This window comes from Prionailurus viverrinus, chromosome F2 (assembly GCF_022837055.1).
Source record: "Prionailurus viverrinus isolate Anna chromosome F2, UM_Priviv_1.0, whole genome shotgun sequence".
NCBI lineage: Eukaryota > Metazoa > Chordata > Mammalia > Carnivora > Felidae > Prionailurus > Prionailurus viverrinus.
Window position 1 is genome coordinate 37468781 of NC_062578.1, and position 144179 is coordinate 37612959.

The 144179-nt window shown below is 37.5% G+C and overlaps 2 protein-coding genes across 4 annotated transcripts; one reads left to right on the forward strand and one right to left on the reverse strand.

The window, feature by feature from the left end:
- Nucleotides 1-13632: 13632 nt before the first annotated feature.
- On the forward strand, nucleotides 13633-53542 carry DECR1 (2,4-dienoyl-CoA reductase 1). 2 transcript variants are annotated; one of them, XM_047842279.1, is made up of 10 exons: nucleotides 13638-13846; nucleotides 25437-25639; nucleotides 28166-28223; nucleotides 28348-28434; nucleotides 29394-29541; nucleotides 45383-45482; nucleotides 50288-50360; nucleotides 52497-52643; nucleotides 53104-53166; nucleotides 53267-53542. In XM_047842279.1, the coding sequence occupies exons 1-10, from the start codon at nucleotides 13796-13798 to the stop codon at nucleotides 53324-53326; spliced, it is 990 nt and encodes a 329-aa protein (XP_047698235.1). In that variant the 5' UTR covers nucleotides 13638-13795; the 3' UTR covers nucleotides 53327-53542. The 2 variants fall into 2 exon arrangements, with proteins under 2 accessions (XP_047698236.1, XP_047698235.1); XM_047842280.1 differs by lacking the exons at nucleotides 52497-52643; nucleotides 53104-53166; nucleotides 53267-53542 and adding an exon at nucleotides 50444-50684 and having other exon boundaries at nucleotides 13633-13846.
- Nucleotides 53543-61737: 8195 nt separating this feature from the next.
- Nucleotides 61738-83147, reverse strand: CALB1 (calbindin 1). 2 transcript variants are annotated; one of them, XM_047842646.1, is made up of 11 exons: nucleotides 83069-83147; nucleotides 82458-82534; nucleotides 78158-78232; nucleotides 69348-69431; nucleotides 69176-69232; nucleotides 65912-65989; nucleotides 63404-63459; nucleotides 63281-63320; nucleotides 63099-63152; nucleotides 62179-62250; nucleotides 61738-61851 (listed from the first exon to the last, which is right to left on the reverse strand). In XM_047842646.1, the coding sequence occupies exons 1-11, from the start codon at nucleotides 83145-83147 to the stop codon at nucleotides 61738-61740; spliced, it is 786 nt and encodes a 261-aa protein (XP_047698602.1). The 2 variants fall into 2 exon arrangements, with proteins under 2 accessions (XP_047698602.1, XP_047698603.1); XM_047842647.1 differs by lacking the exon at nucleotides 78158-78232.
- Between the last annotated feature and the right edge of the window lie 61032 nt (nucleotides 83148-144179).

Genomic DNA, 144179 nt, shown 5'->3' on the forward strand with positions numbered 1-144179 from the left:
GTTTAGCAATCCCCATACTATGCAGCCAGGAGTGAATGAATGCTGGATCGAAAATGGAGGTGGGAGCATTTTCAATTGTTGTTCCTTTTTCTCAGAATCATACTTCTACCTTTAAGGATGTTACTGATCCCATGGCCAGCACCTCCCACCTAAAGTAGTCAAGAATTCCCCTTTCGGGTGGGCTTTCTTCCAATTGTTCAGTAGTGAAACAAATCAGTCAAAGGATTTCTCATGCCGTCTCCCAGACAATGCTAAACAACTCTCTGGCCTTTTCTGGAAGACATGTTTTTTTTTATTTCCCTGGCAGTGAGGCCTGAGGCCAGTGTAACTGTGTGACGTTAGGGCTGGGCACTAAGGGGTTTGAAGTTCATTGCCATTGGGGAAACATAGTTAAAACAGAATCTTCTGACATACCAGACACCCTTTCCACAAATATAGAAGGGAAAGGGAACTGTTTTATTATCGAATAAGCATAAGCCAGAATTCCAGACAATCTGCTCAAAAGATCGCTGAGAGAAATCTCACCCTTTTATATAGGCAAGCAGATAAAACTCATTCCATAACATGTTCTCCAGATAAACAATGGCTAGTCCTTGAATAAGAGGACTTGACAGCCTCATTCGTCACACATAGCTCATCTTAGGTTCACCTGGCAATTAGAGTAACCATTGTGTTAGCTAATTGCCTTTATCCAGAAGACGAACTCATATCTTTTTTTTAAAGTTTATTTATTTATTTTTTTATTTTTTTTATTTTTTTTTTTTTAATTTTTTTTTTTCAACGTTTATTTATTTTGGGGACAGAGAGAGACAGAGCATGAACGGGGGAGGGGCAGAGAGAGAGGGAGACACAGAATCGGAAACAGGCTCCAGGCTCCGAGCCATCAGCCCAGAGCCTGACGCGGGGCTCGAACTCCCGGACCGCGAGATCGTGACCTGGCTGAAGTCGGACGCTTAACCGACTGCGCCACCCAGGCGCCCCAAAGTTTATTTATTTTTGAGAGAGAGCAGGAGTGGGGGAGGGGCAGAGAGAGAGGGAGACACAGAATCTGAAGTAGGCTCCAGGCTCTGAGATGTCAGCACAGAGCCCAAAGTGGGGCTCAAACTCACCAACTACAAGATGACCTGGGCAGAAGCCTGATGCTTAACTGACTGAGCCACCCAGGTGCCCTGACAAACTCATATCTTTATGACAGGCGATAGTTTTACAGGTTGAACTAGGAAATGGGGTCTATCTTTCTTGATTGTTACATTTCAAAGAGATGGCCCCCTGGTCCTTGAGAGAGATTACTGGGTTGTAAAGGTAGCAGAGTTTTATTTAACCTTTTAAAAAGGATCTACATACATTTCAGAGGCCACGGAAGAATTTACAATGACAAGTTTTCTAAAGTAAATGCTCCAAAAAAAGGGGGAGTCATTTCCCCTATTTTCAACTGAGAATTGTCTTCATATTAATTCATATTCCCACTTGTTAGATCAAAAAAGATGTGACCACCAGTTGACCCGTGAGATGGACCAGGGCACTTCAAAGGCACTTCACCCCTGCTCCTGCCCTTGGAATGTGGGTTCAACTTGTCTTTCCTGCTCCCAGAGGCTGCTCCAAGGACACAGCCTTGAGATGGTGATGTGATGTTGAAAACACCTGCACAGTATGCATGACTGAGCCCACTTAGGGCCTTTTTATAAGCTTTTAAGATTTGGAGGGTGGGTGCAGGGATCGATTCATCTTGCCGCTCAAGACGAGCCTCATATGTAAGTTCCTTTGCTATTATTAAAATTGCCACCTACCAACATGGAGAGGACTGTCTCCTTCTTCAGTCTCTCCCTGCCTCTGCATAAGGGGGCTGGGTTCCCATTCCACCACTATAGCTCCGAGGGGGGTTGAGAACATACACCACTTAAATTGTCAAACTGATGGAAACTGATCACCTTCTTCAATCTCTTCCCCAGGGACAGAAGCTGTGAGCCTTGATTTCATCCAAACACAACTTTGTTTACTTATTGTGGACACTTCATGTTAGGTGTCTATAGAACTCTCTAACAAAAATATGAAACAGCAATGATTGCAATTTCTAGACAACACAAGAACAAGGCATTTTGTAGGCTTTTCCTTTTTTTTTTTCTTCTTCCCTGGGATAGTTTATCTTCTGGATAATAATCTTGTTGAACTTGCTAAATAGTCATAGCCTGTGGTTCCATGAGAAAAACGAAAACACATTATATAGTGATTTCAGGGGTTTCCCTTAACTCTGGGCTACCTACTGCTCAGTCTCTAAGTACATGATCATAATGAGCGTTTACTGTTCTGTATGTATCATGCCCTGTTGCAAGTGCTTTAAATATATTATTTAAACCTGAGTAAAACCTTTTCAAGTTAGCACTCTTAATATCTGCACTTCACAGATAAGGAAATGAAACGGAAAAAGTTCTTGACTGCCTAAACTTGACATATCTAGTGAGCCATATAGCTCTGCTTGAGCCCCAACAGTCTGACTCCCTTGTCTACACCCCACTAGCACAGTGACAATGCACTGGCGGAGAGCTGGCCCCGGGCTGGGCTCAGACTCCATCACTGTTAGTTAATAGCTGGGCAGTTTGCCTAATTGTTCTTTGCCTCAGTTTCCAAATGAGGATAATAATAGTATAAACCTCACAAATGCTTATGAGGACTAGTAGACATGTAGGGTGCTGAGCACAGTCTGAACACAAAACAATTAAGAAATACTAGCCTTCAGGAGTAATATATCCTCAGGCATTGAAGGCAAACCCCATGGCTCCTGCCTAAGTGAAATAACTCAGGGCATTTGGAGTGACTGCTTTTTTACATGCCCTCAGTCTATGCCTTAGTAGTGCCTATCAGTGCTACAAGTTGTCTAAATTATATTTATGGTACTGCCTTTAGAAGATGGCAACAGCCTCAGTGGTTATTCATTCAACAAATCTGTGCGGAAGGCTCACTATGTACAAAACATTTGCTAGATGTGGGGGATAGAAGGATGTGTAAAAAAAAAAAAAAGACTCCCCCCACACCCTACTGTATAAAAGAGAGACACAACCACAATTGTATTAAGAGCTACAAAAGGAAAAACCTGAACTCTATGAAAACGTGTAGCAAGGGCAGAGGTGGCTTTACCAGAAGCTGGTAAAACTCAGGGCCCCTTAAGTGCACAGTCCTTTCATCACACCGGGCCATTTATTTTTCAGTAAAATTTGCAAGAGTAAGATACCACAACATTAGTGGTTAAAATAAGTCTTTTCATTCCTACTTTTATTTGTCTTTGGGCCCTGCTTTCTCCTTCCCTCTCAAGATCATGAGAAGCGCCCCAGGTTTGACACAGGCCTTTGAGGAGACCTCTCTGGTTTTCAGACCACAGTGGTTCTATCTTCCCCTAGCTGACTTGTTCTCTTGAAGCCCAAGCCTCTGCCAAGGTGTACCAAGCTTGATGTCCCAACACTTAAGCTGAGTGCCCAGTGCCTAGCCTGCCGAAGTGTATTTTATAGCTATTCTCTTCTGACTAGTGGTAGAGTGTGGGCCTACCTGAAACATTTGCAACCTCCTTTCCTTCCTATGGATAGCATAGTGGTTATGGTAGGCAGAATTCTAAGAGGTACCCACAATCCCTACTACCCAGTGCAATCTCCTCCCCTTGATTATGGATCAGATCTGTGACTTGGTTCTAGCCAACAGAATATGGCAAAGGTGAAGGGATTTTGCACATATAAGTAAGGTTCTAAATCAGTTGGTTTTTAGTTAATCAAAGATTATAATTATTCTCAGTATGCCACACTTGATCAGGTGGTTATCCTTAAAAGAGGGACTGGGTCCCTCCTGAGATGAGAGATTCTCCTTGCTAGCTAGATGTAATAAGCAGTCACATTGGAGAAGCTCATATAGAAAAGAATTACAAGTGACCTCTAGAAACTGAGGGTGGCCTCCAGCCAATGGCCAGCAAAAGCTGGGGGCCTCAGTCATATGGGCACAAAGAAATTAATTCTGCCAACAACCTGAATGACCTTGGAGGCAGATTCTTCTCCAATTTAGCCTCCAGATGAAAACTTGGCCTCGTGGACAACTTTATTGCAGTCTTTTGAGAGCCCAAGCATACCTGGATAGTCATAGAGTTTGTCTACGACTATCTAGGACCATATCTGGGTTTCTGACCCATAGAAACAGTGACATAATAAATATATATCATTTTAAGACCCTAATGTTGTAGTATCTCTGTGGAAACAAGATGGACTCCACCCAAAATTTGGTTTGGGTATCAAGACTGATGATGCCAAACACACACACACACACCACCACCACCACCACCACCACCACCACCACCATCATGAGAGTACAATGAGAATACAAAAAGCTTTATTATTTATGTAGTGAGATTGGTTGGGAGGACAGAGAAATCCTCCTGAGCTAATCTAAAAATGGTTTGAGAGAGCAAGTATTATGGGCTGAATTGTGTCCCCTTCAAATTCATATTTTGGCGTCCTAACCCCCAGTACCTTAGAATTTGACCAATCGGTCAAATCACCCATTTCAGAGATATGGCTTTAAAGAAATAATAAGGTTAAAATGAGGTCATTCTGGTGAGCCCTAATCCAGCGAATGACTGGTGTCCTCATAAGGAGGAGACATTTGGTCGTAGAAATGTAAAGAAAGAAGAGCATGTGAAGACAGTGGAAAAAGACACAAGCTATGAACCAAGGAGAGAGATTTCAGAAGAAACCAACCTCAGTGACATTTTGATATCAGATTTCCAGCCTCCAGAATTGTGAAAAAATGAATTTCTGTTGTTTAAACCACCCAGGCTGTGATGCTTTACTATGGCAGCCCTAGAGAATTAATACGGTAAGGAAAAAAGAGTGGCTTGGGGGTTTTTAGAGTTGTTAGGGGCTGGTTAGGGGTTAGAATGAGGATGCCCACAGATGACAAGGGGCTTGCTGCAGTGCCAAAGGAGGGTGTGTTTGTGCTTTCTTGTCAGCTTGCCCAGCTGACCCAAGACACAAGGGAAGGGGTGGGGGGTGAGGCTGAAAACTGAGCATCAACAAGTGAAGTCAGACTTTTGTTACAGTGAGGTTGGTGGTACTTTGTCACAGGAAAAAGAATGTACTGGGAAAGAGCACAGGCTCTAGGTCTGGACAGCTACAATCACATCCCAGCTCTGCCTCTCCAAGGCTGTGGAGCTTGAGTCAAGTACCTCAACCACTCCGGTATATGCCTCTGGGACATAAGGGAAAGGATAAAGCAAACCTTACAGGGTCGTGAAAATTAGATGAGGGTGGGTTGACAATGGGGAATCCCACTGGTAGACCCTGGGGCCTTACCACTTCAAGGTACCATCTACCACCAACTACAGCGTCTGCATTTCTTTTCTTGAGGTCCTTCTCTGAAGCCCCGATGCTAAGCCCACAGGACAAAAGGGCTGGAGAATCAACACCTAACCCCAGCAGCCCTCAGTGTTTAAAAAGGAGTGGTGTGTAAATACCCCAGCTCCCTCACTTCTAGGTGAGATTTCTCTGAGACGTGTGTTAGTCTTTGGGCTGCTATAACAAAATATCATAGACTGGGTGGCTCATAAGCAGCAGAAATTTACTGCTTGCAGCTGCAGAAGCGGGAAGTCTGATGCTAGAATGGTCAGGTTCTGATGAGAGCCTCCTTCTGGGTTGCAAACTGCTGGCTTCTCATTGCACCTTCATATGTTGTAAGGGATGAGCTAGCTCTCTGAGGTCTCTTTTATAAGTGCCCTCATCTAGTCACTTCCCAAAGGCCCCACCTCCTAATACCATTGCCTTGGGGGTTAGGCTTTCAGACTATGAATAGTCCATAGCAGCATGTTTTCTCTGAGTTTCCTCTGTGGCATTGGCTCTAGTTGTCCACAGTGTTAGCTAGCTGGATAACCTTGTATCACTTGCCTCTCTTCTCTACTGGTAATTCCCAAATGAGTAACTTGCACTGGATCCTTGTTCCATAATCTGCTTACAGGGAACCCAAAATGAGACAATGAGTTAATATAGTAAAGGCAATGTCAATACCCTCCAGCCAGAGTCCACTAGGGACACACCTACAGTTGAACTGATAGGATTCATTATTTTGCATCAAGGGAGGACACACACCATGGGAAACCATGGGGTGTCTTAGTAAAAGGGTGTTCGAAAGAATCTATTATAGGATTTGGACTTTTGTTGGATAATTTGGGAGATGTTCTAAGGAAGTGGTGGGTTCACTCTAGGTTGGATGCTGTCAGAAAGCAAGGGAAATTCTAAGAAGGACGATCTCAGTAAGTTTTATCTAGAGTGAGGGGATACTAGAATGAGATAAAAGTTGTACTTGGTAAGGAAACAGTCACTCATTAGAGCCAAGAGACAGGTTGTTAGATGTTTTGTGGGTAACAACTGTGATCTTGTTTTTGTGCATAGACAAAATTATGAAGTCAGCTCGCTTTGTCTCACTTTTTGATCTTGGACCAAACTTGTGCAGTTTGTATTCTGTGACATAGTTTATATCCAAAAGGAAATTAGTATGGACTACACGTGAGTGACAGGTCAGGTTCTGAATGTTCAGGCTGCTTTTTGTTTTTCTTTCTCACTACTTTGTGAATTCTCAATGTCACCTACGATCAGTCTGAGCTTGGGGCTTCACATCCATCCTCTTTCAATCTTCACAATAATCCTAAGCTAGGTATGAAAATTCACATTTTAGAAATGAGGAAAGAAGTGTGATCTGAGTTCATGCATTGTGTCAAGAGGTACATTATATTAAGATGGAGAATGATGAACTAAAGATATGCCTTTCTTTTAACGTGTGTATTACTCCTTTTGCAAGAAAAGCAAAATGTCCAACCGGCAGAGCTAAGCTGCCTCTCAGCGATAGGGGGCAGTGTATCCTGCAAGAAAGTCACAGCTGCCTGGAAGCTGCTGCTTTTGTTAGATTTCAGGTGCTTTGCCCCTGGACAAGGGAGGCTGAGTTTTAAATTATTATTTTTTAATGTTTAAATATATAGAAACTACACCAAGTGGTGCTCAGTTCTTCGGGCACGAATGACCTGAGTGGTGCCGGCAAGAATAAAGTTGCTTCCTGGAAAGAAAAGCCAAGGTGTCACAACTCTCTGTGTGGGAATCCCGCTACATTACTTGGGGGCTCGTCCGGGATTCAGAGACAGTGCATTTGCTGCCTCTTTGGCCGCAGGGATACAAACCTCGGAGTGCCAGGAGAGGTGGGCCTCGCCTGGCACCAGCAGACCACTTGATCCACAGGAGACTAGCCCTCTTGGACCACCAGGGCAAGGACCTTGTGTGCACCAACGGAACCTGTGAGGCCCAGGAACCAGCTCAGGGAGTGCCGCCTATCAGACTAGTAAGAACCTGGGTTTGTTTTGGCAGACCTGCCCCTAAGAGGCAGAAAAGGAGCCTGATCACCTCCCAGAGTGGCCCTAGCAGTTCCACAAGGGATGAGGAACGAAGTTGCAACTCTAAGGCCCTGGGCGCTGGGCAGCAGGTTGGAGTCACTGTGTGACTATGTGTGGGAACTTGTCTGTCATTTATTTCCTGGATCAATGACTATAATTAGAGCCGACTGTCTCTGGTTATTCTACCTCAGAATGGGGACTTTAAGGAATATTCCCAAGCAGCTGCCAAAACTCCTTTTGTTTCAAGGAAATTCCTTGTCTTCTCCAGACTGACGTGGACTGCTTAATTCCACTAGTGGAAAACAAAACAAAACAAAACAAAACAAAACAAAACAAAACGAACCTGGAGTCTGCTCCTCTGTCTGAGCTGACAAGATTTAAAACTGGGAATTCTTTCTCTGCCTTTTGCTGGCACCTTGCCTCTTCTGCCTGCCCTTCCCCCCTTCCTGTTTCTGTACCACCTGGGGTACGGCCTACATAACTGGCTCCTCAATGCCTCAGGCACCATCAGCTCCTCCTGCCACCCTAGAGGTCATGGAGCAGAGACCACCCATTTCAGATTTCCCCACCAATGCTCTAGGTAAAAATTAACCATGGGGAACAAATTGTCTTAAATGGATCCAAGTAAAACATATTCAGTGTTTAAGCTAATTTAACTCTGTTGGCTCAAGATAGACAATGTTTTTCAACACAAAAAAAACCTTTTATTCTACCTAGATTTGCTGAAGGTCAACTAAGCTCATGTTACCTCTGTTCCAATTTGTTAGCAAAAAGATGACTTAAAGTAATGGTTAACTTGGTCTGTCTCATAGTTTTCCTGGGTAATTGTTAAGATAGCTATCAAAGTCTTTGGTAAAATGTTAAAGTTTTTGCTTGCAAGATAAGTGGGATTAAATTCATTGGATATTTAACAAGAGGCTAAAACACTAATTACTAGACGTAGGTCTGTGCTTTTGACTTGTTGCAGAAAAACCAAGGATATTTGGATCTGTTGAAAAACATGCTTTGGGCTTAATTGATTCATAAGTTTGCCATCTAAGAAATTCTAATGTAACAGTTCACAATTGTTTACTACTTAGTTTTCACCGGAGACTAAAGTTTCTAAGAGTTAAAATGCTGCTAAATATAGTTAAGACTAATAAAAACAAACAAACAAACAAAAAACAAAACACAACTCTACATATAAAAGAGTAGATATATATTTAAAAAAGAGTAAATTTGTCCTAAATGAGACTGGTTGTTTGAAAAAAAAAAAAAAGACATCAAAATCTAAAAGCAAAGGAAAAGTTGTAAAAAGTTTGTAAAAAAAAAAATCTTTAAAAAAATTTTATATATTGTTAGGAGGTCTAAGGTTAAACCTTTAAATTATGCTAAATTAGCCACTATTTTACAGACACAAAATAAAATCCTGGTGGCCTTCCTGGAAACATTAAGGGAGGCTCTTATTAAATATATGGCTATCTCCCCTAACCCACCTGAGGCTGAGACAATTTTAAAAGTCAAATTTGTCACTCACTTGGCCCCAGATATTTGAGGAAAACTGCAAAAACTTGCTGTTGGTTAGGAAAGGACCCTGGAGGAGCTCTTATGAGCTGCCAGTTGGGTATATTACAACCAAGATCAAGGGGAGAATAAGAATAATAATTTAAAAAAACCCAAAAAAACAAAAACCTGAGGCCTTGTTGTGGCCTGACGTACTATGTCAGACTAGACTTCTCAAGGTCCTGGAACCAAGTGCCATTTTTATGACCGTTCTGAGCACTAAAATGAAAAGGTCCTCAGAGGGGACAATCAAAATGAAAACCTCATAAGCCATGCCCCTTAAGTGAAGACAATCCCTAGAGATCTGAGTGCCGTCAGGGACCTCTATCTGTGAGAGCTCAGATAAGGGACTAACCAGGTCCTGGGGCTCTTCATGGTGGCTCCCCTAAACCAACTGTTTATCAGAAACTCAGAGCCTCAGGTAACTCTAAATATAGAAGGAAAACTGGTTGATTTCCTTCTTAACACCAGAGCTTTTTCTGTCCTCTTTTCCATTCCAGGCCAACTATCCAAAAGCAGCATGACGATTAGAGGCATCTCCAGAAAACTTATAACTAAATTTTTCCCTCAGTCCCTGGGATACATATGGGAAAAACTAATTTTTTTCTCATTCATTCTTGATAATATCAGAGAGCCTTACTCTCTTGCTAGGAAAGGACATTATAACTAAATTAGAGACTATAGTACTACTAACTCCAGAACGAATAAACAATTGTATGAGTTTTGGAAAATTACTGAATATTATAGGCTGTAGGTACCAGGGTTCAGGAAAATAACTTGCCTGCTGTATCAATTATTAAAGGAAACTCAATCCCACCTAGTCTCCCAGAAAAATAAACTGGGGTCTGACTCCTAGACACTGTCTCCAGCCCTTGGAATGGTTACAAACAGAGCAGGGCAATTACTATTACCAAGCTCACAGAGCTAAAAGATCTGCAAGTAGTATCAGCCTGTGAGGTATGTCTTTTTTTTCTTTTTTTTTTTAATTAAAAAAAAATTTTTTTTTAATGTTTATTTATTTTTGAGACAGAGCATGAACAGGGGAGGGGCAGGGAGAGAGGGAGACACAGAATCCGAAACGGGTTCCAGGATCTGAGCACAGAGTCTGACACAGGGCTTGAACTCAAGCACCATGAGATCATGACCTGAGCTGAAGTTGGAAGCTTAACCGACTGAGCCACCCAGGCACCCCAAGGTATGTCTTAAAAACAATCCTTTCAACCACAAACTTGCTCTCCCAGGCACCCCAAGGTATGTCTTAAAAACAATCCTTTCAACCACAAACTTGCTCTCCCAGGCAATCCAGGAACTGGAGACTATCCAGGAAAGACTAACGATTAGGTTTCACTCATCTGCCAAGGTCAAAGGAATTCCACCATCTGTTGGTATGGATTGATACTGTTACTAATTGAGTAAAGGCCTTCTCCTGCAAGACAGAAAATGCACAGAAAGTAATAAAAGTTTTGCTTTATAAAATCATACCCAGGTTTGGCTTACCTAAAAATTTACAAATTAATAATGGTAAATGGATGCCTTGCCTCTTTCTCTAGTAGAACTCCTGGCTCTTGGAAAAGTTTTACACCTCAAAATAAAGCAGACTGTCTGCTTATACTCAGCAAAACTCTAAATAACACCTCACAAGCATTAGATGCTTGAATATTTTTTAAAAATGAAGTTAGGGCCAAACTCTTGGAAATAGAGCCACTATTGATTACTTACTGCTTCTGCTCCTCCATCACCTGGGTTATGAGAAATTCCCTGATATATGTTGTTTACAAAGTCAGGGTCTCTCCTAGATTGACAGGTTTGGAAACTGTAGACGCCATTTTAAGATGCCATCTTGTTGGTCAGTAGAATCTTTACTTTGTTTTTCTCCTTGTGTCTGCTTTTATGTTGCCTCATGTCTGCCAGTCTTCCTGTAAAACCATACTGTGGGCCACTGGACTGACCCTTGGGTTGACTCTAATTGGTGTATCCCTACACTGTCCCTTATCAGCTTGAAGAAGCCAGAACGGTCATCATCCTGTTCCCCAACAGCAGTTACAGGCCCTATTCCAGGGGAGAAAGAAATAGGGAAGGCGTTAACATTAGGCAGGGAGAGATAAGGGACCTCCAGCAAGGCAGACTGCAGCCGCAGGTGGGAGGCTAAAGCAACAGATGGGGTTCTCCCTTTAATAAAAATCCTTTATGGTGCCCCCCCCCATTATCAAGAGCATAAGGGGGGGATCTAAATGAGATAGGCAATCTAACCCTAAGGCAACAGATGTGGGCCCCTTGGTTCTACCCTAACCAGCTTATACCAGTGGGTCTGGGAGCGATTACCTATGAGTCTTAACCACAGACGCTCACCCCTTTAAACCAGGAGATGCGATATGGCTAAAGGAGTGAAATGTCCAACCCCTAAAACCCCTCTGGAGGGCCCGTTCAGTGTCATTTTGTCCACCCCTACTGCAGTAAAGGTAGCCGAAGTGGGTCCTTGGATTCACTACAGCAGAGTGAACCCAGCATCCTGAAACCTGGAATGCATTCCTAACCCATCAATGCCATGCAAGTTGACCATATGGAAAAAGCAATCCGCAACTCCAGAGGCTCCAAGAGACTACAACCCTGCTTTAGTTGCTCAGGAAGCTGACTATCTGTGCATGGCAGAAGCTTGAGGAATTGACAGTCCGGTGAAACAAAAGACTGTCCTTGTTTTCTGTATCTGTTTCCTTACTGTGATGCAGTCACACCTTGTTTCTCACTATTACTGTGATTCGTGCTCCACTCTTTGCCATAGGACTGGCTGAGTCTGCCCTGGCCGACTGAAAATGTGGTGAGAGGTTTCTGTTAGCACTCACCTTCCTTTTGTGTATAGGATACTTCGTTGGTACCAACAAGGGGAAACAATGGCCGTAAGAGACTAGAAAGTTAGATCCGCACAAACCTTATAGTAAAACAAAATACCCCAGTACCACTACCGGGGACTGGCTCCCCCAAAGCGCAATTATTGGGAAAAACCGTCTTGCCTGGTGGGGAAAAAGTTCATGGTCATCTTTATTAAAAACTTAACATGCCTAGGCCAATGATTTTATAACTCAACCGCCTGGAAAACCCAATGGTGGGGGACCTCGGATCACCTTGAGCCAGATCCCCACACCCTGTCTAACTTCTCTCATCTCTGAGAGGCCTGGGACAGTGTCAACGAAGCCATCAAATGGCGGGACCCAGGTGGACTAGACTAGATATGTGGAAGGACAGCCTATATAGTACTTCCCTCAATCTGGTCAGGGTCGTATGTGCTGGAAACTATTTGTCCAACTTTCTTCCTGCTCCCACTTGCCAGATGGAAACATTTGGGAGTCCAAATGTATGGGGACAGAGAGACTAAAAAAAAAGTAGCATGTCTCACAAATTGACAATTAAAAAGATGATAAATGGCCTCCCAAGCGTATAATCCAATATTATGGCCTTGCCACCTGGGCAGAGGATGGGTCCTGGTGCTACCACACTCCCACTTACATGCTAAACTGCATAATCAGACTAAAAGCAGTTACAAAAATTATAACCAATAAAACTCAGAGCTCTTAATTTACTAGCCAAGCAGCAAACCCAAATACGCAATGTTACCTATCAAAATCACTTGGCATTAGATTGATTACCTGGTTGCTTCTGAGAGAGGTTTGTAAAAAGTTTAACCTAAACAACAGCTGCCTACAGATAAATAATGAAAAAAATGTCACAGAGGAGATCACAAATCAAACAAAAGAATTGCTCATGTCCCCGTCTGGCCCTGGAACAGTTAAAACCCTAGGGAGTTGTTTGGAAGATGGTTTTCAACTTTCCGGGTATTCAAAACTCTCATAAGAATTATCCACCTAATTCTGGGAGGTTACTCAATCGTACCTTGCTTGGCTCCACTGGTTGTGCCGTCTGTCTCCAGTCTATACTGGTTCCTGACAACATCCCTCAGGACCTCATAACATGAGACTACTTAGTCAGACTGCATGTTTGTGTTACCATATATGGGAGACAAAGGAGTAAAAAAATATATATATAAAAAACTATACCACGTGGCATTCAGGGCTCAGTTCTTTCTGTACGAACCCAACTGAGCGGTGCTAGCAGGAATAAAGTTGTTTTCCTGAAACAAAGGCCTCAGTGTCAGGACTCTGTGTGCAAGAATCCTACTACAAGGTAAATATTACTACTCTGATGGCGTATGATTCAGCGCCACACTAACGAGGAATTAGACCTGGGGTCGAGGGGCGCCAGGGTAGCAGCCAGGAAGACACGCCCCACCCCGCCCCTACCCCTGCTGGCCCCGCCCCTACCCCGTGGACCCCGTGCCGCCGGCCCCCCACCACCCCCCCATCCCATCCGCCCGCTTGCAGCTTCCCGCTCCCGCCCACCGCGACCCCTGCCAGCCAGGCTCCGACCACTCTGGCTCCGCCCCCTTTCCCTCCTCCTCCCCCTCCTCCCCCTTCTCCCCTCTTCCTCCCCGCTCCCTACTGCCGCGGCCAGTGCTAGCCCGGCCCCGCCCCTCCGGCCCCGCCCCCGCCCCCCCCCCCTCCTTCTTCCCTCTCCGGTCCACCCCATCCCCGTCCCCGCTCCAGCGCGCCCCGGCCCCGCCCCAACACCGCCGGTCCGCCCGTCCTCCTCCCCTCTCCGGTCCGCCCCGCCCCCGTTTGGCCCCACCCCGGCCCCACCCCCTCCTCCCCGCTCCGGCCCTCCCCACCCCCGCCCCCCTCACCCCGGTCGACCCCGTTCCCCGCTCCCGCCCTCCGGGGGACCCTGCACTCTCCTCCTCCCCGCTGAATTCCGCCCCCAGTGCCCGGGGCCCTCCAGTCCCAATCCGGGAGGTCCAAGATGGCGACACTAGGCCGAGTCTTCCTTACTCGGGGCCCAGGTCCTCGGAGGGTAAGACGACGGAGCGAAGATCCAGACCCGGCATGCGGGGAGCGAGGACGGGGGGTTCCGGGAGAAACGCGGGAGCAGTGGGAGCCGGGAGGCGGGGTTGGAGTTAAGGGTCAAAGCCACATTTGCTATCTGAGAAAGTGTGTGAGGGTCATGCTGTGATTCGCAAAGTTTTCATGTCCCTAAGAAGTTTCAAAGTTGTGTGGAAATAGGTGGAAAGACTGGAGACATTGCACACGTTGGCCCTTTGCGGAGGGAGAGGGACTGGGTCGGGGGGGGGGGTCCAGAGGGGGCATTGGCCTTATAAGAGACATTTAAGGGGAAGAGCCATTCATGTGTTGTGCAACTTAAACATTAATACAAGCATATTTACATAAAGCTTTTTATGAAAAGGGAGAAACCCCCAGCTATCTAGACTCCATTTCCCAGAGGTAAAGCTGGGAGAGAAGCATCTAAGGCTGGCTTTTATCTATATCTCCACCATGCTTTGGGAAGGACAACTTGTTTGCTGGTTTGTCAACTTATGTATATCCGTTGGACTCATAGTCCAAATAAAAAAAATGCGAGTGAAGGGGCGCCTGGGTGGCTTAGTCAGTTAAGTCTGACTTGGGCTCAGGTCATGATGTCAAGACTCCTGGGTTCCAGCCCAGCATTGGGCTCCACACTGACAGCAGGGAGCCTGGTTGGGATTCTTTCTCTGTCTCCCTCTCTCTCTCTCTCTCTCTCTCTGTCTCTCTCTGTCTCTCTCTCTCTCTGCCCCTCCCCCACTTGTGCTTGCTCTCTCAAAATAAATAAACTTGGGGGGGAGGAAATTCAAGTGAAGACAGGATAAGGAGGAGAAAGGAAGACGAAAACAAAGCAATAGTGGGGGTGCCTGGCTGCCTCAGCTGGTTGTGTCAGGCTCTTGGTTTTAGCTCAGATCATGATCTCAGGTTTGTGAGTTAGAGCCATGGTGAGTTCCAGCTTGCCACAGGCTGTGTACTGGCAGCTGCAGAGCCTGCTTGGGATTCTCTGTCTCCCTCTCTTAGTGTCCCTCCTGCTCATGCTCTCTTTCTCTCAAAATAAATAAATAAATAAATAAATAAATAAATAAATAAATAAATAAATAAACATTAAAAACAAAACAAAACACCAGTAGTATCCAAGACAGCTTCTTCCACAACCGAAGTCAAAAATCTTAATAAATTAAACCAAAAAGTTCAATTTCCTTAGCTAGGTTGAAAAATTATTTTGCCAGCTGTGAAAAAAACCTTTTTAAATCAAATAGAATGGGCAGTCATGGAAGTTTTTAAAATTTGATTTATTTGTTTGTTTATTAAACATTTAAATATATATACATATATATATATATATATTTTTTTTTTTTTTTTTTTTTTTGAAAAAGAGAGCACAAGCGGGGGCGGGGCAGAGACAGAGAGGGAGACAAAGAATCTGAAGGGGACTCCAGGCTGTGAGCTGTCAGCACAGAGCCTGATGCGGGGCCTGAACTCTGGAAGGGTGAGATCATGACCTGAGTCATGACCTGAGTTGAAGTCGGATGCCCAACCGTCTGAGCCACGCAGGAACCCCTTTAATTTTTTTTTTTTTTTAAAGGAGAGACAGTAGTTTCAAATGTGAACACAAGGAAATAATAGTATGCTAAATCTCTCAAGTAAGAAAACTTTTCTTTTAAAAAGTGATACTTGTTCAACCCCAAAGTTTTGTTGATACTGTTTTCCTTTAAAGGTTTTGGATACAGATCATTGTAGAAGAAGCTTGTGTTTTCTGGACTCTTCTCAACTTTCTCTTCCTACAACTCCGCGAGGCAGAAAAGTCTCCAGAGATTTTTTTTTTTTCCCCACAAATCATTAGGCCTGTAGTAATAAGGTCACACAGACTGTATCCCAGCTCTTCTGACACCCTTAGACAATGAACTCATTTAAAAAGTAATTGTAATCTGACAATTTTGAAATTCTTTTGCTTAAGAAAAATAGAAGTTTTGAGGATTGGGGCTCAGGGCCCAGAGAAGCCTGTTCTGGTGTGGTTGGTTTTCTTGGCACAAGCAGGCTTGGGCTTAAATTCCTAGGAGAAGAGACTTTACATCTATGAAGCGGGTTGTTCCAGGGAACATCAGATTTTTGTTAGCAAATACCAGTTGTTACAATTAAAACCTAATTTGAGTAATTTTGTTACCAAGAACAAAGAAAAGTTTCATTTGTTGAGTTCTATTTATGAAGTGTTACCTTAAATTGTTCTGTTTAACTAGTAGGCCTAAGTTCAATGCAACAAACATTTACTGAGAACTGGCTCTGTGCCTGGCCCTGGGTTGGGAAGATAAAAAAAAATGACCTTTGCTCTCATGCTGATTTCAGTTCTACTCAGGAAAACAGTCACATGTTCAGCTGTTTATCAGGAAATGCTCATTAAGTGCCTATTAAGTGTTAGGCATTCTTTAGAGATAGTTGGTTGAAAAACTATCTGTACCATCATTAAGTTTCATGTATATTTTTCAAGCTAAGAGATAATCATGACTGGACATTGAAATCGGTTTTGTGGAACAAGATGAGTTTAAGAAAAATGAAATGAAATAGAATAGGAAATATCAGAATTCATCTCGGTTAGTAAGGTTAAGTTTACTTTGTGAAAAAAAATTTTTTTTAATTTTACCATTCTTCCTTTTATAGATTAATTCTTAGATCTCTGAGATGCACACTGCCAAGCTTCCTTTCTTTTTGTTGTGCTTAAAAAATTTTTTTTGTTTAAGTATATTTGTTAGTTTTAGACAGAGAAGAGCCAGTGGGGTAGGGGCGGAGAGAGAGAGAAAGAGAGAATCGCAAGCAGGCTCCGCACTACCAGCAAGGAGCCTGATGTGGGGCTCGGACCCATGAACCGCGAAATCATGACCTCGGCCACAATCAAGAGTCAGATGATTGAGACTGAGCCACCCAGGTGTCCCCCTTTCCTTTTGTTTTTATCAAGAGCAATAACTTTAGGATCTTTAGGATCTAACTCTTGCTACTGCCTGAAAGAACTGTGGCACTCATTTCCTCACCTTTTTTAGGTCTTTGCTCAAATTCACCTCAGTGAGATCTCCACCCCTATTCTATGCCTTATTTTTTCCCATAGTATGTATTAGCTTATAATATACTATATATATTATTTAATTTACTTCTCCTCCTCCCTCCAAAAAGAAATCTCTCAAGGTAGAGTATTGTATCTGTTTTTGTTCACTGCTGTGTTAACATTTCCTAGAACAGTGCCTAGGGCATAGGAGATGCTCCATAAAAACTTGCTAAAAATAAGTAAATGAGTTAAATCTATACCAGCTCATAACATCATGTTTATCTCTAATATATTTTTTTCATATAAGCAAATTCCCATGTAAAAAACCTTTTGAAGAATCGGGGTTCTATTTTTTGTCCCCAAAAAAGATTGCCGAGATGTGTGGGTGGCTAAGTTGGTTAAGCATCTGACTCTTGATTTTGGCTCAGGTCATGATATCACTGTCGTAAGATGAAGCCCCATGTTGGGCTCTGTGCTGGGCTTGGAGCCTGCATAAGATTTTCTCTCTCCCTCTCCTTCGGCCCCTTCCCTGCTTGTGCACTGGAGCTTTCTCTGTCTGTCTGTCTGTCTCTCTCTCTCTCTCTCTCAAGAAAAAGAAAGGAAAGAAAGAAAGAAAGAAAGAAAGAAAGAAAGAAAGAAAGAAAAAAAAGAAAGAAAGAAAAAGAAAGAAGTCAGGTAGTCATGTTAGTTTTGGCTAATGTGATGGGGATCAATGAGATTACTCAATGAGAGGTTAGCCAGAGTGAAGATCCCAGTTGAAAATATCAAATTGCCTGCTCATTTATCTCCTTGATTTCATCTCCCTTTATTGTGTGGTATTGGCGAAGCATCTGTTTCGTCCACATCTAACTGCCAACAGGTAAGAACCGTAATAAAAATGGGAAGCACACCCTGGAGCACACAGCAGCTACTTTTTCAAGGACTCATGTTCATTGCTATGAGATGTATCCTTACTTAAAAATGTAATTTCTGTCTTGCTACTGGCAACAACTACATAATTCAGCCTAGCCACTGCAGCTAGGAGTCCAGCTAACTTTCTTTTATATTTGCTCAGCCTTACCTTCAAGTTGCTGTGGCAACGAGATCTGTGTTCTGCAGTTGCTTAGAAGAGCCGCTGTGCAGTGCTCTGCTTTCAGTTAAGGAGAAGGTAGAGGTACTCAAGCAATCCACACACGCACAGAGCTCGAGAGTAACATGGCCTGTAGCAAGCCATGGGTATGGGTAGAGTTTGGGTTCTTCAATTCTTTTATGGTTTATAGGGTTGGTTTTGGATTAGTGGGTGGGACAATTCTTCATTCTGCAGGACTGTTTGTACAGGAACATCAAGTAGAGCATCCTGCCCAGTCTCCTCTTGTATTTCCAGATGTTTCCAGCTAAGAGCCATGTCCACTGTGCTTAAGTGGCAGTGGTCTGGACATTAAAAATAACGCATGCAAGGCACAGATATGTGCCCTCTAGCAACTGGACAAAATAGATGGGGAAGTAGTTACTGGAGGTTTAGCTGTGCACAGACTATTGAGTTGTGTTGGGAATGTAGAATTACGCATTTTTCAAAGCATCCTTTGAAAAATAAAATTGTCAGGTCTTTACCAAGCTGACATCTTAATGTGACAGTCAAGGCCCAGTCTGCAGAGCTCTTTTCTTGTGAATTTGGGTCAGGATCAATTTGTTTTTAAAAAAATATTCATGTTGACCTAAATCAGCAGTACCTCATGTTGTACTTAGAAAATCCAAAAAAAAAAAAAAAAAAAAAAATTAGGGTGATGTTTCATTGTCTTTATAACTCACACTTCAGTGTGGAATATACAGTACACTTTATTAAAAAAATTTTTTTTTCATGTTTATTTATTTTGAGAGAGGGAGAGAGCATGAGCAAGGGATGGGGCAGACAGAGAGGGAAAGAGAGAATCCCAAGCTCCGTGCTGTCAGTGCAAAGCCCGATGCAGGAACTGTGAGATCATGACCTGAGACAAAATCGAGAGTCGGACACTTAACTATGTACACTTTAAATAGCACTGATCGTATGCCAGTGTTCTTCTTGCTGACACCTTGTTTTCCTCTATACCCTTTCTATATTGTGTCTTTGCATATATGATCTGATATTATGTTAACCACTTCTAATCAAAAATTAATTTATGAACATACCAAACACTCAACAGTACAAAAGGATGCAATGACCATACAAACAGTCCCTCTCCAAGAGATTAATGCTGTGAATAGTTTCTTGTGAACTATTCTTCTTGCTGTGAGTAGTTTCCAACAATTTTTGTTTATGTATCAACATATATATGGAGATATTTTCATTAAAAGAAACCACACAAATGGGAGCATTTTATATATATTTCCATACCTTGGATTTTTCCCTTAACACATGATGCTTCATGTTGTTGGTACTCAATAAATTTGTTGAGCGATTGAATAACAACATATTGTTATTAGAATAGAATATAGTCTATTAAAAGATATACAGTATTGTGTTATATGGATGTGCCCTAATTAATTGAGCATCCCTTTGGAAATGCAGATAGATTGTTTTTTGGTCTTTTTTGATTGCAAACAATGCTTTAGTAAATATGTTTGTTTGGCTCATCTGAGTGCCCTGTGTTTCTGAGTCCCTAAGAGTGAATTTTGAGATATGCTTGTCAACTTTTGCAAAAAGCCACCTGGTGTTTTGATAGGAATTGCATTGAATCTGTAGATCCATTTGGGGAATACTGCCCTCTTAACAAAATTAAGTTTTTCAATCCATGAACACAAGATGTCTTTTTTATTTATTTAGGTCCTCTTTAATTTCTTAATGGTGTATAAAGTTTTTAATTTATAAATCTTGTACTTTTATTAAATTTATTAGTAAGCATTTTATTCTTTTTGATGTGATTGTAAATAGAATTGTTAAGTTCATTTTGATCTTCGTGCCTTTCTTTGAACATAGCTTCTTCCTCCCACCCAAAAAAGTGAGTTTATCTGTTGGATTAATTCCTAAATGTTGAGTTGCTGGGTCAAAGGATATGTGTAGTTTAGTCAACATTTTGATATGTGTTGCCAAATTGGCCTCCAAAGAAGTTGGCCCAGTTCATTTCAACAGATTGTAAGAGTGACTTTAATCAGATATTTTTTAGTATTCCCAATCTTTTGTGAGAAAAATGATACCTTCTTTGTCTAATTACATCACTTGGTTGAAAGTATGGTTGTATATATTTTTTGCATGTGGGCTATCTTTTAAGGTCTTTGCCCAGTTTTTCGATTTGCAAATGATCTGTTCATACTCATACATCAATAGATTTGGATTAATATTTAACATGGCATAATTTAGAGTCTTTGGAAGTGACTATTTCAACTTCATGAAACACATGGCAGAGACCTGGGTTGTATCCATCGCTGCGTAAGATTCTACTTGTCTTCTCTCATGTACTTTGGATGGCATCGGACCCTGGCTGATCACCATTACAGAAAATAAAACAAGCATTTACTAAATGCCCAACTGGTGTTAGAAATCCTATTATAAAGGGGAGGCTGGCTGGCTCAGTTGGTTAAGTGTCTGACTCTTGGTTTCAGCTCCGGACATGATCTCATGGTTCCTGAGATGGAGCCCTGCATCAAGTAGGGCTCTGCCCTGACAGAGCAGAGCCTGCTTGGGATTGTCTTTGCCCCTCCCCCCTCACTCTCTCCCTCTCTCTCCCTCTCTCCCTCCCTCTCCCTCTCTCTCTCTCTGCCCCTCTCCTGCTGATGCCCTCCCTCCCTCCCCCTCTCTCTCTCTCAAATAAATAAACAAAAAAAAATTATTCCTTAAAAAAACAAGACACCCTATTACAGTTATGAATGGAGACTGTTCTGTCTTCCTGGGTGCTCACAGTCTGGTGCGGAAGGCTAAGAAAGACTAAGATCCTGATGGAGGGAGGGATTCATTTGGCCCATTTTTAACAGACACACATGTTTAAAAGTGTCAACAGTTTTTGACACTTTGGCTTGGTTTTGAAGGCTGATCAAGAAAGAAAGTGGCTAGTTTAGGCAAGTGAGAAATCAGCAAAGACCCGAGCAAAGACCAGAAGGTGAAAGTTCTTGGCAAGTTTCAGGAATGCTGAGGGGTTGGTGAGCATAGAATAAACCTCTAAGTGGTGAAACTGATAAGTAGGTCTAGGAAGGTAGGTTGAGGCTGTATTGTCCAGCTTGAATGCCAGTAAAGAGTTTAATTTTTGTATTTTCAACTCTAGAGGACATCTGTGCTTTTGAGGTATGCAATTTTAATGTGGGAGCCCTGTCAATTAGTAATGGTGACAATGATAGTGAGATAACTAAGCTAAGAGCTATTTAAATATGACCTTTAGCCCACAACTTCTGTGTGAGTGTCTGTTATTATAGGATTTTTACAGATTTGGAACTGGATTTTCTTAATAGTATACCTCGATCATTAAACAATTACTTTTACAGAAAATTGTTTTATATGAAACTTCAGAAACTTTTCTGTGGTACAAAAAAGAACAAGAAAAAAGAGAAATCATATTCCCCTTTTCTATTTTGTATTAGTTTCTTGGGTTTTATCTAGATTAGGAGTCATGCACTCAAATGCCTCAAGTTCTGAGAGGCTCTATAAATGACAGTGATTGCCCACTGAAAAGAGTTTACTTTGCCTGCGTGAGTGAGGATTGGGCAGAGCTTAGGTCTTGTCTCAAGTGGGCATTAACTCAGCCTTATTGGAAGCTGGACCTCAGTGTCAGTAGAGCTTCTGATTTTTATCTGAATTCACTCAGTATCTAAATATTGGCTCAAAAGTTTTAAGACATTGGGGGTGCCTGGGTGGCTTAGTTGGTTGAGTGTCCAACTTCAGCTCAGGTCATGATCTCGCGGTTCATGAGTTCGAACCCCATGTAGGGCTCTATTCTGACAGCTCAGAGCCTGGAGCCCACTTTGCTTTGGATTCTGTCTCCCTCTCTCTGCCCCTCCCCCACTCATACTCTGTCTCTCTCTCTCTCTTAAAAAATAAATGAACTTAAAATTTTTTTTTTTAAAACATTGGGCAGGCCTAATAAAACATTGGTCCTAGGATCACCAATCTGCCTTTATTGTAGGTGTTTATTCTAGACATTTGAGACTAGCCAAAATACTTAGGTAATTTAAGAATAAATCTCATTGCTATACAGTCCTCATTCTCCGGGGAGAAGACAGTCAAGACTCTTAAAGAATTGCCATTCTGAGGATTAAAAGTACAATCACTTTTCATGAGTTTAGATGATATTGTTTAGGACCACATGAAGGAGATAGATATTGTTTATATGATGTGGGGGAGTCGTGCGTATGGAGGCAGATGATAGCTGATTTTCTTTTTCTGGGAGATTGTAGAACTTCTAATTCTAAAAGTGAATTTGTTTGCCAAAATGGAAGATGAGAGAGGGTTGTAAGAATTTTAGGGTTTAAAGATATCCAGAGAACTCAATCTTGATATGCAAGGTATTATTTCTATTTTCAAAAGACAACTAATTTCTAGAAAAAGCACAGAGCAAGATTTGAAAACTTAAAAGTCTATTTTGAATCTACTTTTTATGACTCAAAAAGAAATGGCAAGGGCACCTGGGTGGCTCAGTTGGTTAAGCATCCGACTTCGGCTCAGGTCATGATGGCATGGTTTATGAGTTTGAGCCTGGCATCGAGCTCTTTGTGGATAGCTCGGAGCCTGGAGCCTGCTTCAGATTCTGTTTCCCTTTCTCTCTGACCCCCCCCCCTGTCTCTCAAAAATAAATAAATAGTAAAACAATTAAAAAAAAACAAAAAGAAATAGCCAAAATGCTATTTCAGGTTGCTCAGAATTCTTTGTAGAAATAGGAGACCGAATACAACAAGATTCTATGAGGTCTGTTCACCTCAATGGGTCTTAATGTTGAAATGAACAAGTTGTTTGTAGACAAATAGATGGCTTGAATTTAATATTCAACAGCATATATGCTATGAATTATCAGACGGTAATGTGAATTAAAATAGCATATCAATTTCTTCACTTTTGGTTTGGTGGGAAAGATCAGTGTTGATTAGATCAAATAAAATACAACAGGTAAGCCTGTGCTAAGTAGTAACCTAATACGTTATAGACACTTATTAGGAACTGTTAATCAAACTGATTATTTTTACCTGTATATTCTTCTACCATTTGGGAGGTTGAGACAATGTTTTAGGATAAGTAAAAAAAGTTTATATGCAAATATTTTGCATAATTTATCTTTTGTAAAGCACCACATCACATTCCCTGTACAAAGCAACACTAAATAAATAAAAATTCATTTTAGAGTCTTTGGAAAATTGGAACACAGTTTTTTCATCATTAGTGAGTAATGACAGACTCCCTAAGCTACTTGTGCAAATTTCCTGTTCTATCATCTTAATGTAATATTCTCGGAGGCGGTGGCAGCCTTAGGTAAAACTGCTATTTATGTAGAGAAAGATTATTGTAGGTTGCTTGGATTATTCTGCTTTGGCAGAGGATACAAAAAGAAAATGCTTTGTCAACCCGAAGCCAAAGGATGTACAATGACCAGCCTGGAGCATAATCAGATTTACAAATTTATCTTCACCAATTATTTTATACATGCTTTCAGATTTTGTCTTTCAGTAACATGTTTTTCCTGATTGTAAAAGCAAGTCGTACATATTGAAAAGATAAAAATGCTAAAACCCAACAAAAGGCAAAAGTAATCATCACCTAGAGATAGTAATTGTGTAAGGAAGATATGGGTGGACTCTGAAGTCAGACACATCTTGGATTTGAATCAAGTCTTTTCTACTTATTATTTGTCTTTAAAAGTTAGTTACTGGGGCGCCTGGGTGGCTCAGTCGGTTGAGCATCCGACTTCGGCTCAGGTCATGATCTCGCGGTCCGTGAGTTCGAGCCCCGCGTCGGGGTCTGTGCTGACAGCTTGGAGCCTGGAGCCTGCTTCGGATTCTTTGTCTCCCTCTCTTTCTGTCCCTCCCCTGCTCATGCTCTGTCTCTGTCTCAAAAATAAATAAAACATTAAAAAATTTTTAAAAAAAAGTTTGTTACTTGATCTTCCTGTGTTTCACCTTTTTCATCTATAAATTGAGGATAGCAATAGAATTTACCTTATAGGATTGTTGTGAGATAATGCATTTAAAGTTTTTAGTAGACCTTGGCACATGATTAATGGTGAATCTACTACTTACTGTTATTTCATTAGTCTTTTTCCCAAGCATATATTTTTATTTACAGTTAACATATTGTATACTTCTTTTTTCACGTAACATCATATCATAAGCATTTTCTTGTGTAATTTCCAGTTGATAAACAGCCTTATCCTAAATCATTGACCACATTTCCAATTATTTCCTTAGGAGAAATTTCTAGATACCCGAGACCAACTGATAGCAGCTCACTTATTCTAGCAGGAATGCAGGAATGCAGGAATATTCTAGCAGGAAATGATACATTTTGGAGTTGTAGTCTTGCAACCATGACCTGATGGGGAACATCACATGCCTTTTTGGTGTGATCATTAAGCTCTGTAGGAGTTCAGTGAGTAGAGAGAGGAAATATACAAGGTAATGATGAGGGAGGGCTTTGGAGCCTATCAGACCACATTTGAATCTTGGTTCTGGGACTTGGGCAATATATTTAAAATATATTTAACATAACTGTCCCCCCCTCCCCCCCCACACCTCCACAGCACAGTGAGGTTAAAATAATACCTGTTTCATGGGCTGGTGAAGATATCGAGTCTTGACACATGATAAGCACTTAATGAAATTAGCTCCTTATTGTTATTATGTTCAACACTTAAAGTTTTTTTTTATAATTAAATGTGAGAAAATGGCAGTGATTTTCACAAGTAATGTGAGAGTATAAGTTGTAAGGGATAAGATAGGGCAATGCAAATGTTTTCAGTGTAAAATGTTTTAATTTTTCCCCTATTTTAAATATAACAAATAATTATCTGTTCTAAATTTATTATCCAGAAGACAACATGGGATGAGATATTTGATTTAATAAACTTATAAGGACTTGTAATAATTTTCTTCAGTGATTCAAAGATGGAATGTGATTTTTATCCAAGTTATTCTTATTGAAAGATGAATATGCTTTATGTCAGTTCTTTTTATATAAATTTAAGCAAAACCCCTGTAAATAATAATGCTAGCATTTATAGAACATTTAGTATATGCTAAACAATGTTCTAGGTATTTTACTTATGTTAATTCATGTAATGCTTACAATGTCTCAAGAGTAAGGTTCTTTTATTGTCTTCATTTATGGAAGAAACTGAGGCACAAAGAGGTTAAATCACTTGCTGAAGTTTATACAACTAAAGAGAAAATATGTCCTATGTGGTCTTTGTCCAAAGCCCATGCTTTTACCCATTCCACTGTGTTACTTAACATTCCAGTGGGGAAAAAAGTAATAATTGGTTAAATACAATACCAGTACGTTTACAGTGAGTTTGTTAATCCAAGAGTTTGATTAATAGTGAATTCAAGAGTAAGTGTTTTGAAATTCATCTATTTTGTGGAAATGCACGTGTGAAAATTTCAATTAATCTTTTTTCCCTTTCAGTTTTTCAGTTATGGAACAAAAATATTGTATCAAAACCTTGAAGCGTTTCAGTCTAAATTCTTCCCGCCCCTTCGAAAACCGATGCTACCACCTAATAGTTTTCAAGGAAAAGTGGCGTTTATTACCGGGGGAGGTACTGGCCTTGGTAAAGGAATGACAGCTCTTCTGTCCAGCCTAGGTGCTCAGTGTGTGATAGCCAGCCGGTAAGTCACGCTCACCAGTTGCCTGGCAAGAGTCTAGTATAAAACATTTCTGTGCCACAGTATTGAAAACACTATATGCCAGAGTTTTGTGATTTTCATCATCATTTTCTGTGAATATCCTTTAGATTATTTAAGTAAATCTCCTTGGAAAAATCAGTTATACTTGTAATGATAGAAATGCAGATGGGATCCTGATTTGCATTGGTTCAGTTTAGGATTTTTCGACTTTACAATGGTGTGAAAGTAATACACATTCAGTAGAAACTGTACTTGAAGTTTTGAATTTGGAACCTTTCCCAGGCTAATAATATGTGACGAGATACTCTGATGATGCTGGCAGTGAATTGTAGCTCTCAGTCAGCCACTCAGTCATGAGGGTAAATAACCGATACACTTCCGACCATCTTGTGCCCAGATAAACCTTCTGTTTTTCACTTTCAGTACAGTATACAGTAAGTTTCTGTGAGATATTCAACACTTTATGATAAAAAGGCTTTGCATCAGGTGATTTTGCCTAACTATAGGCTAATGCGTTTAAGGTAGGCTAGGTTAAGCTATGGTGTGCAGTAGGTTAGGTGTATTAAATGCATTTTCAACTTATGGTGTTTTGAATTTATGGTGGGTTTATTGGGTGTAACCACATCATTAACTTGAGGAAGATCAGTAATGATTGATAATGGATAAGTTAAAAACTACTGTAGGGGCGCCTGGGTGGCGCAGTCGGTTAAGCGTCCGACTTCAGCCAGGTCACGATCTCGCGGTCCACGAGTTCGAGCCCCGCGTCAGGCTCTGGGCTGATGGCTCAGAGCCTGGAGCCTATTTCCGATTCTGTGTCTCCCTCTCTCTCTGCCCCTCCCCCATTCATGCTCTGTCTCTCTCTGTCCCAAAAATAAATAAACGTTGAAAAAAAAAAACTACTGTATTGAGGCTGCTTTTTTTTTTTTTTTTTTTTTTTTTTTTTCAGTGAGAGTGATTATAGTTACTGCTTCAAAGGCTAGTTAGCCTTGTACCTGGGTAATGGATATAATCCTTCCATTTTCTATAAGATGGGTAGATATTTCAAAACATCTCTTGTAATAAATGTGGGAAGGATAAGGCCATGTAGATGGAATTTCTTATTTAGGCCCTATAACTATGACTATTTTTAGGACTCTATGCCTATGTAAGTGTAGAACTTTAAAGACTGGTTAAAAAATCTTCACCTTCCTCCTATTTTGAATAGTGTAAAATTTTTAGATAGGCTGAATAATAATCTGAATGACAAGTCACAATGTAATTTACAAAGGGCCAAAGGAATCTCTTTCAGATGTTTCCTTTCATGCAAATTGGCCAGAACATTTTTTTTATATTGTAACATTTTTGCAAGTATTAAAATCTTATTTTCTTTGTAACACTACATAATTTATGCTTATGGTTTATTTTTCATGTTTCTTTTGAGAGTATGAAACTAAATGCATATAATGCTTTTATAGCCATAAATTTGGTCTAAAATCTACTAACAAATTTTATACGTAACAGATTTCATATAGTATAATATAAGCTTACATTATATCATAAATGTATTTTCTTTCTAAAGCAGGCTTGGGCAAGGGAACAGAAATTATTGTAATTAAGAAAATTTATTTACTTTTTTTCATATTTTAAGTTTTTATTTAAATTTTAGTTAACATAGTATAATATTGGTTTCAAGAGTAGAATTTAGTGATTCATCACTTACATATAACACCAATGCTCATCACGAGGGCCCTTCTTAATATCCATCACCCAGCTAGCCCATCCCCCTGCCCACCTCCCCTCCAACAACCCTCTATTGGTTCTCTATTATTGTTAAGAGTCTTTTATTTGCCTCCCTCTTTCTTTTTCCCCCATTCTCTGTGTTTATCTGTTTGAGTTTTTAAATTTCACACGAGTGATATCACGTGGTATTTGTCTTTCTCTGATTCACTTATTTCACTTAGCATAATTTTCTCTAGCTCTATCCACATTGTTGCAGGTGGCAAGATTTCATTCTTTTTGATGCCTGGGTAATATTCCATTGTCCATTTTGTGTGTGTGTACACACACACACACACACACACACACACATACACACACACACACCGCATCTTCCTTATCCATTCATTAGTCGGTGGACATTTGACATTTGGGCTCTTTCCATAATTTGGCTATTGTTGATAATGCTGCTATAAATGTTAGGGTGCATGTACCCCTTTGAATCAGCATTTTTGTATTAAAGAAATAATTTTAAACTATGAGTAGATATAAAGCAACTAGTTTAAAAGTAAATAATTCAATAATTGAGTATCAAGTATACAAAAATTATACTAAATTAACTTGTGGAAAGTAAATTCATTCAAACTGATTTGTTTATAGATACAGCTTTTGTATTTTGTCAAAAATGCATGTGTTTAAGCTATAGATTCTCTTTGTTTTTAATTTATGGAATTCAGTTTATGGAATTAAAAAGAAAAATATAATATGAAGTCATTTCAGAATTCATGCAAAGTATCATATTTTTATTTCTAGAAAGATTGATGTTTTGAAAGATACGGCAGAACAAATTTCTTCTCAGACTGGAAATAAGGTACATTAAAAAGAGTTATTTAATTCGGATTTAGAAATAAAACATGCTTAAGTAACTTTTTCATGCTTTTGGTTTAAGAAGTCTGGAAATTGTTGGATTTCTTTTTCTCTGTGTTATTTTTCAGGTTCATGCAATTCAGTGTGATGTGAGGGATCCTGAAATGGTGCAAAACACTGTGTCGGAACTGATCAAAGTTGCGGGACATCCCGACGTAAGTTCAGTGCTGATAAGCCAGAACAGGATGTTGATAACACCCACAAGAGTACTAAGGATGCACTCAGGAAATAAAATATGTATGTGAGCAAGTGCTGTGTTGAGAAGCTATTTTCTTTCTTAAGGGAAGAGCCAGCTCAGCTCAGAGCAGGGAACAGTTTAGGTGAACTGCTATACCATTTCCTTTCAGAAATACTTAAAAAATGCATTTATAGTCATATAGAACAAACTTGATTTCACTTTATTTAATAAGATTATGAAATAAGAGCAATTATCCAACAACACAATATCTAGTTTAAATGATTCATGCTCTTTGCTTTTCCTAATAACTTTTGATTATCTCCATCAGTAGAGGAGAATAATACAAGTAAAGAAATCAATAAAATACTCCAGGTTTTTCCTTTTAAGACCCGAGTTGTGTATGAGTATTTGGTTGTTGTTTGGTTCTCATATGGGAAAGAAGCAATTTCCTCCAGTAGTCTCAGAGAGCGCTCTTCTGAGTTAAAGATATTTTCAGACAGACCAGTAATATTGAGTCTGCTAATAGAGCTGGGTAGAATCTTTACTGATAGTGAAGAAACATGTTATCAAGCAAGAATTTCATTGGGTAAAGTAAGCCAAAATGTCACCAGAAATTAAAAGGCATTTTGAGATTCCTTGAAATACAGTGTAGATAAGTGGTAGACATGCTTAATCTGTATTTGTTTTCTTAATGATAGATTCTACCCTAATTTTGAGACAGGCAATAGGATTCTGAAATGTGGTAAATAACACAGGGGATTTTTACAGGCTCAAAAAAAGTAAAACTGAACCAAATCTTGTGGTTTTATTTCATAGCAGACTATCAATTTTACCTTAATGGTATTTGGATTAGTATGTTTTAGAAGTAAAAACTCTGGAGGGAAAATGTTCTTCCTTATCTAAAAATTTCTATAACTTGCCTTATTGCTTTATTAGATTGTGATAAACAATGCAGCAGGGAATTTTATTTCTCCCACTGAAAGACTCTCTCCTAATGCTTGGAAGACCATAACTGACATAGTTCTAAATGGTACTGCCTATGTGACTCTAGAAATTGGAAAGCAACTAATTAAAGCACAGAAAGGTATGTTTATTAATTCTTCATATATTGATTGAGTCCCTACTGCACACAGGTTCTGTGATAAGTCCTGGGATATTTACAGAAGTCAATAAGACATTGCTGGTATCTGTGCAACTCATAGGCTAATGGAGCAGAAAGATAACCTAAATAATTACTGGATGTTGTGATATGAGCTGTAATAAATATACATTTCATGTATGTTGGAAACCCAGAGATAGGAATGACTAACTCTCCCTAGGATGATTGAAGATCATCCTAGGATAGGTTGAGGAACAAGACACAATTTGAGCTGAATTTTCCAAGATCCTGATGTGGAGAAGTTGGGGTGAAAGGAGGGTGGCAAGTAAATGAAAATGTCCCAGGAAAGAGACCTGATAGACGTTTAGGGATTGATGAGAAATTTGATGTGGTTAGAGATAAGGAGGCAGAATGGTGGGAAATGAGTGGGGATGTGGATTGGGTGTAATTGGGAAAGTTCTCAATATCGAAATAGAAAATTTGATGTTGGGGTACCTGAGGGCTCAGTCAGTTAAGTGTCTGACTCTTGGTTTTGGCTTGGGTCATGATCTCATGGTTTTGTGAGTTCGAGGCCCACATTGGGCTCTGCTCTGGCAGCAAGGAGCCTGCTTGGGATCCTCTTGTCTCCCTCTCTCTGTGCCCTTCCCCCACTTGCACTGTCTCTGTCTCTCTCAAAATAAATAAACTTAAAAAAAAAGAATAAAAAAAGAAAATTTGATGTTACTTGTGAAGGAAATGGGAGTTGTTTTCTTAGGGATATCTCTTGAAGGTGTCTCCTTCAAGTCATGTCTTGGACTTGATTGGAAAGGATACTGACAACAATGTGGGGGGTGGAAAAAATTAGGGAGACCATTCCGAAGGGTTTGTCTTTTCTTTTGGTATGTGGCCACATGACATGAGGGGTAAATTAGGAGACATTTAGCAGATAAAATCAATAGGCCTTACTGATTACATGAGAGAATTTGTGCTGGGTGAGTAGTTTGGATGATGATGACATCGCTGTGATTGAGAACACTGGGGAAAATAGATCTGCAGGGAAGTTACTAGAACATTTCTGTTTAGTACTATGAACAAACTCTATTCATGAAATATAAGTAGTAAATATATGTGTAATTTATGTATGTGTGTAACGTGTGTACATACTTATATGCCTAGAATCAGAGTATATTTGTTCATTTAATGGACACTTACTGATGACTTTTGTGTAACAGGTCCTGTACTATATGCACAAATGACAGAGGTGGATGAGACTCTGTCCCTGAACAAGGTGGGGGGAGGGTGCAGTGGGACTTGAAAGGGGTATTTCTTAGGGTAGAGAGCATTCTGAACAAGGAAAAGGGGGAAGAGTCCTTGAGGCTTGTGGGGAGAAGGGAAGGCATGGAGTTGGCCAGGTTCCTTCTGGTTCGGAAGCCTTTGCCTCATTAGATTCCATTTCTTCTGTACAGTGTGGATAATTCTCAAGCCAGCTTGAGAAAAAATGTAGGAACAGACAGAAGGATGCTGGAGAGGTGCTGCCTGTTTTTGTATGTGTACAACTGCCATCTTTTGTCCCTGAGCTCATTGAAATAGAAACTTCAGGTCACTTAAACCAGTTCCATTTGGAGCTTCCAAGATTTTTTTTTTTATCTTTTTCTTTCTCTGTCCTAGGATCCTTGACCTGTGTGCCTTTTGTCTCTCCTGTCTCCGGTTTTTTTCTCCTTATCTCTTACTCATTTCTCTATTTCTTTCTCTGTCTCTGTCAGTTCTTCATTCTTGGTTCCCTATTTTGTTCTTCATCTTGGTCTCTCTCACCTTTGTGTTTCTCTGCTCCATTGTCTCTTTTATTCCTTCCGCTGCCCATCTCTGTGACTCTTGATTTTTGTCTGACTCCCCCTTCTTTTCTCATTATTGTCGTTCATTTTAACAGACTATGATCTATTTTTACTCATCACATTGGATTAAAATTCTATGGGCTTCATTAAAAATATATGAGCTAAGACTTTTAAAAGATGGAAGCCAGTTTTTATTCTTCCAAGATTCCTGTCAGTTATTGATGCCATAACCTGACAGAGTTTGAAGGACTTGTACCACTGGGCTGTGGAGTACAGTGCACAGGGCCTATTCTGGTATTGGAGCGACAGTCAAGGAACTTAGGTGCTGATGATCTCTGAAGTGTGTCAAAGTGGAAGTCAGTTCAGAAGGCAGGCAGTCTTTGGTAATTTGTGGTCAGAAGTACGTTAGGTGGTCTGGAATCTAGGAAATTAGTTAAGGTTCTATATCCAGGGAACTCAGACTAGAGAAGGGAAGGCAACTTGAAGGCAGACATTGGCTGGCAGGAATTGGTGATGACATATGCCCTTGGAGAGGGGATAGCAGATGACTGAGGATCACGAGAGAGGTGACCTTAGCAGAGACAGAGAAGCTAGAACTAGGACATTATTAAAGTATGTTTCTAAGTAGCATTGAAGCAAAGTTAATAATTATGAACAAATAAAAGATTTAGGAAACTCCTGGGGTGTCCAGGTGGCTCAGTTGGTGGAGCGTCCGACTTCAGCTCAGGTCCTATCTCACGGTTCGTGAGTTCGAGCCCCGTGTTGGGCTCTGTGCTGACAGCTCAGAGCCTGGAGCCTGCTTTAGATTCTGTGTCTCCCTCTCTCTCTTTCCCTCCCCCACTTGTGCTCTGTCTCTGTCTCTGTCTCTCTCTCAAAAATAAATAATGAACATTAAAAAAAAAGATTTAGGGGCGCCTGGGTGGCGCAGTCGGTTAAGCGTCCGACTTCAGCCAGGTCACGATCTCGCGGTCCATGAGTTCGAGCGTCAGGCTCTGGGCTGATGGCTCGGAGCCTGGAGCCTGTTTCCGATTCTGTGTCTCCCTCTCTCTGTGCCCCTCCCCCATTCATGCTCTGTCTCTCTCTGTCCCAAAAATAAATAAAAAATGTTGAAAAAAAAAAAAAGATTTAGGAAACTCCTAAAGACATTAGCCCAATGTACTCTTATAACCACAAAGGTTGGTAAATACATAGCTGATCCTTATTGGGAAGAATATTGAAAATATTATGCTGAGATCCATTAGTCTCTAAGGTATCACGTATCAATGTAAAAATTAGTGAACAGTGTGGAAAAGGATACCTAATTTTATTAAAGAATTGAGAGAACTTGCAATGAAGAGAGACTAAAAAAGACACTAATAGAGGGTTTTATTTAAATGTAGTTGAGGAGACTACCTGTTGGGATGAGCACTGGGTGTTGTGTGGAAACCAATTTGACAATAAATTTCATACTAAAAAAACTAAATAAATGTAGTCACAAAGGACATGCATAGGATAAATACTGAATTTTTACATGAAACCCTAGATCACTAGAAACAAGAGATACCTCCTGAAACTCAAAAGAGGTGATTTAAGGACGTGTAAAAAGTATTTTATTGAGGTAACACTAATAATACTTTATACCACTGTGGTACTATTTAATTTACAATGTACTTTTATATATCAGTGTGGAAATAGAATGAAATCAAGACTATTATAAGCTTATTAAAAAAGAATAAATAAATGCAAAACATAACTCAAATGTATTAACTTTAGCTTGTTAAAATTGAGGTAAAATTTGTATATAGTGAGACCCACAGATTTTTTGTGTTCAAATTGAACTTTTAATAAGCTTATGCACTTAGGTAACCATTGCGCCAGGCAAGACATCTAACATTTTTACTGCTCCCAAGGGTTCCCTCTTCCATCTTCCACTTACTCCTCACTATCTTAGTTTTTAATATATTTTTATTTGGTTGTTTGTCTTTTCATTATTGATTTATAGAAATTCTTTGTTTAATCTGGACTGAGGACTTTGTCAGATATAGTATGTCTTTAGAATATTTTCTCCCAATCTGTCGCTTGTCTTTTCATTTCCTTATCAGTGTCTTTTGATGAGTTGAGGAAACTAAATTTTGATAGTAAGTCCACTGAACGGTTTTGCAAATTGGCTCTAGGAGGTTGCTTTCCCAACAGCAATTTATATGCATTTGTGCCACATTCTGGCCCACACTGGATTGGTTATATTACATTTTAGCCGTCCTCTATAGTTGTCCCTCATTTGTGGTGTTAACTTACATTTCGTGACTAATGAAGTTGTGCATCTTTTCCTGTGGTCTTTGCATATATTCTTTGATGAAGTGTCTGTTCTAATCTTTTGTCCGTTTATTTATTAGGTATTTGTCTTAGTATTGATTGAAAAGTTATTTTACATATTTTGAGTATAAATCTTTTATTAGATACATGCTTCGCAAATATTTTTTTCTCAGTCTGTGATCTGTCTTGTTCTTAACAATGTCTTCTGAAGACAAAAGGTTTTTAATTTTGATGTTGTTCAGTTTAATGAGGCTTTTCTTTTATGACTCATGCTTTTTGAGTTGTATCTAAGAGATCTTTCCTTCACCCAGGGTCACAATTAATTTCTCCATTGTTTTCTTCTGGAACTTTTATAATTTTCACTGTTACAATTAGGTCATGATCCATTTTGAGTTAATGTTTGCATGTGGTATGAGATAACAGTCAGGATTAATGTTTTGCATATATCTGTCCATCCTTTCCTCATTGAAATACTTTGGTACTTTGGTGGAAAATCAGTTGATATAAATGTAGGTCAATTTCTGACCTGTCTATTCTGTTCAGTTGATACATCTATCATTATTTGATTACTTAGCTTTATAATGTATACATATATATAGATTAGCTTTATATTAATTTGACATCAGGTATTGTGAGTCCTCCAACTTTATTCTTTTTTCAAAATTGCTTTCACTATTCTATGTCCTTAGCATTTTCATATAAATTTTATTTTTTTTTTTAATTTTTTTTTCAACGTTTATTTATTTTTGGAACAGAGAGAGACAGAGCATGAACGGGGGAGGGGCAGAGAGCGAGGGAGACACAGAATCGGAAACAGGCTCCAGGCTCTGAGCCATCAGCCCAGAGCCCGACGCGGGGCTCGAACTCACGGACCGCGAGATCGTGACCTGGCTGAAGTCGGACGCTTAACCGACTGCGCCACCCAGGCGCCCCTAAATTTTAGAATTCAATAATTTTTACGAAAGAGTCTCCTGAAATTTTGACCAGGAGTCAAAATTTACAGATTTATACATTATAGATTATAGATTTATAGATTATATTGAGGAGAAGTGATATTTTGACAATATCATCTTTCAGTCAGTCTGCATGCAGTATCTTTCTATTTGTTTAGGTCTTTAATCTCTGTCAGCAATGTTTTGCTCTTTTCAGTGTGTAGGTCTTATTTCTGCCAAAGAATTTTATATTTTTGGTGTTATGTTAAAGGATATTGTTTTCTAAATTTTATTTTATAATTGTTTGCTTCTAGTATTTAAAAATATGGTGGACTTGTTTTTGTACATCGACCTTTTTTCTGTGAGCTTGCTAAAATTAATTAATAGTTCTTACAGCTTTTTTGGTAGATTCCTTAGGATTTTCTATATTCTTGATAATTTAAAAAAAATTTTTTAATGTTTATTTATTTTTAGAGAGAGAGAGAGAGAGAGTGGGGGAGGGGCAGAGAGAGAGAAGGAGACACAGAATCTGAATCAGGCTCCAGTCTCTGAGCTGTCAGCACAGAGCCCAATGTGGGGCTCGCACCCACAAACTGTGAGATCATGACCTGAGCTAAAGTCAGATGCTTAACTGACTGAGCCACCCAGGCGCCCCTATTGATAATTGTTTGTGAAAAAAGTCAATCTTTATACCTTCCTTTCTAATCTGTATTTAGTTTCCTTGCCTTATTTTACCAGCTGGGACCTCCAGTACGATGTTGAGTAGCAGTGGTGAAAGTAAATGTTTTATCTTGATATCAGGAGGAAACCACTCAGTCATCATTAATTATGAGTTTACCTATAGGTTTCCCTAAGTGTTCCTTATCAGTTGAGGAAATTTGCTTCTGTATCTAGTTTGCTGATTTTTTTCTTTTAAATCATGAATAGGCATTTGTCAAATCTTCTATGTTTATTGACATGCCCAGCTTTAAAAACCTGTTAGTATGGTGAATTCCATTGATTAATTTCTTAATTTTTTTTAAAATTTACATTCAAGTTAGTTATCATATAGTGCAACAATGATTTCAGGAATAGATTCCTTAATGCCCCTTACCCATTTAGCCCATCCCCCCTCCCACAACCCCTCCAGCAACCCTCTGTTTGTTCTCCATATTTAAGAGTCTCATGTTTTGTCCCCCTCCCTGTTTTTATATTATTTTTGCTTTGCTTCCCTTATGTTCATCTGTTTTGTCTCTTAAAGTCCTCATATGAGTGAAGTCATATGATATTTGTCTTTCTCTGACTAATTTCACGTAGCATAATACCCTCCGGTTCCATCCGCGTAGTTGCAAATGGCAAGATGTCATTCTTTTTGATCGCCAAGTAATACTCCATTGTTTGTATGTACGTGTATGTATGTATATGTGTATATATACATATACACACACCACGTCTTCTTCATCCATTCATCCATCGATGGACATTTGTGCTCTTTCCATACTTTGGCTATTGTCGATAGTGCTGCTATAAACATTGGGGTGCATGTGCCCCTTTGAAACAGCACACCTGTATCCCTTGGATAAATACCTAGTAGTGCAATTGCTGGGTCATCGGGTAGTTCTATTTTTAACTTTTTGAGGAACCTCCATACTGTTTTCCAGAGTGGCTGCACCAGTTTGCATTCCCACCAGCAGTGCAAAAGAGACCCTCTTTCTCCACATCCTCACCAACATCTGCTGTTGACTGAGTTGTTAATGTTAGCCATTCTGACAGCTGTGAGGTGGTATCTCATTGTGGTTTTGATTTGTATTTCCCTGATGATGAGTGATGTTGAGCATTTTTTCATGTGTCAGTTGGCCATCTGGATGTCTTACCTGGAGAAGTGCCTATTCATGTCTTTTGTCTTTTCATTTCTTCACTGGATTATTTGTTTTTTAGGTGTTAAGTTGGTAAGTTCTTTATAGATTTTGGATACTAACCCTTTATCAGATATGTGGTTTGCAAATATCTTCTCCCATTCCATCGGTTACCTTTTAGTTTTGCTGATTGTTTCCTTCACTGTGCAGAAAGAAGCTTTTTATTTTGATGATGTCCCAATAGTTCATTTTTACTTTTGTTTCCCTTGCCTCCAGAGATGTGTTGAGTAAGAAGTTGCTGTGGCCAAGGTCAAAGAGGTTTTCGCTTGCTTTCTCAAGGATTTTGATGGCTTCCTGTCTTACGTTTAGGTCTTTCATCCATTTTGAGTTTATTTTTGTGTATAGTGTAAGAAAGTGGTCCAGGTTCATATCTCTGCATGTCGTTGTCCATTTTTCCCAGCACCACTTGCTGAAGAGACTGTCTTTATTCCATTGGATATTCTTTCCTGCTTCATCAAAGATTAGTTGGCCATAGGTTTGTTGGTCCATTTCTGGGTTCTCTATTCTGTCCCATTGATCTGAGTGTCTGTTCTTGTGCCAGTACCATGCTGTCGTGATGATTACAGCTTTGTAATACAGCTTGAAGTCCATAATTTTTGAATTTTTAAACCAACATTGCATTCTGAATCTAAATCCTGCTTGGTTATGATATATTATCCTATTTGTATATTGGTAGATTTGTTTCATTAAAATTTTCTCAAGGCTCACTTTTTCAGCTTCCAGCTATTACTTTTAACTGAGGTTCTTAGAGCTGTAACAGTGCTTTTTCAGTTTAGGGATCAGCCAATTATTTGAGGGCAATTTGTATGCAAATGTTGCTTCCTCTTTTCACCTGCTCTGGCAGTCCTTACCTCTGTTTTTTGTGAACAGATGATGTGTTGGCTATAGCCCTGCTTTTTGAAATTGATTATCATGTTTAAGCTATGTCCAAAACATGTCTCCTTCATGTACCACTGTCAAAAACATAGTACATGAGTGTTCAAAACAGCCTGATAAATGTCATTTTTGGCTGCTTATCAGAATTTTAAGTTACTTGTTTGGGCACCTTGGCGGCTCTGTCAGCTGAGTGTCCGATTTCAACTCAGGTCATGATCTCAGGTTCGTGAGTTCGAGCCCATGTTGGGAGCCTGGAGCCTGGAGCCTGCTTCAGGTTCTGTGTTTCCCTCTCTCTCTCTGTGCCCCTCCCCCTCTTGTGTGTGTGCTCTCTTTCTCTCTCTCAAAAATAAATATTTACCGTTAAAAACATTAAAAAATTACTTGACATTGAAGTTAAAATATTGGCCACATACCCATTATTGTCTTTTAAAAATGTGTTTGTCTGGAGGCACCTGAATGGCTCAGTCAGTTAAGTGTCCAACTTTGGCTCGGGTCATGATCTCACAGCTCATGAGTTCAAGCCCCTTGTTGGGCTCTGTGCTGACAGCTTAGAGCCTGGAGCTTTGGGATTCTGTATTTCCCTCGCTCTCTGCCCCTCCCCTACTTGCACTCTGTCTCTGTCTCTCTTTCTCTCTCAAAAGTAAATGAATTAAAAAAAAATTATTTAAAAAATATTTGTTTGGATTTTATTCAAATAAAACATTTTTTCTTAAATCCTATTATAGGTTAGCCTACCCAGATATTGTACTTGATTTTGGACTAACTTTGGTAATTGAGTCACATGGATTACTTTATACCAAGAAGCTAGAATTCCTTCCACATAGGACCATTTGAGAATTCTGTAGTCATCACTGCCACTTATATAATTACTAAATAAAGGTAGAATACCCAACAGGTGTTAGAATATGGAACAAGCAAAAAGCAAAATATTATTTGTAAGGAAATGTTTTAACTTTAGCCGTATTTTCTTCCTCTCTCCCTTCCTTCTTCCTCCTTCCTTCTTGCCTTTCATCTTTCCTTTTTTTAAAACACCAAACATGGGCGCCTGGGTGGCTCAGTCGGTTAAGCATCCGACTTCAGCTCAGGTCACGATCTCGCGGTCCGTGAGTTCGAGCCCAGCGTTGGGCTCTGGGCTGATGGCTCAGAGCCTGGAGCCTGCTTCCGATTCTGTGTCTCCCTCTCTCTCTGCCCCTCCTCCATTCATACTCTGTCTCTCTCTGTCTCAAAAATAAAAATAATCATAAAAAAAACCCCACCAAACATTTATTGTTTATTCTGTATCAGATTTTGTTCTAAATGCTAAACATTTATTAGCTCATTTAATACTTGCAGTGACTGTAAAGTGTGTACTATTTTATTCCCTTATAGTTACACGTGGCTCAGAATTAGTCTTTTTTATATATGAGGTAGATGCTTTAAATTCTCAATTCTCCATTCCTGTCGCCACGAGTTCCTAACTTACCACCAAGCACGAAAGGTGATGCTTTGTATATGAAACATTTCTGAGAGCCACAAAAACAAGAGGAATCGAGGACGTATTTAACAGCTCTTTCGGTTATGTCTGTCAGCTTCACTACTGGAATAAAACAAGATGACCAGTCATTTGGCAAAGTCACTGGTATGGAAGCAAGTGCACCTTGTTGCACGAGCAAGGAAGAGTAGACCAGGAGTAGAGTGTGGCCTTCTTATTTTTCAGTAGTATGAGTGCAAGCTAAATGCTGTCTAGATTTTAAAGAATATTAGGACCATATGGGCACATTTCTGTGTATTGTGTCCAGTCCTTCCTTAGAATACTGGGTGCATTTAAAGAATGTTTAAAAGTACGTTTCTACTCATCATTCAGAATTTATTAGGACAGCATCAGTATCATTTTCAAAAATCACTTTTTGCCAGAGTTATCTCACTTAGTTTGATGGAACATTTCAAATTCATTTGTTTAAAAATTTTTTTAAAAACTTATTTATTTTTGAGAGAGAGAGACAGAGAGAGAGGGAGACACAATCCGAAGCAGGCTCCAGGCTCCGAGCTGTCAGCACAGAGACCGACATGGGGCTCGCACTCGTGAACCGGGAGATCATGACCTGAGCTGAAGTTGGGTGCTTAACCGAATGAGCCATCCAGGCGCCCCTCAAATTCATTTGTTAAAATTTCTTGTAGCAACCATGTACCTTACTTTGGTGTATTATGAAGATAATATAAAGGTAAAGTGATTTGGAAATTTTGAAGGGAATCTTTTTTTCTTTTAAACTATGTAATTGGAAGTTTCTTAGGCAGTTTTAGTAGTGGTTAAGGGTGTAGGCTCTAGAATCACACTGCCTGTTCCCATCCTGCTTACATCACTTGATAGTACTGTGAATTTGGGCAAGTTACTTTTCTGTGCCTCAGTCTTTTCTTCTGTAAATTGGGGATAATATAGAACCTCCTTCCTAGGATTGCTGTGATGGTTAAATGAACTAGTGCGTGTAAAGTGTTAAGAACAGTGCCTGGCCCAGGCTAGTGCTCAGTTAAGTGTTAGCTATTAAAGAAAACGTTATGTTCCACCAAGATAAGTGTATGTTTACTACCTCAGTTACAAGGGTGCCATGAAATGCCTAAAGTTGAGACCAGGACCAATAATTAAAGTAGACTAGAAAAACCAGAGTCCTGATACTACTTACTGTAATTAAACTTTCAAGTTTCAATCTATGTGAATACTGTGTTTATATTAAATGTTCAACTGAGATAATTCTTTACTTAGTAGATATTTTTTTAGAAGAGTTATTCTGTTTTTTTAAGTTATATAATCCTCCTTTGAATAACTTTTAGAGCAATGATGATTTTTAGATTTAAATTTAATCTGAGCTTCTATTGAAAAATGGCTAAGAGATGAGGTCTTCTGTGCCCTAATCAAAAAGGCAGAGCAGTGCAGTATTTTCTCTTTTTGCCATGATTGTCAGTAAAATTAATTGCTGGCAATAATGGAAGAGGAAAGCCACAAACAATAGCTCAATTGTGTGTTTAGGAAGTATAAGGAGTTCAGTGTTACGAACGTGTAACATATAATGCCTGGAGAGGCAAGAAATGAGGGTAAGGGGTTTGGAGTTTACCCTCTGGAGATTAGTAAAGTTTAATTGAAGGATCTTAAGAAGAGATACGTTCTGACTGGAGATTGAAACATGATTTATGATTGAGGGGAGAGCCCAGTGAAGAGAAGTGTTAAAGGAGAAAGAAACAAGAACCAATGAAAGGATGGTCTAGTCCCTGGAGCTGTGAATTAGAAACACAGGTGTAGGGTCTTACTCTGGATAACGAAAGAGCTGATGAGCAGTGTTGAGAGCCAGGTGAAATTGCGGATGTATCTTTCCAGTGACATTCACTCACAGTTGTAACAGTGTAACAGTCCCTTCTAAGAGTGGAGAAGGCAGTTCTGGTATTGAGGAGTTGAGGATTGAGGTCTTCAGACAACATGGTAGCTAGGCATTAAGTGATTAATTCAGTAATTGTCTACGTGGCAAATAGGCAAGTTAGACCGGGAGTGAATTATAAGCCTAAGGAATATGAGAGGAAAAGCACCCGGAATTTATAATGAGGTCCTAAGGAACACATATAGTATGAGGGTGTGAGAGTGCTGGAAGGGCAGGATCCAGAGAGTGAGGGAGGCACTGTAGGAATATTTTGGCATGTGATGGAAGAGCTCAGGTTGTGGCAGGGTAGCAGGGAAGCTTGTTGGGGATGAGGAGATCGTAGAGCTGTGAGATTTCTAATCTTGTCCTCCTGGTGTTTGAAATCTACCAAGATGATGACAGAGGTTGAGTTTGAGATGTGGCTACAGATCCTTGTATAGGTATAAGGCCAGGAGTCAAATTTCAGTGAAATTGGCAGAGTAGCTAGGAAGTCAGTTGAAGTTACAGTTAGTAATTAAAAAGCTGGATATTATCAGTTTCAAAATGGTGCACTTTTTTTTTGCATGAGGGTAAAAGATTGATAGGTAGCAACGATTAATGAACAATCTTTAGAATGTTTCTTTATTTTTGAGACAGAGAGAGAGAGAGAGAGAGAGAGAGAGAGCGAGCAGGGGCAGAGAGAGAGGGAGACACAGAATCAAAGCCCGCTCCAGGCTCTGAGCTGTCAGCACAGAGCCCGAGGCAGGGCTTGAACTCACGGACCTCGAGATCATGACCTGAGCTGAAGTCAGATGCTTAACAAACTCTGCCACCCAGGTGCCTCTAACAATCTTTATTTTGACCTTTTAGCACTATTTTTCATTCTTTAAAGTCCTGCTGTATTTTTCCACTGTGCAGCATTAACCCTATTGGAATAGTATAGTTTCCAAATTTTACCTCCTTTTTACACTCAGAATTAAAAGAAGCACTGTCGTCTCATTGCAGGCAGTGGGTGACCCAGATCTTCTAGGTTGAGAAAATAAAACCTAAAAGGAGAAAGAAGAGGACAACATCTTTTATATAAAATGGCTTAATTCCTCTTCTCCCACACCTTAATAAACATTTGTTTAATGTGAATCAGAACTTATAGCACTTTCTTTTTTTAATTAAAATATTTTTTTAATGTTTATTTATTTTGAGAGAGCGAGCAAGAGTGGGAGAGGGACAGAGAGAGAGGGAGACAGAGGATCTGAATTGGTCTCTGTGCTGACAGCAGAGAGCCTGATGCAGGTCTTGGACCATGAGCTCATGACCTGAATTGAAGTTGGACGCTTGGCCAACTGAACCACCCAGGCACCCTTGGAGCACTTTCTACTGGAGCATTTGGTTTGTATAAGCAAAAGTAGCTTTTATGATTTTGCTGTAAGAGTGATGCGGTTAGCCTCTGTTGTCAGTGTAGTGTGATTGTGTACATGAATGTTCGACATCCTTCCTTTTGCACAGAGTGATTTTGGAAGGAAAATAATTTTCACAGCACTAAAAGAGGCTGAATTTGGTATACAAAAGGAGTTACCATAATGACTATCTTCTCATGTCCTCAAAATGGTACTCCTGCCCCCTTATCCACCCCGTATTGTCCAGGATGTGCTGAGTTTTGTTGCTACTTTGGAAAATGCAGAGGGGAAGAGAGGCTAGATATTTTTGGAGGAGGAATAAAACTTATCTGAATATTCTTCAAATTATTTTTATTGTAGTCTTTCACACTTATTGTCCTTTAAATTTCTTAAAGCATATGTTGTTTTATAAGATATATATATATATATATATGTACACGATATATTACACTTGGAGTATTATCTAGTTTAGTGGCTAAAAAAATAGAAAATCAGTGATTTCTTAGCAGCTAAAGATTATTATTTTAAACTTTCATTCATTTAGTCAATTTATGGAGAATGTATTATGTCCCAAGCACTGTTGATTACTGTATGTTTTGTGTCACTTTCTAATACAGCTTTATACTGTCAGTTATTTTCAAAAGACATTTGGAAAACAAAAACTGTAAATATTGACTGATTTACTGTTTCTGACATTCATCATTCCATCTGAAGATTTGAGTTTCTATTTAGTATCATTTTCATTTTGCTTGAAGAACTTTTTCAATATTTCTTTTAGTATGCATCTGCTGGCATTGAATTCTTTCAGATTTTTTTGTCAGAAAATATCACTTTCATTTTAAAAAAAAATTTTTTAATGTTTATTTTTTGAGAGAGAGAGAGGGAGAGAGACAGCATGAATGGGGGAGGAGCAGAGAGAGAGGGAGACACAGAATCTGAAGCAGGCTCCAGGCTCTGAGCTGTCAGCACAGAGCCTGACTCAGGGCTTGAACTCATAGACTGTGAGATCATGACCTGAGCTAACTTTGTTTCTGATGATGTCAGTGAATAGTTTTGTTTTATTTTGTTTTTTGTTTTTTTTTTTTGAGAGAGAGAGAATGCCAGCATGAGCAGGGAAGGGGCAGAGGGAGAGGGACAGAGAGAATCTTAAGCAGGCTCCACATCCAGCACAGGGGCTTGGTCTCACTATCATGAGATCATGACCTAAGCCAAAATGAAGAGTTGGATGCATAACTGACTGAGCCACCCAGGTACTACTGTTAGTGAATATTTTTAATATCTGTTCCCTTGTTTATGTTTTTTACTGTTTCCTCTGGTTCTATTAAGATTTTCTCTTTGGGGAACCTGGTTGGCTCAGTAGGTGGAGCATGCGACTCTTGATCTCAGGGTTGTAAGTTCACGCTCCACATTGGGTATGGAGATTACTTAAAAATAAAATCTTAAAGAAAAAAAAAGATTTTCTCTTTATCACTGGTTTTGAGTGACTGATATGATATGCCTTGGTATGGTTTGCTTTGTATTCATCTTACCTAGGATTTGTTTAGCTCCCTGGATCGATATAGATGTTACCAAATATGAAAAGTTTTCAGTCTTTATTTCTCCAAGTGACTTTTCTTCCCCTTCCTTCTGGGACACCAATTGTACATATGCTAGCATGCTAGATACTGTTCTACAGCTCACGGAAGCTCTGGTTATTTTTTTCCCTTCCCAACTATTTTCCTTTCACTGTCCTCCATTTTCACTGATTGCTGATGCTATGTCTTCAAGACAGTGGATCTTTTATTCTACAAATAAGCCCATTCATGTAATTTTTCATTTCAGATATTGTATTTATTTATTTTTTTTGCTTTAGAATTCCTATTTGGTTTATTTTTGTATTTTTATTGATTTTTTATTATACTCATTTTCCTTGAAATCTTTTAGCATATTTATAATATCATTTTAAAGGTCTTTGTCTGCCAATTCTATCTTTTGTAGCATTTCTGAGACTCTATTAACTGATTTTTCTCCTGGTTATGTTTGTGTCTTTTTTGTGTAGCGAATTTTGACTGCATGCTATGAATGTTATGTTGTTGAATGTGTGTGTGTTTATTAAAATTTTCCTTTGAAATGTGTTGAGTTTTATTTTAGCAAATAGTTCAGTTACTTGTGGATCAGCTTGGTCATTTCGGTATTCATTTTTAAGCTTTATTTGCATCCGTGTAGGGTAGTCTTTACTTTTGAGCTAATTTAACACTCCTAGTAAGGCATGGCCTTTCTGAATTCTCCACTGAAAGTCCCGGATGTTCAGTGAGGCTACTTTGAACTCCCTTCTCTCCAAGCCCTATGTGAAGTCTGGGACTTGTTCAGCTTCCAGCTCCCTGGCAGTTGTTCTTCACCTGGCCTCGTGAAGTCTCCTCCTAGACACGGACAGCTTGCTGTTTGACCAAAGACTCAAAGAGACACTGTGCAGATTTCTAGAGTTCTCTATCTGCATACTTCTCTCCTTGGGGGATCTCTCCTCACAAATTACAGCTTCCTCAGTCTCCCCAAACTCTGATCTCTGTCTCCTCAACTCAGTGAGAATGCCATATTTCACTTGTATTTCTCTTCCTTATCTCACAGTCTGTATAGTATATGTGTACGGTGTGTGTGTGTGTGTGTGTGTGTGTGTAGTATTGTATGTTTGTGGTATATATTACATCGTAGAGTATATAGTATATGTATCGTACCTTTAGACAAAAATCTGGGGTGGCCTTAGGGCTCATTTCACGTGTTTTTCTTCTCTCAGGGGTCACTGTCTTTCCCTGCCTGCTGTATGGTATCTGAAAATAGTTGTATCATGTAATTGTATGTGTTATGCAGACGTTTACAGGAGGAGGGCAAGTCCATCGTGGCTGGAAGCAGAAGTCCCTGCTAATATAGTTGTGATTCTAATTTATTCTTACTTAAGTGGGTGCTTGGTTAGTTGAAATCCCATCCAGCTGACTATGCAGGGGGTTATATAGGGCCATGCCTCTGAGGTTTGGGCCTCGATATTGACTCACCTGGTATAGAATGTTGAGTAAGCACAGACTAGGCCGCCTTCATGGACAGCAAGATTACTAGCAAGATGTAGCAGTTTTAGAGATTACTCTTTCATTAATTTAGGGCTACTGAAGTTTTATAAAATGCTACATTTTTGTTATATCCTCTTGAATCAGATCCCATTCTTATAAGCCATGTTTTCCTGACGTGCATAGATTTGGCCATATTGTTAATTACTATATCCTTTTCCAATTTCAGGAGCAGCATTTCTTGCTATTACAACCATCTATGCTGAAAGTGGGTCGGGTTTTGTAGTACCAAGTGCTTCTGCCAAAGCGGGTGTGGAGGCCATGAACAAGTGAGTACTCCTATGTTAATCCCATCACTGAAGATAAACAGTGTACTTTGGTGGTTCATGGAGCTAAATTTCTTCATTCTAGTCTCCATCCAGAGAAAAGTAAACAAAGATTAATTTGGATTTACTTGAAAACATACTTTCTGTTTCTTGGATGAGTCCTATTTGTCAAGGTCAGCACTGCCTGATAGAACTTTCTGCAGCAATGGAAGCGTTTTATAACTCGGCACTATCCAACAGCCACATATGAACCTTTGAATTGTGGCTACAGTGACTAAGAACCTAAATTTTATTTAATTTTAATTACTTTAAAATGAAAATTAAGATTAGATAGCTACATGTAGCTAGTGGCTATCATATTAGATAGCACAGGAGTACAGCCTTTTTGTTCTCCCATATACCTTTATCTTTAGTCTGTTTCTGATCTCTATTAAACATACCTTCATCCTTTTATTGTACCTGCTGTGTGAGATTCATAGGACTAACATAAACCAGTCACCACTGCCAGATCTTGTGGCCTTTTCTCAGCAGCATATGATAGCTCTTTGAATCTGTTCCCCATCAACCTTTGCCAGTGTTTTTGTGGTAATGTCAGTTGTCATCATGGCTTACTATAATAGCCCTCTAATGTGTTTCTCTGCTACCAGTCTTTTCCCTCTTTATTTTTTATGCAGAATCATCTCTCTAAAAATACAGGTATGCCTATGATACTCCCTAGCTAAAATCATTTTTCCATGACTCTTTAGAATAAAAGCCAAAACTCACTATGGCATTCTAAATAAACTGGTCCCTGACCTTTGTTTATTCACTGATTAATTGGATAAATATTTATTTTGTGCCTTTTGTGTGCCTGACACTATGCTGGGTACCAGGGATACGATACGATAGTGATAGAATAGTCCTCACGCCCACCTGAGTGTATAGTCTTATGCCATTTTTCTTGTGTTTTAATTTCCATTGAACTGTTCTGTATTTCCTTAAATATGCCGTGCATTTTCATCTCTCTGTGCTTGGGCTATGCTGCTGTTGGAATTTGCTGTGATATTTTCCCTACTTTCAAGGCTGTCATCATATCACTTCCTCTGTGATGTTTTCTCTCATTTCTTTAGAACAGAATGAATTATTCTCTACTCTGTGCACCCTTAAAACTTTATTTTAGTCTATTGAGAAGACTAGCACACCAATAAATAAATGCCACCCATTGTTATAGATTCTAAAATGAAGGTAGTGTACCAATGAGGGGCACAGGGAAGGACACGCAAGACTCCTTTTTAACATCCTGTCCAAGCTGTCTGACTTCCCCACTAGAATGTGAGTTCTGTGAGGGAGAAGCCTTATTCATCTCTATATACTTATTTCTTGGCAAGGTCTGATGTGTAGCTCTTGCTCCTTGCTGGCTGAACTGCACAATTATTCTCTTTCCCAAGTAGTCTCAAAATTCTTTTTAACATTGAAATCAGTAACATATATTTATTTGAGATACAAAGACATATTACTATACTTATAAGTCGAGTCTTAGTGTGAATAGAGATAATTACCTTTTTTTTAAGGTCAGATGGTATTAGAAATAAGGAATTAGAACTTGACTATTTTGGCATCATTGGTATAGTATCACTATTTGTCTTGGGTGCCTGGGTGGCTCAGTCGGTTAAGTGTCCAACTTCTCTTGATTTCGTTCGGCTCAGGTCATCAACTCATTCGGGAGATGGAGCCCTCCATCGGGCTCCGTGCTGAGCATGGAGCCTGCTTAAGATTCTCTCTCTGTCCCTCTCTCCGTGTCCCCCACCCCCATCACATGTGCGTGCTCTCTCAAAAAATATTTTTGTCTTGTTAGGACCTTTGATCTTGTTAGAAGTTTCAGTTTCATGTCCTTTAAGGTCTATGATTCTGTGCTGCTTGTTCTTTTGTTTTGTTTTGTTTTATTACTGCATAGTGTATTGCATGAAATAGATACTCAGTAAATGTGTACTTCCTCTCCAGCCTGCATTCCCATCAGTTCTCTTCTCATACTTTATGGTACATGGTCCTACTGAATAAGGCCTTATAAGTCCCCAAATACTGCATGTTGTTTGTGCCTTTGTCCTTCACTCATTCTGGCCCATATGCCTGGGCTATCTTTTGTTTTCCATCCTATGCTCTGGTATCTCCCATCCTGTTTTCCTCCCCCTTGCCTCTCACCATAAACTCCTACTCCTTCAAGTGTTAACTCAAATATCACCTCCTCCAGGAAGCCTTCCTTCTCTCTCTCAGTAGACTGAAGTACTTCTTCCTTTAAGCAGTCATGGCACACCTTACATAATTCCCAGAAGAGTAACTACTTTGTGATATAACTGAGCTGGCTTCTTTTGAGAGAATAAGACTGCTCTCTTGAGAGCAGGGACTGCCTTTCTTTGAGGGTAAGTAACACTTATAAAGTGTTATCAGCTCACAGTAAGTACACGATAAACATCTGTTGATTTAACAACAATAATGGCTAACACATAATGAGTATATTATGCTTAGCATCTTGTCACGCAAAATGAGCTAATGAGGTGGATTTCTTATCATGTTATCAGAATATAAACTAGTTTAATGAGAGTTAGGACTGGAAAAAGTGTATCTGTTGCACCTCTAAGCAGAGATTGGATGGCTTTTCCTCTAGGCATGTTTCCTTAATAGGTTGCTCAGTTTTTCACAGGAAGCCATAAACTCTGCTTGGCTCGGTAATTCTCTTAGGACATGAAGTTACTACTTTCCTAGCAATTTGGAGCAGATGCACTACAAGCACATGCCAAGGGTAGGTATGGTCATGAATTCTGTCAAAAGTATCACTCAGGGAAGCAATCTTTATGTATGATTTGCCCCAAAGAGATGCAATCCACCCATTCTCTAAAATGCACCCAAGGATTAAGACAGATTAACAGACTGTGTTTGGAGCACCTGCCCTCCCATCCCCACCCCAATAGAATGAATTTTGCTGAATTGCTGTTTGTGGGTTTTTTGTTTTTTTTTTTTTTTTAATGTTTATTTATTCATTTTGAGAGACAGAGAGAGCACACATAGGAGGGGCAGAGACAGGCAGAGACAGAATCCTAAGCAGGCTCCATACGCTATCAGCCCAGAACCTGTCTCAGGGCTCAATCTCATGAATGGAACCATGAAATCATGACCTGAGCCAAAATCAAGAGTGAGAGGCTTAACCAACTGAGCCACCCAGGCACCCTCTGATTTGGCCTTTGAATTGATCTTGTTGGGTCATGTTAATTGATTTCTTGTAGTTCCATAAGACTTATCTCTTTGTATCTATTGCAAGTACGCAGTATTGTATTATTACATTACACAATTTTCATTTTAGAAGTCTTCTTGAAAGAAGTGTTTTTCTGATCTTTTTTTTTTTTTTTTAATCAGGAACAGTTGTGCTTTTCCTGAGATATTAGCTTGCTTTTTCCTTATGGGCACTGCAAAGTGTGTAACTGATTAGGTTTCATTTTTGCATAGTGTCATGGAAAGAATGGATGCAAATTTGTGACCCACGTATTGTGATTATATGGAATGCCATAGAACATTTAGGTATTAGCTCCATTCTTGGTTCCTTTGTGTTTCCTTATCCTTTTTTTATCTTCATTCCTTCTTTCCTGCCTTCCTTCTTCTCTCTATTTCTTTCCTTCAAATGATTTTATCTTCCTTATTTGCATTATTTATATATTTTTCAATGGTTACCCTAAGTCATTTTTTAAAACTAGATTAAGTATATATAGACACAAATGTACATATGAATATAAATTCATAAAATGAGACAATAAAAGTTAAGACCTGTCTATCAAGTAGGGTTTTAAAACAGATTGCTTCAAGTTTCCATGTTTTCTATTATTGTTATATTTTGTGTCATACCATTTAGTAAGATTTTGTTAGGTTCCTATTTCCTTTTGAGTGCAGTTCAACAATTATATTAAAGCCTCATTAAACATGGATATAGATAGTATTTTATATCTTTGTAATTCATCTCTTACTTAAAAGCACTTGTGATGCTGTAAACATTGTAATCCAATGGACTATATATAAGTCAAGCTATTTTTGACTTTGTACATGTAGGACTGAACTCCAGAAGATGTGGGGGAGGGCATGATTCTCTCTCTTCATGCTAAATTGTGATACTTACTCTAATAATGTATTTTGATATTGGACTTGGTTTGGCAGTATAAATGGTGGGTGGTAGAGCATAGTGATTATGGAAGGACACTAAAATGTAAATGTGGTAGGGTCCCCTCCCTAAGGAAAGAAAAGAAAAAAGAAAAAAAAAACCTCAAGGCAATCCGGTTGTATACGCATACATGACAACATCCTTCATGACCTTGTAACATGGGACACTTAATCAGACTACATGTCTGTATGTTACCATATGTGGGAGACAAAGAAGTAAAAAATGTGTAAAAAACTATGCCACGTGGTGTTCGGGGCTCAGTTCTTCAGAAATGAACCCAACTGAGCGATGCTGGCACAAATAAAGTTGCTTCCTGGAAAGAAAAGCCTTGGTGTCAGGACTCTGTGTGAGAATCCTGCTACATAAATAGTAGATATTAAAACAGAGTGATTAAAGGTACAAATTCTGGAGCTAGACCACTTAAAGTTGATTTACTGGCTGTGTGACCCAGAGCAAGTGATTTAACCTCTCTGTGCCTCAGTTTCCTTGTCTATAATATGGGGAATAATAATAGTACGTACTTCGGGGTTGTAGTCCCTGGCATGTAGTGAGCATGCAGTGAGTCTTGGTTGTTAGCATTTTTAGCATATAGTGTAATATTTCAGAATCTGTGTTTTTTAATTTTTAGGTCTCTTGCAGCTGAATGGGGTAGATACGGACTACGATTCAATGTGATTCAACCGGGGCCTATAAAAACGAAAGTAAGGTTTAGTTTGCCTAGTATCTCATTGTGAATGATTAAGGAATGAAATATTGGTAGAAATATTCTGATTGTTGTGTGCAGGACTTGTCAGAGATGTCTGAGCTTGGAGCCCTAGTGGTAGAGAAGAGGGTTTTGCCATTATCCACTATAAGTAAGGAGGTGGACAGGAATACAGCAGCTATATAATTTCTTGATAAGATCTATTTCAGTGTCGTAATCTTCTGGGATCTTTTGTGCCATCAATTTTGGTATTTTGTCTGATTTGCTTCAGTGATCTGTTATTACCCTATGTTTCTTAATCTTCACCGTATTTTAAGGATTCTTTCTTTGATTGACATCCTTTTTTTTTTTTTAGTTCCTGGAAATGGAAGTATATTTTTATTTTAAGAGATGTTCTAGAAGGTTCTCTGCTCTTGCGATAGGTAGCGTTTTCTTTGCTCACGTCTCTTTCACTTTCAGACACTCAATTATGCATGCCATTTGACTCCCATGTCTCTGATTACAAATCTTTCTGATGGCGTGCATTTCACCTATAATTAATAATGATTACAGATACTTACTGCAACTTATAATGATCACTAGTGCTGTTACGGTTGCTGCTCAGAATGTCCACAGGTTCTGTGTTCTCTCACACTGCCCCAGATAACTTCCCTCTCACTTTCTGTTTTCATGTGAAGCAAGAATTTACAACACTAACTGGCATATAGCTCTGAAGGCCTCAGTGAAGTGTGATCACTTGTTCTAGTTGTATCAATAAATACTTTAGAAAATAATGCTAGGGAGCATTTGGATTGTAGGTAGTTCTGGGTATTAAATATCAATGAGGAAATGGCTGTATTAGTTTCTTTAGCAGCTTGAAGGGGGGGAAATGGAAAGGAGAACTACCTGAGTGACTGAAACTTGGCTATCTTATTTGACACTTCAATAATAAAGAGTCTAATACAATTAATGGAAAAATAACTCAAAAGCATGTATTAACACACGTGATTCAGGGCAGCACTGTGCTGAGCGCTATCCGAAGAAAACCCTGGAGTCACAGAGCTTCTTTTTGAGCCCTCACTAACTGGGAAAGATCGCCTGCATTTTATTTACTTATTTAACATATATTGAGTGTCTGCTGTATGCAAAGGTGCTGAGAAAATACAAAAACATTTGTGACAGAGTCCTTGCTGTCAAGGAGCTTACAAGGTAGCAGTAGAGGTATAAGTCCTTGTGATCAAAGGAGCTTGCAGCGTAGCAGTAGAGGTATAAGTTGTACACAGATAACACGCATGTAGCTTTAAAGAGTTTAAAAGAAAATTGAAGTCTAGAAACTCTGAAGCAAGCACTGGTAGAACCAGGTAGCCCGTTGCTACCCTTTGTCTCCACCGGTTGATTTGTGCGCAGGGAGAGCTGGAGGACCCCCCAAGGAGCCTCCTGAGGGCTTGCTCTGTCTCATACCTGTTTTATTGAAGACAGCTGTCACCTCGGCTCCCAGGCGTTGATACAGAGAAACCCAGTCTTTTATGTATTTATTTTTTGATCCGTGCACGTACGTACCTCATCTTGGTCCGCACCTTCATATCATTAACAGAAGGCAGACATTGTTTGGCAAATTTAGTTTTTTGGTTTTTTTTTTTCTTTAAGACCTACTTGAATTTAGTATTCCTCCCTACTTGTTTTCCTCCTTTCCAATTATTTTGAGAAGAAAGGAGGAGAAAAGGAATTTCCCCTGAAAGGTTTCCTACTTGAGGTACTTTTCTGATTTCTAAATCAAATGACAATTTCACTACTACATCCAGCACACTGGGCTTGTAGGTATTTCTGAGTACTTTCATATACCTTTTCTCCTTTGATGCTTATAACAGTCTTGTGAGGTGGCTAATGACAGGTATCCTTATTTTATGGATGAAGAAAACAAAGGTAAAAAGGTCATATTTTCTGGTAATTTTTTTTATGTCAGTATAAGATAAAATGTCCTGTTTTGAGCTAAAATGAATATGGAAGAATTTGGCAATCTCCTCTGTTGTTTACAAGGCCTAAGGTATGAACAGGCTGCCATAGTAATATTCCATTTCTTACAAACTTGTTTCTTAGATAGGAAAGGAATTGCGTTAACAAAAAACGCGACCTAACTATTTTCTTAATATCTAAGGGTGCCTTTAGCCGTCTTGACCCAACTGGAGAATTTGAGAAAGAAATGATTGACAGAATCCCCTGTGGTCGGCTGGGAACTACAGAAGAACTCGCAAATCTTGCTGCTTTTCTTTGTAGTGACTATGCTTCTTGGATTAATGGGGCAGTAAGCATTGTTTCTCTTAACTTTTGGGGGACGTGGATTTGGGGTGGAAAGGCATGTTGTGGAACCAGTCCTGACAATATTGAATATAAATATGATTTAAAATATTTATTTAGCTGCAAACAATATAAAATGTTAATGTAGATTGTTTAGCCTATGGAATTTTTTCATGGATAAATTAGTTTTATTAAATGCAAATTACCTTGGAAGACATGCCTTTAAGATGATTTTTAATATCGGGTAGAATTTGAAATTGTGGAGATGGGGGGAAAAAGGATTCTAAAATGAGTTAATCAGATTAGGTTTAATCATCACTTTTGTCTTCAGAATTTGGGCTTTGATTGAAAGTGCCGAGGAGATGTTCCATCCAATCAAGATGAGAGAATGTCTAATGGTTCAGAACCGTTTTAAAAGGCGTTAGTTTCAGAATTTTTGCTTTTTTTTTTTTTTTTTTTTCCTTCAGGTCATTAGATTTGATGGTGGAGAGGAAGCATTTATTTCAGGGGAATTCAACAGTCTGAGGAAGGTAATGCCGTTTTGTGAATATAATATAATATTAGCAGCTAAGATACTAAGCTTTAAAAATATGCAAGAACCACATTAAGTTGGCTTTCTGTTTGTGTTAGGTCACTAAGGAGCAGTGGGACACAATAGAAGGACTCATCAGGAAGACAAAAGGCTCCTAAGATCACTCTGGCCTTCATCTTGGTTACAGTGGAAATGATACAGTCTATGATCTTTTGAATATTTTCAAGTCTAATAAATTGTTAACGAACAAACACGGCCTAGGTGTGTATCGTGCTGGGCCAGCTGTAGGTATACATTTTATATTTAAAGATCTGTAAGATGGGAAATTATCCCTTCAAAAGTTTTTTTAAAAATAAAAAAGGCTAGTGAGTAAAGGCTTTGGTGGAGGTAAAATGCTTGGAAATGCGGAGAAGGAAACATATTATAACTTGAAAAAGTCAGGAGAATCTTAATGGTCAAAGTAGCATTTGAGTTACATATTAAACCATGCCTATGGGAATGGGGCCTAAAAAAACAAAAGTAGAGGGTATACAGTAGATTTAATGGACTCTGCCTTTTCATTATATTTCCTTTTTTTAAATGTTTATTTGTTTATTTTTGAAAGAGAGAGCATGCATGCTAGCGGGAAGAGGGGCAGAGAGAGAGCAAGAGAGACAGTCCCAAGCAGGCTCCACGCTCAGCACGGAGCCCCACCTGGGGCTTGATCTCACGACCCTGAGATCATGACCTGAGCTGAAATCAAGAGTCAGATGCTTAACCAACTGAGACACCCAGGCACCCCTCCATTATATTTCCTTTTCACTGGACTTGTGAATTATCTTCTTTAGATAGCTCAATATTAATTCAAAGAAAATTTTACCGGGACTTATTTTATAGCCTGGCATTTTATATGGTACTGGGTATACAACATGAACAATCTACAGCCTTGCCTTCTTGAAATATTATCTAGCAGGATAGAGAGACCTATAAATAATTATTTTTGATGCATTGTGATAATTACTATTCCAGCAGTGTTGAAGTGTGGAAGAGGAAGTAATTCATTCTGACTCTAGAGTTTAGAGAAAGTGACACCTAGGAAATAGTATTCCATCTCAGCTTTAAAAGAAGAGTAGATTTCTCTAGGTAGAGAGATGAACAAGCTTATAAAATACTTTTGTGTATAATTTCATTTCATTTCATATTGGGTTTGACTAATTTGTCATCCTGAGGATCAAGTAATAAAGCCATAGTCTCTAGTCTATGTAGCTATAATTTTGAGCCTATATTAAAAAAAAGGTCTGTTTGGCTGTCACAGGCATCTCTCATAAACATGCTCACTGGACTATCCCCATTGCCCAAATTACCAAGAGAGGGGACCAACTTCCATCATACCTCCTCTGAACAGATCTGCAAAGGAATCTAGTGTTCCTGTTTGAATATCTATGTTGTAAGCCCCACACGGACACTCTTACTACGTTCACAGTTAATTGTGCACATAAATTATATTAAATTGTGTACATAAATGGGTAATGTTATAGTTTTGGAATAAATGGCCTTGACATTCTCAATTATACTGGGCCTTTTAGGATGTCACATGTCTTCACGCTCTCGCAATGCAGGTACCCAGTTTGTGTTTTACCTTTAATGCTAACCCTCATTTTCCTCTTGTGTGCCTACATCTTTGTTTTCAAATTATCAGTACCTCTTATGGTGTAGGAAAAAATAAAAAGGTGCCAGTAGTTATATAAATGAACTTGTATAAGTTTCATCACTTCTTCTTTTCCTTGTTATAAAGTTCAGGATTATAATACCTGTTTGGCGGGGTTCTTATGAGGATCAAGTGAAAGAAAATACTGTAAAATGTAAAATAAACAAATGAATGGTGGGCCCTCCTGTCATTTGACCCTTTCATTTTTAAGACTTGTTTATCGTAGAAAACATGAGAATACAAATGAATAGGAAGCATTAAAAACTAACTTTCTAGGGGCGCCTGAGTGGCTCAGTCGGTTAAGCGTCAGACTTTGGCTTGGGTCATGATCTCACGGTTTGTGAGTTCCCGCCCCTGTCGGGCTCTGGGCTGACATCTCAGAGCCTGGAGTCCGCCTCAGATTATGTGTCTCTCTTTGTCCGCCCCTCCACTGCTTGCAATCTGTCTCTTGCATTGTCTCAAAAATGAATAAACATTAAAAAAAAAAATTAAAAAAAAAAACTAACTTTCTAAAGAAAATACCTGTTAATACTTTGGTATATTTGTTTTTGGTCTTTTGCCTTTTAATTTAATTTTATATTTTATGGAAGTAATTTGTTTATATAATTTGCACAGAAAGAGAACTACCACAGTCCATAGTAAGCTCCTCAGCTTTTTAAACTTTTTTTCCTGTAATATACACTCTTTCCCTCCACTAAATCTACCAAGAAAACCATATTTCTAATTTTGCTTAAATTAGTATTCAGTGTTTACATTTTTTATAACTTCATAACTATCGTTTTTTTCCAGTGTTTTTTCAACTTTCCTCTTTTTTTTTAATAGTTGAGAGTGTATGATAAATCAGATACTGTTTTTTTAAACAAATCTGATTTTTTTGTATTTCATGGTTTATATATATCATACTTGATTTGATTCTTTATTCTCAGAATTGGTTATTTTTATTTCCAGTATAGTATAGAAAACTATGATGAGCATCTTTGTGCATGAAAAACCTTTCAGAATTTGGAATTTTTTCCTCCTGACAGATTTCTGGAAGTCATATTATTAATCAAAGGTTATGGAGCTTTTAAAGACCCTGGATACACATTTTAAAATTGTTATTCCTAAGATTTGTATGGGTTAAGAGCACCCTGAGCTGTGTGTGATTGTGCCAGTTTCCACAAATACCTGCCAACATGGGGTAGTCTGATTTTCAAACTATTTCCTCATTTCATAAGTAAAGGATAAAGCTTCTCTTCAAGTATGTGTTTATTTGTTAGTGATATTGAATACTTTTCTACACGATTGAATGTCCCGTTTGTGTTTTTTACCTGTTGGTATCTTCACTGGGTATCATAAAAACTTTGTTTTGTCCAAGTTTTTAGACACATATTTCTTCTATTAATCATCTCTTAGAGTTTGCTTCTTTATTATATTCTATTGCAAATGATGAGTGAGGAAGAAGAGCTTGCCAGCATGGAAGAGAAGGCCAGAAAAGAGAGATTACGAGGCTATCAACTCATTGAAATTTCTTGCTAGGAAAGAAACGTTTTCAGGAAGCCTGCAAGACACATTATTGATGAGTAGTCACTGTATGTAATGACATACCACCTTGGGGCTGTAACCACATCAATGTTTCATCTTAAGAATTATTAGTTTGTCACTCTACTTAGTACCTTTTCAAAGGGTCCTGCTTCCAACACACTAACGGAAGAGTTAATACTCAGTACATTAAAATAAGGATTGTTGGTAATAATATCACCGATCTTATCATTAATATATGAAAGCACCTTCAGGAAACGTGTCACGTATGGAATAACAGTTGTCATATTGTTCTTATGGAAAAAACTAAAGCAGCAACAATTTAAGTGACTTTGAACAATAGAATTTTAGAGCCGGAAAACCTTAGAAGATACTTCTTAACCCCTTCATTTTATATCTGAGGGAACTGAGAACTCAGGGAAGTTATGATATGCCTAAGGTCACTCCATCAGTCAAGGTCGTTTTCTTCCCAATTAGACCATTTCTTGGGATCCTAATTTAAAACCAAGAGGCAATAACAGGGTCTTTATGACTTACAGTTCTATTGCAAAAGCCTTCAAGGGGAAAAAATTTATAAAATTTTTTGTTCTTGATCAATTTTATTATTTTGTTCATTGAACATAAAACTATTTATTAGGCTTTCGTGAATTCATTCTCAACTTCAATCCCTTTAACTTGAATTTTCTTCTAAAGTCTTCTTTTTTTTAATGTTTGTTTATTTTTGAGAGAGAGGGAGAGAGAGACAGAGCAGGTGAAGGGTAGATAGAGAGGGAGACACAGAATCCGAAGCAGGCTCCAGGCTCTGAGCTGTCAGCACAGAACCATACGCGGGGCTCAAACTCATGAACTGTGAGATCGTGATCTGAGCCCAAGTCAGACGCTTAACCGACTGAGCTACCCGGGCGCCCCTCTTCTAAAGTCTTATATTTCTCAACTGTGAGGTAAAATAATCCTTGTGTTTGGAGACAGGATAAATGGCACTTAGCATAAAATCAACTAATTCTGGCAGAGGAGATCTTGCCTGCTCTGCCTCACACTCTGCCCTCTACCCAGGCTCTGCCGCAGCAGCTTTCCTTCTGTTCCTACGGGTTCTTCGACCTACAACCTTTGCACTAGCTGCTCCTTTGTCCTAGGAATGTGCTTCTCTAAATCCCTGCTCACGCACCATTAATTTCTTGAACCTTTTTGTTTGATGTATGATTTCTTAAGGTACACAAACCGAATTATCGCAAAATGAATACACGTGTGTCAACACAACCCAGGTGAAAAACAACATCACCAGGAGTCCCGAAGCCTTGCTTGTATCTCTCATCGTGACTTAACCTGCTGTAAAACGGGTCACTCTCTTGACTTCTACCACCATAGCTAAGCTACTTTTGAAGCTTATATAAAGTAGAATCCTATGCCTTGTATTACCCTGTTTCCGGTTTTTATCTGTGTCTCAATTCTTTATGCATTCTCATTGCTACATAACAATGTGGTATGAATACACCACAATTCATATGTTAGTCCTGCTATTGGTGGGCATTGGGGTTTCTAGTTTGGGGTTAGGCCAAATACAACGCGACTGTAAGCATTCTTTTGGTGACGACGCAGACCTTTCTCTGTTAGGTTGATAAAACCTAGCAGTGAAGTTGCTGGGATATAAGGCGTGTATACATTCACACTTACTAGACACTGCCACAGTGCTTTCCAAAATCATCCCAGTTTAACCTCCCACCCGGCAGTAAGAATTTCCACTGTGCCACGCCCTCACCAATACTTAGCATTTAAGATCTCTTTATTTTTTTTTAAAGTTTATTTCTTTATTTTGAGAGAGAAAAAGAGTGCGATCGGGGGAGGGGCAGAGAGAGAGAATCCCAAGCAGCCTCCGCAGAGTCAGAGCAGACCCCGACATGGGGCTCGACCTCACAAACCCCAAGATCGTGACCTGAACCGGAACCGAGAGCTGGACGCTCAACTGACGGAGCCAGCAAAGAGCCCCTCAGCATCCCTTTAATTTTAACCTTTCTGATAAGTGTGTGGCAGTATCTCATTTGTTTTAATTTGCATTTCTCATTACTAATAAAGTTGATTACTTTTATTTATTTTGGCTGTTTGGAGAACTTTTTTATTTGTAAAATGCGTGTTCAACTTTCTTACATATTTTTTCTACCGGGTTATGCTTTTAAAATTAATTTTTGGAGTAACGTTTATATATCTCTGGATAAGTACCTTTGCCAATTATATGTGCTACAAATTGTTGGAGGAGGTCATCAGGAGGACGTGACCGCTGGTTGACCCGAGAGCTGCACCTGGGCAATCAGAGGGTTCTCATCCCCTTGGAATGTTGGTTCCACGTACCCACTGTTTCCTGGCTGGAGCGGTTTTCAAGCATGAAGCCTCGAGTCAGCAATGTGTTGTTGAAACTACCTGCACTCTCTGTTCGTGCTCTTTCTCCCTCAAAAATGAATAAACGTTAAAAAAAAAAAAAAAGATTCCGGTGGGTGAGTATGAAGATTTATCCGTCCTGGGGTTATTCAAGACAAGCCTCCTGAGTAAGTTCCCTTGTTTATTACTCTGCCACCTATAATTTGGAATCCTGTTTCTTTCTTCAGTCTCTCCCTGCCCTCCGTGTATGGGGAGGAATTTCAGATTTCACCTGGAAAGCTCCCAAGGTTTTAAGCCAACCCAAATATCTTCTCACACTCTGATGTTGGATTTTTTTACTTTCTTAACAGTGACTTTTTTTGAGGGGGGGCAAACCTTAAGGTTAATAGGGTCCAATTACTCAATGTTTTTTCATAATTGGTTGTTAAGGAATCTTTCCATGCATGAGGGATGGAAGGTATTCTAACACATCGTCGTCTGTATACCTTTTGCACATGGGTTGATAATGTACCTGGAATGAATTTTGTTTGTAATTTGAGGTAGGTGTGCATAAGCTACCTTACATCTGCCCTGTCAGATTCCTTTACTCTCTTCTGTTTTCTGCTCCAGGAGGCAGGCCCATCACTTAGAAGGAAGTGTGACTGATTTAGCTGAGCTATAAGAATTTCTTTCCCTGATAGAGCTCAGGAGTTCAAGTTCACCATGATAGGCCAAGTGCTAGACTCATGACCACTATTCCTATGGGCTTTCTAGGAAGTGACCCCAGATATCAGACTTTTATCGCTGTTGTTTTCCTTTTAAAAAAATTATATGTATTTATTTTTGAGAGAGAGGAAGAGAGAGAGCATGACTAGGGGAGGGGCAGAGAGAGAGGGGGACACAGAATCCAAAGCAGGCTCCAGACTCTGAGCTGTCAGCACAGAGCCTGATGTGGGTCTCGAACTCACAAACAGTGAGATCATGACCTGAGCTGAAGTCTGACGCTTAACCGACTGAGCCACCCAGGCACCCCTTGTTTTCTTTTTCAATGCTACAATGGTAAGAGTGCCAAGCCTGCCCTCATTTTGGTGTATACTTTGTAATTAACAGCTATTTTCATCTGTCATGAACAGATGAATGTAAGAAATTCTGTATATTCCTATTCCTTTGGAAAAAATCTTTCACAAAGAACTATTTGATTATGTCAGTTGGGCAAAAAACTTCAAATATTTGGATTTTTTGGGATTTCTTTGTAAATCTTATTGTTGGAGGCTTCTCTTCATAAGACATACAATGATTCACTGACGCAGGCAGATCTACATTTATTTAGATTTCTTAGGCCATAATAACTTGAGCATCCTACATTTCCACCTGGATTGATTACCAGTTACATGTCCACTGACTTTTTGAGGAAGAAGCAAAAATACAAGCAATGAGTTATTTTCCTCTTTATTCTTAGTCGTTAAATTCAACCTAAGGTCAGTGCTTCCATTTACACACTAGAAGCAAAGCCAATCTAATACATCATTTTGATAAATTTTATTTTTTGACAGATCTATTTTCTGTTCATCCTTGAGGGAAAGAGATACCTCACTTTTATTTTGTCGTGATTTCTATGAATTGAGAAAAGTAGTGCTGAATTTATAGAATTGGGGACATTTAAACTGATCTAGAACCATTAATTCTTTGGCGGTAACTTTGTAAATTTCATAAAGACACATAACTCTTAGCTCTCTGCTTCACAATCAAAGAATCCGAAGTCACCAACCATTACATGTCAGGTGTAACCAGTATAGGATATTCTAGCTACAAATATATGAAACTGACTTGGATGTAGGTCAAAAGAACGTTTTAGAATCTCCCTTGCTAAGTATGATAAATGATTACATTAGTATTTCTCTTCAGATGTTATTTTTAACTCATTTGAAACTATTTGCAGATAGAAATAGAACTATTTTGAATGCTGATCTCAATATGAAATATATAGGATTCACAGAATACACAAAATTTTTGATGATATAACATTCAACAATCAGGGTGCTATGAATTTAACATTAAAAGTTAATTATGTAGTAAAAAATAGAGTTGTTATAGCTAGAAAAAAATATTTTCAGAGGCAGCAGATACCCTTGGTGGAAATGGACAGTCCTACATGGAAAGAAAATCCAGGAAGTATGCAAAGTAGACACCAGGATACTCGGCATATATAATTTAATCAGAGATCACACAATATGACATAAAAACAGCAGTTGACTAGAATAATTATAATTTGCAACACGTGAAAACAGTTTAGAAAATGGATTAAGGTCATACTCTCTGACAGTAGGCTTGTTGGAAATACAGATGTAGAATCAGACAGATTTATGTTTCATCTGGTGCTACTCTTCCTTGTCATCAAATTAACTTGAACCAATAGCTTGGTATGGATTCAAGCAGTAGACGTGTTGTTGATTAATTAACTAAGTCTTGTCTAGTGAGACTGTTAACCTCATAGAGCCACAAATAACTAACTATTGATTGATATTTTGGTATTTTAGATGCAAAAGCACATTCCTCCTAATAATTGGAAATACAGCTTAAGACTATCTTGTGGGACAGACCTATGATTGTCTGAAGCGGTAACTTGTTAGGTATAATTCTCCTATTCAGTGACAAATGTGCATTTACACATCAGAGACTAGAATTTTAGAGATTAATCCTAGTGGAATTTTTAGGGAAATCATGTCCAACTATATTTGTGACAGCAAGAATGTGTTCGGTTATTTTTTGTTCCCAGTTGGGTGTATTGGCTGGCCTGAGCCTAAGACGTTCTTTTCCAATCATGTAGTTACAAAAACTGTACATTACAAACAGTGTAGAAACAAGCTGAAAAGAAAGTGCCACACATCCTGGGTAATTAGCTATATGCAGTTAAATTTACAGATACAAAAGAAAATACAGCCTACTCCCTTATAGTGCACAGTTATTTTTTAGATACAATGTATCGCTAGTAAGTGGTCATGGTCATTAACTCTAGTTGTCTCCAGCACAGAGAATGAGAGCAAGATCCGTTCGGTACAGCTTTCCTCCATCTGATAAAGCCATTATGCTCTTCTTGTATGTTGGAATATTATTAATATCCAGGTCCTGTATAGAACATAGATGGCATTGTTATCCAGTTAAATATGGGAGTTAATTAACCACTGTCAAGTGATAAAACATAGGATGAAACCTGCTTGCTACATCAATCCATTAAGAGCTGGATTGAAATCTTACACTAAAGTGAATAATCACAAGGTTGTTTTAAAATATATTTATCACAGTTACGCTGATTTAGGCCAGTGCCAAATCAGGTTAAGAATTGAATTCTGCTGCTGCTGTATAAATCTTTAAAGTAGACTTCCAAAAATGGATGTGTGGTGGATGGATCCTTATAGTCTGCCTAAAAAGCAAGTGGCATGGTAACAAAATTACCTGTTTATTCTTCTCACACAGATCCTTCAGTAGAGCATCCAGTTCATTTTCATCTATGTACCCATTGCCGTCCTGAGGGAGCAGAAAAAAACCAGTATGCAACCAACTGAACAATAATGGGGGATGTAATAAACAGAAACAATCGAAATCCTCAGAAATCTCACTGGCAGATATTCCAATGTCTTCATGTCCGACCCTCAAGATGCTTAATTGCTCCCGAGGTCCAAAATACATGTGAATTGCCTCTCATTCAACACCTTACATTTATAAAACGCTTTGAACTTTTCAAAGCACTTTCAGATTTAATATTTCATCTTATGTTAACAATATCACCTCCTGTTGAAGTAATTAAGTGGTCATAAATACGTTCGTGTGAATGAGGACCCTGAGGCCTGGGGAGGCTATGTGACTAGCCTGATGTCATACCAGGTAGTGGCAGAGCTATGCTAGAGCCCAAGAGGTCATATTTGGTCCAGAAGTAGAGAAATTAGAAGAAAATAAAGGACGTCAACTATTGACATTACTAACAAACTTTCCTCACGTGCATGATGTTACCATCTATCACATGGTGGGGAGGATTTTGCTAGATGTTTTCAACTAACTTACTCCTCATTCCACCCTGTAAAGTGGCTATTATTATCTCCTGTTTACAAATGAGGAAACTGAGGTTCAGAGGAGTTTGTTGTCTTATTTAAAGCCGCAAAATAGATAAATTACAGCATGGGATTGGAATCAAGATTCGTCTGATTGGGACATACCATAATACATTTCCTGTGACAAGAATGAATTGGCTGAGTAATTTTAATGGCTTCTGTTACTTTTAATATGGACCTTTAGTTTGAGAGATTTTTTTTTCACTGAAGTGAGCATTTTCCAAACTCTCCTAAACAATCAAATTATAGATAAAAATGAACTTTTACCTGATCATATAACTCAAAAGCTTTATTGAACTCTTTCCCACACATTTTGACTCCCTGGGTGATAGAGAAGAGAGAAAAGGTTAAAATGCTACTATTGTATTTCATTGTGTTTCCCTTGGCAAATCTCCCACAGCCTAACTTTCCAAGGAAAATAATATTTACAGTAGGGAAAAGAGAAATACCTGAAATTTCAGAAGAAAATTCTCCTGTACTGGTAGTAACCTTTTGAGAGAGAAATATTAATAGATGAGATTTTCCGGACAAGGATCAACTTATTATAATATCCATGTATTTCCTAAACTCACCTGGCCATCTCAGTTAATTCCAGCTTCCCATCATTATTCGAATCAAATAATTTCAGCTGAAAGACAGAATATTATTGTGGTAGCCATTGAAGAATGATTTATTGCAGGAAGGAGAAGAAAATTAAAAGTAAAGCACTGTGAGTTATCAGTTACTTATACAGGCAGCAAAATTCTAGAAATTAGCTTTTATTAAGCTTTGAGTGTAAATTTTTAGTTCTGTAAGTTGGGTCAATTGCCAGAGTATCTCAGGACAATGTAGAATAGTCAAACAGAGCAATTGTGATCTTAGCTAGATTCTAGAATACCATCATTTATTTTTCTTGCAAGTATGTGTATGTATCAAGATGTGAGAGAGAATGTGTCTGGCAATATATAGCACACCCTCGAACTCTCCAAAGAATGATATGAGAATAAATATTTGTTTCCTTCTTTTAGAGCATAAGCTTACAGACAGAAGCAATAGACTTCTATTGAAGAAGAATGAATACATTCTTAGAGAATAGAGTTTTTGCATCATTGTCAATTGTTTTATTTACCCTCGGATACTAGCTACCTCCTCATTGCACTTACATGTACATCATACACCAAGACACGTCCAGATATATAAATACACTCCTTATTCAGGAAACATTCATGTTTTTAGAAAGTAGCAACTACTGCTGTACTATGTTACATGGAAGGATTATAGATGAAATGTGTTAAAATATATAAAGTTTGCACATTACACATGTGAAAAAGCAACACTATTTTGTTTTTAAAGAAAGGAATGTTATCAGGGTCATAATGGATATAGGTTTAGTGAAGTCTCTTTAGGGAGAAAAAGAAGAGTCTATGGTTTCAGATGTTCTAACATGCCTTGTAGGAGGCAGATTTTTTTTTCAGGGTCTGATACTGACACATTTTACACTCTATTGACCATGAGTCCTAATATTGTCAAACTGTCTACCAAGACATTGGACTTGATCACACAATTTAGTGTCCATAGGGGAATATTTCTCAACATATATATTTAAATTTTAATTGGTTCTTGATTAATTTGCCTCTCAGATTTGAACTGGTTTATGACATTGAATCAGATACGCCAGGCCAATCCAACAGGGGGGAAACTCCCATCTGAGTGGTTTTTAAAAGACTGCTTCAAATTTCCACCTGGAAGGAGTCTTTACTTTAAATAGACATCCCATAAGACTGGCACAAAACAGAAAACTGATAAATGTAGGTTATTGTCCATTTCCAGAAGTTATTCAGATCTGTCCACTGTGACACATTTGTATGCTAATGCTATGACAAGTAGATAGAAAAGGATACTTCCTTGCAATGAAAATTTTTAATCGTTTTGAAATTAAAGATTAGTCTCACTCCATAATCTCACTGTATAGTGAATAAGACAACAGTAAAGTTCTAGTGTTTTTCTTTTCCCTACATCAAAGTAGGTGGATGGGCTGAAAGTAAGCCTCCGTTACATCAAATATAATCAAACCTTTTATAAGATGACTTTCCAGGATAACTAAAAAGTCTAACCCCTTTATCAACCTAATATAACATAATTTTTATAATATACACTTATATTTTATGGGTTTTTATTTTAAACCTGTAAGAATTTACCATACGTTTACAGTGCTTAAAGCACATATATGTACTGATATGGATAATTTAAAATTTTGCCTGAATTTCAAAAACTAATTAAAATGTTTCCAAAATAGTGGTCCATAGTTTAATCAGTTTGGCAAAGAATTTTCTTCATAGTCTTAATTCTGTGAGTCAAAATGAAGAAACTACCCACTTGAAATTAATGACCTTCATGGGCACTGGATTATTCTACCTAGAACTTCATAAATCTGTTCATTCCTAAATCATTAAGGGCTTATGTGTAAGGCAATTTTCTTGGCTCTATTATCAATATTCTATAAGAGGTCTTGGGTATACTATTTATCATAGCATCAGGCTCAGGGTACATTTGGAATGCCTCACTCAAAGCACCAAGAGAGTATCCCAAAATGACAGTCAAAACAAGCAAGGAGAAAATACCCATTTTTTAAGTTGCTCAATGAATAACGTTGCTAGAAGTTCTGTTTAAACTCTAACAAAATTCATGATTTCATGAGTCACGATAAAAATTGACTAGAACCTCTATAATAAGTGTTTTATTAATCCAATTTATATATCTGCAATATAATGTGCATATGTATAAATTACATAATTTGGTGATATAGTTACACTGGCTTTGTAAGAAAAATGATGTTTTATAGATAAAAATTACCCAGCTCCACAAGAAAAGAAATACTCGTGTTGATTACTTATGTTAAAGCCAATGATAACAGCTCTCACTCAGCCTCACAAGGTGTAAACATCCTGAAGTATTTCACTTTTCAAGTGAAATGATACCTGTGTGCAAGTGATGCCCATACCATGGTTTATTTCATGTATCCTCCATAGCCTTGGGAATTAACAAGAACATAGTAATATTTCATAGGCCCTGGGCTACAGTCTCTCCAAGATCAGTCTTACCATCAGGTCTGTATACTCAGCTAGTTTTGTATCATCAACAGTCTTGTTTGCTTTTTCCAGCAGGTCCTTTAGAAAGTTCTGTTAAGACAAAGAACGCTCAGATAAATGTCATCAGTAACCTACAGTCTGCTTTCACTTCAGGCTGCCCTGAAACGGAACATCCCAAGAATGCAAAGAAGGCCTCTTTTTGAGGGTAGAACTGGGCGAGGAGAAGACCTTAGAAGGGACATTATTCTACACGGTTCACGTGGCATTCCAATGATGCCGCTGCCTTTGACAGGTATATCTGCCTTATGTGTTATAGTCTGTGTTGCACTGCTTTTGTGACTTCAGTTAAATGAGTATCTGGGTTGTGCACTGTGTAGGAATCTGAGTACAAGCTTGTACACCAACCAGCCCAATGGATGCATTTCTACATAATGTTATCTTCACAAAGGCGCGTATGACTTTTCTAAGAAACACAAGGTCCCCTCTCTATGCCTTTGTAACATGAGTGAAAATTCTTAGTGAGCCAGATGGAGAACTACCCCTAATTTCTAGTGGATTTTCTTCCCTTGCAAGCTGTATTTTCACATCAGCTTTTGACCACTAGGAAGCTTGTTTCACTGAAGGGCCAGTCAGTTAACTTTTAGGCTTGATGCTGTCCCAAGCACCTTGGAGAGAATGCTTCAGCTGGCTGTTCAGACTAAAACAGCTGGCCACAGATGATATTATCTAATCCTTGAAGGATATATGAAACATATTAAAATAGAGATTATTGTGGGAAGGATGAAAAAAGATGATTATTAATTTGACAGTTGGAGTTTAGGAGTGAGTTTACTTTAAAAAAAAAAAGAAATAAAAAGCTTTATGAAAGCCACATAAAAGTGTTAGCACTCAGGCATATGATAATCATTTTGTCTAGTGCTGTTCATTTGCAACTTCTTTATTATTTTCAGAAAATGAATTAAAGCAGTTATGGAAAACTGAGCAAATACTATGCTTGGATGTTATTGAAGGATTGGGTATCTTTGGTTCTGTAGTGGTTTTTCTGTTTCCCAAATGTACCAGTTCTGCTGGGCTGATTTAACTTCATTCTTTCTGAGAAAGGAGACCTTTTTCTTTGTTTGATTAAATTTATTTTCATTTCAAGCATTGCGCTTCAAAGCCAAAGTGAAGCATGGAAAATTCAAAGTTATCTATTGGGGGTGAATTTTATTTTTGAGCCTTATGAGCCTTTTGTCAGAGATTAATTGGGTTAAAAAGCCTCATCAGAGACTAAAATGGTGGTCACAAAAATAGCCTGGGAGAAACCTTGGGACGCTGAGATTCAAAGTCGTGTCTGAGAGCAAGTGATGTTTTACTCTATTATGGATCTTAAAATTAGCTTTCTTGAAAGATCCATTAAAAAAGAACGCCAACTTATCTTTAAAATTCCCCAGAGAGGAGGACTTCTATTTAGAATCTCTTTCTGAGAATAAAATGTAGAACAAAGAAGGTCAGTATTGGAAATGAGCTAAGGTTTTCATTATGAACTTGAAAACGATTATTTTTTTTGGTCCTGTAGAATAAAAACACAAGTTTAACTGTCACCTTGTGAGCTCTAGGTTGTTGTGTTGCAAGTTTGTGTAAAAGACCTTGTTTTCACATTTAAAATGTTTATATTTCCAAGAAGCTGCTGTTGAGTGTGTTTTAGCAATTTTACAGTGGTACAAACATCCTAGTTCCATCTCTAAAACTGTATGTGAATGGGGCCTCTGGGTGGCTCAGTCAGTTAAGCGTCTCTTGATTTTGGCTCAGGTCATGGTCTCACGGTTTGTGAGTTCGAGCCCCATGTCGGGCTCTGTGCTGTCCTTGTGGAACCTGCTTGGAATTCTCTCTCTCTGCCCCTCCTCCCATCTCAGAATAAACAAAAATAAAAAACTTAAAAAAAAAGAACTGTATGTGACTTAAACCGTGTTAAACCATGATGAGGAAATGGTATTTGATATTCCTATCTCCACACAGGACGACAGGAGAGGTAGCTCTTGACGCCTGAAGCTTGGAAGTATGTGGTGTTGTGGGGGAAAAAAAACATCATTAACATTGTCAGATCGTCTAGATTCTTTTCATAAGCAGCTAGGTAACTTTGAATATTATCCAATCTCTGTAAATTTCACCTTCTCTGCGTGGTGGGAATGATAATACTTGCCTTGCAAGTTTTCTGTGAGGATTAAATGTCAAAATTCATTTCAAGTGCCTAGTACTCTACCAGCCACATAGTACTGAGCACCACATAGGTGCTCAGTAAGTATCAATTTGCCTCCCTTTTAGTTATTCTATTTCCTGCAGATAGACAAAATAGGGTCTTCTGGACTGAGAAGTCTTGGAGACGATTTGAGGAAATGAGAGAAAGATGTTGCCATACTTCTGAAAGACTAGTAAATTACTGAGTTCATGAATAAGGTAATTTATTGTGTCTCGTGAATGTCACAAAATCTTTCATGCACAGAATTTTACTTGAGCTTCACGATAAATCTGAGAGGAAGGTATTATTACCCCCATTTGAAAGATGAAAAATCAGACAGAATAACTTGATTTCTAGACCACTTTGCCTTCTCCTTTGTATCTTCTTCCTCCCCCACCAGCTCCTCTGTACGTTTGTGAGAGGTAAGTTCCTAAATTCGCTTTCAAAGTTGCAACTTTTCAGAAGTGGGATCGTGCGAGGACTCTGTCGTTCTTGTTGAGAGGCGGAAGGTGGTATGGAATGTCGAGGGAACTTGGAGGCAGAGGAGTCTGGGTTTGAACACTTCAGCCCCGTGTCTTCATTCAGTGTCACCTTAGCGCATCACTAAACTTCTCTTTATCTCTTTCCTCAGGAGCGTAGTACTAACTTCAGAACCCAGGTGGAGATTAGGTAAAAGAATGTGCAATACTCGTTTCTCTTTCTCTTGAGAGAGAAATCTCTTTATAGTAGCTGTTTAATTCGTAAAATAAAATGGCAAATTTCAATGATAAGGAGTGTCTTCTTTGGCTTAGTATCCTGTTATATCTGTCTATCTAGTATAACAATTTGTTTGCACCACAGAAAATGCTAATTTCTTTTGCATTGCTGAATAGAACTGAAGACGTACTTGAAGTCTCTTGTTTCATCTGGTACTTCATTAACAACGTGGAAGAGTGGGGGAAAGTGTGCCGTTGCTCAACAGTTAGTTGCTTTCGTGGGAGGCTTTTTAAAATGTTACAGAGTTCATAACTGTATTTAAAAGGAAAAAGAAAGCCTAGCACACGTATTTATTTGCTTACCTTAAGCTCCTCCGTTTCTATGAAGCCACTGTGATCAGTATCATACTTTCTCCATGTCTGTAAGTAATTTGGGATAAGGAAAACCAAACACATTAAAAAAAAAAAAAGCCACCATTTTCCTGCGTTAAGTAGCTTTCTGAAGACCTCCCTCATTGACAGGGCTCTGTTTTACCTTCATGAATTCCTCACAGGACTTCAGCTGCTGGCATCGGAAGAGCAGCAGGAAGTTCTCTTCTGTCGGTAACACGTGGGCCAACTGAAAAAGTTGTGAAAAGTTGTTGTAAAGAGAGCAAGCCTCTGTCATTACTTCCTGCTTAGTTCTTTTTGAACATATTTATTCGAAGCAGTTTTATTGCTTAGAAAGCCGGGAGAGGAAAAACGTTAGGAATGGCCTTCCCTTGCTGATACTTTTTTCCTACACAGAGCCGGTGTCTTTTCCAATGCTTGGGTGGCCTTGCCTGGCTGGCTGGCTGGCTGGTCTGAGTGCACCCAGAAAGCTCAGATAGGACTGGTTGGACCACTCCTCATCTGAGCAGATTTATCCCGGCCTTCACCTCTTCTGTGCCACAGAGCAGTCTTGTTCCTCTCAGGGTGCATATAATGTGGGGTACATACATGTCAATGTGGGGATGTACATGTCATGTAGAAGGAAAGAAACTATGAGAAATGTGAATGTAGTGGAAAGGAAGAAAGGGAAGCAATGAATTCCCGGGTCTGAGGAGAAAGCCTAGAGATGCGAGGAAGATACACTAAAGATACTTGTAAGGCAGTGGAAAGAGAGGTGGGAAGACAACTCAATATGAACAGTGGAACTAAACAGAAAGAGGGAAAATCTGTTCTTAAACTGTTGGTTTCATCCAAGAGGGTGCCCACTGTTGGAATCCAGGGCCCGGGTTTATGATCTCCATTTCAACACTATGACCTGTCTCCTTAGATCTCATTTCATAACTTCAGTTCTCTTGCTCCCCTCCTTTTTTTTTGGAAGATAAAAGGGCTCCAGATCCCATTTTAAGATGAATGTAATCTATCTATTGCATGCAGGGAGGGTGGGAGCTGGATTGATGGCCTCACTGCAGGCATGGGTTCTATTCTTGGCTCAGCTGCTAATTAGCTGTGGTCCCCAGCAACTCCCTCAGCCACCTCTGGAACTTAGTACTCTCATCACTACAATAAGGAATTGAAGTAGAAACCAACACCTCTTAAATGTACTGGGTTCAAAAGGACTTTGAGAATCTTGTAGGATCACTACATCTTCACCATTAAAGAATGAACCTACACAAACTATATTTCATCTGATTTCCAGAAGTTGATGATTCACTTGAAATTCAGGCACGGACGCTCATCCCTGGATTTTAGCCCAAGAACCTGTGGTATGGATCAACTTAAGTTCAGTATAAGCTCCAAAATTTCTACTAAATTATAGGAAAGACTAGCTCCCCACCCCCTCCTTTAAAAAGTTTCATCCACTGAGGGGTATTAAAAAATAAAATTTAATAGAAAACATATCATTCCAACTTATATGCAAGTAACCTCTGCTTTTTTATGCCCATATAATATGTCCTTTCACTTGTTTTTGGGTCTTTAAAATGATACCTCAAACCAGATCCATTCAGTTTGTAGACACTACATATGGAAGTGAAACTAAGAACAGACCCAAATATCTAACTAGAATATTAATATGACTCAGTCAGAAAACGTTTCTTATTTTGAAACAAAGGTCACTAGTATAGTTGTATATTAACATAAACATTCATTTAGGGAATAGCAAATAGCAAATAGCAATTCTTCTATTTATTGGTATGTAACTTGTCAGATGCCACTTTGTAGGTTGTCGGACCATCCATTTCAGGAGGGCAGAGGCCACTCTTCATCTTCATCTGCTGAATGCCCAGTGTGTGCTCAGCCATGCTTTATGCCTGACATAAATGCTTGTGGATTGGTTGATCATTTCACTTCATTAAAAATGCCTACTTAACATGACTTATAGTATTCGTTTTTACTGTCCCCATTGTAATTTTCTATATTGCTTGTATTTTAATAACTTAGTATTTTGAACACAAAATAATTTTTCTGAAAAAATTACACTTATTAAAATCCTCCAAATTCATGAAAACAGAAAAAAATAAAAGAGTGAACTAGCAAGAGATTACAAAATGTAAAATAAGGGAGAATTTTAACCATCTTTGTTTGGAAAATTAAAGTTGATATAACTTGCATTAAGTTTAGACGTCTCTAGAATGTCAAATATAGAGATGGTAAAAATTGTTCTCCATATCTAGTATAAATGTATGTTTCTTTTGCCATGACATTTTGGTCCTACTTGGTTTCATTATTTAAAAAAATATAGATTGAAACTACATATGACATATTCAATCTATTAGTTTGAACTATTAATGTTAAACTGAATATAGAGCCATCCCATTTTATAGACATTAAAAAGGAGTCTTAAACATGTAAATGATTATAATAAGACATTACTATAAGCTAGCCATTAAAAGAGACACAATGAGGTGAGCCTGGGTAGCTCGATCAGTTAAGAGTCCGACTTCGGCTCAGGTCATGATCTTAAGGTGCATGGTTTGAACCCTACATCAGGCTCTGTGCTGACAGCTCAGAGCCTGGAGTCTGTTTTGGATTCTGTGTCTTCCTCTTTCTCTGTCCCTCCCCCACTTGTTCTCTCTCTCTCTCTCTCTCTCTCTCTCTCTCTCTCTCTCAAAAATAAACATTAAAAAAGTTATAAAACAGATTGACACCGGAATAAATGTGAATAGGATGTAGGTATAGTGAACACAAAGAAATCATCTTTTTTTAAAGGTGTGTTTCACAATGTAATGGTCCTGCTATTGATGTTTCCATCAACACACTGTGCATCAATGTTCAAATTTCAGAGCTGGGTGCAGTATCTCTCCAAGTCTGGTGTCTAAGAGCGTATCTGCAAAGTGTGAGAGGTCTTTTATTGAAGGTGTCAAGTAAGCTGCTTTTTTCTCAGATTTGCTAAGTCTTTGCGGTCTGTGCAAGTATTCGGTACTGCCTGTTCCAAGGTTTTTGCTAATTTCTTAATTCTTGGGCTACCTGCCTGCTTTTTTATGAACTCTCAAAACTCTGTTGTGGGTTGGAAAAGAGAGCAAAGAATAATTGCAGGGGAACGAATAGAAGGCAGACAGTTGTGACCAGAAACCCTCAGAGCTTCAGTTGTGAGAACTGGTTACTTGTCACTGAGAGTTGGGAAGGAAAAGTGTGTTTGCCTGTCTCTCCTAGATATAAATGCAGACTATATATGAGGATAGTGTCCGTGTCTTATTTACTGTTTCTCTGCCTAGAACCTGCAAACATTTCAGTAAATATCTTACTAAACCTATGAGTGAAGGCAATTGACTATGGTCTACTGTCAGCAAAGGCTATATATAAATAGAGATTTCCTTTAGAGATAATTCAAACAACTTATTACTGAATTATGGATAGAGATTGGGGTGGATATTGTGGTATTCCACCCAGAGCTCCCTTTAGGTCCTGACAGTGTTACTTTGAGAGAGCCTTTGGGGGTGACTTTGAGAGATTATCTAGGCTGAAGAGAACTGCCTTCCCAAGGAGACAGTGTCCCAAGAGTGATCCACGTGGAGATAAAAAACAAAACAGGGGGCGCCTGGGTGGCGCAGTCGGTTAAGCGTCCGACTTCAGCCAGGTCACGATCTCGCGGTCCGTGAGTTCGAGCCCCGCGTCAGGCTCTGGGCTGATGGCTCGGAGCCTGGAGCCTGTTTCCGATTCTGTGACTCCCTCTCTCTCTGCCCCTCCCCCGTTCATGCTCTGTCTCTCTCTGTCCCAAAAATAAATTAAAAACGTTGAAAATAAATTTAAAAAACAAAACAAAAAACAAAACAAAACAAAAACCACAGCCCTGTCATACAACTTGGGACTGGCCATCCCAGCTTTAGAGCCCACTGTAGCATCACCTAAAGCCTCCGTTGAGACTGTATCACAGCCCCTAGTTTCTCTCTGCCCAGTCCTGTTCTTTTCATTTCCTTTCAGTAGGTATTGGTCCCAAGAGCATTTCTGAATAAACTTCCTTAAACTGCTAATTTTCAACTTAGATCTGCTTCCCAGAGAACTGAACATGTCCCAGGGTTTTTTTTTTGTTTTTTTTTTTTTACATCTTTCTTTTATTCCTAGGTATTATGTAGAACTCCTGCCTTACATTTTGAAGTAGGTTGAAAGTCCTTGCTATAGCTCATGTAGCTGTGATTCAGAACCTATTAGGCACTGCACTGGATGCTGGGGATTCATAGTCACTGCTGGTAAGAACCTTATAGGGAGGTAGATAATTTCAAACATTTTCCCTACAATTTCAGAAAAGTAGATATAGTGATAAAGGTAAGTATTAGGTGCAAGGAGAGCACATACGAAGGGCAATTTTTACTAGAAACCTAATGCCCGAGCTAAATAAGTCAAAGCACATATGAGGCATAATTCTTAACTCTTGAAGACATTCATGGTACATGTTAACCTCCTTCAGCACATATTAACAAAGCATTCACTTCTTTCATTTGGGAACCAGAGAAGTATTTTTCCTAGGCAATTAAGTGACTCCAGGAAATTTGGAAGGCAAATAATCTCATATAAATTTAAGACAAGTTGAGTTTAACAATTAGAATATGAAAAATTATATAAGAAGTGGGAAAAAGGGTTGGCATTCAGAAGAATGGTGTAGATTTTTAGTTTTTTTTAAAAATATATTCTAGCAAATATATTTATTGAGCTTTTACAGTGTGCCAGGGTTGATCCATTTGTTTGACATGCTTTATCAAATTTGATGTTGGTCCTCCTATACCATCCCTGTTTACAGACAAGGAAACAGAGGCAGAATGGATAAATGAACTGCTATCAGACAGTTTATAGTTTGAGCCAGGTTTGAAATCAGATAGTCTGACTTTCTTCACTTTTAGGTCCTCGTCTGTAACCTTCATCACCCTCCATTAAAATCTTCAATCAAAAACGTTTTCCTAATCATTTAAAAACACGTAGCTAGAGGGAAGTTTTTAATCTGATTTCATTGTCCATCATTTCCCCAAATTCTGAGGTGGAAAAGTAGTCTGCCATGAAAAATTACATTCACTAGAGCTCAACTCATATGCTCAAATCCCACTGTGGAAGAAAAGAGGGAAAGTCTACAGAAGTGTCTGCTTCCCTCGGAGGGTTGTTACAGTTTTAGGATTAAAATAGCTTTTAGATCTATTTTTTTCAGTGGATGTACTGACCTGGACAAATAGATAGAACAAAACTGGAGAGGATGGTATATTCTCACATGTTGCCCAAGGGATCAGGTGAAAAGCTTACATATTTGATATCTATCTAAGGGAAATATCTATGCTTACTAGAAATTTCTTCTCTGGTGCTCACGTTATCCGCTGAATCATTCAGCCTTCCTGTTTTAATTATTTTAATCAGCCTTCTCTGAAATAGAGCTATTAGTCTGAATAAATTTAGAACAGTTTTTTGACTGTCATGGTATTTGTTAAGTTTTCTCAGAATTTCAGTGCTGCTGTTTTCAGTTCGTATTAGGAATCTCTTTATATTTGTGTGCATTTTAAAATCTATTTAAAGACATGAAATTTAAAAGTCCAGAGGAAAGATATCTATATATTACCCTTCATTTAAAATATTTCTAGATAGCACAAGTATGTTGTTGGCAAGGTCAGTGCACTTCAGGACAGAACTTTGAAAATTAATCACTATATTTTCTGATCTTTTGAGCAACATATTTCACTTAAAGCCAAATCACTTTCGCCCATTTCCAACAGGAAAGCAGACTACCACATGAATATCATTTGGCTTACATTGATTAGATTTTGATGAGCCCATGAATACACCTATTAAATATATAGGCAAATGTACTTTCTTTTCCGTTTGAACACCAAAGTTACAGTATCTTGATATGAGTAGGTAGATTATCACATATTTTGGAAAACATGGGGTTTCCCTTTCCCGGCTAGGATTTGTGTGTTTGTGTCCCATATTATATATAGGATTTCTTAGCAAGTGATATACGTCAAGTTGAAAAAAGAAAAGATGAACTCCATTTTATACAACTTCCTAGTGACACTAGAGGGCATGTTATAAATTCAGGCATTCCCTACCCTTCCCATCCCGGTTTTCTACATGTAATCTGCAACTTTCAACTTCTTTTTTCCAATGATTTTCAGAACCTCTCTTTACTTTCTTCACTCCTACTTAACCACCCTAGACCGAATCAACGTGCCTATGAACTCCTGCATTGAGTACTCTTTCTGTTCTCCATTCTATAATTCTCTTCTTTTCAACTAATTACCACTCCACCCCTCTTCTTACACCATGGCTGATAACTCAGATTAATGAAAAGAATTCTGAAATCCAAGTCCAATCTAGGCTTCTCTGCAGGTGTTGTCCTTCCTGCCAGTGGGACCTTGGACACATCATTTAACCTTTCTGGATTTCAGTTTCTTCATCCTTAAAATGAGGATTTTTGGCTAGTTATTCCCAGGAGTCCCATTCAGCAAAAAATTCTGTGTCCTGGAATGTTAAGTGAGACACATAATAATTTATTAGAAGGTTTTCTCTTATTCTGCTTCAGCTGATCTGAAAGTTTTGTCCAAATCATGTTTCAAGTGCTTTGGTCTGGTAACTTCTCTATACTTTGCATCCTGTTCAATTGGGCTAAACATAAAGCCTTGCCATAAGAAACCAACCTACTGATGATTGAAACTATTTTCTTTTCATGCAGAAAATTCACAGATCATTTATTAATTAAAAAAAAAAAAGGCCAACCAGTTTAGAAGAAATTGGCTGGTTTCTGGCTGTTCCCCCATTTATTTCTTATTTTTTCCTTAACATTAGTCAAATTCTATTGAAGTCTCAGGTTCCCCAACTATAAAAATAGACCTTCATATTGTATTTAGGCTTACTTTATTTTGTTGTGAGGATGAAATGAGAGAATGTATTTATTTAGAAATTGTATATTGTCATGCTAATGTAAATTTTATTATTGTGACTGCTATAAAAGTTCCTCAATTCTTTATTTCAGCCTTCCTTAACTTTATCCTCTTCTGTTAACTATCTTTTCTCACACATGCAACCTTTACTTTCTACAACAGTTTCTTATCTCAAACTTTTTCTAGAGAAATTTCTTTCCTCATACCTCCAGGACAATGCATCTGCTAGTGACCCCCGGACACTCATTCAAATAGTACTTCAAATTATAATTCTTAAGTGATTGTATCATAAATAGTAAAACCTGGATTCAAAACAGATTCTTTTAGTCCTTTAAAAAGTATAAAATGCATGTGAATTGGATCCATGCTTTTTTACAATACTGTTGAATCTACTATAACTGAAGAAATTAAGTAAAATAAGTAGCTGAGACCATTGGAGTCTTTCAAGGTGAAATATGTTAAATATAAAATGATGGTCCTTCCTCTACTGGAATGATAAAGTGTACCAAACTCTGAGATAGGCACATCTATAATTTCACTGATTTTAGATTTTCCAACTAGTTTTAAATAGATTTGCCTCATATCATTTATGTTCACTTAAATGTTATTTTCTTGTCCTCAATGATTTCATACCTTGATTAGTTGGCCTCTATGTCAATCTGTAAGTCCCAGTACTGTTAATTTATCTATTTATATAGTAATGAGTTACACATAGGCAAAGGGGAATGTGTATACTCCAGGGAAATATTTTAATTACAAAGATAATAATAGTATGTCCTTCCTTAACTCCGTTTGTAGTAGCTGCTTGAAAATAAGTATTTCACATTGACATGAAAGATGTCCTATATGATCAAATATTTGAAAACCAGGTTAATTCTCTGAATCAAAGGTAAATTATAACTACATGTTGTTGGCAGCCAGAGTACATCACAACCTAATCTATTAAGAATATTATAATAATATTATTATACTTTTGATATGGAATATTTTAAAATATGACCTTATTAATTTTTCTGGACAAAGCTGTCCACTCAATTTCTCTAAGAGGTTGCAGAGATAGAGTAGCTGGGACACCAGAGTTTCAAAAAGTGTAAGTAAGTGAAGCAACAGCTCTTGCACAAATCTGAGAATGCAGAAGAATCGAGGCATAATCAAAGTTTTGCTTCCCTGATTCATAAAAAATATTTGTCCCCCACAGAAATAGTCATTGTCAGAAGATAAGATTTGACACCCACAGCTATACTTTTAGAGACTCAAGGGAAATCCTTACCTATAACACATCATAAAATATTCACTAACTTTGTTTACCTCTTGTGTTTTTATTAAGGTCAATTGCCAATCTAGAATAGAATTTCAGGAACCAGCAGCTTTTGCCATCATCATAGGGATTACAAATATGTCACTTTATATTTTAATAGAAAATTCTACACTATTAAATAAAACTACCATTAAACAATGCACTTGGTGTTTTATCCAAGTGAAACAGGGTAACATAATGGCATAGGTACTCATACAGAAGTCTGGGACCTGGGCTTCTAACTATCGATGCCAGCAAATATGCACATGACCGAAGGCAAATCATTTCACCTCTCCATGTCTTGGTTTCATAATGTATTAAATTTAGGCTCTGGATTAGGCAAACTCTAGGTTCTCTTTCATTTGTGAGCATTTAAACTTTTTTTTTTTAATTTTTAGAGAGAGTATGAGTGGGGAAGGGGGGAAGGGGGAGAGGGAGAGAGAGAATCTCAAGTGAGCTCCATGCTGAGTGTGGCGCTTGATCCCACAACTGTGAGATCATGACCTGAGCCAAAATCAAGAGTCAGACACTTAATCAACTGAGGCACCCAGGTGCCCCACATTTCTGACGTTTTTTATTTCATAGTTTTGAACAGAAAAGAACATGTTACTTAGGCAAAATAACCCTCTCCAAATTGGTCTTGCCACATCATGTTTGAGTTGGTCACAACTACAATAAGCTCACTTATTAAAAGTAGATCCGAAACATGCATAAGTTTCTTACCTCTACAATTCCTATTTTTCCATCCTCTCTCTGCCCATATTGATCCACAAAGGTTTTCATCTCCGGTGATAACTCCTAAAATTATATAAAAGTAGGTAAGAAATTTATTTAAATAAAATACCAATTATGCTTGTGATGGTGTTAATGATATATGCAAAAAAAACCACCTGGAATTGAAACCATTTATAATTATGCATACCAATTAACCATTCTCATGAAAATTAAAGACATAGCTGATACACAGTATTTACTGGTTTCAAATGAAAGGGTTACGATGATCACTTCTGATTCAATCACTGAGTTATCTTCTATTACTAGTTTTGAGAATATGCTATACTTTGAAAATATAGTCAGATTTATTCAGTTCATAACTGTTAGTGAATTCAAATATAATGATCACTGTTGATGTACTTTAAACATTGCTTGCTTCAAGAAACGTTCTTTTATATTGCTCCAACTAATTGCCCTATAACATTTCCCTTATTTTAACATGTTTTATCCATGGAAAGTAATAATAGGTATTTTCAGTTTGGACAAGCAAAAAATGTGAATGTTGAAGAGTGACTCACATTGTCACTCTTCAGTGTTTCCAGTGTCTTCTGTGTTTCCAACATAGAAGTGGCATTTATTGATTAAATAAATTGAAAAATTAAATAAAAAAATAAGTCAGATAAAAAAATGACTTGACCAATTTGTACTTTCATTAGAGACAGACAATACTGATGACCTTATTATAAACCATTGGTTATATGTTTTGGATCTTTGCCTCCAAGAATAACTTAGGGAGCATTTTCCAGGGTTTCCTTGTTTCCATTTTTTTCTGAGATGTTTTCTCTCCCATGTATTTTAGTATGAGAACACATGTTTAATAGTGACAAAGTGAATGCTTGGATCTCATTTGAAGTATTTTTTTCTAATCTATTGCTTACATAATCTCTTCACATATTGACAGATTAGAGGGCCGTGAACTGTAAACTAGTGATCTGAATATAGAACTAGTATTCAGGAAGTTGCATTTATACCCTTGGGTCTCCAACATAGCCCATTTTAAATAGCCCTGTTGCATTAACTGAAGCCTATTTAAAATAGGTCAGCCTTTACTAATGTCCTATTCTATGTCCTTGGGAAAGTATATTAAAGTCTCAGTTTTTGTTGTAACTAACAAAATGGTGGTATTATCTATCACATGAGTTTGCTTTAGGGATAGATAGGTTAATACAGTTTAAGAGTTATATTTAGGCTAAATATTATTACTATTAGTTGTTATAGAATCCTTTTTGAATTAAAGTGAATATCTTTAGTAGAACTGAGGTAGTAAATAGTAATCAAGCAACTTAATTATAATGTAGTCTTTAAAACAAAATTCTTCTGTGGATTAATTGTAACTTGCATTTATTAAATTTTATTATAGCAACAACTGTAAGAAAATGAAAGCATTTACCTCTTGGCAACAATGGGACTGTCAGTTATATTTTATGCACATACCTTAAGCAAAAACCAAAGCATTTGATTTTAAATCTTAAAATTGTATAGTACCACTAGTTTATCTAGCAGACTTTTTATTTTAATGTTTATTTATTTTTGAGAGAGAGAGAGAGACGGGGTGGGGGTGGGGGGTGGAAGGAGAGAGAGAGAGACAGAGCATGAGCAGGGTAGGGGCAGAGAAAGAGGAAGAGACAGAATCCAAAGCAGGTTCCAGGCTCTGAGCTGTCAGCACAGAGCCTGATGCAGGGCTCAAACCCACGAACTGTGAGATCATGACCTGAGCTGAAGTTAGATGCTTAACCAATTGAGCCACCCAGGTGCCTCAGCTAGCAGACTTGGCATTTAGTTTGTGAACTTCTTGGGTTGTAACTATGTCAAAAATCTATGTTTTAAACAGTGCAAAATGTAATGATGATGACAATAAAATAAAGCTTTATAAAAATTAATGCAAATTTAAAGACTAAATACTGTGTTTAGTATAAAATGTAGTTTTCCAACATATTTTGGGTTGTTATATTTCATTAATGTTATATTCACTTATAGTTAATATTAGTGAAATTTTTAAAATTTCACATTATTAATCTGAGAAACCAAACAATGTTTCTATTAATACAATGAAATTTGTTATTCTGTGGCCAGAAATGAAAAGAAACCTGGTTTTTAAGTTTGGTTGTTATGTCCTAAAAAAAGAGAAGAAATATGTAAAGGTTTACTACAATGGGGTCAATAGTATAGTGAAATATTTGTCTAGTACATGAACCTTTCAACCTAGATCTCAATTTAGATTTTAACTATGCAAAGCCTGTATATATATATAACCCAGAAAAAATGCAATAATCAAAATATTAAGCAACTTGATATAATCTTGTACCTGTGCTCAAGTCTGTTATGTTTGGATTAATATCTAATATATAGAATTTCTAATATTCTATTAGAGACTGGACAGTAGAAAAAACTTTAAAATCTTTAGAACTCCAGCATGAAGTTATTTATTTACCAAAAAAGTGCAAATATTAAAATGAGAAGAGGAAAAGAAACATCTGAAAAACTATAGTTTCTAAGTATTTGAATTTCTAAATTGAAAATAAATCACAATGTTAAAATCAGATATGTTAAATCAGAATGTTAATCACAATGTTAAAATCAGAAAAATTAAAATACAATCATTTAGCTGCTGGGGGCATCTTACAATGCTTTAATTCAAAATTTTATGGCTAGTAACATTTTCCAATCAGATATTTTAAACATATATTTTTAAATGAGAGAAGGGATTGTTTTTGCTTTATTAGTCAAAGATATATAGAGCTGTGATAATATTACAGGAATCTATATGTGGTAATATATATAAGGAGGGGAGGGTGTGGAGAGAGTATATAAAACATTTTCTATTTTATTTGATCTCATTCTATTATACTTTCAGTTTCATATAATATTAAATTGGGGTAAAACAATTCCCAGTGTGTTGATTTCGTTCATGCTTTAGCAATTGATAGTTCTGCAATACATTATAATACATTTTAGAGTCCTCTGTTAGTCTTTTGAATATGTTGTATAGAGCTGTGTATCACACAATTTTCAATTTAGATAGGAAAAAAAGGTAATTCTATTAGTTATTTATATATTTATAAGATATGTAAATAAGCATATATATATATATATCAGTGCTTAAGGTGTTGATCTGCTAAAGAATCACATACACCTATGTTTTCCTCTAAAGACATAAAAGATGTATCTAATCTGTAATGTAAAATCTCTTTCTAACCGGTAGTTAAAAGCCAAAGATCATTAACATCTAACTAGCCCAAATCCAACAGTCTTTGGAAATGTAGTCTTACATAAACTCCAATACATTAGTAAAATTCTTATCCTATTTTCCTCTGCATAATCATCTCCTCTGTATTCTAAAGCTGGGTATATTTTAGTTTTATGCTGACAACATCTTTTCTTAACAGGTAAATTTATGCCCAAAAGTAAGTCATTCATAATTAGTAAGAACTGTCATTTACTTAATTACCTATTGCTTACATCACAAATATAGCTTGTTTTCAAGACCCCATTAATTGTTTCCCATCAGAATATAACTTTGCTTTTTAAAAATACATGAAATTCTTAAAATTGTTTTACTTGTTACATCTTTGACTTTTGGGTTTCTCCCTCTCAACACAAATCAATACCTTTCTTGTTAAATTATTGCTCATTATTAGGTTGCAAGTTGTTCAACTTTGCCCCAGTGAGAAAGGTCAAGACAGAACATTTTCTTATCTGTCCAACCACGTCAACAATAAGTGGCAATAGAAAAAGAGATCTATAATCTGCAGATCTGTTTCCTGACCACCAAGGGGCAGAAATGTGTTTTTACCCCCCACCTCTCACGGAGTTAAGGAGAAGTTAAAAATGACCTAATAGAACTCAATCGAAGAGGTGGTGATCTGCTAAAAGAGCTCATGCACCCACATTTTCCTTTTAAGCATTATTAAGGCACGTACAAGTATAGAATCTATATTTTAAAAGCTCTGATTTCAGATGTAAGGTTGTTGTTGTTGTTGTTGTTGTTGTTGTTGTTGTTGTTTTTCCCTTTAGGGGATTTCTTTTTCTCTCCCTCCAACACCCCCCACCCCCTAAGCCTGATCTCATCTTCCCCCCTACACAATTGGGAAAGGCGCTTTTTCTCTCCTTTCTCAGTCAATAAATCTACATCCCCCCTGTCTACATTCCCTGGAAACCACTTGATCTCGGTGGCTCATTATGAAAACTCTAGAATATTTATATATCAAAGGTTGAAGGTCTTTTTCCTCCGTTGCAAACTTAAACCTACCAATCCAGCCTTCTTCCGTGCTTGCTGGAGCTCCTGAATCAAGTTCTGCAGCTCCTTTCCTTCCAGATAGCCACTTCCTGCAAAGACAAAGAGGCACCCAGGTATCAGACATCTCATTCTGAGTTTCATCCCCTTTCAATTTCCATGACAGCTATTGTCTGGCCACCTGCAAGGCTCTCTCTTGCTTCTACATTGATTAACCCTGAAAGGGCGGCAGCCCTGCCCTCTGAGTGTCAAAGTTTAGACCCACTAAAGGCAAAGAAGGATGGTAAGGATGTTAAGTGTAGCCATAGAAACTTTGGGGTGCAGCGTCCCCCAATCTCTTCTCGCTCTCTCACTTTTCCTCCTCGTCCCCTCCCCCTCCCCCCCATTTTCTACTATTAACGTTCTTGGAGAGGAAAAAAAGTTTAAGGTTTTGGGATAACAGAAAAAAAAATATATAAACTTTCAAGTTGATGGTTTGGCAGCCAGCCGGAAAGACAAGATTAGGGAGGTGGGAGAAGAAGTAAAGAAACGAGGGATAATAGGATCAGGAGGCTTAGGGGAGGGGGAAAGGTGGAAAAGGGCAGGAACAAGGGGTCTTCAAACAGTTAAAAAGAGAAGATAATCACCATCTGCGTCGAAATGAAGCCAGATCTCGAAAAACTGTGAGGCTGTGATCAGGGATGATTGCAGGTGGGATTCTGCCATTGTACAGCCGAGTATGTGTCTGCGTGTATGCGTGTGTGTGTGTGTGTGTGTGCGTGTGTGCGTGTGAGTGTGTGTGTGTGTCCGTGCGAGTATGGGGTAAGCAAGAACCTCAGTGTGTGTGTGTGAAAGAGATCTGGGCTGCGGAGGAAGACGGGGGCAGGCGCTGCCGGGAGCTGTCCTCGGTGCTGCTCGGCTCAGGCGTTCCTCCGGAGTTCTCTCTCAACACCCCGCACCCAGTTCTGAGTATTTATCCTGACGGCCCGAGCTGGGCCACGCCTTCTCCTGCCTCCCATTCCTCATTCCCGCCTCTTGCTCACACAAACCTTCTTCCCCTCCCTTCCAGTTTTCTCCTCTCCTCCCAGAAAAGCTAGCTGGAGCAGGAGTTTGGGAGTGTAGGAAGCAGCAGGTGGTGGGAGATCCTTAGCTCAGAGACTGGAGGCTGAAAACAGACACATTTGCCCCCACATTCTCCTAATCCATAAAATATCTTTATTCCTGAATGTTACAGTGAAATAACAGAGAGGGGTTTTGATTTTCAGATGCAAAAGGAAAGCTGATAAAGAATACAAGCATATAAATGATGTGTGTGTGTGTGTGTGTGTGTGTGTGTGTGTGTGTGAACAAGAGAGAGAGAGAGAGAGAGAGAGAGAGAGAGAGAGAGAGAGGGAGAGGAGAGAGATTTCTCCAAGACATTTTAGTATTTGTTTATTTTTTAGTATTTGTTTAAACAAAGTCAGGTGAAAGCTTGGCAAGTATTAAATTACTTTGATTAATGTGTACGATTAATTTATTAATATCAACCACCCTATTTTTTTTGCTGGAAAGTCATCATAGGCATGTTTCTTAAAATGTTTTTTATGAGCAAGACTTGACAACATGATAAAGTAGGACTATGTGGGGTTTTTTTTAGCTTGAAGTAGACTTTTAATTGGAAAGTGATAGGTTTAAGTTATACAAATGTTAGAGAAAGTAAGGGTTACTTAAAACAACCAAGAATCTGGTCCAAGTTCATACTTAGGTGAGTTAGTGACCTGGCCAAGGCCCTATTCAGAGGCCTTAACGCATATACCTCTTCTCTCTATGTGAAGCAATCCTTGTTGCAGAGTTTTTCAGGACCTGGAAGTGACCATCAGAGTTGGAAAAAACTACCTAACTGAATACATGTTATGTAACAAATGTAGATAATTTATTATTTACATAAATGCTTCTGAAGTGTTTAGTTTTGAATCTTTTGAGACCTTGAAGTCCTCTGAAGGTATATCTTAAGGGGTTTTTAATGGTAGAAAAGAAAAATGAAAGAACAAGAGAAAATCCAAATATAGCAAATATAGACTTCAAGTGAATTAAAGTGAATTCACCAAGCTCTATTTTTTAATCTTGTAATTATGAGAACCCTTAAATTTGTTTCTCAGATTATGACTCTACCCAGTAGTAGACTCATGGAATTTTTTTGTGTGTATCCGTTTCCCAGAGACCCATCATTTGAAAGCTGGTCTCTTTCAATAATCTTCTCAATAAAGTTCTCTCTTCTGTAATACTTTGTAGTACACAAATTATTTTAATTTCAGTTACTTTACCTGATTTTCACTTTTAGTGACTGAGACTGTTATGCAGAGCAATACTATTATTCTTGTTTTACACAAGAGGCAAGTAACTGTTCGTGGAGTAGACATTCATTAAATGTTTAGTTGTTTGTATTTGTATTCATCCAGAGAATATTTATTGATACTTATTACATAAAGCACTCTGCTAGACACTGGAAAGTAATGAGATAAAAAGACATAGTGGCTGCCTTCCTGAAACTTAGACTTATAGGGATACAGTCACATTCACACAGATGACGGTACATATGAATATAATAGAAGTATTATGCATAAGTTAATGTCTGCATAAGCCTCCTTGTTTTTCTGCCTGTGATAGTTGAAGCTTAATTTATCTAAATTTTCTTAGATAACAAGCACAGAGAAAACTTTGTTCCATGATGGGCACTTCTGGTTATAAGGCGAACCAGTCATGGGAGTGAAAGACCAATTAGCTGGTGCAAGCTCATCATAACTCCTGGAAAACGAATTCTAACAAATGTCCTGTTTGCCACTGGATTAGCGGCAGGGTCTTTGTATGAAAAATATGGTATGTGAACTTGGAAGGAAATACTAGAGGGTAAACTTTGAAAAGAGGGTGAGAAAGTATTTGCTATGGAATGATTTGAAGAGGCACCCTGACCCTTTCTGGTCCTAAGACTAACAATGTCTAGGGTCTGGGTACAGTTCTGAGACAAAAAGGACAATTAGGCAGTAAAAGAACATGAGTTAAACAAGACAGTGAAAAGAAAACTAAAATTTCTATGCTTTTCACTAATTACATCTAATTTCCTTCCTTAAACCCACTTCTCACCCCCCATGACATGCCCATGGGCACACACACACACTCACACACAGCCTAGTATAAATTCTTAAATAGCTCCACCACAACTTTTTTTTTAAGACTTTCATTTTAATTTGCTAAAATATTACATGGCTTTAAAAAAAGATGTATGAAGACATCCAGATGGCCAACCGACACATGAAAAAAGGCTCAACATCACTCATCATCAGGGAAATACAAATCAAAACCATGATGAGATACCACCTCACACCTGTCAGAATGGTTAACGTTAACAAATCAGGCAACAACAGATGTTGGCGAGGATGTGGAGAAAGAGGATCTCTTTTGCATTGTTGGTGGGAATACAAACAGGTGAAAACAAAAAGCTAAAAAAAAAGATGTATATGAGAAAGCCATCTCTTTGCCATTTCATTTCTCTGAAGTTATGATGACTTTAGAATTTCCATGTGGCAATGTTTAGGTGTGGTGATTTCATGGTGGGAGGGTAAGAAAGGAATGGATATCTTTCTTGTAGCTGTATTCAAATAGCAAGCACACTTTTTAGTTTTTATGTTCATGTGCAGTGGCTTTTAAGGGAACTAATGTAGATTATGGAGATCTAAAGCCCACTTTTAAATCACCATTTAGTACTGCCGCTACCCTGAAGTAATCCATATTAAATGCCCTGTGCTTATACAAACATGCCAATACACACACATGGGTTTATTATTGTTGACACTATTTGGTTTCACAGAAAAGAGGCTATATTCTGTATATTACTCTGTAAATTTTATGATTAATTCAAGGAAATCCTTCTAATGTTAACATCAGCATCTAATTCCTACTTTTTTTAATAAGTAATTTTTTCATTAGCCATCATTATAGACATTTAGATTATTTCTGTTTTTTTTTTTTTTAGTAGGACAAATAATGCCGCAACAAACACCTTTATCCATTTATCTTAGATACATGTGTTTGTAATTGCAACAGGACAGAGTCCCCAAAGGGAACATTATTGAAGAAGTATGAATATTTAATTTTTTTTTAGGAGGGAGAGAGAGAGAGAGAGAGAGAGAGAGCAGGAGCATGTGGGATGTGAAAGAGGGGGAGAGGGAGACTCTTAATCAGGCTCCATGCTCATCGTGGAGCTCAACACCGGGCTTGATCTCATGACCTGAGCAGAAATCAAAATCACCAACTGAGCCACCCAGGCACCCTGCATATTTCAAATTTTGATTCACACTTTGAGATCATTCCTCCCAGTATGTAGCAACTCCTACTCAAATGAACCAAGTCTGAGGACTTATACTCACTAGTTATAAATGTTACTGCTTTTAAACTTTGTGTTAGTCTAATGGGTAAAAAAAATAGGTATTATTTCCCTTAATTTGCATTCACTATTTTTAAAATTTACTTTCTGTTTTTCTAAGGGATAAAAACTCCTTTCGCATGCAGGTGTGCTCTGTCTTTATATATAGATTTTTTTTAGTAGCAGAAATATAATCCCATAGACAATATTTTTCCTTTGGACTATTATTGATCTATTGTCCCAGACTCTCACCTTCAAAGAATATCTTTTTTCAGACTATTTTCAGCCATTTCTTGATTAAATTAGATTTTATGTTTCCAGTTAAGAAGTGTATGTTCTATATAGATTTAAAGTAACTTGAGAAATACTTTCCACTACTGTTTCCAAATTCTTTGGCTCCTTAATTGAGGTAGGAAGGATCTTCTAAAATGCATGGGAATCCTTTCATTTCTAGGATTTTTGAATTACAAATGATTTTAGTAGCAAGAAAGATTTTTTTGGTAAGATTGGAGTTTCTAAAAACAGCATTGCTAACAAAGCATTTTTATGACTTGCTTTATAGTCCTCATTGCCCAACATTAAGGTGAATGGGTTCGTGATCCAGTATTGTCATAAAAGTAGAAGCAATTTATTTGCAAAAAAAATTCTCCAGGGTAATTAAACTGCATTTCCCATTTCATGTTACTGAATTACCTCATCTCCATTCATATTCAGGCTACGGCATATCCAATTCACTATGCAGATTAGAAGACTCAGAACCTCCCAGGTTTAATGAATGCTTATTTAGCTTCCATTCAGAAAAGAAAACTCCCAGAAATCTTTTAGTGTGGCTCTAGTTGCAAGGGGGAATATAGTGCATCGCTCTTTCTTTGCATTCCAGCCCCTCCTACAAGTGTCCTTAATAAATGAATTAAGCTTCTAGGGGAGTGCTCATGGTTTTACCTACTTATGTTCTCTGAAAGATACCTTCTCAGAATCATCTTGCTATTTGATATGATTTTCCTAAGGATTGGAGGATTTGCATAGATTTAGTCACAGAAAATTCTGTACTTTGGATCAGGTAGGCAACAATGGGAAAGAATTATATTTCATTCTGGGTGCCCCAGGTTCTAGAAAAATAAGTGACAAAATGTAGCTCACATAGGGGACAGTAGAAAGTCTTGGAAACAATGATATGTGGCAAATTGTGGAATGAAATGGCAAAGTGTGGTTTGGAGACGAAATTGCCTGTATTTGCAAGTCTTACATAAGGAAGAGGGGACAGACTTTACCAAAAGGCACCAGAGGTGGCTTTTCATGCAGTTTCAACAGACTTCTCTTTTGAGTTGAGCTCTTCCACAAAGATGGGTACTGCATGGGTTGTACAATTCCCCCACAAGAGCACTTACTCGTTCAGACATATTTATTTAAAAGAAAAAAAATTTAATGTTTATTTTTGAGAGAGAGAGAAAGAGAGAGAGAGACAGAGTTTGAGTGGGGGAGGGGCAGAGAGAGAGGGAGACACACAATCCGATGGAGGCTTCAGGCTCTGAACTGTTAGTTGAACTCACAAACCGTGAGATCATGACCTGAGGCAAAGTCAGATGCTTAACCAACTGAGCCACCCAGGCACCCCTGTTCAGACATATTTATTGACGTCAATAAATGATTCATCATGCTACAATGGTGAAGAAGACAGAGTATCTGTCTTGATGGGGCGTTACAGTTTAGCAGGAAAGAATGTGGAGGTCAAGGCTGAATGGCAGGCTGTGAAAAGGGTTGTTGAGGGAATACTTGTACTGGGGGGATTTGACTTTATAACTCCTGTCATCTCTCCCAACTCTTCCCTCCTATAATTTTGTGATTCTGCTTGGCCTGTTGTTTTTGTGAATAGTGTGCATTTGCAAAATAGATATCTAGTAAGGAGTATTGGCTGTGACCTTCAGCAGAACTGATTTTCTTAGTGATTAACTGGTCTACTTAGGATAATTCTAAAGTCTGTGGCTTCATTAAACTCATGATTTAACCTTTTGAGCTACAAATACTAGTAAATATTGTCACAAATATTTTCATTTACATTAGCAGTATTTTCATTTCTTCGGACACAGAATCCCTTGGTTTATTGAAAGAAAGATGTATAAAACACGGGAGACAGATTTTATCAAGTTTTTTGTTTTTCTTTAGATATCTAAAGTCTTCAGGCTTCTGCTGTTGATAACTTTCATCAATTCTAAACTCAATATTTTTTCACATTTTAATATCTCTGCTAATTAATATCTCTGTTATTCTGCTAGTATCCCACAATTGGGAAGCTGAGACCTGATAATCGGGTGTCTTAAATCAATGGTATTTCAAACTCGATGAAATTTATTAACTTCCTTCAGACAATTTTAGTGTGTACCTATTTACATGAAACATAGAACTTAAATCCCTCAGCCTAGAGTCCAAACACCTATACGGTATACTTTGAGCCTTATTTCCAATTCCATTCCTGTAACACTCAACTCCCCAGCCACAAAAATCTATGTATTTGGAGTATATCTTTGCTTATGTTACTCTTTTGATGAAAGGGAAATTTGCCTTTTCCCTTCTCCAGTATTTTTCTGTTGGGGCAGCTCCCCACAGGTATAGCTCTTGCTGGGTTGCTCTTTACTGGTCTCTCACCAAGAGATAATGCTTCTGTCTGTAAAGTAACTTTGAGTAGCTTACTGTTCTCTATCTTCTCTGCCTGGCCTCTCAACTGGATTAAGCAGTTATTTATAAAGTGGTTTAAAAGGCCCAGATAAAAGGAACTATATTCAGAAACTATATTTGGCTACTAACAGGCAGGAAATTTATCACATCTTGATTTTAATCTGAATTAATACCTGACTAGAAGAAAGCTATTATATGTTAATATCTTTGAATTTATAATTGTACTTTTTTCTCCAATAGACCTTTGTAACATTTAAAAGTATGCAAGGTGGAAAGTTCTCAATACATGCAATGAATTTAACAGATGTCCTAGGAAATTGAAAATGGATAACTAGTTAATCAATGAAATGAGTATGTACTGTTCAAGAATTTCAAAGTCATTAACAATGTCTGATGTCTGACTTTCTTCTAGAATAAGTTTATTTCCAGTATACTTGCTCTATTATATTGTGTACCCCATCTGTACCAAATCATTTTTAGTTCTTTGGGAATCTTTTTTTCTCTAGGGTATTTGCATATGTGCTTCCCTCCTCCTCCAGTTCTTCCTCATTCGCCCCCTCCCCCTTCTTTTCCTCCTCCTCTATCTCCTCCCTTTTTCCCTCTCCTTTCCCCTTCCTTCTCCCACTCCTCCTTACCTTTGCCTTCCCCTCTCATTGCACTCCTTAGAATCTCCAGAACAATTTGAATACATCTGGTGACAGCAGACATTTTTGCCTTGTTCCTTTTCTTCGGGGAAAAGCATTCAGTATTTCTCCGTCAAGTATGACATCAGCTATAGATTTTTTTTCACAGATATCTCTTATCAGTTAAAGTTAATTTCTATTCCTTATATGATGAGTTTTTACAATCATGAATTGGTATTGGATAAAGAAGATGTGGTGTGTGTGGGTGTGTGTGTGTGTGACAGAATATTACTTAGCCATATGAAAGAGATCTTGCCATGCTACAACATGGATGGACCTAGAAATGTAATGCTAAGTGAAATAAGTTAGACAGAGAAAGACATATATACCATTTGATTTCACTTGTATGTGGAATCTAAAAAAAGCAAATGAAGAAGCAAACAAAAAAATCAGGAACAGATCCATAAATATGGAGAACAAACTGATGATTATCAGAGGGGAGGAGGAAGAGCAAAATGGGGAGTGGCAGGTGCAATCTTCCAGTCATGGAATGAACAAGTCATAGGCATGAAAGGTACACCATAGGGAATATGGTCAATAGTATTGTAACAGTATTTTGTAGTGACAGATGGTAGTTACATTTATTGTGAGCAGAGCATAATATATAAAGCTATGGAATCACCATGTTGTCCACCTGAAACTAATGTAAACTTGTGTGTCAACTATACTGCAATAAAAAAAATTATAAGGGAAAAAATCATGAATTGGATCATCAATCGGGATGACCCACATAAACACACAAACCACAAATATGGTTCTTAGTCCTTTGTTTATTAATATGGTATTTATGTTAATTGATTTTTTTTGGATGTTAAATCAACCTTACATTCTGAGGGTCAAATCAGCTTGGTCATGTTGCATAATCTTTTACTATATTGTTCAATTCAGTTTGCTAATATTTTGTTAATTAAAAAAATTAATACTTTATATTTTTGTGAATATTTTTGCATCTATATTCATGAACAATATCAGTCTGTTGTTTTCTTTTTATAAGTTTATTTATTTATTTTGAGAGAGAGAGAAAGTTTGAGCAGGGGAGGGGCAGAGAGAGAGAAAGAGAGAGGGAAAGAGAGAATCCTAAGCAGACTCCACACTGTCAGTGTGGAGCCTGATGTGGGCCTCGATTCCACGAACTGTGAGATTATGATCTGAGCATGATCATGAGTCTAACCAAGCCTAACCAAGAGTTGGGTGCTCAGCCGACTGAGCCACCCAGGCACCCCTGTAGTTTTCTTTTTTTATGATGTCTTTATTTGCTTTAGGTATCAGAGTACTTCTAGCCTTATAGGATGATTGGGGAAGTATTCTCTGCTCTGTTTTGAAAGGGTTTGTAAAGGATTGGTATTATTTTGTATTTATATATTTGAAAGAGGGACACCTGGGTGGCTCATCTGGTTAAGCGTTGGACTGTAAATTTGGGTTCAGATCATGATCTCACATTCAGTAAGATGTCATGGTAAGTGACAGCATAGAGCCTGCTTGGAATTCTCTCTCTCTCTCTCTCTCTCTCTCTCTCTCTCTTTCTGCCACTCCCCTGCTGGTGTGCTTGCTCTCTCTCTCAAAATAAATAAACCTAAAAAAGTAAAAATAAGTAAATATTTTCTAGAATTCACCTATAAAGCCTTTAAGACTGAAATTTTATTTTGGGAATATTTTTCATTACTAATTCAACTTCATTACTTACTATAGGTTTATTCATATTTTCAACTCTTTCTTGATAATGTTTTTTGTGATTTGTGTCTTTCTAGGAATTTATCTATTTCATCTAAGTTGTTTAATTTCTTGGCATAAAATTGTTCATAATATCTTATTAGAATGCTTTTAATTTAGGTAGGAATGCTAGTAATGTTCCCTTTTCATTCTTTGTTTTTGGCAATGTGCATTTTCTTCCTTATTTTCTAGATTACTCTAGGTAAGGGTTGGCCAATTTAGTTGATATATTCAAGGGACCAACTTTGGAATTCATTGATATTTCTTTATTGGTTTTCATTTTCTAGTTCATTTGTTCCTGATTTAATCTTTATGATTTTCTTCCTGCCTGCTTTGAGTTTAGTTTTCTTTTTCCAGTTGTTATGGTAGAAGTTTATCTTGAGATTTTTTTCTAATTAGGTGTTGGTGTTTGCAGCTATAGATATCCCTCTAAATACTGCTTTAGGTGCATCCCAAAGGTTTTGATATGTTGTGCTTTTGTTTTCATTCAATTCAAAATATTTTAAGATTTCATCTTTGATACTTTTATGCCATGCATTATTTAGAAGTGCATTGTTTAATTTACAAATATTGTCAGCTTTATTTTGTTTCTTTCTGTTTTTGATACCTAATTTAAATCTATTATGGACATAAAATATATATTACATAAATTCAGTTTTTTACATCTATTGAGACTTGTTTAATGGCCCATCAGATGAACTTTCCTAAATAATATTTCATATACATTTGAAAAAAAAATGTGTATTTCACAGTCATTGAATGGTCTGCTTTAACATTATAAGTTTGGTCAAATTGGTAGATATTGTTATTCATATATTCTATATATTGGTTGAATTTCTATGTAGATGTTCCTTCAATTATTGAGAGTAGGTTGTTGACATATTCCACTATGGTTCAGTTATCTCTTTTTCCTTTTAACTTTGTCAGATTTTGCTTCATATATTTAGACAATCTGTTTTTATGTGTAATCTTATGATTGTCATGTATTACTGATATGTTGATGATTTTATTATTATAAAATTTCCTTCTTCATCTCATAATATTTCTTATTTTCAAATCAATTTTATGTTAATATGTCACTCCACTCTTACGGTTACTGTTGCATACTATATATGTGTTTTCTATACATTAACTTTCAACCCATCTGTAGTTTTTGAATCTAAGGAATGGTTCTTCTAGCCAGCATGTTCTTGGGTTTTGCTTTATTATCCCATCTGACAACTTTTTCTTTTTCTCCAGTGTGTGGTGAGTTAAAAAAAAGTCAACCTCTTTTTACTATTATTTTACTATTCACTAAGTGATAACATATTTCTTATTAGGAACTATAGGATAATAGGAAAAGCATAGGCTTTGTAGTTGGAAGACTAGTTTAAAACCTGATTTTGCTACTGGTTAATTTTGTGACCTTGGTTAAGAGTAGTTCTAAAATATGTAAAAATGATGATCTATTCTACGTATGGTATTTTGAGATTTCAAAAGGAGCCATTGGTAAAGAGCCTGGTAGGGTACTGGCTAGATCAAGTAGTTAGCAATTAATGCAGTTATAATAAACATCTATTAAGGTTAACGTATTAAAGTGCTCAATTATATTCAAGATTCTTATCTTAAGATGCATTAATCCCAATCCATTACAACTGACTGGAGAAACCATTCCCATGTCCTTTATGATAGCAAAACTCCATGGCAATTTTATTGGTGCATGATTATTAGATTGTTATTGTTAATTTCCATCCATGAGTCACAATTCATTAACTAGAGGTGCTGTTTTAAATGACATTTTGACTTTTGCATTGCAAACAATGCCAGCATGAAGCAAACCATGAAGGTGAGAGCAACTGATCATGGTAAGAGCTCTTTATATTTCAGAGGTACTTTGTGATTATTAAAGCTGAGCGCAGTCTTAGTGACTTTGAGGATATCCCCTTCCAATTAACCATGACACAAAATCAAGAAATCTCCTGGGGAAAAATGCTCTCATGGAAGATTAAAAAAAAAGGAGTATTTTAAGGTCTCCACAAAAATGAAAGTAAAAAAAAAGAGAATTGGTAATGAAACAAAACAAAAGCAAACAAAAAGGATCCACCTTACACAAAACAAATTTTATTCTAGTGCCTTTGTGAGTGTATCTACTGGAAACAGAACATTAAGAATGTTCTCTAGCAGGGGGGAAATTTAAAAATTGAATTCTTGTTTGTTTCTTGGAATAATAGAGCTTTGGTATAGTAAGAGCTAAATCAGACTGAGAGATTTTACACTATACTCTTAATTTCCTCTAGGAAAATGCTGTTACAATTTTTCCCCCCTGAAACATTATGTATGTGCCCAGGGAGAGCAGTGATGATCAGTTAAACAAATATCTTGATAGGTAGATAAGAAGCAATTAGAATGTACTTAGAGATACTACTCTCAGCACTATGGTGTTTGGTGCCATGAAAATGCAAATTAACTAAAGCACCAATAGTCATAACATTAATGACGATGAGCATTGTTAAAAAAATTATTTGAAGATGAGTAGACAGAAGTTTGTCTAGAAGTAGGCACTAAGTATATATATCCATGTATATGTATGAAAGCATATGTAGTTAGACAGCCTTTCTTCTCTTTATGAAATATATTTATGCTAATGAAGTTGAATTTAAAATGATTTTTCCATAGAGGTGCCTGGATGGCTCAGTTGATTAAGTGGCAGACTCTTGATTTTGACTCAGATCATGATCTCATGATTCATGAGATTGAGTCTTACATCAGGCTCCATGCTGCTGACCGTGCAGAGCCTGCCTGGGATTCTCTCTCTCTCTTTCTCTCTCTGCCCCTCCCCCCTCAAAAAATAGAAATGATTTTCCATAAAGCAAATCCTATTTTGTAATATATCCTATTCATATAATTGGAAATGTGTTTTCTCTGGAAGATAATGAAGCTGAGAAGCAAATACTGGTCTGGAATTTGTTAATAAAGGCTTTCTTCAACAGCAATTTTTCAACAATCATTATGTGCCCTCCACTGTAGAAGCTGAGGAGGCAATGCTAAATCAGAAGCTCTCTATTTTCAAGGGTTTTATTCTTAAGTTAGAGACACAGAAAAGTAAACAAGGAATCTCAACACAATGTAATATATGTTATGAAAAGATAATGTTAAGTACTATGAGAGGATGCAGAGGGTACCCAATTCAGTCAGCTGAGGCAGAAAAAGATTCCTGGAGGAGATGGTATATAAACGTAAGAAAGAGTTTTCTAGGCAAGAGTAGAATTGAAGGTAAATACAAGGGGCCTAGTGATGGTGCTGGATGTAAGGGGATGGTGGTGTTGGTGATGGTAGAGGGTGTTCTAGGCAGAAGGAACAATATGTAGAAAAGCATAGAGGTGAGAGAGAGCATAGCATGCTTGCAGCCTGGCACATTTTAAGTATTACCTTTAGAGGGTTTAACGTGGGCGAGTGGAGAGATGTTGATGGTAAAAGATGAAGCCAGAAACATATGCAGGGGCTAGACTATGAATAAATCTGAAACCTATGGAATGAGAATTGCTGTTTTGTGGTGGGCTGGTAAGCTGCTCTATGGATAAAATGATCTGTTTTATATTGTTTGTCCATTTCTGTAATGTAAATACTCCCACTATAGCCAATATCGTGCTACCACTGGTTTAACCATTACCTTTCAAGATTCCTCAACATTTAAGTGTTGGCTCTTGAGAGCCAGTAAAAGCCAACTCTGTCCAACACACAGCAGCTAGAGACTAAATCTTGATTGGTGATCTGATACTAGGATGGAGACTTTACAGAGAGAGGGAGTCAGTTTCACTTGCTATTGTAATTCATCAGTAGTTTATTAGTAAACTTTTGTAGGTTTTAACTGGACCTCACCTTCCCAGCCCCACTGTGTACCTATACACTCACAAAATCGGGAGCTTATTTTACTATGTGACATTTTGAGTTCTGTGGGGGGATGAAACTAAGAATCATAGAATTTGAAGGGATCTTTGAAATTGGTGGGCACAGCTCTTTCAGAGTTCAGGAAACTGAATCTCAGGTTACTGTTAATAGTTGCAGAGCCAGGTGTATAGCCTATGTATCTTTTTCAGTCCTGCTCAGCTCAGCCACTTGCCATTTTTCAGCATCCTCTGAACCCTAAATTTTCTCCACACTGTCCATAGCTAAAGTTTAGTTCTTTACTCCTTTTCTAAATATTTATGACTCAACTGAAGTAAAATGTCATACTTTACTGGTGTCAGAGTCCTCTTACTTCAACATTTTAGGTTTTTCAAGTTAAGCTGTTTCCTAAATTTGAATTTTTTTTTTTAAATTTTTTTTTCAACGTTTATTTATTTTTTTTGGGACAGAGAGAGACAGAGCATGAACAGGGGAGGGGCAGAGAGAGAGGGAGACACAGAATCGGAAACAGGCTCCAGGCTCTGAGCCATCAGCCCAGAGCCCGACGTGGGGCTCGAACTCACGGACCGCGAGATCGTGACCTGGCTGAAGTCGGACGCTTAACCGACTGCGCCACCCAGGCGCCCCCCTCAATTAGTAATTCTTAAGACAATGTTAACTGTCTTGCTTTAACTGTCAAACACAATTCAGAAAACTCAAATGGAGAAAAGTTCATTGTATATAGTCACAATTTTACTTTTGCCATTGTTCTAGCTTCTTTTCTGATGTTCCACGTTTCCTTCCTTCCTTCCCTTTATGTCTCAAAAACTTCATTTAGCTCTTCTTTTAGACTATGTCTGTAGGTGACAAATTTTCTCAGTTTTCCTTCATTTGAGAATGTCATCTTCTTCATTTTTAAAAAATATTTCACTGGACATAGAATCTAGAATTGATAGTTCTTTTCTTTCAGTGCTTGAAAGATGTTTTTTCTATTTCCTTTGGCTTCTATGGTTTCTGATGAGAAATGAACTCTTATTTCAATAGTTTTTCCACTACAGTTAAGGTGTTGTTGGACTGTTTTTAATTTTTTTCTTGGTCTGTAGTTGTCACAAATTTGAGTATACTATGTCTTGGCATGGATTAATTTGGGTTTATTTAGTTTGTTGTTTTGTTTAGCTTCTTGAATCTGTAGGTTTTATATTTTTTACCAAATTTGGGTATTTTAGGGCATTTTTAAATTACTTTCCCAGGCCTGACCTCTTTCTCCTATCTTTCTAGGTCTCCAATGGCATAAATATTATGTTTTGTTATAGTGTCTTTTGTTATAGTCTCATAGGACCGCAAAGCTCTATTTGACTTTTTCAGTCTATTTTCCACCCGTTTTTCAATTTAGGTAATTTTTCCCCCAATCCCCAAGTTCATGGATTCTTTCCTCTGTCCTCTCCATTCTGCTATTGTACCTATTACTGAATTAAAAACATTAATGATTAGTTTTAATTTTAAAATTTTGTTTAATTCTATTTTATACCTCCTATATATTTACCAATACTTTCTTTTTTAAAAAAAAAATTTATTCTTTATTTATTTTTGAGAGAGAGACAGAGTGTGAACAGGGGAGGAGCAGAGACAGAGGGAGACACAGAACCCGAAGCAGGCTCCAGGCCCTGAGCTGTCAGCACAGAGCCCAACGCGGGGCTTGAACTCATGAACAGTGAGATCATGACCTGCGCTGAAGTCGGACACTCAACCAACTGAGCCACCCAGGTGCCCCACCAATACTTTCTATTTTTCCACCTAAACAGTATGTTATGGCAATTTGAACATTTTTATGTGGCTGCTTTAAAATCCTTGTCAGATAATTCTGCCATCTGGGTCATCTCTGTGTTGGTGCCTGTTAGTTGTCTTTTCTCATTCATTTTGATATTTTTTTTGGTTCTTGGTATGATGAGGGGTTTTCAGCTGTATTCTAAAGATCTTGAGCATTTTGTAATGAGGCTATAAATCTTATTTAAATCTTATGATGTGGTAAGCCTCTTCTGACAATGTGCCCGTAGACAAAGTGAGGTGTAGTCTAATTGCTAGCATATGAGGGTGGAAATTCATATTCTCTATTCAGAATCCACGGACAGCCTGGGGTACAGCTGAAGTTCCTCATTCTTGCTGGGTATGAGTGTGAATTCAAGCTCTCTTCTACACCCGTAAACGTATGTGGCCACCACTGCCAATATGGGGAGTGCTGGTCACCGCCATGCAGGAATGAAAGTTCTCTCTCCACTCTAACTACCCTCTTGAGCATCACCCAAATCAGGGGGTACCTTATTATAGCCAGGAGAGCGTGAAAGTCATCTTACCTAGCCTTTCCTGGCAAAGGGTGTGTGTGGTCATTCTCTGTGAGGTTTGGTTGCAATATGGTGGTTATTTTCTAAAGTTTAATGCTTTTCTTTTTTTTTTTTTAAGTTTATTTATTTTTGAGAGAGAGAAAGAGAAACAGAGCACAAGTGGCAGAGAGTGGGGAGTGGCAGAGAGAGATGGCGATACAGAATCCGAAATAGGTTCCAGGCTCCGAGCTGTCAGCACAGAGCCCAACGTGAGCTAAAACTCATGAATTGAGCCAAAGTCGGGTGACCCAGGCGCCCCTAAAAATTTACTGTTTTCTCTAGGCAGTCCCTTATTGATCCTTTGGTAGAGAGAGAGATCTTTTCTTGTTTGTTTTTCCTGCTTTCATTGACATTTCTGGGTTGTTGGCTTCTTCAGCACTTAAAATGACTTACACTACCTGCCTGTCTTCTTGCCTTTTATTTAAAATTTATCTTAGAAGGCCAAATGGTTGGAAAACTTGGGAATTTTTAAAGTTTGAGAATAAGATTAAAAGTGAAGACTCTCCAGAAATGAACTCTTTGTAGGTAGAGATTCTGTATCATGGACCATTGAATATGAAATGCAAGAACCAAAAAAGGGGTTGAACTAACTGGCATTTAAGGTCACCTCCAATTCTAAAATTCTATGACATTCTGAAACTAGCACTTGGAGATTCTTACCCAATGAAAGGGATTGTGGAATTGAAGCACCACTACTTGAATATCTATTCCATGATCCTTTCATAAGAAGTTCTCTTATCTGCACAGTCCCTATAAGAATAGCAGAGGGAGGGTGGGGGTGGGGTGAGAGGGAGATGGAAAGGGAAGAACATTCATCATAAACATAGAATACATATATTTGACTAATTTTTTAGAACTCAAGAGAATGGGCTATGTCATCATGTTTACATTGTGTTCAGCTTACTGATTGGTCATAATAAAAATATTTCTAATATTTAGCCCAAATAAATTTTGTATGTATTAGATAATCCCCAGGACAAAAGAAGGCATTGGCTTTTATGTAAAATAAATGTGTTTATTAACTTAAAATTATTTTGAGTTAAGAACATTTGGATCTCAATTAATGAAATATTAAAGTTTTGCTTACATGTACATAACATAATTCCATTAATGTACTTGTCAGTATCCAAGAGGTCGTAATTATCCCTTGAGAAAATAGTCATTTTAGTAACTAACACATTGGAGCTAGAGGGATCTTTAACAAGGAGTAACAGGTCTGAAATGAATACTAGAAATTCTGAACTGTGTAATTCCAAATGCTTCTATTATGGAGATGGGTCAATTACATGTGATTCAAAAACAAACGCATTATATAACTGGCATCTCAATAAAGTGTTGCATGGAAAAAACCAGTAACTAAAGTACAGAGCCTGAAAAGGTTAACTAGTTCATCACTTGACCCCCATGAACTTGAACTAGGTTTGTATTGCCATGGGGGATGATAAGGAAACTAGTTAGTATAATTAGAATGTGCTAGTGCAAATTTATTATTCAGCTGTGGAATTACTACCAAGAGATTAATTTACTATGTCATCACCTACACATATTTTCAGCTAGCTACTTTGAGGGCTCCGGCAATGCTAAAGACAAATTTGGCATTTTCATTAACATTAGTGGGTGTGAAGTGTAAATAGTGAAGAATTATTTCCTTTTGCATTTATCAAAAATTGTGAAATTAGAGCTCTTGCAAAACAACTGAAATAGGTTTCTTTTTATGTGCTGAGAAATATTGCTGGAGGATTCTTATTAACAATTAGAAGACTAGATTTTTCAATATTCCTTTATATCCAAACAATGAACCTTATATAGTTATTAGTAATGTTTTATGCAGGCAGAGATTAAGTGACCAGAAGTCATAGCCTGGTTTGAATTTTGTTGGTTAATGAGGGTCTTAATAATATAAAATTTAGGATTCAGTGAGACAGGATTGACACGTGAAGAGAATTAGAATGAACAGGGTTTATCTACCTATTTAATCTGTATATACACATGAACTATATATATATATTACATATATATATAGATGTAATACATACATATATACAATATATGTATATATATACATATATTTTTGAATATATATATATATTTTATATATACATAATCTACCTATATATGTATACTCATAAATATACATGCATACACATGGGTGTGAAATATTAGAATATAAATTGAGGCATTAACATTTTTTAAGAGTTGACCAGACCCTTTACAGGGTCTGGAATTGGGATAGCCTTTTGATTATTCAAGCTCCCTCTCTTTGTCTTGGGTCTTTTCCACAGCCTATACTCATTCCTGGAAATTGTCAGTTTCTCCCAGATCAGCAATGGGTTGTCCAAAATCTTAAATGTCTTGTTCCACTGACAAGGCTGGGCTCAGCATGGATATCAGCATCCCATAGTAGGTGCTAGGGGCAGACTGGAGTATCAATAAAGTAAATGTGGCTGGAATAATGCCTTCAAAGCCAGGGTTATAGATGGCCTTTCTCATTCTTGACTTTCTAAGAATTACTCTACTTTCTCTATAGATTTTCAGAGTACCATGTGTTCAGGGAGGTCCCCTACGTGGAGACAAGCCCCCCTGCAGGCTAGAATAATCCAAAAGGGTGAGTACCTTGAACCCCCTGAGTGAATGCCATGAAGTTGCTACCAGAGGGCAGGGTGTGTGGTGATATTGCCCATTTTCTCTGCTTCCTGCCCAGTCGGAGGAATGCCATCAACCCCCACCCCCATATCCAATAGCCATGCCAACCATGCCTGAATAATTTTCCTGGCTTTTTTCTGGAGCTTAACAGCTATATCAGCAAACTTTGCAAGAGTATATTCTCTCATCATGAACTTTTTCTGAATTGGAGGCTGGCTACAGGCTGAGGTTGTTGTCACTGGGCTTTAGCTTTCCTTTGTGTTAGTGGTTGGATGGCAGGGGATGTTTTGTCCGTTTCACTGTCAATCACAACATCCCCTTCTGTGCTCTCTTCCCTTCCCCAGGGATTCCATCTCTTAGTGTCCCATTCAGGCCTTGTCATAGTACTTGGACCTTAATTCAAGGCAGCTTGTACCCTGCTAGCTTTGCAAAATGATACAGGAAGGTCTCCAGTTTCTTTCCTGTTCTCCCATGCATCTGCCGGCTTTGAAGCTAGCAGAGTGTTGGGTATCCGCCTGTCCCCTCTCACCTCAGCTCTCCAGCTTTCTAACTCAAGTTTCAGCCTTTAGTTGGGTATCTCTGGCCACCAAAATGCCCACTGTGGCAACCATTCATTTCCCTTTGACACAATGCCTGAAACAAGTTCATTAGACTGGCTGGCATTTTCAGGGTAGCCCCCTACTCACGCAGCGGTCCACAAGCATCTAGCATACAGCCTGCTCCTCGCCACATGGATGTTGATGGCCAACTTGGGATATGCCTGCAGATATCTCTTTCCCAAGACCCATTTCTTTGTATTTTGGCTGGCTTGCCAATTGTTGATTTAAAACCTTGGGAACTTCCCAGGTGAAATCTGGGCCCCCATAAATGGAGAGGAAGGGAGACCAAAGAGAGAGATAGGGCACTCCAGATTGGTAGGTGACAGGTTTTAATGAGCTAGGGAACTTAAATAGGAGGTTTATCTTTGGTGGCTGCAAGACAAATAGATCTTTTCACTTGCCTGCCAGAATCTTAACAGTGTCTATGAAGGACTTACCCGGGTTCAGTCATGTCACCATCTAGATGGTCTCAACAACACATTGCTTTTTCAAGTCTGCATCCTTAAAAATACTTCTGAATGTGGGAAGAGTGGGCAGGATATACATTCCAAGGATGGGGGTGGGGGTGAGGGGCCTCTCATTGTCTGGGTACAGCTCACAGGTCAACCGGCAGTCAAGGTTTCTTAGGGACCTCCTCCAACAGCCTGCCAATCTGAATTTGGAAAGAAAGGGACTAAGTGAAATGTTGCCTTCTTTTTCTCAATCAGGCACCATAGACAAAAATCTGGGAGAACTGACTTGGTAAGAATTCTCACCATTTGCTTCTGCCAGTTTTCTCAGGATCCTGTCTGTAGGCTCTGGAGTATGTGGGATGTACTAGCAAGTCTCATCCTAATTACCAGAAACTGTAGAGGAGGAGAAAGAATTTTCCCTTCACATTTTATGGTGAGTCTTTGGCTGAGACTCCCTTTCCTCTAGGGTACCTCATAAATGGGTAAGCTTATCTAGGTTAAAATTTCTTTTTTTTAAAACACGTTTGTTACTATTATTATTATTTTTTTTTTGGAAAGAGAGAGGGAGTGCAAGCAGAGGAGGGGCAGAGAGAGGAGAGACAGAATCCCAAGCAGGCTCCATGCTGCCAGCACAGAGCCCGACTTGGGGCTTGAACTCATGAAACATGAGATCATGACCTGAGGGGCAATCAAGAGTCCGATGCTTAACAGACTGAGCCACCCTGCGCTCCTAGGTTAAAAGTTTTTTACTGTAGCCACTGTAATTCAAGATCGTCTTTGGTAAGGTTAACTTGTTTGCTCAGCCTTAAAATTTTATTCATCTAAGGCCTCACACTGATCCCAGTCCAGCCTAAATTGGTCCCAGTGTGGTTTCCAAGTTGGGCCCAGTCTGACTCCAGGTCCAGTCTAGTTTTCCAGTTGGACCAAGTCCATCTCTAGACTCAGTGTGGTTTCCAAGTTGGAACCATTCTGTCCTTGGACGCAGCCTGACTTGTAAATTGGCCCAGTCTGACTCCAGTCAGTTTCTGGACCTAGTCTGCAAAAAGAAATGCTCAAAATCTGAATGTTCATAATGCAAAAGCTGTGGAGCTAGAGTCTGAGTGGGACCTACCCATGATCTCCAGAGACAGTGAGAAAGCAGCAAGCTCAAGGGGCTTGACGGGTACCTACAACTGGTTGCTTGTTGCTCCTGGGGACCTGCGAGAGTTTCCTTTGGTTTCCTCTTCTGACACCAGACCTGTTAAAAGATAAACTAAGGGTATTAAAAATGTTAAGAGTTTCTTCGAACAAAAATTGATTTGAATCAAGCAGCATCCAATCTAGCAGATAGAAAGGAGCTCTGAGTTGCTGTAAAAATGAAAGATTTTTATAGGCAGAAGGAAGTGGGAATAAGGAAGTGACATAAATAAATATCAGGTTGGTTATTGTAAGGTTACTCTCCTTCAGAGGATGGCAGAAATCTATCAGGCAGATTTGCTAACTAATGCCAATCAGGCAATTCCTGAGTGACTAGTTTAAGATTACATTTATGGAAGAGCTGGAACTATAATGACGTTAAGTCTTGGTTTGGTGACATGGACTTAGCATAAGTACTCCACTGGGGGCTAGTTTTAACAGTATGATACATATGTAACTTTATATATACATAAAACTTTGACCCAAAGCTTTCTTCTTGTTAATTTCTCACATTTGTTTCAGTGAAAGCACTATTTTCTTATCTTGTTGTTATTACTTTAGTCTTACATGTTGAAATAACTTTGTTCCTCCTTGTAAAGTTTTGCCATAAAATAAATGTGTATTTTTAGATTTTTTTTTATTTCCTGTTTTCATTGCTGTGAATTTTATTTAAAAAGCCCTTATTAGAGGAATCCCTGGATAGCAGTCTGAATTCTCTTTATTCCAAATAACAGCATGAATTCAAGTTTAGATTAGATGAATCTTATTGCTAACTCTTCTAGGGACCCATCCATCAAATTAGAGACAAAATCAACTCTTTTGACTTAGCTCTAAAAGTTAATTTTAAAACTTGATGAGGTAAAAATTTGAAACTTCTACTTCTTTCATATATCTTTAAATTTGGAATTCAAAGTCATTTTTATTTAATACAAACCCCTAAATTCAAGCAACCTGTGCCACTGGCATAGAACAAGGTTTCTGAAAAATAAAGGGTCATACAGTAATACCAATAGGAGTAATGCTGATGTAAAGAGAAAGGAGTGAAAACAGAAATGCAACTTCGATATTTCCTAGAGTGATATAGCATTGTGAGTTTTCATCAACTCTCCAACCCATGTTCCCCAAACCACAAGTTTATTGTTTATCAGCTATCACTGTGAAAATGTGTTTTCCAAGGTGGAAAAATTTAAGTCTGATCTATGAATTCTAATTTTGGTTATTATCACATTAGTGATATGGTCTTAGGTAATCATTTTATCCCTCTGTCTCAGTTCTCTTGCCTATAAATTGAAGAAGTAAGAATGGCCCATCTTTTAATGTGTTAACGCAGACTAAGAATTTAAAAAAAAAACTTTTTTCACTGTTTATTTTTGAGAGAGAGAGCACTTGAGCAGGGAAGGGCAGAGAGAGAGGGAGACAGAGCTTCCCAAGCAGGCTCTGTGCTGCCAGTGCAAAGTCAGATGTGGGACTCAAACCCATGAACTGTGAGATCAGGATCTGAGCTGAAGTCGGACCTACTGAGCCACCCAGGAGCCCCCAGACAAAGACTTGTTAAATTTATAGGAATTGATGGTCCTTGAACCATAACTGAATCCTTCCAGGAGATAGAAAGTCTAGTCTGTAGTTAAAACACCTCTTTGTTCTATTTTGACCTTTTCCTATCCTTATTCTAGCATTTAATGACCTTCACTTAAAATGAAACTTTCCTTACAAGTAGAATTTAGATCTTTTTCCTTCTGTTCTTGCTCTGCTGGAGAAAAGAAATACATACACTTTAAAATTAGAGTGTCTCACATCATTGCTTAGAAAAGATTAAATGGTTTAAAGTGTTATTAATACTTGGTGATATTTTACTATCATGGTATGGTTAGGGCAAAGGACATTTATGTAGATAACTCAAAGTAAGCAATTTTAGCTAAGAAAAAGTACATTTAGTGAAATAGTATCTTTGAGTTTTAATCACGTTTGTTTATATATCTTCTAATCTACAAAATGTAATTTTCAATGCTCACTATCTTCATTAGTGCAAATTAGCAAGTGAATTTCTCCAGACTGTGATTTCTTATTGATGGGAAAAAAATTGAAATTACATTGCTTACTGGGACATAAAGTACTGCAACCAATGGGAACCTAGGTTAACAGAGAATACAGTACTGTTATTCAAGAAATTCAAAACAAACCAATGTACTATGAGTAGTAATCAGGGCAATGGAAAACTTGTTACCCAAAACAAGATGCAGTATGTATTATGCCAGTAGTGTATTAATAGATCCCTAAAAGAAGTAACTGACTGAAATCCTAGAGGGGTTGTTAATCCCAGGAGAAAACCAGGTTAAGCCATTTTACCTTCTCTCCTTTTCTTCCATCAAGTTATGGTGACGTTGGAGCAGAAAACTATTTTTGCTTTTTAAAAAACTCTTGAGAGGGACAGATTTTATTTAGGATGACATAATTTCTCCCAGTTTCTAATTTAGTTCCCTCTTGTTAATTTAGCAAAAATAGAGACAGCAATAAAGTGCCCAGTATTTTATACCCTTTCTTGCTGAGGAAACTGAGTCTGAGGCAGACAAAGCAATTTTCCCCAGGCTACTCTGAAGTTAAGTCAACTACCTGATATATGTGAAATTGGAAGTTTTATTTTTTAAATATTTTGTTCTTTTTTTGTCACTATCGAGAATTTAAAAGATTATTAGCCCGGTGCATGGAAGAGATGGGTTTTTATTTCTAAATCTTAGATTGGTTTCTCGCTAACCAAAGAACGTATGGCTCCTCACAATTTTATTCTGAGACAATTAGGCAGAGTTAACCAATGTGAGAAAATTGACAGTGGAAACTTACTCAAGAACCCTTGGCTTTTAAAATCAAGTAACTGTTAGCTGATTTTTTTTCCCATCAAATTAGTTGCTTTTTCCACTACTTAATGAAAATGATAGATAGGCACTTTGGTTATTGAATAGACTGAGGTGTTAGGAATATTGTTTCTTTAACTTGGGGTTGCATCTACAAATTAATTTACTAAATAGAAATCATCAACTAAGAGTTTGTTTATGGAACTAAATTGTTCATTACACAAAGTGAATTCACAGAGTCCCATGTCTTCCAGATAAAACTATTCCACTCAACATTTCTGCTTTTGGAGAACCTGTTGTAAATATAGTGTTTAAAATAGATATTTTTTATATTTTTTCACAAAAATCCCCTTTATTAGCTTATTAAGATGAAATCTGAGATTGATTTAAAGGATAATTATATAACTCTGAATTTTCAAAGACTGTAAACATCATTTATGTAGCGGACAGTGCTGTTTTTACTAACTATTGTGTTTGAGGAGGTAAATATATGTTTGGAACATAAAAATATTTTTACACTGCTAGGCATAGAACATTTATTTAAAGGATTCTAACAGGTGTGATGTGATAATCTCACTGTGTTTTTGATTTGTATTTCCCTGATGATTAGTGATGTTGAGCATCTTTTCATGTACCTGCTGGCTATTTGTATGTTTCCTTTGGAAAAAATATCTATTCAAGTATTTTTCCCATTTTTAAATCAGATTTCTTTGTTATTTAGTTGTACGAGTTCTTTATATATTTTGAATGTTAACCCCTCATTAGATGTATGGTTTGCAAATATTTTCTCCCATTCTGTAAGTTACTTTCTCATCATGTTAATTTTTTTTTCTTTTGCTGTGCAGAAACATTGTCTTTTATTTCTTTTTTTCTTATTGAGGTATAATTAACATTACTTTCATATGTATAACATATGAGCTCTGTATAACATTCAATATTTGTGCATATTGTGAAATGATCACAATAAGTCTAGTAATACCTGTCATCATACGTAGTTACAAAACTTTTTTTGTGATGAGAACTTGTAAGATTTACTCTCTTGAGGCACCTGGGTGGCTCAGTCAGTTAAGCATCAGACTCTTGATTTTGGCTCAGGTCATAATCTCATTGTTTGTGAGGTCAAGCCCCACGTTTGGCTTGCACTGACAGCACTGAGCCTGATTGGGATTCCCTCCCTTCCTCTCTCTCTGCCCCTCCCCTGATCTCTCTCTCTCTCAAAATAAATATGCAAAAAAAAAAAAACAAAAAACCAAACAACCAAACAACCAAAAAAGATTTACTCTCTTAGCAACTTTCAAATGTGCAATACATCATTATTCACTGTAGTCACTATACTGTACATTACATTTCTGTTATTTATTTTATAAAACTGGAAGTTTATACCTTTTGACCCCCTTTACAGATTGCCTATACCCCAACCCCTGTCTTTGGCAACCACCAATCTGTTCTCTGTGTCTATGGCTCAGATTTTTTTTATTCCATTTATAAGTGAAATCATACTGTGTTTGTTTCCTTTCTTTGTCTGACTTATTTCACTTAACATGATGCTCTCAGGGTGCATCCATGTTGTCACAACAGCAAAATTTCCTTCTTTTTGTCTGAATAATATTCCATTGTTTTTGTGTGTAGATATATATCACAGCTTTTTTATCCATTCATCCATTGATGGACACTTAGGTTGTTTCCAGATCTTGGGTATTTTAAATAATGCTGCAGTGAAAATGCAGGACACATGCCTTTAGAGTTCATCTTGTATTTTCTTCAGATAAATCTCAGGAAGTAGAATTGCTGGATTATGTGACGGCTTTATTTTTAATTTTTTTGAGATACCTCCATACTGTTTTCCATAGTGGCTGCACCAATTTATATTTCCACTCACAGAGGGTACAAAGGTTTCATTTTCTCTACATCTTTACCAACATTTGTTATTTCTTGTTTTTTTTTTTTTTTTTTTGATAATAGCTATTATGGCAGGTGTGAGGGGATAGCTCATTGTGGTTTTGATTTGCATTTTCCTGATTAGTGATATTGACTATCTTTTGAAGCTTTTTAGTTTGATGTAGTCCCAATTGTTTATTTTTTTTCTTTTGTTGCTCAGGCTTTTGGTGTCATGTCCAAAAATATCATCACCAGAACCAATGTCAGAGAGCTTTCTCTGTATGTTTTCTTTGAGGAGTTTTAAGGTTTCAGGTCTTATGTTTAAGTCTTTAATCCATTTTGAGTTAATTTTTGTGAGTGGTGTAGGACAGGGATCCAGTTTCATTCTTTTGCATGTAGTTATTCAGTTTCCTCAATACCATTTATTGAAGAGACTGTCCTTTCCACATTGAGTATTCTTGGGTCATTCTTTTTTTTATTCTGTAAATTGTTTTGTTTAATCTTTGCCTATTTTCCTCTAGGGTACTATATATTATGAGTTAATATAACATAATACTAAGGTACATAATATTAGAATCTTATATACTGTACACATTGTGATGTGTTTCTGCTTTTAATTTTGTTCATAATGTTTTTGCCTTAAAAAGGTTTTAAATTAATGTATAGTACATAACTTTATAGTTTTGGGTTTCTTATGCCTAAGAAAGATCTCATCTTTTTTCTTATATATTAAAATAATATAATACTTTGACTCTAATAATTTTATGTTAAAAAGAATTTAAATATTAATACATCTGGATTTTGTGTGAGGCAGAGACTTGATATTCTTCCAAGTGTTTACCCAGCTGTGCAAAATTATTTATTCTACTTATTCATCCTTTTTCCTGCTGATTTGAAGTGCCACATTTATAATAAAAAAGTTTTCATATATTTATGGATTTGGATCTTATTACATCTTTTTCATTTATGTATTTATTCCTATGCCGATGACAAATTGTTTTTTTTTTTTAATTTATTTTTTCTTTTTCAACGTTTTATTTATTTTTGAGACAGAGAGAGACAGAGCATGAACGGGGGAGGGGCAGAGAGAGAGGGAGACACAGAATCGGAAACAGGCTCCAGGCTCTGAGCCATCAGCCCAGAGCCCGACGAGGGGCTCGAACTCACAGACAGCGAGATCGTGACCTGGCTGAAGTCAGACGCTTAACCGACTGCGCCACCCAGGCGCCCCAACAAATTGTTTTAATGATTGTAGCTTTTAATCAATTTTACCCTGTAGAACAGTCTCCCAATTTTTCTCTTTCAAATATTTCTTATTCTTATAAATTTACTCTTCTTCATGAAATTAACCATAATTTTGGTGTATTCCATGCTGCATTTCATTTTTATTAGTTTTTTAGGAATTTAATTAAAAGTGCATTAAATTTATAGATTATACTGGAGAAAACTGAAACCTTTACAATATTGAGTCCTCTCATCTAAGAATCTGGCATTTAATCCACTTTATTTAGAAAGTCTTTTTATGTATATCAGTAAAGTATTATAATTTTCTTCACAGGGGTTTTATGTGGTTCTTTTTAGGTTTATTTCTAGAAATAGTATAGCTTATATTTCAATAGGACTGTGACTAGAACTATTGCATTCAAACATCTAAATGATTAGTGCCGATGTTTGGGATTTACTAATTTTTGTGTATTGATTTTGTAACGTAGTCACTAAATTTTGTTATGGATTTCAAAATTTTTAGTCTGGCCTTTTTTTGGGTAGAAAAGTATATCATTTGCAATTCATGATAACTTGCTTGTTTGCCTATGTGTACCCATCTTCTTTTTCTTGTCTCATTGTATTGACTAGAAACGTCAGAGCAATGTCAAATAATGGAAATGATAGCAAATATCCTTGGTTATCTTTGACTTTTATAGAAATGCTTTTAATTTTTTCACTACTAAGGATGATGATGCTAATTTTTTTTCTGTTGGACTGAATCACGTTAAGAAAATTTTATGCGGGGCACCTGGTGGCTCAGTCGGTTGAGCGTCCGACTTTGGCTCAGGTCATGATCTCACAGTCTGTGAGTTGGAGCCCCGCGTTGGGCTCTGTGCGGACAGCTCAGAGCCTGGAGTCTGTTTCAGATTCTGTGTCTCCCTCTCTCCCTGACCCTCCCCCGTTCATGCTCTGTCTCTCTCTGTCTCAAAAAAATAAAACGTTAAAAATTTTTTTTAAAAAAGAAAGTTTTATGCATAATATAGGAATAGATAAATCATGTAAATTTTAAAATAATTTTTAGAAATAAAAATATAGTTTTAATCTATGGACCTATCAACATAATGAACTACAGAATTGAATTTCCTAAGTTGAGTTATCCTTGTTTTTCTAGAATAAAGTTAACTTGGTCATGTTGCAATATGCTTTTGATTTAATGGTGGATTTGATTTGCTAGTATTTTAATTAGATTTTTTTTTGGTTATACTCCCAAATGGTGGATTTGGTTTGCTAATATTTTAATTAGATTTTTTTTTTTTTTGGTTATACTCCCAAATGAGATTTTTTTGTAGCTATTGAGTCTGTGGGTGGATGCGAGCTCACAGGTAGGCATACAAAGTCAATTAGTTTTTTGTTAAAGTTTTACTAGCTTCATAAAATCAACAGCGAAAACCTCTATTTTCTGTAACAATTTAAAGAACTTAGAATTAGTCCGTTCTTTGAATTTGGGATATCCCGGTAGTCTGTTGCTATATGGGAAAGCCAGATGTTTGATAATGTTCTCATCTTTATGATTCATTACATCAAACCTGCAATTGCTTTTTCAGGTCCCCGGGTTTGTTACTTTATGTATGCTTGGCCTATCAAGTTCTGAGAGAGTTTTCAATTTCTAGTTATATGTGTGATCTTTCACGTATTCATAACAGTCTTCTTATAAATGTTGACTAATTATTTGGAGCAGAAATGTCATTTTGGCTTGGATCCAGTAGCAAGCAGTTTCTAGACAGCACACGTAAGAGAATGAGGAGTTGAGACAGAGAAGTTAGGGAGGTCAGTCACTAAGGGAAGTGTCAGCAAGCAATTTAGCATTGTGAGCAACTGTAGCTTCCTGCCTCTGGGAACTCCCAGGAGCTAGTGTAGAAAGTTAACTTCAGAGTTATCATTGCCAAATTGGTGAGGGAGCTGGGATGTTTATCCACCCACTCTTGTCAGTTATTAGTTGAAGCCTACTTCAGGGGTGGTAAGCATTAATTCTCCAGAATTTCTAGCCTGCTTCATTTGCAATCAGTGTGGGCTCTGGTAACCAGAGAAAGCAAGCATTAAAAAAAATAATAATAATAAAAGAAAAATTCAGGTGTAGGCAGTTGAAAGTCAGTCCTGAAGAAGGGAGGAGAAACAGCATTTGCTACAAGTGTTCACAATTGTTATAGGTTTGTGATACTTTGTATCTTTAATTAATTCATTCTTCTTATATTAATTCATTCTTTTATTGAACAAATGTTTGCTTTCACACAAGAATAATAGTCTACTGGCACATAATTGTAGGATCATAATTCTTTTCTGGAAGAATTTCTCAAGATCTGACTCATAGACTGGGTTTTGGAACAATGCTACTTCTGAAAAATCGTTACTTCTATTGATTTATCTATCTTGCCAGTCATTTGTTAAATTACTAAAATGTCTGCCCTTGTGCTCTTTTTAAAAGTGGATGTTTACTCAAAATAACCAAACACAATGCAATATCTTCACATCTTATTGAGAATTCTGCTTAGAATTTTGAAAAAGTTCTCTCCTGTTTCCAGAATTGCATATTCACTGGTAGTTAGTTGTTTGTTCTGATGGCCCAGCTTGGTGACCTTCTCTTTGGCTTCTGATTTTCTTTTCATTTCTAAATATCTTCTATTTGTCGTATTGATTATGATTAATATGATTAACTTAGACTAATAATTAATGTTAGCAGGTAGATTAGTAGTTCCAGACCTTTCCACAGAGAATGAAATTTTTAAAAACTGGGGAAAGACGTAGTATTGTAACTTTTTATATTTACCAAATAAGTTAATTAAAAAGCTATTATCTACTATTATCATAGTTAAAAAAAAAGAAAGGATATTTTAATTCCCCTGAAGTAGGGAAGATATACAGTCTCTTAAATAGTGCAAGTTTGGCTGTATACATTCTTATAACATTGATCTTTATTTTCTCACTTCATAGTTTCATGGACATTTTATCCCTCGGGGGGGTAGAGACTGTCAGCTGCTGTGGTCACAATTTCACCCTCAGGACTCACTTATGGTGGTCTGCTCCGTGAATAGTGGAGGATGTTTTCAGGTGGCAAAGCTCTGTTTCATTCAGGTGCACAAGTCAAGTGTAGCCTGGGTGCAAATGCTGTGGTTACATTCTTTGCCTGAGGGGCTTTGGTGGGTTTCCTGAAATCTTTTTGTTTAGATTTTTAGATTCTAAAAATGTTTAGAATGTTTCCTTGAGACTAAACCCTTAATGATGTATAAGGCTTTCTCTGACTTTACGATATTCTTAGATCCCAGTAGTTAATGGGAAGTGTAAATATTCAAGACCTATATTTTATATGCTACCTAATATGCTCTGTCTTTCTGAGACCGTTAATATGTATATGTGGCATATACTATCAACTGTATTTTTTTACTTCTTACCTTTTAGTTCTCCAAGCTCAATTACCTGGCCTTTCCTTAACATTTTCTCTCCTGGGCCACAATGCCCTAGAGGTTTACATGTTAAATTGTAGTTGAGTTTAATGACCTTACGGATAATAAATTGATGAGTCATAATGAACTTGCTAGCTTAGCTTTCTATTTGGAGAAGAATTTCAGGTGGGCAAATCCTTGTACACTGGACTCTCATGGGATACGAAAGTCTGATATTCTTTGTGCTTGTGCCTGAAGTTATAAGAACTACTGTGCAGGGCAGGACTTGTAATAAAAACTCTCCAAGTTGCTTTTGACAACATGTGATGAAAACAAAAAGAACCATTAGTTTTAATGGGGGAAGAACAATATGTGTATTTTCTATCCATTTCTGAGACAGGTTATATAGGCCATTACTAAAATGCTGTTCCTTATTAAAATTCCTTCACACATTGAAATATTTCAGCATCTGTTGATGAGGGTACATTCATGTAATGTAGATAAGTTACTGGATGAACCCATTGTTTCACTATTTCTTTAAATGCCAAGCAGTGCTTTTGATGGATAATGGCTATGCATAATTGATTTGCTTAAGAATTTATGAGATCAGGCTCTGCAGCCAAGTGTAAGGTTAGGAAGATGTAGGGTAGTTGGATGAGGGTCTGAATTCATATGATGTAAAGACCTGACTCAGCACAGAGACCACAAACCAGCCATGGGCTGGATGCAGCCCCAGCCGTTTTGTTGTTTGGACTGAACAATGTTTTAAACATGTGTTTCTCAACATGTTAAGATTGGGCAGTTTTATAGAAAATTCCAGGTTTTTGCCTTTCATTGAAAAGTCAGAAGATCTGAAATCACTGGCCTGATTTCTTTCTTTCTTTTTTAAACAGGTAGCCACTAGTATTTAAGTAAAAATATTTTTTAATGTTTATTTATTTCTTAGAGAGAGAGAGAGTGGGGGAGGGGCAGAGAGAGAGGGAGACACAGAATCTGAAGCAGGCTCCAAGTTCCACACTGTTAGCACAGAGTCCAATGTGGAGCTTGAACTCATGAACTGTGAACTGAGAAATCATGACCTGAGCCGAAGTCGGACGCTCAGCTGACTGAGCTACCCAGGTGTCCCCCAATTTCTTGAGCTAAGTATCAGCAGCAGAATGAAACAGTTTCCTTCTTGTTTCTGTGATAGAGATTGAATTTCAGTTGCCATGTATCACTGCATTTCTATTATTATTTTCTTTCGTAGAGAAGATGAATGATTTCTTGTGCCTGTATCTTTATCAAAAGAAAGCAAATGAATGTTAAGCTGAGAGGGTAGCATATGGGAGAGAGCATGTCTATTTGCAAAAGTGAAGATTATTCCTATGTGTTTAATATGCAAAATGTGCTTTTGTCCAAAAAATGCAACTCAAAATACCATTATGTAAGGAACCATGATAAAGAATATGATTGATATGTGGAAAACTTGTTTAATGAGAAACTTAATGATCTGGGAAAAGATTCTGATTTTTTTTTTTTTTTTTACTGAGTTTGCTTTTGGTTAAAAAAAAAATCTGAGCAATACTGCCATAAAATTGTTAAGTAGCACCTATGAAAATTTAAACTGGCAGCAAGATTTAATTCCAACAAGAAATGTGAGCTCAGAGTGTCAAAGAAATGGCTGATAACTTAAAGGATAAGTTGGAGGAAGAAGTTAAATTTTTTTTTTTAACGTTTATTTATTTTTGAGACAGAGAGAGACAGAGCATGAACAGGGGAGGGGCAGAGAGAGAGGGCGACACAGAATCTGAAACAGGCTCCAGGCTCTGAGCGGTCAGCACAGAGCCTGATGCAGGGCTCGAACTCACAGACCGTGAGATCATGACCTTAGCTGAAGTCGGACGCTTAACCGACCAAGCCACCCAGGCGCCCCAAGAAGTTAAAATATTTATGTCATGTTTATTGCAGAGGACGAAAGCCCGGATGTAACAAATACCACCTGGTTAGCTGATTTGTATTGGTTACAAGTGAAAATATACATGAGACTGAAGAAATTTGGGATATGAAGCCCACAAAAGGCATAATATCAAAAAACAAACTATCTGTATTGAGGAAAGTCTTCAAATGCTTAATGAAGACTGGCTAAGAAATATTAGGGAGTCCCTCTCATATTAGGTGGCATATTAGGTGGCACCTCCATGGAAGTTAACATCAAACTCCTTCTGAGATGAAAATCTCAGATGGTAAAATTTGGAGGGACACATTGTAATTTGTCAAGAATTACTTCCTACCAAACCGGTTTAACAAAATGGAAGCTGTCTTGGTTGGAAGCAGGGACATTGCAAACTGGAAGTGCGTCTGTGGTTTGAAAGGGAGAGAACTCAGTGTTGGACTTAACGCCCCGAAGTACAATTCAATAAGTTGTCTGCAGTAGTATGCAGAGGCTAGGTGACACTTACGACATTTGAATGACATTGAAAAGCTTCTTATTTTCAAGAGTGGAAAGAAATTGGCTTGCTCGTGTCATCTCGTGAAAATTACTTCAGTTCAGCAGAGTAAGGGATAAACCTTGACCCTTTTGGTTGAGTTTACAACCCATCTAAACCCCTTAAAAGGACCTTCACAAGTGGTTACCAATGAATTTATGTGCCCATTGAAAGCAGAACTGTGTCTTTGGGAAACTCATCTGACAAGGAATATTGTGGTTTACATTCATTTCATGAAAGCAGCTCCAGAAGTAACGCTTACGGCTTAAACTACATTCCTGAAATATGAACTGAACTCCAGAAGATATTCTCTGCTTTCAAAGTTTATAAAGATGCGCTAACATTTAGTTTTAATCAAATTAAGCTCCCTCAATTAACTTTAATCATGTGAACAAAGAGCTTCAAATGGAAATTTCTGAGTTGCAGAAATGTTTTCTGAAAACAAAACAGAAGTTCTAGAATCCTGGAATTCTACAAATATCTCTGTGCAGTAATTTTCTTAATTGTAAAAAACATTGTGTAAAGATTTTATACATGTCCAGATGTACTTACGTTTGTGAACAGCTATTTTCATTTGTGAATAAAACTAAATAAAACTCTGTGCTAAATGCTGAATTCTGTATTGCATGTAGCAATGTAAAATACTCAACTAGACATAGCCATCTTGGTGTGGAAGAGAGGATGAATTTTCCAGTTCTAAATCAAAGGAACAATGCATCAGGGAAGACAAATTTAATATTTAATGGCTTCTCTTTATTAAATATGTATACTTAAGGTACAATGTAAAATACAGGAGTGCCTGGGTGGCTCAGTTGGTTAAGCATCCAGCTTCGGCTCAGGTCATAATCTCATGGTTCGTGGGTTCAAGCCCCACGTTGAGCTCTGAGGAGCCTGGAGCCTGTTTCAGATTCTGTGTCTCCCTCTCTCTCTCTGCCCTTTCCCCACCCACATTCTGTTTCTCAAAAATGAACACATGTTAAAAAACTTAAAAAATAAACACTAAAAAGTAAAATACAATCTCCACTCTAATACATGTTTGCATTAGTATATATATTCAAACCATAATTCAAAGAAAATGAATAATATTTATTAGCAGTTAACATCTTAAACAAAATCTGGTTTACTTCACGCTTTTATTACCTTCCTGAGACCAAAAGGATTGAATTTGAGACCCTTTGCTCAGTATTTCATCTTAGCAAATGAAAAGCAGAAATCTGGTTTTGCCCTCTATATGCCTTTCAAATAATGACTGGATGCTGCTGCTGATTGACTTCTCTCAATGGGCACAGCCTGATTATTATATTTACCATGACAGTGGCCTTTGGCTGGGTAGTAGACTATTTACTTTTTCATTCACCTTTTCTCAAACCTGCTAAAATTGTTGGTGTTCCTTTTAAAGTGCTGCACCTTTCAAATAATTTGAAGCAAGTCTTAAATCAAATGTCAATAAATTATATATTCTCACTAAGGTAAACCTATTCTAATTTCGTGATTTTAGAAAAAACCCTCACATATAAATAATAATGTCCTTAATATTTTTATTACAGTATCCCCTGTATTTGCCAATGTTCTTTGTACTTAATGGTCACAATTATTGAGAGTGATTTTGATTTTCTTGATTAGAATATCAACTCCACAAAGACAGTACTTTACATAGGTTAACTGATGCATTCTGAATACCCAGTATAGTTCCTTGCACACAACAGATACTCAATACATGTCTGATGAAATGTATTTCAAGGAGAGCTGAAAAAAAAATCCAGTATTTCAGTAATATGTATTAACCAGACTAGGTTAAGTTGCATTTTTTGGTAACAACCTCCAAATCTCCATGGTTTCACATACTTTATTTTTTTATTCTGTCACTGGGGTTGACACGGGGCTCTGCACCTAGGTTGATGGGGTCTCTGCCAGTCTTCCAGTAGCACCTTCTAGAATAGATGTCTCCATTCAGGCACCTTAGATGCTCTGTTCTTTCCCTCATATCACAGCTGGATGCAAATCGATGAACTAATGGGAAATTCCTGGAGCCTCGTTTGTTACAGTTCTCACTTTGCAGATCTAAGTCTTAAGAGAAGGGGCTTTGGAGTTTGGCAGACTTTGGTTTGAATCCTGATTCTGCCACTTTCTAGTTCTCAGGCACTGTTCAAGCCAAAGTAACCTCTTGGTGTCTCTATGAAAATGGATCATATGTGTGAAATTTAAATGAGGTTATGTACAAGGGAAGTGCTTAGTACATGGTAGAGCTCTGTGCATCTTCACTTCTATTCACAAGGCTGGCAGGTACTGTACACAGGATTCAGTGGCAGAAGGAGGATTTGAATAGGCAAATATTTCCCTTGCTGGGGAAGAGAGAGACTGGGGAATCATATACAGGCTTTTCCCCATTCATCTTTGTTTTGTTTTGTTTTGCTTTTTCCCACTCATCTCTTTGGACAGAAGTAATTATAGGTCTTCACTGAGGTGCAGAGAGGCTGGGAATATAATATATAGATACAGATAATTTATAATAAATAAACAGAATATTTGATAAGTGTTACTTTCTCTGCTACAGCGTGATAAATAAACCAGTGACTAATTGTTACCTGAAGTTGCTGTATATCACTTCTAGCACTGTTGTTGGACCCTTTGGTATAAATTTCCAGACATGAAAAGAACCTCATCTCTTAAAAGGACTATAAGACAGGCTATTGTGTAACTCGTTAGGGACTCCTGGAAATGCACAGTTGTGTCACACTTTTTAAAAGTTTTTCTTATTTATTGGGGTGTCTGAGTGGCTCAGTCAGTTAAGCATCCAACTTTGGCTTAGGTCATGATCTCATAGTTTGTGAGTTCAAGCCTCACATTGGGCTCTGTGCTGACAGCTCAGAACCTGGAGCCTGTTTGGATTCTGTGTCTCCCTTTCTCTCTGCCCCTTCCTCCATATGTGGTTTTTCTCTCTTTCTCTCTCTCTCCTCTCTCTCAAAAATAAATAAACATTAAAAAACTAAAGTTTTTTAATTAACTTACTTTTTTTTTTCAAGGTTTATTTATTTTTGGGACAGAGAGAGACAGAGTATGAACAGGGGAGGGGCAGAGAGAGAGGGAGACACAGAATCGGAAACAGGCTCCAGGCTCTGAGCCATCAGCCCAGAGCCTGATGTGGGCTCGAACTCACAGACCGCGAGATCGTGACCCGGCTGAAGTCGGACGCTTAACCGACTGCGCCACCCAGGTGCCCCTAATTAATTTACTTTTGAGAGAGAGAAGAGAGAGAGAGCATGTGGGAGGGGCAGAGAAAGACAGAGACAGAGAGAGAATCCCAAGCAGGCTCCACACTGTCAGCATGAATCCCAATGCAGAGCTTGAAGTCATGAACCATGAAACCATGACCTGAGGCAAAATCAAGAACCAAAATCAAGAGTTGGCTGCTTAACTGACTGCACCACCCAGACACCCCGTGTCGTATTATTTAAAGTGATAATTTAGAGTGCTCTTTGAACCATTTGTGATTGATAGTACCATATGGGCAAATTGACCCAAGGTAGTGGCTTCTTTTGGAGGCTAAGAGGGTAGGTCTCCAAAGTGGATTCAGAAGTGAATTCTGATGGACTATCTCCCCCCTTTCAAGTAAGCCTTTCTTTTTTTTTTTTTTTTTTCCCTGAAGTAGGGATCTCAAAAATAAGCTCTACAGAAACTATTTCTAGTTTTGGATCATTCTGATTCTGCCAAGGATGCTGGAGTTATCCTCGACACTGATGATAGTTTTGGGGTCCGGATCCATCTTTTTCCAAAGGTAATCTAATCTCATTCCTGGAACTATTATATCTTGCATTGACTTATCAAAGGATTTCCTTCTCTAGGGGGAAATGTGGTACTAGCTCCTAAGTCAGTATTGTCACTTCTTTACATGTTTACATGAAGGTATGTAAGACTTCTTTCAGGTCTCTATTTCTTAGTAAAATCTGTTGAATGTGTATAGTTTCTTTTTAGGCTATTTCTGTAATGATGTGAAGACTCTACAAAATGATTTATAACCCTTTGCATATAGGTAAGGAACAGAATTATTTGCCCAATAACTGTTTATTGAGAAGAAAGTATGCATAAAGAATGAAGATAACTGATGATAATTACTGAATACACAAAGATGAAGGAGACAAATGACTACTTTTGAGGTGCTCAGATTCTGGCTGGAGAATGATGTCAATGGATAAGTCTGGCACATTGAGATGACTACTATAATTTATGAATAAAGTGAATGAGAGGAAGGAGAGATTGTGCCTTCTGCAATGGATTTCAGGAAAGCCTTCTCAAACATTGCAGCTGACTTGTGAGAGTAGGTACTTTATGTTTGAAGCAGAGAATATTCCAAAGCAAAGAGGAACATTGACAAACCTGGTTGAAGTGAAGAAGACATAAAAGTTTATTACATGTATGGGAAGCTAGGAAAAAACCAGTGGGCTATGATATTGGGTTCTTGTGAGGGAAGTGATGTAAAATAAGGATAGAGCTGTGTGGTTGCTACAGTAATGGCTTCCAAGGAATCATCCCTCTTGGAAGACTCATCTTGTATAATATCTTCTTGGATTGACTAGGCTTGACCATATGATATATGGAGAAGCTTGATAAATACTCATGTGTAGGCCTAGCCTGCTTGGAGCTCTGAAACTGTCATGGTTGAAGAAGCCCAGATTATCCTCCTTGAGGATGACCGATCCCATGGGAAAGGAGTAACAACACGCAGAGATATTCCAAGGTAATAGACAGACCACATGGAGACAGAGAGTTAGACACACAGTAAGAGAGAGACAGAGGGAGAGACAGCATGAGTGAGAAGGAAGGAAACATCTATGAGTGTAGAGAGATCCCATGAAAAGAGAGAAACCGTGATAAAGTTATGAGTCTTTGGTGGAAATTCATCCCCAGCAGACAAGAAGGCTGAATGCAGCCATATTTGAACTTAAGCAAGATCAGCAGAAGCACTTCCCAACTAACCCACAGAATTGTGAAAAGGAAAAAACAGTTTTAAGGCATTAAGTTTGGGAATGGTTTCTTATGAAGCGATGGATAACAGATACAGAAGGTATCTTTATTCATCCATTCAGCAAATATTTATTGAGTTTATTGAGTATCTTCTGTGTGCCAGGAACTCTGCTGGATTGATGCCGTACTTTGCAGGGCCTTACATTTCATGGTAAGGAGTTCTATCCTCTCTGCTCTAACGTCAGCCATTATAAATGCCATTGCTATTATTTCACACGAGGACTAAACCGTATCTTGCCTATTATAATAACGTTCCAATTGTTCTTTCTCATTTCAGCCTCCCCTCCCCGCCCTCCCCCCCCTGCCCCCCGCCCCCGCCGGTTAAAACAAAGCTGATCCATGTTATTCTCCTGCTTAAATCTCTAATGGCTTATCATAACCTTCTGGTCAAATTTTAGACCTCTTTGTGTGCATTTTGTAATACCATTTATAACCTTTTGCCCAATGTTCAATAACTTGTGGTTATTGTGGTTCCCTAAATACGCAATGCTTCCTCAGGTATTTGAAACTTTCCATGTGTTGCTGTCTTGGCCTGGAAGGCTCTCTCTCATTTGTTTGCCTGGAAAAAGCTTACATATACTTCAAGACACAGACAAATCTATACATTCTTTTTCAATATCTCCAGGTGGAATTGATTACTCTTTTGCATCTTTGACTACCACTGATCACTGCACATTAACATCTCAGTACTTGTCACACTATTGATATGTTCTTTTCTTTTCTAGACTGTGAGCTCATTGAGGGTGTGGGATCTACCTTTTTTTATCTTTGTGTAGGAAGCACTTAATGCCTAGTATATACCAGGTACTCTATAAATAGTTTTTGAGTAATGCCTTTATCTTTTTTTTTATGTTTAGTTTTTTTTTTTTTTTGAGAGAGAGAGAAGAGCGCAAGCAGAGGAGGGACAGAAAGAGAGGGAGACACAGAATCCGAAGCAGGGTCTGGGCTCTGAGCTGTTAGCACAGAGCCTGATGCGGGGCCTGAACTTCTGAATTGCGAGATCATGACCTAAGCCCAAGTCCGGTGCTTAACTGACTGAGCCACACAGGTGCCCCAGAGTAATGCCTTTATCTTATAGACTATAGGAAATTACTATTTTATGGGAAGAAATTTTAGAAAATTAATTTAGGTATCGGTATGGAAGAGGAAAAAACATAGGCAAATGAATACATTTATTAAACCATTTAACTACTTCATGGTCAAGGTGAGATATGAAGATTGTCAAAACTAAGGCAGTAAGAAAATGGAGGGGGAGATCTACTTAAAAGACCTATCAAAGGTAGAATGGCCATGACATGGTAGAAATCTCTTTAAATGTTAAGGAAGAGGAAGAGTTGAATAATTGCAAAAGATTTTGTGTTGTCTAGCTTGGACAAGTGGGTAGATGGTGATGCCATTAACCTAGATAGAAAATACCAGAAGAGGAGCCGTTTTAGAGAAAAAGAAGGAGTAATAAGGAGATAATTATCAGCAAACGTTCTGTTCAGAGTAAATTTCAAGGATTTGGGCAGCTCTCTCTGGTAAGGGAAGTGTTAATTACAATGAGGGTGACGGTGTTTAACAGAAGGCTGGAAATCATTGTGGCTCTAAAAAACCTTGTAAAAGATGATCTGGTTGGATTCATCATCAGAAACTTAGATTAAAGAAAAATGGACCTAGATCAGTAAATTATATGAAGAATAATCTTTAAATTTCTCCCAGGCTGGGCTTGATATGTACTCTAGTAAACAGTTGGGTTTTACAGCATAGCCTATAATTGCAATTGCTTTAAGAAAATTATTCTTTTTGAAAACTGGTTGTCTATTTATACCCAAATACACAGTAATAGTCCCATTTTAGTGATGCTGTAACTGAGGCTACTATTATAACACAGAATAACAGTGATCGCTGACCCAATTAGGAATGAACTTGGTAGCTCCTACCGTTACAGTCGCATGATAGACATGGTCCTCCATCTATTTTATCCATGTGTTACAAGAGTGCAACATAGGCTTCTCTTTGATTCTTCAATCATTTATTTTCCAACCATTGTTCAATTGTTAGAATACCAAACAGGAGCTCTTTCCCCCTGATTAGAATTCTTAACTTTCCTGACAAGACTTGAGTTCTGTGTTTCTTACATCACCGGGGTTATAGATGAAGAGCTTCAAATAACACATTGCCTATGGCAACTACCTCCTAGCATGATAGTTGCTCTGGGAAAATTGGCTTTCCTACTTTAATTTTTCTCACTAATAAATTTAGGTAATAATAGATTCATGAGAAATAAGCTGATTTGAAGAGCTTCAAATAACACATTGCCTATGACAACTACCTCCTAGCATGATAGTTGCTCTGGGAAAATTGGCTTTCCTACTTTGATTTTTCTCACTAATAAATTTAGGTAATAATAGACTCATGAGAAATAAGCTGACTAGAGAAGGGAGTAAAAAAATGAAACCATAGGTTATTCCTTTAGATTATTCCTTAATACAAATAAGAGACAAAATCAAAGCAAAACAGGACTTGTGGGATATCAAAAAATAACGGGAAACCAATACTTCAAAGCCTTGAGTTTGTGATAATTAGTGCAGTTAGAAAACACTTGATGCGTCTGCAAAGCAAGAATAGGGCGAATAGTGGGTATCAAAACAAAAATTAAGAAGGCTGAAGACCAAACTTGGAGCCTGTTTTTTTTTTTTTAATCAAAACTCCCAAATATATTGCTGTATGAATAAAAAAAGATCAGAGATAGACTCTCGTGGCAAAATATATCAAGAAGCAATAATATGTTGGTAACTGCTATTTGTGGGGTCTCTCTCTCTCTCTCTCTCTCTCTCTCTCTCATTGTTTTGCTCAAAGTTTAACAAGCTGAGTAGCAGTAGAACCTCACAATAGATTTATTCCACTTCTTCTAGTCACTACTCCAGAGAGACAGCTCAGGACATTCTTCTGATTTCTATAATGGGTAAATGCTACAGTGGACTCCGGAGGCCAACTGAGGGAGCTCTCCGAGGACGCAAATGTCATCACGCCGATGAGGCACCTACACAGCACTAACCTATAATCCTGAGTAGCCGGAAATCTACATCTTCCCCAGAAGAACGCACCTGCCCCTGTTCCTACTGCAGCGACCGCACAGGAGATACCATACACCACGATCTCCTCGCACTGTGTCAGCAAGACGCAGCAGATCCTGTAACTGGAGCCGCAGCTGATGCTTCGGTAACTCAGGAACATAGAACATCCACTCTTTGTAATTTGGGTAGCGCTCTCTTAGAGGCTAGCGGTAAGTTAGGTGATAATGAAATGAAGTCCTTTTGGCAGCGTGTGGGCTGTGTCAGTCTGTTGTGAAGCTGAGTTTAGTTGCAAGGTGAGTAGGCCTGCCTGGGCAATCGCCAGTGAGTTAAATCAAGACAAAAATCTTCCTTAAAAGAGTTGCTTTTATTAAGGGGAGCTTGTCACTGACTGTGGTGGATTTGGACGCTGTATTTCCAGACAATGGTGAAGAGCACGGAACACTTAACATAGCCAGTACTTGTGAAATAGTTTTTGATTTTGGCCACTAATGTAATGTCACATGCTTGCTGTTGTGATTCTGTTTTTAAAATTTGGTTGATTAAGGGGCGCCTGGGTGGCTCAGTCAGGTAAGCATCCAACTTAGGCTCGGGTCACGATCTCACAGCTTGTGAGTTCGAGCCCTGCATGGGGCTCTGTGCTGACAGCTCAGAGCCTGGAGCCTGCTTCAGGTTCTGTGTCTTCCTCTCTCACCACCTCTCCCCTGCTCACACTCTGTCTCTCTTTCTCAAAAATAAACATTAAAAAAAAAAACTTAGTTGCTCACTTAAAACATGTATTTTCTAAGAGTAGCTATGAGTTTAATATTATAATGGTTTTATGATGGGTTCATTTTTCTATTGTTCCTGCTTTTGTGAATGTTTATTTTTTATGAGTAAACTATTGGAAATAAGATGTCTGTTAGCCAGATTTTTCAATAGCTGTTGGCTTTATACTGCTGCAAATTCAAATTTGCAATTTGAAACTACAACTGTTATATATAATGAAATCTCTGGGTAGGGACACAGTTTTCATTATATTTCTACTTGCCTTTTTATCACTGATTCAGTCTTTTAATTCAGTCTTTAGTATACTTAAGGAAAAAAGGAGATTACATTTAAAGAACCTGAAATTTTAAGATCAAGATAAGTAAAATATAGTTCTTATTTTCAAGGAGAATATAGCCCATTTTTAAAGACAGATATATGCCACAAATCAGATTTTAAAAGGTATTTTAGTAAAAGTTGTTCTGTGAGGGTTTATTCTAGTAGGCGTGGAATTAGCCTGAGTTGTTTTGCTTGTCTCTGTGTCACACTGTCCCCTACTCAGTAAGAGCATTGCTCAGTAACCATGAGTGTGAAGAGTTTGGGGTGGTTTATATCATTATTTATTGATAGCAGTGAGAATGATAAGTTACACGTGGACTTGATGACATCCCTAAAGGCATCTGCTGTTTGGGCTGATTGCACAGAATGAATATATCTACATGACCAGCAAAATACAAAACAAAACAAAAATCCTAGTGATAACTTCCGTTTTGGGATCTCTGGTTCCAGAGTGTTCAGCGTCATGTTGGTGGTTCCTGATTCAAGAGAGAAAGTACATACTGCCATGGTCCTTACAAAGGGAGTACAGTTGGACTTTGTACTTGGCCTCTCCAGATCTCCTACTGTGAGATAGCCTTTGGCTGTGATGCATATTCTTTCTTTAATAATGTGACTATACTGTATCTTTTTATTGAAATAAATTGTAGATGTGTAAGCACTGTCATTTTGGGTCCTATAAATCTTCTTGAGCCATTAAATCTTGTATAATTCCCATTGGTTGTGAGAAAGCACAATGTAGATGGAGCAACTAGAAAAGAAAGTGATTTCCTGTGGGCATGCTACATGTGTGTGTAGGCCCACAAGTGCTTCACGTAGAAGGTTGAGTTGGAGAGGTAGTGTACAAAGAAAGACTGCGGTATGAGACAGTAACTCAAAACGCGATCTCATTGATGATTTCTATTTATCCATTGGTAGAGAAATCTCAAAGAAAAAAGTTTCAGAAACCCAAGGAAGGAGGCAGTTCATCAAAATATTAAACCTTCCATACTACTCAAAACAATCTCCAGATTTAATGCAACCTCTATCAAAATACCACCAGCATTTTTCACAAATTGAGAATAATATTAATATTATTAAGGTTTATGTGGAACCATATTAATTATATTAAGGTTTACCTTATTATATTAATTATATTAATTAATATTATATATTAATTATATATTATATATATTAATTATATATATATAATATATATACCATATTATATATATATATATATATACCATATTATATATATATATATATATATATATATACCATATATATATATATATACCATATATATATATATATATATACCATATTAATTATATTAAGGTTTACCTTATTATATTAATTATATTAATTAATATTATATATTAATTATATATTATATATATTATATATATATATATATTAATTAATATTAATAATATTAAGGTTTATGTGGAACCATAAAATACCTCAAATAGCCAAAGTAATCTGAGAATTCCAGATTCTACGAGATACTACAAAACTGTAGTATGAAAATGGTATGGTACTGGAACAAAAATAGACATAGATCGGTGGAACAGAACAGACAGCCCAGAAATAAACCTATGTTTGAATGGTCAATTATTTTGTGACAAAGGAGGAAAGAATATGCGATGGAAAAAAATAGTCTCTAACAAATGGTGCTGGGAAAATGGGATAGCTACATGAAAAAGAATGAAACAAGACCACTTTCTTACACCATTTTATTTGCAAAAATAGAAGCAAAATGGGTTAAAGATCCGAATGTGAGACCTGAGATGATAAAACTCCTAGAAGAATACCTAGACAGTAGTTATTTTGACATTGACCATAGCAACATTTTTTCTAGCTACGTCTCCTTAGGTAAGGGAAACAACAGCAAAAGAAATTATTGGGAAAATATTAAATCTGATAGGGAGTTTGAGAAGAATGAACATGATGAAGACATTTTTGATGTTTTTAAGTGAGAAGTTTGAAGGCAACCTTCTGAAAAAAGGTTTCAATTTAGAAAGGAATGGAATAGAAATTCGGTGGTGAAAGAGAAGAGGAGACATGAGGGTAGAGCTTGAAGAGGTAGAGGGTTGATGGAAAATTTGTTGAGGATTGGTAAAAGTAAATAAATAAACCAAAACCAAAAACAAAAACAAAAACAAACAAATAAAAAATCAAACAAACCTGAAATGCCTATGGACTGAGAGGAAGGATCTGTAGGAGGGGACAAGTTGAAATGCAAGAGATGGGAAAAATTGATGGACAATGCCTTGGGCCAGGGAATGAGGAAGAAATCAAGAGGATGCTGATGCTTTTGTGAATGAAGAGAAAGAAGAAGATATTAGTTGTATAAAAAATAAAGTGGAATGCATATTTAATGGGCCAAGCTGTTTGGGACCTTAAGATAGGTACTTTGCCATTTTAAATAGCAGATAGCATGGAGGGGTACTGTATCAAAGCATAAAATGTAAAAGGGGCCATGGGTTTTCCTAGAGTTTCAAACTCTAAATAATTCTTACCAATTGATATTTATATCTTCACAAATAACAAGCACCTTCTCCTCAGACTTGAGCTTTTTTGTTGGGGTGGGGGGGACACAAGTTGTAAATGGTTAGAAGTAATTTGATCCTTTCATAACTTGCTTTTAAGATGTTAGTCAACACTGGACATCAGTCTGTGGTTAATAATTCCGCATTGCCCAAGCCCCTTTGAGTAGTCTGACCAATATCCCATGAATCCTGAGGGTTTTCATTCTGGCTTATGTACGTACTGTGCACTGTTATCTCTAATACTTTCAGGCAGTTCTTTCCCCAGAGTCAGTTTCTTAACACGCATGTGCTTGTTAGTACTCACTTGACTACTAGCCTCAGACTTTACTTTGGTCATCTTGCTCTGCTCTCAAGTATTTTCTAGCAATGGCTCATGAGAACCTCAATACCTTCTGTATCCATGTATAAATGTACTGAGATATAATACTAGGGTGGAGACAGGCAGATTTTTTTCAGCGAATGTTTCTATCAAAGTTGGTAGGTCTCCAAACTACTCAATCTGTGTTACAATATTTTTTTGCTCTTAAAACTAATACACTAATTCTTCTAAAATTAATCTTGACTATTGCATGAATTTTCCATTTTTAATTTGAATCCTGTTATTTTGCACATAGAATTTTAATTAACTTCACATATAATAATAGAACACTTATGCTTTCAGACAAAACGGAGCAATAGGGACTAGATTTACCATATTTCTTAACCAAAAATTGGGTAAATTATAAGAAACAATACATTTTAAGACATTGGACAAAGGAAATGAAGGACAGTCATCCATGAGAGATGAAAAAAAATGAGATGAATTCTGAATGCCACTTTTTTTTGTCTCAGAGAAATTTCTAGGTCCCGGTATAGGAAGAAGGAACCCAGGCAGGGCATGGCAGACTCCCTCAATTAAAGATCCAGAACTAAGGGACCAGGGAGATCTAAGAGGCTAGAATTCACAAGACAGTACCATAAAGGAGAGATGTCTATAAAAAGAGAATTATTGAGTTCTTCAGATGGTCTTCCTTGAGTAGTCAAGTGAGTACTAATCACCTGTGTGTTAAGAAACTGACTCTGGGGAAAGAACTGCCTGAGTGTATTAGAGGTTACAGTGCACAGTACGTACATAAGCCAGAATGAAAAACCTCAGGATCCATGGGATATTAGGCAGACTACTCAAAGGGGCTTTAGAAATGGGGAATTATTAACCCTAGACTGATGTCCAGTGTTGCCTAACATCTTAAAAGCAACTTAGGAACAGATCAAATTACTTCTAACAATTACAACTTGTGTCTCCCATCCACCCGCCCCCAACAAAAAAGCTCAAGAATAGGTATGAGAATACAAAAATATCCAGGAATTGGGGCGCCTGGGTGGCTCAGTCGGTTGAGCGTCCAACTTCGGTTCAGGTCATGATCTCTCGGTTCGTGGGTTCGAGCCCCACGTCGGGCTCTGTGATGGCAGCATAGAGCCTGGAGCCTGCTTCAAGTTCTGTGTCTCCCTCTCTCTCTGCTCCTCCCCCACTCATGCTCTGTCTCTCTCTCCTTCAAAAATAAAAATTAAAAAAATTTAAATAAATAAAAAACAAGAATATCCAGGAACTAACAAGGTAAAAATTTGCAATGGGCAAACTGGTGTCCAATAAAACGCTACCAGCATAAGAAAGCAGGAAAATATCCACCATAATGAAGAGATAACTTAATCAAGCCTGACCTGGAACTGACATAGATATTATAGCAGACAGGGACATTAAAGCATTTGTTATAACTGTATTTCATTTGTTCAAAAACTTCCTTTGTGACTTTGAAGCTGTACAAAGACCCAAATTGAACTTCTAGAGATCAAAACTACAGTGTGTGAGGTAAAAAACACATGGGGTAGGATTCACATCAAATTAGATATCATACAAGAAAAGATTAGTGAACTTGAAGGCACAGCAATAGAAACAATCCAAAATAAAGAACACAGAGGAAAGAGAGTTAAATCGTAAGAGAGCATCAGTGAGCTGTGGAACAACTTTAAGTGGCCTATTATATGTGGGGACTGGAGTCCCTTAAGGAGAGAACAGAAGTGGAAAAAAAACTATTTGAAAAAACAATGGCCAAAATTATTCCAAATTTAATTAAAAGTTTCAGCTCACAGATCCAAGGATCTCCACAATCCTCACATTTGAGAAGCATGAAAAATCTCCAACAAGGCACATCAAGATCAAATTATTCAAAACCAGTTTTAAGGAGAATCTTAATAGATCCAGAGGGGAAAAATTGCATGTATAGTGGAATGGAGATAAAATGATATCATATTCTTATTAGAAACAGTGTGAGATAAGAGTGGAACAGTATCCTTAAAAGTACTGAGAAAAATGAAATGTCAAACTATAATAGTATAACCAGTGAAAATATCTTTGGTTTATAGCAGGTTGACCTGGACATTGTTTTCTTTGTATTTACTTTCCTAGTTGCTCATGGAGCTTCTTGTATATATAAATGTATGTTTTCCTTGAAAGTTGAGGACTGTGTAGCCGTTATTTATTCAAATACATTTGGCCTTTTTTTTCTTCACTCTTTTTGGAATTTCAATTACACTATGTTAGACCATTTTCTATTGTCCCACAGATCTCTGAGGCTCTTTGTAGTTGTTTCTTTTTTTTTCTTCCTTTTTTTTTAAGCTTCTCTCTCTCTCATCTTCAGTTTTCAGTCTCTTGTTGACCTTTATTAAAGCTTATTAAAGCTTATTAAAGTTTAGTGATTCTTTTTTTTTTTTTTTAATTTTTTTTTTTCCAACGTTTATTTATTTTTGGGACAGAGAGAGACAGAGCATGAACGGGGGAGGGGCAGAGAGAGAGGGAGACACAGAATCGGAAACAGGCTCCAGGCTCTGAGCCATCAGCCCAGAGCCTGACGCGGGGCTCGAACTCACGGACCGCGAGATCGTGACCTGGCTGAAGTCGGACGCTTAACCGACTGCGCCACCCAGGCGCCCCTAGTGATTCTTTATTTTCCTATTTCCAATCTAATAATGTGCCCATCCTGTATACATTTCATTTTATAAATTGTACTTTGCAATTTTTTTTCATTTCCATTTGGTTCTTTTTTTTATAGTTTCCATTTCTTTGTTGAGATTCTCCATTTGTATATTCATTATGACCATATTTTCATTTAAAGCCTGACCATATTTATTTTAGATGATTTAAATTCCTTAACAGGAAATTCCACATTTGGGTCATCTCAAGTTTGACAGACTAAATTTTCATGCTTCTAGGTCAAAGCATCATAATTTTTGGTTTCTTCACACATGGCTAGTACTTGACTAATGGATATAGTAATTACTATACTGTTTAGAGCCTGGATTTTTCATTGTTTCATCTGAAATGAGCATTGCTTTTTGTTCTGGCATCCATAAATCTACTGGTGGATCAGTCTGCTCCTTTTGAGGGTTGTTTTTAAGCTCAGTTCAGGCAGCTTTAAAGCATTCTCTACACTGGTAATAGAGTAGCCATATTCTTAGGGCATATTGTTCTGTATCCTATGTACACTAGCATTGGGAAACAATCTCCATTCAATTCATAGCTCACCAGCACGTATTGAGAGTCTTGTCTTAACAGCTTAATAACCAAAGGCTGAAAGGAAGCCCCGTGCAGATTTCTCGAACCCCTTCTCTGTGCTTTCCTCTGCTTTCTAGTACTCTGCTCTCCAAAATTCTCCACCTCAGCAACCCAAACTTTTATCTTTCCTTTCTCAGGATTCTTTCCCCCCCACCCCCTTGGACACCATCTCTCCATTTTGTTGTATAGAAAGTGCTCTCAGAAAGAAAGTTGGGTTGATCTTGGGGCTTACTTCATTTATTTTCCTTCTCTCAGGGATCATAGACCTGTACTATCTGTTTTTAAAAATTGAAGCAGTTTTTAAATTTTTCAACTCATATATATATTTTTTCATTTCCTGTGTTTACAGTGGTTGTATTATTCTGGTATAAATTAATCCATTATGACTGGAGATGGAAGTCATACTGGATTGTTTTAACTTTCAAATTTATGTCTGTGATCTTACTTTTTTTTTCTGTTAAAAGATGGACAACAAGTTTTATTTTTTCCCCATATTCAATTAACCTAGAATCATTTATTTAAAAGACAAGCTTTCCCCACTGAATCACAGTAGAGCTTTTGCACTCTACCTTAAAAAAAATCTTATACTAAATATTTAAAAATTTAGTATCATTTAAACACAACTAACTGATTTATTTTTACTTTTATTTTTATTTTATTTTTTTTACTGCTTTGATAGTATTTCTTTGTACAAGAAGATAGAAACCATATTAGGTGATGACACCAATCATATAACCAAAGTTGAAGAATGTTCCATTTTCTGGGGCACCTGGGTGGTTCAGTCAGTTAAGCATTAAACTCTTGGTCCTGGCTCAGGTCATGATTCTGTGATTTGTGGGATCAAGCCCTCATTGGGCTCTGTGCTGGCAGTATGGAGCCCACCTGGGATTCTGTCTCTCCCTCTCTCTGCCTGTGTCTCCCTCTATCTCAAAACAACTAAACAAACTTAAAAAATAAAAAGAATATCAATAGCTATTCATTAGCAAACTTGGACTTATCAGTACTTTCAGAATTAATCATTTCAATCTCCTTTTTTCCAGTTGCTGATTATGAAAATATGAAATATTTAATTTGGTAATTCAGTTCTTTCTGTAATACTTAGCGCTTTCTAAAAGGACAAACCAATTGTTATCCTACTAATATAGTAATGAAACTAATACTAATAACAAAAACAACAAAAGATTCATTGATCTTGTTATAGATTCTTGTGACTCACTGTGGTGACTAGTCTCTACAGATGACTTCCCAATGAACCAAACCTCTTGGTATTCATACCTTTCTGTAGTCATTTCCCATAAGGAATACAGGCTTGCCATGTTTAACCAATATAATACAGTGAAAGTGACAATACATGAGGTTGCAACTCTCACATTTTCTTCCAACTTGTAGACTTCTTATGTGGTAGACACTACTTTGAGCCCATCATATTGTGAGGATTCTGAGGCTGCCATACAGATATGCTATATGAAGGGTGGGGGGAGGAGGGAGAGAAAAAGAGGAAAGAAGGGGAAGGGGAGCTGAGGGCAGGGGAGATGTGTGGGCCCGGCCAGTCCCCAAATGATCCAGGCATATCAACTGGGGTGCTAGATATGTGAGTGAAGGAGGTGTATTGAACATCTGGCCCAGCTGAGCCTTCAGCCCCGGCCGTCATCTGACTGCAACTGCATGAGAATCTCAGCAAGAACCACCTATCTAAGCGGTAACTTGTTGAGCAGCCGTAGATAACGGGACAATTGCAACAATGACTGCTGCAATGAAATAAGGTGTTTATGCATAAATGATTGCTGCTTGCAGTGAGCTTTGCCTTCTTCAAAATGACAGACACCACCAATTATTTTACTGTTAAAGGGTTGACACTATTTTAGAATTTTGAAATGACATTTAATTGTATTCAGTGCTTATCAGGATGCACTCAATTTGGTGGTTGAAGTGACCTGTTGTTTCAGTTAAAATGTTGGCATAAATTTTTCATGATTTTACTGTAGAACTTAGACACTTGTTTTATTGGGCAGGCATAAAGCGAATTCCATGGGTTGATTTGAAAAATCAGGTGATTGTTTCTTTTCTTTTTTTATGATGCTTTTATTTCTACTTACATGCAGATTGTTTTAATCAATAATATGTTTTCCATGCTTGATTGTGCCAGAGACCAATGGAAGTGTTAGTGTTTTTTTTTGTTGTTGTTGTTGTTTGTTTGTTTTTTTAATTAAACCCATGAATACTGTTGAGTTGTGGGTATGGCTACTATTTTAGGAATCTCTTTCACCTTGTTTACCTCATACCACATTGATAGAACTGTTTCAAATGGGATCTGGTTCTATTGATTTTTGTGTGGATTTTTGTGCCTACTGAGGATATTTATAAGAACCTCTGAGCATTTGTACCTTCTGTTTTGTTTGACATTTTGGTATATATGTTTTTACCAGTGTTTCCTACACATTCTACCTTACTTTTCCATGCTGTCATCAAGTAGGAGTTGAACAGGTATTCTTTGGTTACCTATGTACCAGGCATAGGAATGGAATCGCTTCTTTTATTCTGGTAAAGTGGCTTTGTTGTAAAATATTATGGCGCTGATAGTTATGGTACTAAAAAACACATTTGTACTAGTCATCAACTCAAAGAAGATTGAAAATGTGATAAAACAGGAATTTTCCTTTAAGTAGTAAATGTTTCTAGTACGTGTAAATATAAAAGTAGTATATAATAACATGTGAACCAAAACAAAGTTTTCAATTATGTGGTTTACAATTTCCACCATTTACTTTTAAGTTATGGCAGATAGTAGTTTAGTTAGTAGAGGGTATAGTCCGGGTAACAAATGCACACGATTACTGTCAACTGGGTAGTTGCTATTTACATAGTATGAACTCCTAGGCGGTATTTCATTTGTGGTCATATATAATCAGAAACCTGAAGACACAACATTTACTTAGAAGCCTAAAGTGCTATTCTGTAGCTGAGCAAGCGATAAATCATCCCATGAACAAGTCTTTTAAAAATTTTAAAGAGAAAAAAGGCAGGTGACAACACTCTTGTCTGTTATGTGGTGGAAAACGCTCTCTTTCATTCAATACACGAAATAATCAGAAAGCCATGCAGGATGTTGGTGAGATGAGACAGGAAAGAGAACTCTGTGAGTCTGTTTTCAAATATATTTTTAAAACAATGGTATGGTTGGAGATCAAATAGTAAACTTGGTGTCAAATAACCTGTGGTTTATTGCTGGCTTCTCTGCTCAGGCTTGCATTTATATAGAATCATTCACCCGGAAAGTCTTATGAATTATTAAATTGGAATCCTCTTCATTACATCCATCTGAGATAGATGGGATTTATCATTCTCTTCATTGTATAGGTGTGGAAAGTTAAAGCAGGGAGGGAGGGTCACATTTATAATCATAAGACAGTAACATAGCCAGAATGCATTTGCTAACTTGATTCAAACCCCGAGTTTCAATAAATTCAGACAGTGTTTAGACAGTATTTAATAAATACCTAGAAGTCAATCAGTGAACATCCACAGTAAATATAACAATCCATTTGCTCTCTATTTTGACTTCTTCATGTTGGCTGCTAATTAGAACCCCCCAAAATGTATCTTTTGTTGTTTGCTGAGTGATTTCAGGAAGAAAACTGTAAGAGATGGCCCAGAGTCTCCATCTCTTTGTACCTCTGGGTGTACAGGGTCCTCCTATACTTTCCTCTTTCGTATAATATACCATGGAGTTACCTACCACTTCAGGGATTCACAAGGCACAGGAAAGCATTGCTCGCTCCGAACTCCTTATCCTCAGAGTTTCTGAGGTCTTTGTCAAAAATTATTCTTCTTTTGTGGTAAAAGATAAGGTTTTTCAGTGGTTTTATATTTTTGTGTCTACTCAGATTTCCAATAAAATAAAATATTCCCAGGTGCAATGCTTTTATGCTGCTGCCAATAGGTAATATGAGCCAGGAGGCAGATTCTATCCTGGAGGCACTCAATGGAATGCATATCTTGTAGTTGGCTGATATGAATCAATGAAGCTTCAGTTTCAAAGTGACACAGTTGTTTCAGAATTCACCTTGGGTTTAATGTTCCTGAAGACCAACTTCCTATGTAATGAATTCAAGTATCTGAAATGTTGTCTAGGTACTTCTATATGTAGGCATATCAAAAAAAAAAACGAAAGAAAAGAATTAATAGATTGTTTTAGAAAATTGAATGGGAAAAATGCCTAGTTCTACTTCTGTGTATTTGCTTAATGAGGTTGCTTTGTCTAAAGAGAGATACATCTTTTTTGGGTTAAAAAATGGCAGGAGGAACATTAAAGTATTTAATGAATTATAACAACCTTAATGTAGGCAGCAGGCTGTCTGGTCAAGGACAACTCTAGCTGATGTAGAAGTTACATTTTGATCTTTACCTGGGTCATTGTGAGTAAGTGATATGAAAAATGTGAAATAGAATGTAAAATTCTTGATTGAGGTATTTTAATTAAAATTCTTCAGTCTGCAATATTAAAGAGTTATAATTTTTTTAAATAAGTCTATGAAGCATTTATATTTACTGTGATATTTAAAATATTTTCAATTATAATTTATAGTTTTCATATATTGGGTGCCAGCTTCTGATCTTAGGAGGGAAACATTAAATGACTTCTTGATGATTTGTGCCCCAGTTCCTAAACTTTTGGCAATTAGCTGACTCTGAATAGTCCACAGGTCAGACTTTTAACACCTGAGTTATTTACTTCAAATGACTAGAGTTGCTCATGGATTTTTCTCTCATTAGCATGCGGTTCTAGTGTCCTTGAAGAGAATAAGAGGAAGAAGGAGAACAAAAAAAAAAAAAGAAGGCCAACTTTGTTGAAATGGCTCTCGGTTTTCTTGTAATAGACTCTTTGTTTCATTTATATAGGTGAATTGGTTAGCAATCGAGGGCATTATTCGTGTTTCTATTTATGAGGTGAAATTTCTACGTGGAGTCTCCCAAATGTGTTGCAGGAAGAATGAGACATGGTAGCAGGTTCTGGTACCACCCCATTCTGCAATGATGACTCACTTAGATGGCTTTGGGGACTGGCGAGGGGGCTGAGTAGTGACCAGTTTCTCTATCTGTTGCTATCACTGGGGCCAGAGGGGTAGAAGGGTGCGATGTAGACCTCAACATGAAGGGCTGCCAGGTTATCCTTCTTAAAAAAACACTTTTGTTTTTTTCATTCTTTCTTTGACACTTATAATGGCTTCTTCAGGGCCTGATGGATCAAATGAAAATGCCATAGACCGGCATTCAGACAAACGTATTTTAGTTAGATGAAAGTATGTAACTTTGAAGTTCTCATTGTGGTCACGTAAGTGGTTTGATTACACATCTGAGTGACCTTGGATAATTGCTTAACCCTCTCATCTCATTTTGATCATAATTACAGAAGAAATTATAACATCAAAGCAATAGTATTGTCATGAGGGTTAAATGAGATAATATGTGCCAAGTACATAAATTGGCATATAAAAAGTCTTTAATAAATGGTAGCCATTTTATTTGTTGTTATTATAGCTATTATCATTAGAATTGTAGCAGGGATGTTGAACAAGCTGAATTCATGGGTTTTAATCAGAAAATATCTTTATTCTTGCTTTCTGTTGTCCCTTTAAATATTTATTTTGTGGGAGAAATCCTCCAGCTCCATTTTGAAAACTTAGTACCATGAAATTTCTGGTGAAATTCTGGTGAAATACAAAGTATTCTGTTTACAATAAGTCACAAAACACACTGTCAATTTGATATTTTAAAATAGGTCCATGAGGTCATGACATCTTATACTTGACTTACATATTTTCTCCTTTTCCCAGCTAGGATGTGCTGCAGGAGAGAAGGCCTTAGTTTGAGAAGCCACTTAGAAATTTTACATCAAATATAGGCGTGTGAAAAGTATCCTTTTATCACTACTCAACCCGCTTTTAGAATCTAAGCTAAAAAATCATCAATTATAGAAAACTCCTCCCTTTCCTCCCCTGTCTTTGCAGTCAAGGTTTTTTTAATCCCTCCTAGTTGAAGGGAGAAGAGAAGAGTGGGCCTTACATGCTGTTATTACTTTCTACCCCCCACCAGAAAGATGTTTAACCTGACTTTTTCTTCTTGTGTGCTCTTTCAAATATTCTCACTGAGAACATTTGAGTTTATGTCTAGTGATGAGGGCAATATATTTTTCTACAGCTGCTTCTCCCCACACTGTTCTTGTTTTGTTTTGTTTTGTTTTGTTTTTGTTTTGTTTTGTTTTCTGTTTTTCCAAAGGACCTCTAGGGAAGAATTTGAAATGGCTTCTGCTACCCAAGCAGCCAGCAGGCCCATCTTGTACTCTAAGAATTTCCAGGTAGAAATCAAACACCAAACACCCCTGCCTTTTGGTGACAAGCAGTAAGACCCTCTCCAAGTGCTCTTGTTTAAGCTCTTTTCACTAGGACTGTAGTGAGGAATCTGCTTCCGCCACTCCCAGCATAGCACCAGCTTTCTCTAAAACCAGCCTCTTCACAAAACCCTCTCCTCATCTCCACCATCTGGACCGTGCTGTATCCTCCGTGTGGCTGAAGGACCTTTAGACTCGCTAAACAAATTCCTGGTGATTTCTTTGAAATTTGTATTTTGCTCCCTCCGTGAAAATATCCAATATTCTGTCATTTTCCAGACCTATCTTTTACTATGCTTTTAAAATCAGCATTAGTCAGTTTACTGTCTTTCCTTTCGCTATACTTCGTGATTTTTCTACCTGTCTTACTTTCTGAACTTATCTGTAACCTTTTCCCTGCCTACAAATTATTACCTTTCTTTGTCCAACCCATGTCTTGTTGGGTCATTTAGTTTAGAAAACTAGTTTATCAGGAGTGTTCGACGTCCTAGATAGCATTTGCATTTTAACTTAAAATAGTGAATACTTTGGGAATGTCAAGTGCATTGGAAGAAACTGCAGAAGACACTTTCAGCCCTTCAAACCATAATAGTCAGCTGCCTCCTCAGCTTATGGTGAAGAATAGCTTCCTCTATTCCCCATTACATGGGGCTGCAGCAAGAATAACTATTGCTTCTGTGTAGCCCTAGCTGTGACACTCTCAGAGGAACTCAATTAGGAGAAATGTTAGTTGGCCTGCCATCAGTCATTGTTACCTTTGCTGAATTAGTTCCCATCTACCTGAATGTCACAATCTTAGAATTGGAGTCAGGGTTAAATAGTAAGTGATCTTACAATTCCTTTTGCTTGGGGACTAAGAAAGGAGACTTTGTAAATTGGTTGTCCTTAATCAATAGAAAATTTAAATCTGCCCCTTTCACTAAAAAATGAGAAAGGGAGAGAGAAAGTGAACCTTTCGTATCTTTTATAAGAAAGTTAGTGAAAGGAGACTACATATCCGTGTTGCAGTGAGCAGTGAGGCTGCAATAAACTTGAGTTCAAAGGTGTTTCTTGAACTTTGACGTAGTTTGAAAGATAAGATTTCATTTAAATTAATTTTTGTCAACATGTAAACCGAGGAAATCAAAGCACAGAGGTGGTGCATAATAATTTTTAGTACGTATTTTGATAAAACACAATTAGGCTTTCAACATAATTGTTCTGTAAATACACAGATTGCATTTCTTTGTTTTTTTAAAAATTTATTTGTTTTAGAGAGAGAGGGAGCATGTGCGTGAGCAGGGAAGGGGCAGAGAGAGAAGGAGAGAGAATCCAAAGTAGGCTCTGCACTGTCAATGCAGAACCTGGCACAGAGCTCGAGCTCATGAACTGTAAGATTTTGACCTGAGCTGAAATCAGGAGTCGGAGGCTTAACCTACTGAGCCACCCAGGTGCCCCACATTTATTTCTTAATATACAATGCAAAATCACTGGGACATTAAATTTTATAGTTACCACATTTTAAGAAAGTGAACATTTGTATACACCCTAAATTGCAGTAAGGTTGAAGCATTAAAAGTTATTGAGAGAGTTTAGTTGCATTCAAAGTCTGTCTACTTAATAGCAAACAACTATTTTTGGAAGGTCATTACTGTTACTTTGGACATAAAAAGGAAGAAAAAGCAATTAACATTTATCAACTACTTAGACAGTCACTTTCCAATTGCTATCTTCTTTTGCTTTCATTTAAAACTTTTATTTTCCCTCTGACAAGAATCTTCCTCACTGACGTTTGTGATCAAATCCTAGTGGATCAGGTTAATCTGTTTCATAATTAATAATTTCTGCTGTTGTAACATGTGATATGACAAACTAAACACTAGCTATTGTCTGGAGCAAGAAAAAAATCAGGTATAGGATAAATGATTTCCTGTTATGTTAGCAAAATGTATCATTTAGGCTATTAATTTTGTATCTGAAAATAAATCTGAAGCACTGTTATAAAAAATTTCAAACATAAGAATCACACAGGTGTGAAATGAAAAATTATACATTTTAATCCTTTACTGCTCAGATAGCAATAATTTAGAAAGGACTGAAAAAATACAAATCAAAATATGATTTAAAAAAAAATAAAAGGAAAATAACAAAAAGAACAAGAACAAAGTAAATCTCAGTGATATATCAACTGACACAGTAAGTAATTAAGGAAGACTGTAAGTTACCATAAGTCATTTCATCAGATTCTGGGAGAGAGAAGGGCTCTCAAGAGGTCATATAATCTAGTTCTTCACCTTAGAAAAATAGGGTATCTCAGCTTCTTTTAATTCTGGCCCTCTGGCTACTCTCAAAGACTTCAGAATGGATTACCTGATTTTTCACGTCAACAGTTTATTGAGTTCCTACTGTGTGGCACAGACCGAGTATGAACAGGATCAAAAAGATTACTTAGATCTGTCTCCTTATCAGAAGTTTATGGTCAAGTGTGCTGAGAAACACAGAGACATATGGTTATAGTCTTAAGTGCACAATAAATTCTGGGATTAAAAAAATATTTCTTTCATTGTCATTTAAGCTTCTGACTTCTTATTTTGGGCTTTACAGAAAAAGCGAAAGAATTCTACCAATGGCAAGAAAGGAGAGAATGTAGATGTGTCTGGTATGTCCCTTAAGTAGCTATTTGGGTATTTAAAAAATTTTTAAGGAAAAAAAAAACCCAAAAAGCCAAAGAGACCTGAAGGAAGAGGGAATATAAGAAACAAAGGTCAGTAGCTGAGAAAGAGAACAGTTGACTAGAAAACAATAAACAAGTCCTTTTAATTTTCTGTTTTTATTTTATTTATTTATTTATTTATGTTTATTTCTTTATTAGGGCACAGCACAAATACAAGGTAACCACCACCTAGAATAAGAAAGAGCACATTCCCAGCACTCCAGAAGCTTTTTGTTTGTTTGTTTTTTGTTTTTTAAATACTTATTTATTTATTTATTTAATATAGTTAATTGTCAAATTGACTAATATACAGTGTGTAAAGTGTGCTCTTGGTTTTCGGGGCAGATTCCTGTGGTTCATCACTTACATACAACACCCAGTGCTCATTCCAACAAGTGCCCTCCTCAATGCCCATCACCCATTTTCCCCTCTCCCTCACCCCTCAAAGAACTCATTTTGTTCTCGGTATTTAAGAATCTCTTATGATTTTCCTCCCTCCCTCTCTGTTACTATTTTTTTTCCCCTTTCCTTCCCCCATGGTCTTCTGTTAAGTTTTTCAAGATTCACATATGAGTGAAAACATATGATCTCTGTCTTTCTCTGACTGACTTACTTCACTCATGTAATACCTTGCAGTTCCATGCCTGTTGTCGCAAATAGCATGATTTCATTCTTTCTATTGCCAAGTAGTATTCCATTGTATATATAAACCACATCTCCTTTATCCATTCATCAGTCGATGGATATTTAAGCTCTTTGTGTAATTTGGCTATTGTTGAAAGCCCTGCTATAAACACTGGGGTACATGTGCCTCTATGAATCAGCATTCCTGTATCCTTTGGATAAATTCCTAGTAGTGCTATTGCTGGGTCATAGGGTAGTTCTATTTTTAATTTTTTGAGGAACCAGAAGCCTTGTTTTTCCTCCTAGTTATTACTATCCCTCAAATGTAACCAGTAGTTGACCCCCACATTATTGTGGGTAACAACACTTTAGTGTTATTCATTGCTGTGTAGTAGTCCATTTTGTGACTATATTGCAAATTATTTTTTCATGCTAAGTAATTTGGGGTTGTTTCTATCTTAAGGCTATTACAAATAATGTTTCATGAACATTGATGTATGTCTTTTGGTGCAGAAATGTAAGCATTTATTTTGTCTTTATATCTAGGAATGGAATAGTGGGTCGTAAGTAATGCTTTGGTGGATATTCTCAGTAAATTTTCTAAAGTGTTTGTAGCCACTTCCACTTCCACCAGCATTGTATGAAAATTCCAATTGCTCTGCATTTTTTGTAACACTCAGTGTTGTCCGTCCTTTTCATTTTGGTCATTCTGGTGAGTGTGTAGTCATAGTTCACTGGCGTTAATTTGCTCTTTGTTGAGAAGTAATTAAGTTGATCTCTTTTTCATCTGCATAATGGCAATTCACACATCTTTTGTGAAATACTTCTATAAGGCTTGTCTATTTTTATAGAGTTGTCTGTATTTTCTTATTATAGTAATATTTTATGTATTGGATACAAGTCCTTTCTGATGTAGTGCAATCCTTTCTCACTCTATACCTTGCATTTTTCATTTTCTGTATTTTTAAAGTGAAGAAATCTTAATTTTATTGAAGTTCAATTTATTAACATTTTCCTTTAGGGTTAGTACTTTTCTTGGTTAGTATCTTATTTAAGAAATCTTTGCCTAGGCCAAGGTCATGAAGATATTTTTGTATGTTATATTTGAGAAGGTTTACTTTTTGACCTGTCACATTTAGGTCTGTGATTTTTTGTTTGTTTGTTTGTTTATTTATCATGTGAGACACTGTTTAACATTCAAGTTTTTTTTTCTAAATGAATAACCTTGTTTAAGCATCATTTGTTTTGCAGATTCTTTTTCATTGCAGCAAAAACTTTGCCTTAAATCAGATGATTATGGATGGGTGGATCTATATCTAGACATTTTCTTCTGTTCTCCTGCTATCTTTGCCTATTCTGCACCAATCCTACACTGTTTTGATTATTGTAGCCTCATAATTAATCTTGATATTTAGTACTATACATCCTTTAACTTAGTTCTTCATCAGTTGCCTTTGCTATTCTTAGGTCTTTGGACTTCCACACATATTTTATAATCTGCCTGTCAATTTCCATTAAAAAAGCTATCGGGATTTCAATTGGAATTGCATCAGATCTAGAGATCAATTTAGGGAGAATTGACATCTTAAAGTATTGAGTCTTACAGTCCATGAATATGGGACATCTTCATTATTTTTTGGTGCTATTATAATTGGCCTTTAAAAATTATTTTTCAACTACTTGTTGCTAGTATATAGAAATATATATTTATATACTGATTGGCTTTATAACCCACTAAATTGCTAAATTCAAAAAGACTTCTTTTGGATACAGGTGAACTAAAACCCAGGTAAGGAATTTCCAGTTCTAGTAGTTTATCAGATTTTATTGTATCTTTCAGGTGAATAATTGTGTCATTCACAAATAAAGTTTTACCTCTTACTTTTTACTTTTTAAAAACATACTACCTTTTCTTCCTTTATTGACCTAGTTAGGTCCCCTATATAGTAATGCTGAAGAGAAGTGATGCTAGAAGCCATTTTTTTTTTCTTGTTTAATCTCAGCAGAAAATCTTTTACTATTTCACAATGAATGATTTTTGTGTTTTTTTTTTCTTCCAGCAGTTTATATTACATCAGTGTTTAGAAGTTCAGGGGCTCCTGGGTGACTCAGTTGATGTAGCGTCTGACTCTTGATTTTGGCTCAGGTCATAATCCCAGGGTCCTGGGCTCTAGTGCCTTTGCCAGGCTCCATGCTGATGTGGAACCTGCTTGAGATTCTCTCTCTCTGTCCCTCTCCCCTGCTTACACGCTTAAAAAAAAGAGTTATTTTCTATTTCTACCTTAAGGTTTTAACATAGATATTGAGGGGTGCCTGACTCGCTCAGTTGGTGGAGTCTGTGGCTCTTGACCTTGGGGTTGATTTTGAGCCCCATGTTGGGTGTAGAGATTGCTTAAAAATAAAATCTTTTTAAAAACATGGATGTTGAATTTTATTAAATTTTATCTGCTTCTGTGAGTTGACCATAAAAATTTCTCTTTTATTCTGCTAATGCTATAAATGGTATTGATGTTTAGTATTAAACCAACTTTGTATTTCTGGGATAAGTCCAACTTAGTGGTGATACATTATTCTTTTAAATATATTATTAAAATAATGTCCTAATATTTTATATAAACTTTATATAAGAGATATTGGCCCAAACCATAGGAGACTCTTGCATGCAGAAAACAACTGAGGGTTGATAGGGGGTGGGCGGGGCACTGGGGAAATGGGTGATGGCCATTGCGAAGGGCACTTGTTGGAATGAGCACTGGGTATTGTATGTAAGCAATGAATCACAGGAATCTACCCCCAAAACCAAGAGCACACTGTATACACTGTATGTTAGCTAACTGGACGATAAATGAAAAAAAAAAAGAAAAAAGAAAAAAAAAAGAGATATTAGCCTGTAATTTTTCTTTCTTATATCTTTATGTTATAGTTATCAAATTTATGCTTGCCTTTTAAAACAAGTTGAGAAGCCTTTCATGTTGTTTTTATCTTTGGGGTCAATTTATGTAAGACTGATATTATTTCTCTCAAATATTTGAAATAACTCATTAGTGAAGCCATATAGGCCTAAAGTTTTCTTTTGGAGAAGTTTTTGTAATTGCTAATACAACTTGTTCAGTAGACGATGCAGTCAGTGTGTTTTCCATTTCTTTTTGAGTGAGTTGTGTGTTTCAAGGGTTTATTCTTTTATCTAAATTAAAAACAATTATCAGAGCTGTTTTAATTCACTGGCGATTTTTATTTTGAAAACAAACTGTTCATTAGACTTGGTCAAAAGAATCTGGGCCAGAATTGTTGAGAATATATGATGATTTCACAGAGTATGCCAAAGAAGACTTTTTGTTCTTTCTGGAATAAAACAGTATGAATAAGAATGGTGTCAAATGGTTAAAGTGTGTATAATAGCTAGCTTTTGCTGCATACGGAACCACTCCAAAATTTAATGGCTCAAGCCAGCAACCATTTATTTTGCTCTCAATTCTGAGGGTAGGAAATTCTGTGGGGGCTCAGCTCGGCCCTTCTAGTCTGGGCTGGCCTTGGCTCATCCTTGCTAGACTGACTCAGAGTCTGTGGTTAGTTGATGGGTTAGCCAGGTTTGTCTGGCTGAGGACAGCAGAAGTAGGATGGCTAGGATGTTAGTGGTTTTCCATCAGAGGTTATGTTATCTCTGCGACCCTTCATCCTCTGGAAGGCTTGCCTGGGCTTCTTCTCACAGTAGTCAGAGTTCCAAAGAAGAGAACAAATTTCCAATGCACAAGCATTTTGAAATTCTCTGCTTATATCACAATTTATGCTAATGTATTGGCCAAGAGTCACAGGGCTAAGATTAACCTCAGTGTGGGAGTGTGCCACCAAATGGTGAGGATATAAGGAAACATCAACAAAACAGGTGAATAAATCATTCCTTTCCCCACACCGTGTTGATGATATATTTGTAGTTTCAGTCCCAGTAAAAGACTTCTTTTGGATACAGGTGAAATAAAACCCAGGTAAGGGAATATTATGGTGTTTTTCATTAGGAGGCAAAGCTGAATTATAACTGGTAGGGCAGACAACCAAGAAAAACTAGTTTAGCTCAAAAAAATTATTCACATAATCACTGTGGTCCTAAAGAACATGTTTTGGTTGTATCTGAAAGAAATCAATATCCATGTCTCAGGTAAAAGGTGAATTTCATTCAATATATGTGGCAAGAGATAGATGCATATTTATGCAAACTTCCCAAGAACATGTTTTAATAAAGGAAACAATTGACTTGGGTCTGTTCTGGGTCCAGGAAAGGAGGAGTGTGAGATACAAGCCCACCGACCCAATCAAAGGAGGGATGTGGAGACTAGGAGAACAGTGAAATGAGGCTTTAATCA

Coding starts and splice junctions, on each gene's coding strand:
- DECR1 (XM_047842279.1), top strand. CDS start 13,796: ATGGCGACACTAGGCCGAGTCTTCCTTACTCGGGGCCCAGGTCCTCGG. Junction 28,224..28,347: donor CTTCTCAGACTGGAAATAAG/GTACATTAAAAA, acceptor GTTATTTTTCAG/GTTCATGCAATTCAGTGTGA. Junction 29,542..45,382: donor ACTAATTAAAGCACAGAAAG/GTATGTTTATTA, acceptor TTCCAATTTCAG/GAGCAGCATTTCTTGCTATT.
- CALB1 (XM_047842646.1), bottom strand. CDS start 83,147: ATGGCAGAATCCCACCTGCAATCATCCCTGATCACAGCCTCACAGTTT. Junction 69,432..78,157: donor GAAAAATAGGAATTGTAGAG/GTAAGAAACTTA, acceptor CAACTTTTTCAG/TTGGCCCACGTGTTACCGAC. Junction 62,251..63,098: donor CTTTTGAGTTATATGATCAG/GTAAAAGTTCAT, acceptor CTGCTCCCTCAG/GACGGCAATGGGTACATAGA.